The 144,179-nt window shown below is 37.0% G+C and overlaps 2 long non-coding RNA genes across 11 annotated transcripts; one reads left to right on the plus strand and one right to left on the minus strand.

The window, feature by feature from the left end:
• The first annotated feature begins 368 nt into the window (after positions 1-368).
• LOC103791945 (uncharacterized) lies at positions 369-71,293 on the plus strand. 10 transcript variants are annotated; one of them, XR_008480152.2, is made up of 8 exons: positions 369-535; positions 3,160-3,329; positions 5,398-5,458; positions 11,052-11,094; positions 40,794-40,860; positions 40,978-41,119; positions 41,212-41,357; positions 70,955-71,293. It is a non-coding gene; the product is annotated as an uncharacterized LOC103791945 (long non-coding RNA). The 10 variants fall into 10 exon arrangements; XR_013533435.1 differs by lacking the exon at positions 40,978-41,119 and having other exon boundaries at positions 5,401-5,458; positions 70,955-71,290; XR_004740798.3 differs by lacking the exon at positions 40,978-41,119 and having other exon boundaries at positions 70,955-71,289.
• On the minus strand, positions 60,230-77,788 carry LOC144581945 (uncharacterized). The gene is made up of 4 exons (XR_013533436.1): positions 77,729-77,788; positions 69,564-69,647; positions 68,988-69,049; positions 60,230-61,896 (listed from the first exon to the last, which is right to left on the minus strand). It is a non-coding gene; the product is annotated as an uncharacterized LOC144581945 (long non-coding RNA).
• Positions 77,789-144,179: the final 66,391 nt, after the last annotated feature.

The following is a 144,179-nucleotide window of genomic DNA, read 5'->3' on the forward strand; positions in this document are numbered from 1 at the left end:
GGGTATGGAAACAATATATCTAGTGTACAGGAGTTTTTCATTCCCTAGGGGAGATTTATTGTAGTTTTTGTTTTACTTGTGTGCCTGATTTTGTGATAAGGAAGTGTTTTGTCAAGTCTTAACAGTTCCTGGACAAAATCTCCCTTTAAAACTACCTAATCATATTTCATAATTCTTGCTTGCCATGGAATCAGCAGGTTTATAATTTGGTTTCCTAGATACCCTGAAAGCAGGAGGGGGTGACCTAGAAAAACTAAATGAGTGCTCTAGTCACTGACTGTCACACATTTGATCATAAGTGAACAATCAGAATTCTGTTTGAGTCATCAATGTCTCATGAATATATTTGGTGGGTAAGATTCTGAGGTGTCTAGTCATCTGAGGCTACACTGATGACACAGAGTTTCTTCAACTACAAGGGTGAGGGTCAGCATGTGCTAACAGAGATTTCATGTAAACAAGGCCCCCCTGTAATGTTTTCTATGAAATCTGTAAGAAGGCTTAGAGCTACATCTTACTCTTTCACTGATTAAAGGTGAGTCTCTTATTTTATTGATGTTCTGCCTAATTATTATCTATTCATAGGGACATTATTCTTTCCAACTAATCAGTGTTTGGCAATTAGAGGCAATCAAGTACAGTTCATGTCTCTATTAAAGTGGGAGTGATTCAAATGAAATAAATCAGAAACATTAATCAATATGGCTATGTATTTTGTGCCATGAATGAAGACTTTTAATATATCATCTATGCTGACTGAAAAGTAGAAAAAAAGTTTTGTTGCATTTTTTGTAATTTTTGAAAAGTACTGAGATACTGTGATTGCTTAGTAGGAGTGGGAACAGATCAAAGAAGACAGTGAATAAGACAACTATAAAGAATAATCATGGTATGTTAACAAACATATTAAAGGTCATTCAAGTCCAAGGAATATGTGCATACTTAAGTGATGTGTAAGCATAAATAAAATCATAAGCAAAGTCAGTCTCATCAAAATGCCAGTGCTATGTATGGAATTCCCATTGCCCAAGTGACAGAGAAAATCACAGGACAACTGGAGTGAAGCCTTGGCTTTGTCACGTAATCATTAGCCATATGACCTTGGTTGTACAGCTCAGCTTCTCTGAGGGTCAGATTTTTTCATCTGTAAATGAAGATAAAGTACTTATCTCTTGGAAATTTTTAAAAATTAAAGATGATTATGCATATGTCTATTTTGAGAGAGTTAATACAGTTACATTTTCTCCTGGGAGCACAGCTAAATTAAATTTTCCAGCCTCCCTTAGAGTTAGGTGGGACCATAAGATTAAATTTTGGGCAATGGGAATTTGGAAATGATGAATGTCATTTTCAACAGGAGGTTCTAAAATGTCCTCCACAGTCCAAGCTCAGTCTCCTACTTGATGGCTAGATAACTTTAGGACTTCAAAGAGTATGCTAGGAATCTGAAGAAGTATTCACCAGACTTAGTTGTTACATTGCTGCACTACCAGATGACCTTCAATAGACTATGAAATGAACATAAATAAATGATTTGGTTATAGTTGTATGGAGTGAATTTACACTATCAAAGACCACAGAAAATGTTATTTTCTTTTTTCTGTTAACTAGTAGCGTTTGAGTAGCAAACAGTTAAAGGGAAATCTACTGCCTGACAAAACAAACACAGTTGATCTGATTTAATTAAGTTGTTAATTTAACATTTATTGAACCCGTATGTGCCAAGAACCATTATAGACACTGGGAATGGATGATAGATTCAACATAGTTCCTGCCCTCATTTAACAAATATTTTAGAGAATGAAATAAATAAGCAATTTACACATGCACACACACATGCATGCACACACACACACAAACATGTGCACATGCACACACACATTGGGTAATTAGCTCTATGAACAAAACTTTAACAGGCTTACACCTGTAATTCCAACACTTTGGGGTAGTGAGGCAGGAGGATACCTTGAGGCCCTGATTTTGAGACCAGCCTGGGGATGTAATGAGACCCCCCATCTCTACAAAAAATTTTGAAATTAGCCAGGTGTGGTGGCATAAGCTTGTAGTCCCAACTACCTGAGAGGCTGAGGCAGGAGGATCTTTTCAGCCTAGGAGTTTGAGACTGTACTGAGCTATGATCATGCCATTGTACTCTAGCCTGGGCAACAGAATAAGACCCTGTCTCTTAAAAGAGAGAGAGGGAGAATACAGTATGATGAGGGACTGTTTTTAAAAGGGAGTTCTGAGAAGTCTCCTTGGGAGGTAACATCTCAACTGAGTGTGAGAAAGAAATTCTCAACTCCAAAAGCAAATTGCAAATGTAAATGCCTGAGTTAGAAACATGCTTGGCACATCTGAGGACTATCAGGGAGGTAAGAGTAAGTAGAGACTTAGTATAGGTAAGAGCAAGAGTGGTAGGAAATGAGGCCACAGACATAAATAGGGCCAGATCAGGTAGAAACAAGACCATAAAAAGGACTTTAGGCTTTATTTGAAATCTGATGTGAATCATGGAGCAGTCGAGACCAGAGAAATGACATGGCTTAACATTTTTTAAAGTAGCCACTCTGGCTACTGTGAAAAGAACAGTCTGTAAAGGGTAAAAAAATAGTTAGGAAGCGGCTGGGATAATCCACAGGGGAGGAGGTGCTACCTGAGCTAGCATGGTAGTGATGAAGGCAATGCAGTGGCGGGTTTGGAATACATTGTTAAAATGCAACAGACAAGATTGCTCCTGCACTGGATATTGAATATGAGAAAAACAGGGAGGTCGAGCAAAACTCCAAGGTGTGATCTGAGAAACTGAGCAAAATCTGGTACTATTTGTTGAGAGGGGATAAACTGTTGAAAGGGCAGTTTTGGGGTGGCCATAGGGAAAAGTCAAGGGGTCTGGATAAATTATAGGATCTTGAAGTTATGCCAGTGAAATATCCATAGTTTACTCTTACATCAATTGTCTTCATATTAAAAAGTTTTGAAAAGTTAGGTTGCTCCATACCAAAGACCTTTTCCCAGTAGCTCTGCAGGCATCCCAGGAGAAAGAGTGCCTTTAGCACTGAAGTGGCTTTGAGGGCAGCTAGGATGTGAGTTCCTGTGTTGGATACCTCTTGTACTCCACCTGACCTCTTGGCCCAACTTTTATTCCGGCCTTTGCTTCAGCATACAGATTTGTGCTGCTATGACCTGACACCTGCCTTTCTATACTGCACTGAAATTCCCTGAAGCCCTAGTGTGGGACACACGTGGAATCCACGTGGGACAGACACATATGGACTTGGATGTGTGAAAAGATGGAGCAATAGCTTCCTGATCTTCCAGTGATCACAATGGTAAAATGATCTTTAGCTCCATATTTCCAGAGGCAGCCTCCTGATTTCCTAGCATCTGATGGTGCCAGAAATAATAGCTCACTTGGGAAGTCAGTCATATGATGTTTGCGGAATTATTCTAGTGGGTCTGAAACCCACTCCTCTAGTGTCTTTAATAATTTGGTGGGCACCTACTTCTCTGTGTCAGATTACTTTTTGCTTAAGACTTTAAGGTATTAATTCTTTTTTCTCTGAACTTTGGCTGATAAATGCAGATTATTCCTGTACTAATATTACACTCCAGGAACCAGTAATTTCTACAAGCTGCATTGCGGTCTTATCACAATTGCTGGACATTTACACAACAGGTCCTTTCCAATAATCCCCAACCCTAGGATAAGTCTGAAGACTGAGGATTGCCAACAGGGCTCTGAATAACAACCTTCTGCAAACACCACCACCACCACAGCCTCTGGCACAACTTTGATTCCCCTCCTTGTAGAATACACATTAAACAGCCAAATACTGGAATTCTGTTTAAGACAGAAGGCTCCATAGTCACTCCACAATTAATCCTGATTTTAAGGTTCACTGAACAAGCAAGTTAGCACTTCATAAGCAGGTTTCCTAAATAGAGAAGAATTAAATCATTGTACTGTGAATTACATACATATATGTATATATTGTATCCACAGAATTATAAAGCAAGTAGAGAAAAATATGTATAAACTTGGCAAATCCAGATAAAGGGTATATAGGAGTTCCCTGTACTATTCTTGCAAATTTGCTGTAAGCTCAAATTATATCAAAATAAAAACCTATTTTAAAAAATAAAGGGAATATTTAAGGATATAGCAAGAATCTTCAATTCTGAGCAATGTCATTAGGATCCTGTGACTAATAACATCCAGAATCCCTAGCTCAGCTTCACAGAGTATCAGTATAGGAGGTTGTAAGCTTTTATTTTCCCTGGAAGTCATATATCTATAATCTTTTTTTGCAAGACAAATATGTAATGAATGCCTAAATTATGCAGTAATCCTTACTTTTTAAAAATTTACTTTCAGTGATTATGGGTACATAATAGTTGTATTTGTTGGGTGCATGTGCCGTTTTGATACAGGCATACAATGTGAAATGATCAAATTAGGGTCACTGAAGTATCTATCACCTCAAGTGTTTATCATTTCTTTGTGTTAGGAATATTCTAATTCCATTATTTTAGTTATTTTAAAATATACAATAAATTTTTGTTAATATAGTCACCATGAAGTGCTACCAAATAGTGGATCTTATTCCTTCTATCTAACTGTATTTATTTAATAAAAAGAAATTATTTCTTTCAGAAAAAAAAAGAAAGAAAAAGAAATTTACCCACCCCTTCCCATTTTCTTAGGGCATTTATTTTAGAAAATTTGCAGTTGTAAATTCTTTCTTTTCTCTTTGAAGTGAATATAAATCTTTCTGAAAACTAGATAGGCTTTTTGTCAACTTTATGCCTCAGGAATGTTTGTCAAAGACCTGGGAGCTATCTCTTTGAAATGTAAATATCAATGGGCCCAATGGATCATGACTGTAATCCCAACACTTCTGGAGGCCAAGGTCAGCAGATCACTTGAGGTCAGGAGTCCAAGACCAGCCTGGCCAACATGGTGAAACCCCGTTTCTACTAAAAATACAAAAATTAGCTGGGAGTGGTGGTGGGCACCTGTAATTCCAGCTACTCTGGAGGCTGAGGCAGGAGAATCACTTGATTCTGTGATTTTCAGTTCACTGCAACCCAGCAGGTGGAGGTTGCAGTGAACCGAGATTGCACTACTGACTCCAGCCCGGGCAATAGAGTGAGACTCAGTCTCAAAAAAAAAAAAGGAAATGTAAATATCAAGGGAGTGAGCATCCCTCATACGGTTTGGCTGTGTTCCTACACAAATTTCATCTTGATTTTTAGTTCCCATAATCTCCACATCATGGGCGAAACCCTGTGGGAAGTAATTGAATCATTAGAGCAGTTACCCCTATGCTGTTCTTGTGATAGTGAGTTCTCATGAGATCTGATGGTTTTTATAAGGGCTTTTTTCCCTTTGCTCAGCAGTGCTCTTTCCTGCCTCCTTGTGAAGAAGGATGCTTTTGCTTCCTCTTCCACCATGACTGTAAGTTTCCTGAGAGCTTCCCAGCCTTGTGGAACTGTGAGTCCATCAAACCTCTTTCCTTTATAAATTATCCAATCTTGGATATTTCTTCATAGCAGTATGAGAAGGAACTAAAACAACCCCCAATCTACCAGTTTCTGTGGGAGGGTATAAGATAATATTCCATGGTGCCTTGATCCAAGTTACAAATATACCTCCTGTCAAAAAGATATAAGCAGTTTGCTTTTCCTATGGATAAAGTCAATCAGCTTACACAAATGGTCACCCCAATTACCAGGTGATTCTAGGATGAACTATGTGTGACAAATGGTGTTATATAGTCCTCTTACTTGAAGACTATTGAATGTTTACCTAGAAAACACATATGTATGTGATGGGTTATATATATCAACAACATAAAAGGGTTATATATTATAAATTTTGCTCTGCTAGTTCTTTGCAAGCTCTTAGTGGATTGCCTATGATAAGCATCACATTCTCATTTAATACTCATTCAATAATAAAACTGTTTACTTTCTCTACTACCTTAATGGAGAAGTTTTGTCGGTTGGGAGATTTTGTTTTTAATTAAATTTCCTCAACAGTAAAAAGGAAATTACTCTATAACTGAACCCAGCATTTATCAGGCCAGCCCTGTGATAAGCACTATCAGCAGGTTCCATTACAGAGTTTCTACCATTGTTACTTGTCTCTGAGGTATCTTAAACAAAATTTGATTACTGTAATCACTGCTCAGATGTGTAACAGGTAACTTTAGGCTAACTTATGTACCATTTTGGACTTTCAATCTCTGCCTGTAATTATGGTAAGGCTGTGATGAGTCTTTCCTTTTTCCTTCCTCTGGCCGCTAAAAGCCAGCCATCCTCAGTTCTTTGAATTTACCCTCATTTAAAGTCGGCTTCAATCTGAACATTATTCTAAGCAGCCAATCTCAGTTCCTGCCTGCTCCCCCTTATATTTTTCTACAGTCCCAAATTATGGCCAAATTACCCTATTGAAGGGTAATTCTCATCTTCATGCTTCACAATTAACTTCATTTCAAACAGGATTTCTCTTACATCAGTTTGAGATTAGGAATAACTTTCACATTGAAAAGAATGCACATATATCCATGTTTTCTTTTCAAAGGATGGTAGAAGGTCTGAGGTAATTCCACCATGTCTCAGGCAATTTTTTTTTATCAACAGAACAGGACTACATTTCAATTGCCAATTATCTGCATGTCAGCTAACTCAGTCTCTGGAGTTTTAGCATACTGTTTCCAAATTGTCACAGTACTGTGATGTCCCAGGTTTAAGATGTCAGTAGCACTGATAGAAAGAGCTTACATGGCACACAGTATGGTAGGTGATGTTCATTAGTGATGCACCTCAACTTATTTCTGAAACCTGATTTCCAGACATAAGTAACATTCAGAACATCAGCTCATTTAATTGGAAGTGACTCAATCACTAAGGAAGAAAAGAACCCATTCTCTCAGAATTCACTGGCTTCTGAGTTGCATCACTCCCAGTGACTTAAATGATGCCCAAGGCTGCTTTTATTTTCAAGAAATATGTACTAATTTTAATGAGAGCCCCAGTAGACTGTCTCATCAGGGAATTCTATATGTTCTTTTTCTACTGTTAGCAACAATATTAATACAGTTGCTTGACAAATCTTTCCACTTTAAGATACCACATGTAAGGGTAAGGTTCCTTATTTGCTTGCCTATAATTACAGAAAAAATTTCCAAAAGCAGATCACCACAACATTTTTGAACCTTCTGTCAGTGACTCTTAAATTAGCAATTGTAGCTCCATGGCACCTCCAAATGCACTCTGGTGCACAGTAAAGGAAAACTACCATTTTCTTTAACCTAGAGATTTTTCTTGCAGCAATACCATTATGCTATATGTGTAGGCCTCTGGCAATGATGCTATCTAATTAATATCTGGATTCATTGAACCACTTTAAAGTGGACACAACAAAATTGTGGTAAAAAATTCATTATGATTGTGGAATAATTATCAGAGTGAAAAGACAAACTACAGATCGGGAAAAAATATTTGGAAATCATACATCTGATAAAGCATTGATATCTAAAATATATAAGGAACACAAAGAATTCAATAGCAAGAAAACAAATAACTGGATTTTAAAATGGGCAAAGGACTTGAACAGATATTTCTTTAAAAGAAGACGTATAAATAGACAACAGGTATATGGAACAATTGTTGGCATCACTAATCATCAGGAAAACACAAATTAAAAGCCACAATAAGATATCACCTCACACTCTTAGGATGACTTTTATGAAAAAGTTGAAAGAAAACAAGTGTTAGAAAAGGTGTGAAGAAAAGAAAACTCTTGTACACTGTTGCTGGGAATGTAAATTTGTACACCCATTATGAAAAACAGTATGGAGACATTAAAAAACTAAAAATAGAATTATCATATGATTGAACAATTCCACTTCAGATATATCTTCAAAGAATATAAAATCAGTATGTCAAAGAGACATCTACACTCCACTGTTCATTGCAGCCTTGTTTGTAATTTCCAAGAGGTGGGAATAGCCTAAGTTTTCAACAAATGAATGGTGAAAAAAGTGACAATACATAGAATATAGAATATTTTTCCCTTTTTAAAAATAAGAAAATCCTGTGCTGTCATCTGAATGTTTGTGTTCTCCATAAATTCATATGTTGAAACCTGATTTCCAATGTGGTAGTATTAAGAGGTGGGGCCTTTGGGAGATAATTAAGTCATGAGGAATCCACCCCATGAATGGATTTCATGCCTTTATAAAAGAAGCCTGAGTTAGCTTGTTTCCCCTTATGCAAATGTGAGAACACAGCTAGAAGGTGCCATCTTTGTAGCAGAGAGCAAGCCCTCACTGGACACTGAGTCTGCTGGTGTGTTGGTTGGACCTCCCCATCTCCAGAACTGTGAGTGACAAATTTCCATTGTTTACAAATTACTCCATTTACAATACTTCGTTATAGCAGCTAAAACAAAGACCTCCTATCATATGCTACAACATGAATGAACTTGAAAAGATTATGCTATGTGAAATAAGCCAGTTTCAGAAAGACAAATATTTCATGATTCCATTTATATGAGATATCTAAAGTAGTCAAACTTATCAACCCAGAAAGTAGAATGGTGGTTGTCAGGGACTAGAGGGGAGGAGAAAATGTGGAGTAGCTGGTCAATGGGCATAACGTCTCATTCATGCAAGATGAAAAGTTCCTAACAATCTGCTGTACAGCGTTATGCTTATCCTTAACAATACTGTAATGTACATCCAGAATTTAATTAAGAGAGTAGCTTTCATATTACATTTTCTTAACTACAGTAAAAAAGAATCAAAATGGATTAAAAACTTACATGTCAAACCCAAAACTATAAAAACCCTGGAACACAACCTAGGCAATACGATTCTTGACGTAGGCATAGGCGAAGACTTCATAACGAAGATGCCAAAAGCAGTCACAACAAAAGCAAAAACTTGACAAATGAGATCTCATTAAATTTAAGAGCTTCCACACAGCAAAAAGCAAGAAACAAACAAACAAAAAACTATCAACTGTGTAAACATACAACCTGCAGAATGAGAGAAAATATCTGTAAACTATGCATCTGACAATGGTCTAATATCCAGCACTTATAAAAAATTTAAATACAATTACAAGAAAAAACAAACCCATTAAAACGTGTGCAAAGGACATAAACAGATACTTTTTAAAAGAAGACATACATGTAGCCAAGAAGCATATGAAATTAAGCTCAATATCACTGATCATTAGAGAAATGCAAATCAAAACCACAATGAGATACCATCTCACCCCAGTCAGAATGGCTATTATTAAAAAGTCAAAAAAATAAAAATAAAAAGAACAGATGCTGGCAAGGTTATGGAGAAAACACTTATACACTGTTGGTGGAATTGTAAATTCCATTGTGGAAAGATGTATGGTGATTACTCGAAGAGCTAAAAACAGAACTACCATTTGACCCAGCAATCCCATTAATAGATATATACCCAAAATAACATAAATTGTTCTACTATAAAGACACATGCATGCACATGTTCACTGTAGCAGTATTCACAATAGCAAAGATGTGGAGTCAACCTAAATCCCCATCAATGACAGACTGGATAAAGAAAATGTGATACATACATACCATGGAATACTATGCTGCCATAAATAAGAAATGAGATCAAATCTTCTGCAGCAACATAGTTGGGGCTGGAGGCCATTATCCTCAACAAACTAACTCAGTAACAGAAAACCAGATACCACATGTTCTCACTTATAAGTGGGAGTTTAATTACGAGAACTCATGAACATAAAGAAGGGAACAACAGACACACTGAGGCCTACTTGAACATGGAGGGTGGGAGGAGGGAAAGGATCAGAAAAAGTAACTATTGAGGACTAGGCTTAGTACCTGGGTGATGAAATAATCTGTCCAACAAATCCCCATGACATGAGTTTACCTATATAACAAACATGCACATGTACCCCTGAACCTGAAATAGAAGTTTCTTTTAAAAAGAAAGAAAAATAAATCATCTCTGTGACCACTAGTAGTCCAAACATAATTGCCATAATGATGAGTTCTGAGTTATGACCTCTACCCACACACATAATATGTAGCTAATAATGATGGCCAAATTTCTCACCTTCTGTTCATACTTCACAATCAATAGAGTGTTTAAGAAAAAAGAAGTAGAAAAATTATAGAGCTCTTTATTCTTCATTTTCATATATGTCTCAATGAATAGTAGTACTTAATCTTGCAGATTTCTTGGGTAAAATATGTGTAATCTATTTAAAGCATAAGATCAATTTCTGATATAGAGTGAGCATAAAAGAAATGGCAGTTATACTAAATACATATATTTAAAATATATTTTCTTTTTCAAGACAGGGTCTCACTCTGTCAGTCACACTAGAATGCAGTCATGCAGTCACAGCTCACTGCAACCTTGAGCTCCCATGTTTAAGAGATGTTTCCACCTCTGCCTCCAGAATAACTGGGACTATAGGTGTGCAACCACCATGTCCAGCTAATTTATTTTTATTTATTTTTTTATGAGATGAGGCTTCACTGTATTGTCTGAGGTGGTCTCATACTCCTGGATTCAAGCTGTAGAAGGAGATGACTCAATTATAAATGGAAAAAATAACATAGAGATTTTTTATAGGAAACAGGAAACATAGACATATGTTTCTATAAAGAGGCACTGCAGTATTCAAGTCACTTAACATAAAGTTATTTTAACATGTACTGATTTGCATTGTTTTTCAAAATAATTTACACTTGACTTTCTGAAATAACATTGATCTTTCAAATGCCATTGTGTATAGGTGGTACTAATCTGGCTTCAGCATGGGTATTGGCAAAATCTGGTGTTACCTTTCAGCTTTAGCCGAATAATTAAATGCTAGTTGTTCAACTCTGGTATCTATGAACTCATTGTGATCAATGGATACATGATCATGTAGGTAACCTTTCTACCTAGTTATTTTAACATCATTAAAAATATCATAAGTTGTAGTAACACTGTGGTACACTATTGAAGCACTCTTTTTTCCTGCAGCCAGGAATGATGAATGCTGACACTCATTGCTGAGTCTTTTTAGGTAAGTTGCCTCTCACTGAAGAACCTGCCTCGCCCAAGATTACATTCTCCCCCTTGTGAGCAGACCACATCTGATAACTGCTTGAAGTCGGGGTGCAAAGGCCTTGGCCCCTTGACTCAACTGGTAGTCCATGTTTTTTTTTTTTTTTTTTTTGAGACGGAGTTTCACTTTTGTTGCGCAGTCTGGAGTGCAATGGCACAATCTAGGCTAACTGCAACATCCACTTCCTGGGTTCAAGCGATTCTCCTGCCTCACCCTCCCAAACAGCTGGGATTACAGGCATGTGACACCATGCCTGGCTAATTTTTTGTATTTTTAGTAGAGACAGGGTTTCTCCATGTTGGTCAGACTGGTCTTGAACTCCCGGCCTCAGGTGATCTACCCGCCTTGGCCTCCCAAAGTGCTGGAATTACAGGCATGAGCCACCGCGCTCAGCTTCAACTGATACTGTAAGTAGTCATCTCAGCTTCTGAATCCCCTTAGGATCAGCTGAGGCCACTTTTGCAAATGCACCACAGTTTAACTTTTCCCTGTGCCTAATCTTGCTTTCCCCATCCCTCACAGGTATTGTACATGAGCACTCCCTGTGAACTTCCTGTTCGCAAATCTTAGTCTCTCTCCCCAGAGACCCTGACTTACAATGTAAATGTAAAAGCATGTCATTTAGATTTATTATTTTTACTAATCTTTTATTATGTAAATTTTCAAAAGAAGATTTTTTTAAACTTTGTATCATGCATCTACCACCTAGATTCTACCGTCTATATTCAACTTTATCAAATGTTTGTCCACTTAGTGATCTTGGGTTTGTTTTTTAACAAATATTTTCTTTAAAATATTGGTAATCATCACAATATATAAAATTGTCATGAAAATAAACTTTTAGCAAATATAGGCTACATGTTAAGATATTTTGAACTACCTTATCTTGTACTTACATAAGATGTTCAACCAAGATAGAATAAAAGCTATTACACATCCAAAGACTGAGCAAATAAAAGCAAGCCTTATTATATATACTTGGCACATAAAAACACCACAATACCAGTATCTTCAGACATACCAACAACCAATGTTTGCTTTCACAACTTTCCTTTGCTGAAGTCTGCTGAATAAATCAAACAAATACATCAGGAAGTATGAGTCTTTCTTACATGACGCCTGCTGTACAGACCCTCTTATCATTCCTCTTTAGAGAAATTGCTGAAATGTCATGCTCGCCAATGAGAGGCAGACAGAAATCTGACTGCCAGATAAAAATTCAGGAACAATTTTGTCATTCTAAAAGTCAATCATATTGTTCTGTTGCAAAAATTCTAGTCCAAAGTAAGGACAATTTTTTCTCAAGTGATTGAGTGAAGCAGCAAATGTCTGTGAAAATAGTAGATATAAAAATATAAGCAAGAGCCAAAGTAACGAGAGTGTGTCTGAAAATATTCTGAAAGAATATTTAGCATCTTTTTCCAGGTAGATAGCTTGGGGGGCAGCATCACTGGCATCATTTTATAATTACTATCCAGCCCAGGGGCTCAAGAGAGGGAAACTGAGTCCCTTAGAATTAGAGAAGTGGAAAAAGTTGAATAATGGTTATATTGTTACATCATCTGTATCCTAGATGGCAGGAGCTAGATAAAAGAAGTTGTTCCTCCTCTATCCTCAGTGGAAAATAAATGTCTATTTATAGTTTCACTAATGTGTAATATAATTACCATGGGAATAATCTATCAGGTGCTAATGTTGAAAAAACTGTTTCTGTGCTTTAAAATGCAATTTCTAAAATTATAACAAAAGTGTAACAATTAACCTTTATTTAATAACAGTTCAGATTTATTTTTGTTTTGACATGTTCTTTCTATATCATGATATTCACATTGACCAACTGTTGATTTTAACATTTTCAGCATTCAGCTAAATGTATATTCAATACACTTCTACTGAATGATTAAGATTTGCTTACTTTTTGTCAAGATGCCATTCTACTTTTATGTTAAAATTAAATTTTATGGTTTTATATTTGAAAATTATATAATATTCCTGGGGAATTCTTTTCCACTAAGAACTTTCAAGTACTTTTAAAAAGCACTCTTAAGATTCCATCTCTCAATTATCCATTTTGGAGTTAATACAAGTTTCCACAAAATTTTTAAAAATCTATTTTATTATTGGAACTATGCACCCTAATTTCAGTGCTTGTATGGAATTATTTTGGCTTTGAAACTTTTATTAAAATACATATTTTTTACCTTCTGTAGACAGCATAGTCTGTACACAGTTCTATACTTATATTTTGTTATTCTAGACAATAAGCCACAAATTACATTTTGAATAAATATTCAGGCACCTGCCAAATATGAACAAAAGAGAAATAATGAACAAGTGAGCACCTGTGAGAGAAATGGAACATTTGTGTCCTGAGCCGGATGCTGCTGTGCTCATTTGTATAATAAGCCCTGATTCACTGGCTTACGAGAAGCAGATGCACATCTGGGCGGTGGTTTATGTACATGTAAAGGCAGTTTTTAGAAATTGCTGGACAAATATTTCATAACTCTCAGGAAAGAAATGGGAAAAGAATGCCAGATGGAAATGAATCATATGAAGGGCAAAGGACATTAGAGTAAATTATAAACATAGTGCAATTTGCCAGTTGAAGCAGGAAAGAGAAAGAAAAAAGAAAACTTTCTGACACAAAGACTCTGTTGTCCAAGTGATATTCTTTCAAGTTAAAATGTGATTGGCATGTAAACAGCTAGATAGCCCTAAATATAGCAACTTTGTTGATTTATATATTTAAATTAACTGTGGCTCATGGCTACGATCTCTGCACTTTGGGAGGCCAAGGCAGGTGGATCACTTGAAATCAGGAGCTCCAGACCACCCTGGCCAACACAGTGAAACCCCATCTTTCCTAAAAATACAAAAATTAGCAGGGTGTGATGGCACACACCTGTAGTCCCAGCTACTTGAGAGGCTGAGTTGGAAGAATCACTTGAACCAGGGAGGCAGAAGTTGCAGTGAGTCGATTGTGCCACTGCGATTGTGCCACTGCACTCCAGCCTGGGTGACAGAGTGAGATTCTGTCTCAAAGGAAAAAAAAGACAAAAATGTATATGTTTATTTTGTATGACATGATTTAAAATACATATACATTATGTAATGGTTAATAAAACTACTTAACATATGCATTGTATCACATACTTTTTTTTGGTCATAAGAACAATTAAAATCTCCTCTCTTGGTGACTTTTCAATAATATAATGTAAATGTAGTTACCATGCTGTAAAAATAGGACTCTTGAACTTATTCTTCCTAATTGAAATTTTGGATCCTTTGGCAACATTTCCCTAACTCCGCACCCTTCCCAGCCACTGGTAACCATCATTCTATTCTCTACTTCTATGAGTTCAACTTTTTAAGATTCCATATGTAAGTGAGGTCATACAGTAGTTGTCTTTCTGTGTCTGGTTTATTTCACCTAATATAATGTCCTCCAGTTCCTCCATATTTTTGCAGATGACAAGATTTCCTTTTCTTTCAAGGCTGAATAGTATTCAGTTGTGTATGTACACCATGTTTTACCTGTTCATCTGCTGATGGATACTTAGGTTGTCTCCACCTCTTGGCTATTGTAAATAGTGCTGCATTCAAGTTCTCTGTCCCTCTTTAATTGTTTTTTTTTTATATTGAGTTATTTGAATTTTTTATGTTTTGGATATCAACCACTTTCATGATGTCTGGTTTGCATATGCTTTTTCTGATTCCACAGGTTGTCTGTTCACTCTGCTGTTTCTTGTGCTGTGCAAAAGCCTTTAGTTTGATAAAATCTCATTTGTATATTTCTGCTTTTGTTGCCTGTACTTTTGGGGTCAAATCCAAAAAAATCATGGGTGAGACTAACGTCATGAAGTTTTCCCCTATGTTTTCTTCTGGTAGTTTTACATTTTTAGACCTTATGTTTATGCCTTTAATCCATTTTGGGTTGATTTTTGTATATGATATAGGATATCCATATCCATTCTGCATATGGATGTCTCATTGCCCGAATACTACTTATTAAAGAGACTGTCCTTCCCCCATTGTGTGTTCTTCGCACCTTTGTCAAAAATCAACTGACTGTAAATGTGTGGATTTCTGGACTCTTTTCTGTTCCATTGTTTTATGCATATGTTTGTATGCCAATTCTATGCTGTTTTTGTTACAATAGCTTTGTACTGTATTTTGAAGTCAGGTAGGGTGATGCCTCCAGCTTTGTCTTTTTGCTGTATATTGCTTTGGCTATTCACGGTGTTTTGTGGTTCCATATGCATTTTAGAATTGTTTTTCTATTTCTGTGAAAAATGTTACTGGAATTTTGATAGAGATTGTATTGAATCTGTAGATTGCATTGGGTAATAGGAGCATTTTAACAATATTAATTCTTCCAATCCATTAACATGGGATATCTTTCCATTTATTTGTGACTTTTTCAATTTATTTCATCAGTGTTTTATAGTTTTCAGTGTACAGGACTTTCAGCTCCTTGGTTAAATTTATTTCTAACGGTTTTTTTTAAACCTATTATAAATAAAATTGTTTTCTTGCTGTCGTTTTAGATAGTTTGTTGTCCATGTATAGAAATGCCACTGATTTTCATATGTTGATTTTGTATCCTGCAAATTTCCTGAGCTAGTGTATTAGTTTTAACATTTTTTTTTGGTAGGGTCTTTAAGGTTTTATATGTATAAAATAATGTTTTCTGCAAAAAAGAACAAATTAACTTCTTTCTTTCCAATTAGATATGCTTCATTTCTTTCTCTTGGCTAACTGCTCTGAGTAGAACATCAAGTACTATGTCAAACAGAAATAGTAATAAGTGGGCATCATTTTCTTTCTTCTGATCTTAGAGAAAAAGCTTTCAACTTTTCACCATTGAGCATGAGAGTGACCAGTGGCTTTGTCAAATATGACCTCTGTTGTGTTGAGGTACACTCCTTTTATAATTTGTTAAGAATTTTTTCTTATGAAAGGATGTTGAATTTTGTCAAATGCTTTCTCTGCATCTATTGAGATGATCATATGATTCAGTCCTTCATCCTGCTAATGTGATGAGTCACATTTATAGATTTGCAAATGTTGAACCATTCTTATATCCCTCTGATGAATTGCACTTGATCATAGTAAATTATTCTTTTAATATGCTGTAGAATTTGGGTTGCTAGTATTCATTGATAATTTTTGCACCCATGTTCTCAGGAATATTAGCCTGAAATTTTATTTCCTTCTCTGGCTTTGACATAAGGGTAGCACTAGCCTTATAAAATGACTTTGGAAGTATACCACTTTCTTCATTTTTTGGGGAGAGAGTTTCAGTAAGATTGGTATGTTTTTCTTTAAATGTTTGATAGAATTCAGTGGTAAAGGCTGCTCTGCTCATCAAGTAGCCATTCTTTATTCCTTTACATTCCTAATACAGTTGCTTTCACTTAAAAAACATATTCAGTGGTAAAGCCACCAGGTCCTGGACTTTTCTTTTATTAGAGACTTTTAAATCATAATTCAATCTCCTTATTTATTATTGGTTTGTTCAGGTTTTCTATTTCTTCATAATTTAGTCTTGGTAGGTTATATGTGTCTAAGAAATTTATCAATTTTTTCTAAATTATCCAATATATTGGTATATAATTATTCATAGTAGAATGTTGCAATTCTTTAAATTTCGGTGGTATCAGTTGTAATGTCTCTTTTTTCATTTCTAATTCTATTTATTTGTCTTCTCTCTAATTTCGTTTAGCTAAAGTTTTGTGAGTTTTATTTCTCTTTTCAAAAAACCAACTCCTGGTTTCATTAATCTTTCCTATTCTTTTATGCTCTATTTCAGTTATTTCTGCTCTGGTAATTATCTTCTACCCTCTACTAACTTTGAGCTTAAATTTATCCTTATTCTTCTAGTTCCTTGAGGTGTCACATATTGACATATTGGTCTTTTTTTTTTGAGGTCTTTCTTCTTTTCTGCCTTAGATGTTCACTGCCATAGACTTATAATTTTAGAATTGCTTTTGTTATATCCCCTAAGGTTTGGTAGATTATTTATCTATATTTATTCGTTTCAAGGGACTTTTACTTTCAATTAAGTTCTTCTAGATTCATTGTTTGTTTAGGAGCATATTTGTAAATTTCCAAGTGTAGTAGTCAGGCCTTATCCACAGTTTCAGTTTCCCATGGTCAACTATGGTATGAAAATACAGAGATATTTTGAGAGAGAGAAAGAGAAACCACATTCACATAACTTTTATTACAATATATTGTTAAAATTGCTCTATTTTTTATTATACTTATTTTTGTTAATCTCTTTTGTGCCTAACTTATAAATTCCAGAACGTTATTCTGTAAAACCTTATATGTACTATTTTTTTCTGTACATACATATGTATGATAATAGTTCATTGAAAAATACAGGGAACAAAGTGAAAAGTGCATCAGAGACGATCAGCAGCAAAATTAGTCAAGCAAAAGAAAGAATCTACAAAACAGAAGACAAGTTATTTGAAAACATATAGTGAGAAGAGAAAAAAGAAAACCATTTTTAAAAATGAAGAAAGCTTTATAGGAATTATGAGACAGCATCAACAGAGGAAAAGTTTGAGTTACTAGCATTTTGGAAATCTTCAGCTTCAGGCATCCACTGGTGATTGTGGAATGTGTCCCCATAGATAAAGGGGAAGTGCTGTATTTTTTATTTTTCTGAAATTCTTCCTGTTACTGATTTGTAATTTCATACCATTGTGGTCAGAAAAGATACTTGATATGATTCCAATCATCTTAAATTTCTTAAGTCTTCTTTTGTGAGCGAACATATAATATATCCTGGAGAATGTTTCATATGCACTTAAGAAGAATGCATATTCTACTACTGTTGGGTGGAATATTATGTATATGTGTTAGGTCTATTTGGTCTAAAGTGCAGTTTAAGTTCAATGTTTCCTTATTTTTTTTGTTTGGTGAATCTGTCCATTGCTGAAAGTTATATGTTAAAGTTTCCTACTAATTATTGTGTTACAGTTAGTCTCTCCTTCCAATCTATTTATTTTCTTCACATATTTTGGTACTTTAATGCTGGGTGCATATATATTTACAATTGTTTATCCTATTGATGAATTGCTTCCTTTATTAATATATAATGACTTTGTCTCTTTGTACAGCTTTAGACTTAAAGTCTATTTTGTCTGATATAAGTATAGCTTACCCTACTCTCTTGGTTTTCATTTGACTGAAACATCTTTTCTCCATTACTTTACTTTGAATATATGTTCCCTTAAAGGTGAAGTGAGTTCCTTGTAGACAGCATATTGTTAGGTCTTATTTTTTTAATCTGGTCAGCTACTCGATATCTTTGATTGGAGAATTTAATTATTCATAGGACTTACTACTGCCATTAAAAAAATTGTTTACTGGTTGTTTTCTAGATACTTTGCTCCCACCTTCCTCTCCTGTTTTCTTCCTTTGTGATTAGGTGATTTTCTGTAGTGGTATGCTTTGATTCCTTACTTTTCATCTTTCACATATTTATTATTAGGTTTTTCTTTGTGGTTACCATGAGGCTTACATAAAACATCTTGAAATTATAGTTGGCAATTTTAAGCTGAATATAAATTAACTTTCATTGCATTTAAAAATCTACACTTTTACTTTAACTCAAAACCCACATTTTAGATTTTTGATTTTACAATTTATATTTTTATATTGCATATCCCTTAATAAGTTATTATAATTATTACTTTTAAAAAATAGTTTTCTCTTTAAATATTCATACTAAAGATATAAGTAATTTATATACAGCTTTTATAGTGTGAGAATATTCTGAATTTGACTGTGTTTTTACTTTTACCAGTGAGTTTTATGCTTTCATATGTTTTAGTGGTGATACCAATCAGCATCCTTGTCTCATTGCTTCTTCAGGTCTTCCTTTAACATTTCTAGTACGACAGATCTGGTGGTGATAAACTCCCTCAGTTTTTGTTTGCCTGGAAAAGTCTTGTTCTCTTCTTCATTTCTGAAGAAGGTAGAATTTCTTTGCCAGGTAGAATATTTTTGCTCAGGAATTTTTCTCCTTTAGCACTTTGAATATATCATCTTGTTCTTTCCTGGCTTGCAGGATTTGCCAAACCACATTGGAACGCTACTTTATATAGGATTTGCTTCTTTTCTCTTGCTTTTAGGATACTTTTTGCCTTTGAATTTTCTCAATTTGATTATAATATGTCTTGATATAGTCTTGTTTGGACTGAATCTGACTGGAGAACTTGGTCCTTCCTATATTTAAACATTTATATTTTCCTGCATTTGGAATTTTTCTGGTATTATTTCTTTAAATAAACTTTCTACCACCTTTGTCTCTCTGTCTTCCTTCTTGAATGTTAATGACTCAAACATTTGCTCTTTTGATACTGTCCATTAAGTCTTGTAAGCTTTCTTCATTTCTATTTATATTTTTCTTTTCACTGTGTATTTTCAAATAACCTATCTTCACAATCACAGATTCTTTCTCCTGCATGATCAGTTCTGCTGCTGATAATCTCTATTGAATTTTTCCATTTCATTCATTGTATTTTTCAGCTTCAGAATTTGTTTGATTTTCTTAAATAATTTCAATCTCTTTGACAAATTTCTAGTTTTGTTTATTGTTTTTCTGCTTTCATTAAATTGTTTCTCTGTATTTTCTTGAAGTTTGCTAAGCTTTGTTAAAACAATTACTGTGAATTCTTTTTGTAGCACTTTGCATATCTCCATTTCTTTGGTGTCAGCTACTAGAAAATTTTGTGTTATTTTGGTGGTATTCTGTCTACTTAATTTTTCATGTTACTTGTTGACTTATATCTGTGGTGCATTTGAAGAAGTAGAAATTTATCCTAATTTTTGCACATTAGCTTTGTCTAGGAAAGCCCTTAAAAATCCATCAATCCATCCAGAGATTCTGGATAGGCTGTCTTGTGTGGCCTGTGGGCAGGTTTATTTCTGAAGTTCTTGAGCAGGCTGGTCTAGTTTCTTGGTTATTAGTTCCTTGGTTAGTTCCTATCCCTTGGTAGGGGTAGGTCTGGTGTCTGGGCCCTTGAAGTTGAGTCTGGAGCCTGAATCCCTGGGATAGACCTATTGATTAGGCCTATGAGGGCAGATCTGGAGCTTGTATCCATAGGGACCAACCTAAAGTCTTGATCTACTGGGGCTGACTTGGCACTTGGGTGAGCCTTGAGCCTAAGTGTAGAGGAACCAGAATAGGCCTGGCACTTGGGTCCACTGGAATGGACATGGAGCTTGAGTCCATGGGTGCAAGCCTAGACCCTGAGTCCATGAGGGTTGCCTAGAGCCTGGGTCTGCAGGAGTCATCCTGGAGCCTCAATCTGTGAGGGCCAACCTCATACCCAGGTCTGTTCAGGTGGGCCTGGACCCTAGGTTCACTGTAGCTAGGGATTGTCCTGGTGCTGGGGCTGGCATAGAGCCTGAATCTGTGGGGGTTGGTCTACAGCCTAGGATTACAGTTGCTGGTCTGAAGCCTGGAGACACAGGGACTGATCTGCAGCCTGAGGCTGCATGGAGGAAGCCATAAATCTGGGTCCACAGGGGCAATCCTGAAGCCTGTGTCTGTGAGGTCTGGCCCAGTGCTAAGGTTAACTGGGATGTACTTGTACCGTGGTCTTGAAAAGTAGGCCTAGACCCTAAGCCTAGTGGAGTGTGTGGCCACAGGGTCCAGTCTGCAGGGTGGTACTGCAGGATCTGGCCTGGCACTGGGCAGTACGGGAGCCTGTGTCCTCAGGTGTCAGCCTGGTACCTGAGAGAAGGGGTGTTGACTCAGCACTAAAGCAGGCCTGAAGCCTGGGACTTGGGGGCCAACCTGTCTCTGGACTGTTCTGAACTTGAGGTATGTCTGGAACCAGTATCTGTAGGGATTGGCCTGGAGGCTGAGTCCGCTGCAGCTGGCCTGACGACTAGGGCTTCAAGTGTTGGCCTAGTGCTGGGATGGGCCTCAGCCTACGGTTATAGAGGCCAGCCTGCTGCTTGGGCAGTCCAAAGCCCACGACTCCCAGGGCCAGCTCAAAAAGATTGAGTGAGTCTTTGGGGCCACTGAGGTTAGCCTGGTGGTGAGGTGGGCCTGGAGGCCCAATCCAAGCATGTCAGCCTGGGGTCGGAGGCCATAGACACCTGCCCAGTTCTGGGTTTTACTGTGGCAGGCCTGGTGTTAGATTTAAAGCAAAATCCAGTGCACATTTCTCTCTCTTTCCTCCAAGTGTAAGTTTCTCTCTCTGTGCTGTGCTGCCTCGGGTTTGGGGAGGAATTATTGAATAATGTGAATCTGTCCTTCCTGCCCTCTTCAATGTGTCTTTTCTTATTTCTGTGCTATGCTAAGTTGCTGTAATGTCTCACCTGATTTCCTTAGGTCTTGGGAAGGTATTTTCTTATGTGGACAGTTGCTCAAATTGATGTTTCTTGGGAGATGGGCACTGGAAAGCCCTAGTCTACCATCTTGTTGGCATCCCCTAGACAATCTAAATATAAGTTTTAGTGACCCAGAGGGAGATCACAAATTCTAATTGCACTTTTATAGGTGATTTTCAAACCAGCTACTCATACTGAAGGTTGTAAAATAACTTAAGGAGAGTGTTTGCATTTCACTATACTGTGGGTACACAAAGAGAAAATTAAATATATTAAAATATCTTGTTTTAGTAACTCCTGCGAAGAAGAGTATTTCATCTTGCCTTTGTCACAGTAAAGATGTAATCCCCTTTCTGGGTAAGGTATACTGGCTCTTATTTTTAAAATATAAGGCTTTATATTCTGTACAAAAGAAACCTGACCTTTAATTTCTTGTTAAAAGCCAAACAAGTAAGTGTAATGACCTAACCTTTGAGATCTACATTGTAGTAAAATTATACTTTCTCTTAACAGCTTTCTCGTAATGAATATTTGCTTATAAATTTGTTGTAAGGGTGATAATAAATTCGTTTGGAGCCTCACTGGTAAACTTGATCAGCCACATGACTGGAATGTAAGAGGCTGGGGCATTTTGGATAGCACAGATGTTAAATGTGAATGCTACCTTCTCAGTAGCACAAATCTGACTACATCCTTAGGTTCCCCAAGAGGTAAAGTCTCTTTTTTCATAAGGGATTTCACATTTTCACAGCAGATGCAATTGGAAATTCTAAGAGTACATAGTCCCTGAGGTTTAGATTTTGTTGGTTCCAAACTTTGCCAGTTTTCCTCATCATTGTTAGAGCCATTTTAATTCCTTCACTTTTCAAATGCTGTGCTTGCCTCTGCCTCAGCACTCTTTGAAGTAAGAAAGACAAATAAAGACACTGGAAATACAATCTGCTGAAGCAACAATTAATTTAGAAATGGATGCATACATTAGACACTGCTTACCCAAGTGTTATCATTTGGAATACAATAGTAAAAGTTGTCCAAACCCCCAACCTAAATCACCATGGACAGGTGCCCTATCATCTGAAATTCTACCCCTAGGGATCACTGGATATAAGAGTTCAAGGTAGAGCAGATCTTCTATGGTAGAGAACTCTATAGTTGGGAGGCCTCTGCAGGGTCTCCTAAAGAATTCACACATGCACCCTACAAGATAATCAGCATTTGGTTGTTTTCACTTAGAGATCATCACCAGGGAAACTGTCAAAGTCAAGACAGGAAAAGAACAACCCCAATTAAATGAGTCATTTGACTGAACTTTTCTTTCCTTCTTACTTCTCTGTCCTTAACCCATCAGAAGAAAGAGAGCTTCAGGAAAGGAAGGTTGGGGAAGTCTCTGCCTAAGATCTTGCTACTTTTCAATTTGAAGTATTCTAAGCCAAAATCTTGTTGCTGTTAAAAGAGAAAGATTTAAATTGGATATAAGCTAGTTAGGTTGATGTCAAATAGCTGAGAGTGATAAGAAAGAAGAGATTTCCCTTAGAATGTCACCAAAGAATAGAAATGAAATTTCTACAGAATAGTTGAAGGTAATTATTTTTTAAAAATACTTTATATCTGTGTCTCATCAAATTCACATCATTCATTAATCTGGCTACACACTTATAAGTAATTCATACTTAAATTAGTTTGTCTAATCCTTTCCTCATTGAGTTTTCTGATGTGGATTCACAGTGGAAATGGAAGTAGTGAGTAGGGAAGGCACAGAATAATTTTGAGGGATGAATGTAGTTTGGGTGAGACTGCCTGGATAATAATAATTGTGAGTCAAAGTTACCATGTGGCAGGCGTTTTATGAGAATCTTTGGGAAAACTCACAACTTTGCAAAGTAATTGTTATTTATCCCAGCTTACAGGTTAGGAAAGTGCATCAGTGAAATCATGTGATTCATCTAAAGATATCAGTCCAGAATAAGGACCTCAGATACAGGGTAAAATTACAAGATCCATTATGCAGTTATTACACATAGTTATCATGTGGCCTCCAGAGGGGAGGAGGGCAAAGGTATTTTGCTGGTGATAGTAGGAAGAAAGAGAAGAGGAGGTGAAAACCTAGAAGAGAAAAAGAAAACAGACAGGAGAATTAGGAATATGCTAGAAAAAAGATTTTCCAACTTTACACTTATGGCTAAGGATATCCTGAAATATTTAACCTCATAATACTTTATCCATGCAAAATCAAAGTACTAACTTTAAAACACATTACATTTTTGTGCCTTAGAATTATCAATCTACTCTTGCTTCTACATAAATGTCTGTTTTTCAGAGAGGAACTTGTATAAAACTAATATTTAATCACTAAACTTGCTCCAAGAAAGGTCAGTGTTTTGGTTCAGATAAGCTGTTTATTTCCATGTGTGAAAAGACCTTAGCCAAAGAAACAGAATGGAAAATGAAATCCCCAGTTCTTCCTGTGACTCGGGTTTGTTGCAAGGATTTCCTTTTGTTGGAAAACATCAGACATAACAATATCCAAGTATGCTTACATAAACACATCACTCAGCAGAGATACTGGAAAATTATACACAAATGTGAAGAAACGTAACCTCCACTATCTTTGACTAATGCAGACTTATGAAGCTCTTTATGTCCTTTTATATGAATACAGTATAAAAGATACAGGAAAAACATTATTCTTTCTCCAGTGCCTAACCTCTTCCAAATGTCTGCATGCAATCATAGAATTGAAAGGCTGTATGTCCTCAGTGTGTATGCATATGTGCACACATGTTCATATATTTGCAGGTGCATGAATGGAAGATTCTAAATCAAGTGACTCAAGAGCTGAATAGGTCTCTGCTTTACTGAGTTACACTGATAATACCTAGATGCCATACCAGAAGTAACTTCCTTTAATGCACAGTCACCTTCAGATCTTTTCTATAATCTGACCATGAAAATAAACACTACTTCTAGATTTGAGGCCCAAAGTGACTCCAGGTGAATCTTAAGAAAATCAAAAGAGAGCGAGATCCAAGATGGCTGACCACTAGCAGCTCAGGCTTGTAGCTCCCAGTGAAAGCACAGAGAATGATAGGATGCCACACTTTCAGATCAATCTTTCTTGCCCAAGGACCAGGAGATTTCCAGTGGAGGAGCCCCATGAGTTGCCAGCTCGACTCTTGCAGCCGGCTCTGCGGTTTTGCCAGTGCCCCAGTGCAGCGGTTCTTGGTGCAGAGTAAATGGGACTGGTTCCCCTTTTGGCCGATGTTTGGAGCTGACTGAAGAAGGGATTCAGGAGGGAAGCCAGACAGGAGACTCCCGGACAGAAAAGCACCAAGAATCTTGATGCCGCTGTTTTAGCCAGCACTGTGGCTTGCTCACATTTTGGCCCTGGGAATTAACAAGTTGGACGTCCACTAAGAGACCTAATTTGAAAGTTGGTAATTACAAAGACAACAGATGGATAAATTTACAACAATGGGAAGAAACCAGCATAAAAAGGCTGAGAATACTTAAAATCAGAATGCCTCTCCCTCTACAGAGGATCACAGTTCCTCATCAACAGGGGAACAAGGCCTCATGGAAAATGAGTGCATTCCAATAACAGAATTAGGCTTCAGAAGATGGATAATAAGAAACTTCTGTGAGTTAAAAGAACATGTTCTAGCCCAATGTAAAGAAACCAAGAACTTTGAAAAAAGATTTGACGAAATCCTAGCGAGAATAGACAATTTAGAGAGGACTATAAGTGAATTAATGGAACTGAAGAATACTGTACGAGAACTCCAAGAAGTATGCACAGGTTTTAACACTCGAATTGATCAAGCAGAAGAAAGGATATCAGAGGTCGAAGACCAACTTAATGAAATGAAACGAGAAGACAATATTAGAGAAGAAAAAGTAAAAAGGAATGAGCAAAGTCTCCAAGAAATATGGGACTATGTGAAAAGACCTAATTTACGTTTGATAGGTGTACCCGAATGTCATGAAGAGAATGAATCCAAGCTGGAAAGTATTCTTCAGGATATTATTCAGGAAAACTTCCCTAACCTAGTAAGGTGGGACAATACTCATCTCCAGGTAATACAGAGAACACCACAAAGATATTCCTCAAGTAGAGCAACCCCAAGACACATAATTGTTAGATTCACCAGGGTTGAAATAAAAGAGAAAATTCTAAGGGCAGCTAGAGAGAAAGGTCAGGTTACCCATAAAGGGAAGCCTTACAGCAGATCTCTCAGCAGAAATTTTCAACCCAGAATCTCATATCCAGCCACACTAAACTTTATAAATGAAGGAAAAATAAAATTTTTTACGAACAAGCAAGCACTCAGAGATTTCATCACCACCAGGCCTGCTTTACAAGGGCTTCTGAAAGAAGCACTACACACAGAAAGGAACAACCAGTATCAGTCATCCCAAAAACTTACCAAAATATAAAGAGTATCTCCATAATGAAGTATTTATATCAACTAATGGGGAAAATAGCCAGCAAGCATTAAATGACAATATTAAACTCACAAATATCAATACTAATCCTGAAATGGATTAAATGCCCCAATCAAAGACACAGACATGCAAACTGAATTAAAAAGTCAAAACGCATCGGCACTCTGTATCCAGATCCATCTCATAAGCAAGGACAACAAAGACTCAAAACAAAAGGTTGGAGGAAGACTCACCAATCAAATGGAGAGAAAAGAAAAACAAAACAAACAAACAAACAAACAACAAAAAAAACCCAGGAGTCCTAACTTTCATCTCTGACAAAATAGACTACAATAGTAACCAAGACTAAAAGAAACAAAGAAGGACATTACATAATGATAAAAAGATCAATGCAACAATAGGAGTCAATGATTATAAATATATATGTACTCAATATAGGGGCACCCAGATATATAAGACAAGTTTTCAATGACTTATAAAGAGACTTGGACTCCCACACTAATAGTGGGAGACTTTGACACCACATTGTTAATATTTGACGGATCAATGAGATAGAAAATTAACAGAGACATTTATGATTTGAACTCAGACCTGGGACAAGTAAACTCAGTGAATATTTATAGAATTCTACACCCCAGGTCCACAGAACATATATATTTTTTTTAGTATCACATTACACCTATTTTGAAAGTGACCACATAAATGGAAGCAAATCACTCTTCAGCACTTGCACAGCATTTCACAGATTTAAACGAAATATTGGTTGGCTGTTTGTTTATTATTTTATTTCCTTATTCCTTCCTGTCTCCGCTGTTAAGCACAATCATCAGCATAAAAGAGGTTTTTAATACCTATTTCTAGATTGCATTCTAGCCTGGGCAATAGAGCAAGACTCCTGTTCTCTCTCCCCCTTTTCTCTTACTCTTTCTTTCTTTAAAAAAAAAAAAAAGAAAAGAAAAAAATTTTGTCATAATTAAACCTGGTGTCTACAATATAGCCTGTATGTTCTATTCAAACTATTTTTCCCTATTTAATTTACATGGAATTTTTCTAAAATGCTAAGTACTCTCTTTCTGTCTGCTGCTTACATTAAAATAATTTGTTCTCTTAATCTAGGAACATGAGGAGAAGAGCAGTAGTGGAAACTGGAGGAAGAGGGTGTGGCATGCAGTAATTTAAAAAGAAGCAATGTGTACTTGCAAGTCAAACCAATATAGTAAAAACAGTGCTTGTTTTGTAATGTTTTCAAGCATTGGAATATGCATACATTTTCCCAATAAAGTGTGCTAAAGTATGCATACCTTTTAGACCATTATTTTTCCTCCAGTTGGAAATCTGCAAAGGAACGGACTTTTATTTGAAACAACAGTACATCTGAGAATCCAAAACAGTGTATCTGCATGTTGCTCCTGTACTCTTAATAGGGAAATATTTCAACAGGATGTTCTTTCAACAACAAAAGGGAAAACAGTCCACATATTGAGTAGAAGTATGTTTGGCAAATGTGCGAGAATAATCTATTACAGTGGACTAATCAATTAATCAGGGAATTAATTTTATATATGCAAGACAACTAGTGGTAAGCCAAGAGCTGGTACAGCTGTTAAAAGAAACAAAAACTGAAACTCTTTCTAACTTTCTGCTTTGCTCTTTTTTATATGCAAATTTCCCTTCATGATTGCAAGATGACAGCTTCTTGCTGCCATCTTCAGGTATATCATCATTGTCCCAGGCAGAAAAAGGTGGAAGTAAAAAAAGCAAAAGATACATTCCATTTGAGTTTTTCATTATAAAGTAATTAGGGAAACAATGGGTTTCTTGGGAATTCTAACTAGTGTATTTCTAGTTATGTGACATTTACCAGAACAGGATAATAGAGTCAACTTTAGCACAAACGGAGTAGGAAAGGTTGAGTATTTTTAACTGGGAACGAAAGTATTCCAGTTTTGTTGCTGTTAGTAGGGGAAAAGTGGTTTATAGAGTTGGGTAGATACATTTTGTTGCTGTTATGGAAGAAATGATCTATGGAGTTGGGAAGGCAAATAGCAATGTTCACCAAAGGTATAATGAATCGAGAGAAAAACTACGCTCTACCAATGTGAAGAAAAATTACATGTTGGCTTTACTCTCATTTTTAGGGCTCATAAGCAGACAATCAATAATTTGCCTATTTTCCAATCCTGAAATGGTTTACATTAATGCTATAAGAGAATCTCACCTCCCTAAAAGCAATTTCAGTTTAAAGAACTTGAACCTTTTCATCCAACTGTAGATACATTAGTTTTCCTAGACTCATTTTTCATCCTGCGAATTGTAGGATATTCAGGAATACACCATACCTGAAGAATGGAAGACACCATACCTGAAGAAAGTCCTTTGGCTCAGTACTGGCTTTTTTTTTTTAACATACACACACAAGCACACACACAAAAAACTAGCATAAATGCCAACTAGCATCTAATCTTATTTCAAAAGAACTCATAGTCTTTTACATGAATATATGTCTATATAAGGGAAATGATGATTTCCCTTTTCCAGGACAGAAGATGGAACTGTATAAGTGCCTGATTTCACAGGGATATCAGAAGAATGCAAAAAGTCACTTTCTAAGTATTTTAGTTTCTTAGGGCTGTCATACAAAATACCACAGATTTAAGCAACAGAAACTTATTTTTTCGTAGTACTAGAGGCTAGAAGACAAGGATCAAGGTGTGGACAGGCTTGGTTTTCTCTGAGGCCTCTCTACTTGGCTTGCAGATGGGCACCTTCTGACTGTGTCCTCATATAGTCTTTCCTGTGTGCACACATATCTTTGTGTGTCACTGAGTGTTCAAAGAAGAAAGATTTCCCATAATGTTTTACATAATGCTTACCAGAATAGAATTTGGAGTCAGACAAACCTTGGGTTTAATGTGAGCTCTGTTTACTAGCCATAAAAGCTTGGCCCAAATAACTAACTTCTTTGTGCCTCAATTTCCTCATTTATAGCATGAAGGAAATCCACTAGGGTGCTTTTGCTGACGGCCCCCCATTGGAGTGCTTTGGCTGGTACTTCTGTTGCTACACCAGAAAGCTTCTGCAAGAGGATGCCACTGCCCAGCCACAGTGCTTTTGCAGGGGGCCCCCAATGTCCCACCAGAGTGCTTTTGCTGATGGCCCCTCATAGGGGTACTTTTGCTGGCATTTCTGCTGCCCCGCCAGAGTGCTTTCAATAGATTCCACATCACTCCACCAAAGTGCTTTAATCAGAGGTTCCTGCTGCTCCATAGGAATGCTTTTGTCAGCAGCCCCTGACATAGAAATTTTGCCAATAGCCTGGGAGCACCTTGGTCCCTCCATTGCAGCTTATACTTGACATCTATAGGCCAGAGGACAAACCCATATACCTGGTCCCAGCCCCTCAGAGTTAGATCATACAGCTCAGGAGTGTCAAACTGAGCATTGGTCCTCTGAAAGCATCCAGAAATGAAGACAACCAGCTATATCCAAATTACACCATAGTTGAACCATCAAAAGAAATAAAGGACATAAAAACAGAAAGCCTCATCCAAAGGACAGCAACTTTGAAGGATAAAGAAACACCAGATTTCACAGATTAGAAAGAACCAGCATAAGAACTCTGGCAACTCTAAAATCCAGAGTGTCATCTTACCCTCAAATGATCACACCAACTCCCCAGCAATGGTTCAAAACCAGATGGAAATGGCTGAAATGACAGACACTGAATTCAGAATCAGGATGGCAAGGAAGCTCAATGAGATACAGGAGGAGGTTGAAACCCAACCCATGGAAAACAGTAAAATGTCATGGAAAACAGTAAAATGATCCAATTGAAAGACAACATAGCCATTTTAAGAAAGAACCATTTAAGAAAGAAGCTCAATGAGATACAGGAGGAGGTTGAAATCCAACCCATGGAAAACAGTAAAGATCCAAGAACTGAAAAACAACATAGCCATTTTAAGAAAGAACCAAACTGAACTTGTGGAATTGAAAAATTCCCTACAGGAATTTCATAATACAATTGGAAGCACTGACAATGGAATTGACCAAGCTGAAGAAAGAATTTCAGAGTTTGAAGACAGCTCCTTCAAATCAATGCAGGCAGACAAAAATAAAGAAAAAAGAACTTAAAAAAACTAACAAAACCTCTGAGAAATACAAGATTATCTAAGGAGACCAAACCTATCACTCACTGACATTCCTAAAAGAGAAACAAAGAGAAGGTGAGAGAGTAAGAAACTTGAAAATCATACTGAGGATACAGTGGATGAAAATTTCCCCAATTTCACTAGAGAGGTTGACATGCAACTTGAACAAACTCAACAAGCTCCTGTGAGATACTATGCAAGATGTCCATCCCCAAGACACATAGTCATCAGATTCTCCAAGGTCAACATGAAAGACGAACATCTTACAGTCACCTAGACAGAAGTGATAGACCACTTTCAAAGGCTTACAGCATACTTCTCAACAGAAACCTTACAAGCCAAAAGAGATCAGGCCTTATTTTCTGCATCCTAAGGGAAAAGAAAGTCCAACCAAGAATCTTAATATTCTGCTAAACTAAGCTTCATAAGAAAAGAAGAAATAAAATCCATTTTGGACAAGCAAACTCTAAGAGAATTTATTACTGCTACACCTGCCTTAAAAGAGCTTCTTAGTGTGTTTATGTGGTGAAATGTTTCCTTTGCTTCCCTGTTTAACACTCCCCTAAGAACATAGCCCACAGATACTATAAAGAAACAACACAATAGAGTCTAATAAAGCTAACAACACAATGACAGGATTAAATCCTTACATATCAATATTAACCTTGAGTGTAAATGGGCTAAACACGCTAATTAAAAGACATAAAGTTGCAAGTTGGATAAAGAAGCAAGATTCAGGCCAGGCATGGTGGCTCACACCTATAATTCCAGTAATTAGGAAGGTTGAAGAAGAAGCATCTCTTGAGCCTAAGAGTTTGGGACAACCCTAGGAAACATAGTCTCTACAAAAATATATATATGTTTTAAAATTATTAGCTGGGAGAGGTGGCAAGTGGTGGAATTTGTGACTCAGTCCCCAGAAACAATTGAAACAAAAACAAAAATTGAGAAGTGGGATCTAATTAAACCAAAGAGCTTTTGCTTAGCAAAAGAAAGAGTAAACAGACAAACTACAGAATGAGAGAAAACATTTGCAAAATATGTATCTGACAAAGTTCTAATATCCAGAATCTATAAGGAATTTAAACAATTAAACCAGCAAAAAAACAAATATCCCAATTTAAAAATGGGGAAAGGACATGAACACACTTCTCAGAGAAGGCATACATGTGGCCAACAAACATATGAAAAAATGCTCAACATCACTAATCGTTAGAGAAATACAGGTCAAAATCACAATGAGATACTCTCTCAGAACAGTAAGAATGGCTATTTCTAAAAACCCAAAAAATTACAAATGTTGGTGAGGTTGTGGAGAAAAGGGAATCCTCATAGACTATTGGTGGGAATTCAAATTAGTTCAGCCACTGTGGAAAGCAGTTTTGGAATTTCTCAAAGAAGTTAATATAGCGCTATCACTTGATCCAACAATTCCATCACAGGGTGTATACCTACAGGAAAATAAATTGTTACACATGTACACATATGTTCATCACGGCACTATTCACAACAGCCAATACATGGAATCAACCTGGATGTCCATCAACAGTAGGATATAAAAAAAAATGTGGTATATATACACCTTAGAATACTATGCACCCATTAAAAATGAGATTATGTCCTTTTCAGCAACATGGATGTAGCTGGAGGCCATTAACCTAAGCACATTAACACAGGAACAAGAGCCAAATCCCACATGCTCTCACGTATAAGTGGAAGATAAACACTGAGTACACACAGACATAAAGACTAGGAAAATAGACACTGAGGATTACTAGAGAGGAAAGCATGGGAGGGAGGTGAGGGCTGAAAAGATAACTTATAGGGTACAAATGCTCACCACCTGAGTCACAAGATCATTCATACACCAATCATCATGCAGTGACATGCAATTTACCCATGTAACAAACCTGCATGTGTATCCCCTGGCCCTAAAATAAAAGTTGAAAATAAATAAATAAATAAAATGTGGGAAATAATATCTACCTTTTAGTGTCATAGAATAATTAAATATCAGAATATATATGCACATATGGGATGTAAAATTAACACAGAGAGGCTAAGAGAACACCCTTGGGAGGCAGACTCTGACACTCACTAGCTTAGTGACTCCAGACAAGGTCTGTAACACCTTTTACCACACTTTCCTCATCTCTATCTCCCTCCCTCCTTCTCTTTCTTTGTATGTGTGTGTCTCATCACTCACTCTGAAGGAAGCCGTTGACGTGTCCTATAGACTCAGGTAGCCTATAAACAGACTTCCTTGGCAAAGAATAAAGGCTTCCATCTAACAGGCAGTAGGAACTGATGCCTGCCAACAATCATGTCAGTGAGCCTAGAAGTGGATCTTCCAGTTGCAACAGAGTCTGAAGGTGACTGCATCTGAAGCCAGAAGATCTGCTGCAACCCCAAGAGTCTGAACCAGCCAGTCTGGAAGACCTCTTGGATCCCTGACCCTCAGAAACTGCAGATTATAATGAATACTTGTTATTTTCCGTTGTAAATTTTGTGGTAATTTATTATTCAGCAGCAGTTAATTTTTTTCTCCTACAATATTAAAGACAAAGACAGATAACTAGGTAGACAATGTTTTTTTTTGTTTTGTTTTGTTTTTTTGTTTTTTTTTTTTTCAGGTGGCTCCTACACTTTTCCCTGGGAGTTTTTAAACATTATTAACCTTTATTTATTAAGATTTCAGGTTTGGAACAATTCTCACAAAGTGAAAAATCTGATCAACATGATGACTCTCTTCATTTATTTTCATATCTGTAAAGAAGGAATATTTTTCATCACAGATTACATGCAGACTGATAGAAAAACCCGATGTAAAGTGAATCCAAGAGTGGGAAAAAAACCCTTAAGGTTAAAGTAATTTTGTACCAACTGGGGAATTTTATAAAAATAGCCTTTGGCTATAATTTTATTAAAAACTAGACCAAAGGAGCAAACCAAAATTGAAAACATTGAGTTATTACCTTCCTGCTCTGACAGCACAAAGGAATCATTCTATATCTGGAAGGGCCCTCAGGATCTCTACTGACTAATTGTACATATGATGAGGCTGATCATGACATTTTTATGATACTGACATTATACTGAAACTAGTCTAGAAAGCAGTGTTTTTTTTAATGCCACTGATTTCCTTGGAGAAATAATAGAACTAATCTTCCAAATTGTTATTTTTTTTTCTCCACCCTTGGTATGTTTTCATAAAAGCTCCAGCTTCCGTTTAAGGCAGACAATGGATGAGATGACTTGGGCTTTTCAATGTATTGCTGCTTGTTTGGCCATTAGCTCCTTATCTCTTGGGAAATATATATATATAAAAAAAAGAACACACAGCAATTTGGAATGATGAAATCTTTTAATTTCATATCATGGAACACAGATAGTTGTATCCAGAATTCCCAGAGCAATCCTTGTCAGAGGGCTTTGCAAGCACAAAACACCTTGGTAGTCATGAGAGCAGCATCAGAGCCCATCAATGACCTGTCACAATTTCATCTGTCAAGGCCTACGGCAAAGGCATCGCCATATTGAATCTTTCCCTGAGATCTTAATCTGAGAAATTATTTGCCTTCCCCCAACCCCAATTACTTTGTCAGTGCATTTATTCCACCATTCTTTTATTCTACCTGCTAATATTGTTGTTTATATACTTATCTTTATTTCACAAAGATGGATCACCAGTAATGTTGCTCAACTTTGGGAATACAGCAAAGGAGATACCGTTCCTTAGCAGGACCAAGAGGATGCCACAGGGATCCTCATTATCCAGGAGAAACATTCTCCTCTCCTTTCTAAATATTGCCTGTCTCACCCCTTGTAACAACGAGAGAGATAAGTATTGAGAAAGGGACTATAATTAGAACCCATGACTCACCTTTCTGTAAGAAATCATACAGATGAATTACATCATATTTAAAACATTCTTCCATAGTCACAAGAACTCCTAGTCTTCCAGTCCCTTATCTCTACCTCTATATGTATAGTACCTAAACTTACTTAGCCTCCCATCCTGAATATCTTTGTGCTTCCACTGTATCCTCCAGTATGACATCTGTAAAAAAGCTCGTATCCTCAAGTTATCTGAATGATCCTACAACTTTCTTGCTTAGCCAAACCCAGCTGAAGTTTTGCTATGCCCTAATGACATTACTTTTCGCACATGGTCGCAAATGGAGAATGTTTGTTCTCTCTCTTTACACAGAACATAGGAGGAGGCAGGTTGGTGTCCTCTTTGTTCTCTATTACAGCTTTGAGATTAATGTTCCTCCCCTCACCAAAAACAAACATGCAAACAAATAAACTACATGAAAGATATGCCATCTGATACTACCTTTCATTTTCACAGTATCTACCATCTGCCCAGACATTTCTTTTTTTTTTTTTTTTTGAGATGGAGTCTCACTCTGTGGCCCAGATTGGAGTGCAGTGGCACAGTCTTGGCTCACTGCAACCTCTGCCTCCTAGGTCCAAGCGATTCTCCTGCCTCAGCCTCCCAAGTAGCTGGGACTACAGGTACACATCACCATGCCCAGCTAACTTTTGTATTTTTAGTAGAGAGGAGGGTTTCATTATGTTGGCCAGGCTGGTCTCAAACTCCTGACCTCTGGTGATCCACCCACCTCAGTCTCCCAAAGGGCTGAGATTAGAGGTGTGAGCCACCGTGCCCAGCTCCACCCAGGCATTTCTATATTCATCGATGACTTTGGCATTTGTCTCCAAGTCCTTATTCCCTCAGAATTTCTGTTATTGTTCATGTTGAGTTTAATATCTCTAGATAATTCACTGAAATCTCTCACTCGGCAGGTCCTTAATTCTATCCATATCCACTGTCTTACATTTCATGTTCTGCTACTGATGTTCATGGTTATATTCTAGACCAGAGGGTCAACAAACTCTGGCCCATGGCCAAACTGAGTCCACTACCTGTTTTTGTAAAGGCTGAAAATGCAGGATGGTGTTTATATTTTTAAATGGAACACAACCAAGTTCATTCATTTATATATTGATGACTGCTTTCATGTTCCAACAGCAGAATGAATAATTGAGACAGAGATTCTATTGACTACAAAGTGGAAAATGGTTACTATCTGGTCTTTTACTTAAAGGTTTGTTGACCCTGCCTCCTGGCCCTTCTTATTATCAATAACGTCAACACTCAAATCTTAAATCAATGATAGATAGATAGACAGACACATATAGATGATAGATAGATAGATAGATAGATAGATAGATAGATAGATAGATAGATAGAAATTTGCTGCAGGCTACTGGAGTAGCTAACAGACTAAAAAAAGAAAACCAAAAGGAACTACAACTGGGAGATCACACTACATTCTTGTCTCCTTTCTGTGGGTTGAGTTTATTGTCTCACCTTGTGGACAATTTTATCCACCAGTAAGTTGGGATGGGGAAGGGCAATTGTGGATCTGGTATTTATTCTAGGTCTACATTGTCCCAGTTTAGTGACCCAGAGGAATAAAAAAAAACAAAAGGCTTCTCGGTGACTCAAGCCTGTAATCCCAGCACTTTGGGAGGCCGAGGCAGATGGATCAGGAGGTCAAGAGATCGAGACCATCCTGGTCAACATGGTGAAACCCCGTCTCTACTACAAATACAAAAAAAATTAGCTGGGCATGGTGGCGCATGCCTGTAATCCCAGCTACTCAGGAGGCTGAGGCAGGAGAATTGCCTGAACCCAGGAGGCGGAGATTGCGGTGAGCCGAGATTGTGTCATTGCACTCCAACCTGGGTAACAAGAGCGAAACTCTATCTCAAAAAAAAAAAAAAAAAAAAAAGGCTTCTCTTTTTACATGACCATGTAAAATTCCAGGGAAGAAATTGAATTGTGGTGGCTTAAGTCACACACCATTTGATAAACAACTCCAAAGGGAGAGAGTGTTATGATTAGTCAGATTGGGTCATATGAGCTCCCTGGTAGCTGGACATGGGTTTGGGTGGGCAAGATACTCTATGGACATTCCTACAATAACTCCAAAAGGTGATTAAGGAATATATTCCAGAAGACAAGTACATGGTGATCCTACCAGAAGAAGGGAGAAAGGATTAATAACCAATCCTCTCTCTTCCAGAAAAGATATCTCCTCTATTTTCTTGTGAAGACTATAGTCTTCAGATGCTTTATCCTCGGGCATTTAAAGAAAAATAGAAATTACATAGAATTTTTAATGATAATGACAATGAAATAGACATTACAGAGGCCTGCTTAAATTTTTAAATGTCCATTTAGTCTCTATGTAAGGGGAGGCTAAGCAGTGTTGGGCTATAAGTTAACTTCTGCTAAAGATAGGATTTGCTTGAATACTCATAAAATCCTGGAACCCTTAGTTTGCCTGGTGCACTTGGCCTCAGGGGCACATCTGGGAGCAACTGCTGTGGGTGAAATGGAATAATTCTTTCAAACAAAGTGAGAGATATTCTAATATCTTTTTATAAGCTTATTAGTGGAAATCAAGAGTCTTCGAGGGCACCCTACCTCCTTAAATATATATAAGGGCAAGGTTCATCTAATCCCTAATCATATAATTTTTAGAGAAAAGAGTTTCTCCTGGAAATTCTCAGATATTACATGTCTTGCCTATTGCAAAATGTGTTAACTATGTGTAAACTCTCAACTGAGACTAGCCGCACATAGCCTTGCAGTACCTTACTGAGGAACACTACTTACAGCCTATAACACTATCTATCCCTGAAAAAAAAAAAAAAAAAGAGCTATGAAAAGGGAATGTAAGTCGTCTGTCTATGAAGGATTTGCTATAATTCTCTTCTGAATTGGCCCTTCCTTGTTAGTATAGAAATCCACATATAACTGCAATGTGATGGGACAGGATAGTCCCTCTTAACAAAGGAGAAGGGGATATGGTTCCTTCCCTTTTCTCTCTGAATTCCAGGACTGCAGTAGGGGAGCATTAGGAGGGAAGGGCCCCCACACAAACTGTAGCACAGCAGAGGATGCAACCACCCTAGAAAAGTCTCCAGTGAAGAACTCGCATCAGACATTTCACATACAAATATCAGTAAGCTCAGCCACAGTAAGTGAGAGGAAACAGGCTACTTAAAAGGAAAGATAGGGGACCTGTGGCATTTAGAAAAATAGTTAGACATGAGTCTCACTTTACTAAATGTTCTTTAAAATTTGCTTGAAACTTTGAAAGTTTTCAATAATTTTCATATCTGAGGGATGGTTGCTTTAATAGAAAATTATAATTGTTCCTTTTTGTATGAACTGAAAGGGTGTTTTCATCATAAAAGTCACCTTCATTTGGTTTCAAAAATTTAACTGTCAGTATATTGAGATTTCTTTAAACAAGAAGCAAATGAACATATATATATATACATGCATGTATATGTATATATATATATAATTTATATATTTAAAGTTCTGGGATACATGTGCAGAATGTGCAAGTTTGTTACATAGGCAGACATGTGTCATGGTGGTTTGCTGCACCTATCAACCTGTCATCTAGGTTTCAAGCCTGCATGTATTAGGTATTTGTCTTAATGCTCTCCCTCCCCTTACCCCTAAACCTCCAAAAGATCCTGATGTGTGTGAAGTTCCCCTCCCTGTGTTTATGTGTTCTCATTGCTCAACTCCCACTTGTGAGAATATCTGGTGTTTGGTTTTCTGTTCCTGTGTTAGTTTGCTGAGAATGATGGCTTCCAGCTTCATCCATGGCCCTGCAAAGGACAGGAATTCATAAGTTTTCTTTTTTTTTTTTTTTTGAGACAGAGTCTTTCCCTGTCTCCCAGGCTGGAGTGCAATGGCACAATCTCGGCTCCCCACAACCTCCACCTACTGGGTTCAAATGATTCTCCTGCCTCACCCTCCCAAGTAGCTGAGGTTACAGGCATGCATCACCACCCCCAGCTTTTTTTTTGTATTTTTGTATTTTTAGTAGAGATGGGGTTTCACCATGTTCACCAGGCTGGTCTCAAACTCCTGACCTTGTGATCCGCCCACCTCAGCCTCCCAAAGTGCTGGGATTACAGGCATGAGTCACAGCACCCAGCTGAACTCATTCTTTTTTATGGGCTGTATGTTATTCCATGGTACATATGTGCCACATTTTATTTATCCAGTCTATCATTAATGGGCATTTGGGTTTGTTCCAAGTCTTTGTTATTGTGAACAGTGCCACAATAAACATACATGTGCATATGTCTTAATAGTAGAATGATTTATAATCCCTTGGATATATACCCAGTAATGGGATTGCTGGGTCAAATGGTAATCCTAGTTCTAGATCACTGAGGAATCACCACACTGTCTTCCATAATGATTGAACTAGTTTAATTTACACTCCCACCAACAGCATAAAAGCGTTTGTATTTCTCCACATCCTCTAGAGCATCTGTTGTTTCCTGATTTTTAATAATTGCCATTCTAACTGGCATGAGAAGGTTATCTTATTGTGGTTTTGATTTGCATTTCTCTAATGACCAGTGATGATGAGCTTTTTTTCATGTTCATTGGCTGCATAAATGTCTTCTTTGGAACAGTGTCTGTTCATATCCTTTGCCCACTTTTTGCTGGAGTTTTTTTTTTTTCTTGTAAATTTGTTTTAGTTTTTTGTAGATTCTAGATAGTAGCTCTTTGTCAGATGGATAGACTGCAAAAATTTTCTCCCATTCTGTAGGTTCCCTTTTTACTCTGATGATAGTTTTGTTTTCTGTGGCTCTTTATTTAATTAGAGCCTATTTGTCAATTTTGGCTTTTTTTTTGTAATTGCCTTTGGTGTTTTAGTCATGAAGTCTTGGCCCATGCCTAGGTCCTGAATGGTATTACAAGGTTTTCTTCTATGGTGTTTATGGTTTTAGGTTTTATGTCTAAGTCATTAATCTATCTTGGTTAATTTTTGTATAAGGTGTAAGAAAGGGATCCAGTTTCATCTTTCCACCTATGGCTAGCCAGTTTTCCCAACACCATTTATTAAACAGGGAATCCTTTCCTCATTGCTTGTTTTTGTCAGGTTTGTTGAAGACAAGATGGTTGCAGATGTGTAGTGTTATTTCTGAGGCCTCTGTTCTGTTCTATGGGTCTGTTCTGTTCTATTGGTCTATATATCTCTTTTGGTACCATGCTGTTTCTAGTACCATGCTGTTTTTGTTACTATAGCCTTGTAATATAGTTTGAAGTCAGGTAGCATAATGCCTCCAGCTTTGCTCTTTTTGCTTAGGATTGTCTTGGCTATGTAGGCTGTTTTTTGGTTCCATATGAAATTTAAATTAGTTTTTCTAATTCTGTAAAGAAAGTAAATGGTAGCTTGATGGGAATAACATTGAATCTACAAATTACTTTGGACAGTATGGCCATTTCACTATATTGATTATTCCTATCTGTGAGCATGAAATATTTTCCCATCTGTTTGTGTCCTCTCTTATTTCCTTGAGCAGTAGTGTGTAGTTCTCCTTGAAGAGGTCCTTCACATCCTTTAAAAAGTTGTATTCCTTAGTATTTCATTCTCTTTGTAGCAATTGTAAATGGGAGTTTACTCATGATTTGGCTCTCTGCTTGTCTATTACTGGTGAACAGGAATGCTTGTGATTTTTACACATTGACTTTGTATCCTGAGACTTTGCTAAGTTGATTGTCAGCTTAAGGAGTTTCTGGGCTGAGACAATGAGGTTTTCTAAATATACAATCATATCATCTGCAAACAGAGGTAATTTGACTTCCTCTCTTCCTATTTGAGTACCCCTTATTTCTTTCTCTTGACTGATATCCCTGGCCAGAACTTCCAATACTATGTTGAATAGAGTGGTAAATATTTTGAGGGACATATGGAGCAAGACTATTATCAGCATTAACTGGGATATGTGTGAAGTAAGGCAGTAGGGTAACTACTAGGGTGAACTAACTAGTAGCGTCAGTTATTGTACTAACTAAAATGAAATTATGATTTCATCTTATGGTACTATATTTTTGACCATCAGTCTTGTCTATTCTTATTTATATTAGAATACAATGATGAAAATAATACTTTAAAATCAGAGAACTAGAGGAAAGGAAAAGTCACCCACATCAAAATTTCACTTTTGAAGAAAGCTTAATTTTATAGGAGAGGTCCAGCTAAATGCATACAATTTAAAGTTAGGCATGCAGAGTATAATGCCAAGGTCTTAGTGTATGTACTATATGTATAAACAGATATGCATATTAAAAATAACAAAGGAAAATTTGTCAACATATTCATTAAGATTATATTAATAGTAATGAAAATTTCTGAGTGATAAAAATGTTAGTGATTTTAAATATTTTTTCTATTTTTTAAATTCTACACAGTGAGCTTATATCATTCACATAATTTTAAAAAGCAAAAAACAGTATTTAGGAAAGTTAAAAGAGGCAGGATATATTTAAAAGCCAAATCATTTTTAACAGATGGGCATCTATACCTTAGAAAGAAGTTACAGCATGGAAATCTATTGCTAATCTATTTCAGTTTTTCTATAGTTAGCTATGAGCCTTTCAATAGGTGACCTAAATTTCCTGCATTATGAGTGAGCAGCAGCAAAAGTAACTATCTTTTCTGATTCATAATTAAGCAGGTTATTTAATAGACCTATTGATTTGGTTAAGTAATAAACTCATCATTTTATCATCAATTTGATTCTGAAGGGTTTTTTGGCACAAATTTTTAACTGTTAACTATATTTTATTTCTCTTAGGTTAAGAAACAAACCCAACACTATTACAGTGTTTTCACGGGGATCTATAAAGAATGTCTGATGCAAGGTGCAGTGGATCACACTTATAATTATTTTGGGAGGTGGAGATGGGAAGATCACTTGAGGTCAGGAGTTTGAAACCAGCCTGGCCAACGTGGTGAAACCCTATCTCCATTAAAAATAGAAAAATGAACTAGGCACGGTGGCATGCACCTGTAATCCCAGCTACTGAAGAGGCTGAGGCAGGAGAATTGCTTGAACCCGAGAGTGGAGGTTGCAGTGAGCTGAGATAGATTGCACCACTGCACTCCAGTCTGGGTGACAAAGTGAGTGAGACTCTGTACCCCCACCAAAAATAAAAGAATGTCTGAGGCCTACAGCTATGCTATGAGAACTAATAAAAATATTGTCTATTTAGGATAAGGAAGGGAAGTTTTGAGTTGCTGTTTCTACTACCATTCTTCCACTCCAACTTCTTCAGGATCCACAGCAGTAACAATGCAGGGACTTGGTGAACATGTATCCAAAATATTTAGTGGCCAATTGGCCCCAATCTTAATCCAGGTGAGCATCCATAAAAACAGCCAGCCTTGCCACTCTAAGAAAGTAGCCATAAAAAATCATTCAGAGCTCTCATATATTAATGAATTATGTATCACTGTGCCTGTCTTGTTTTCCTTTCAACTCCATTATATCAGTGATTTATGCTGGGCTTTTCTACAGCTGCAAAAACATTTTGGTTCTACTTTACTTATGACTATGTTTTCCCTTATTGTTTCTGTGTATTCTTCCTCCCAAAGGTGAATACTTTTAGACAACATTATTAGGTTTAATTCCAAGTGAATAGTAACCAAATAATGATTAAAATGTATAATTAGAAATTTGGGTCTGCTGGCAAGATGGCCAAATAGGAACAGCCCTGGTCTGCAGCTCCCAGCATGATTAACACAGAAGGCAGTTGATTTCTACATTTCCTACTGAGGTAACTAGTACATCTTATTGGGATTGGTTGGAAAGTGGGTGCAGCCCACGCAGGGTGAGCCAAAGCAGGATGGGACATTGTCTCACTGAGAAAGCACAAGGGGTCAGGGGATTTCATTCCCCTAGCCAAGGGAAGCCATGAGAGACTGTACTGGGAAGAGCGGTTCATTCGGCTCAGATACATTGCTTTTCCTATGGTCTTCACAATGGGCAGACCAGGAGATTCCCCCTGGTGCCTACGCCACCAGAGCCCTGGGTTTCAAGCACAAAACTAAGTGGCTGTTTTGGCAGACACCAAGCTAGCATCAGGAGGTTTTCTTAATACCCTAGTGGCATCTGGAATGCCAGCAGGACAGAACCATTCTCTCTCCTGGAAAGGGAGCTGAAGCCAGGTGGTTATGCTCAGTGGGTCCCACCCCCTTGGAGACCAGCAAGCTAAGATCTACTGGCTTGAAACTCTTGCTACTAGCACAGCAGTCTGAGGTAGACCTGGATGTTCAAGCTTGGTGGTGAGGAGGGGCTTCTGCCATTGCTGAGACTTGAGTAGGCAGTTTTAACCTCACAGTGTAAACAAAGCCAATGGGAAGTTTAAACGGGGTGAAGCCCACCACAGCTCAGCAAGGCCATTGCAGCCAGACTGTGTCTCTAGATTCCTCCTCTCTGGGCAGGGCATCTCTGAAAAAAAGGCAGCAACCCCAGTCAGGGGCTTATACAGAAAATCCCTATCTCCCTAACACAGAGCACCCGGGAAAAGGGGTGGTTTTGGGTGCAGCTTCAGCAGACTTAAACATCTGTGCCTGACAGCTCTGAAATGAGCAGCAGATCTCCCAGCACAGTGTTCAAGCTCTCATAAGTGACAGACTACCTCCTCAAGTGGGTCCCTGACCCCTGTGTATCCTGACTGGGAGACACCTCCCAGTAGCGGTTGACAGACACCTTATACAGAGAGCTCTGTATGGCATCTGGTGCATGCTTCTCTGGGACTAAGCTTCCAGAGGAAGAAACAGGCAGCAGTCTTTGCTGTTCTGCAGACTCCACTAGTGATACCCAGGCAAACAGGATCTGGAGTGGACCTTCAGAAAACTCCAGCAGACCTGCACCAGAGGAACCTGACTGTTGGAAGAAAAACTTACAAACAGAAAGGAAAACTATCAACTTTAACAAAAAGGATATCCACTCAGAGACCCCATCCAAAGGTCACTGACATCAAAGATCAAAGGTAGATAAACCTACAAAGATGGGGAGAAACCAGCAATTTGAATTTGACAAGCTGACAGAAGTAGGCTTCAGAAGGTGGGGAATAACAAACTCTTCCAAGCTAAAGGAAGCTAAGAACCTTGATGAAAGGTTAGATGAATCGCTAACTAGAATAATCAGTTTCCAGAAGAACATAAATGACCAGACGGAGCTAAAAACACAGCATAAAACTTTGTGAAGCATACACAAGTATCAATAGCCAAATTGATCAGTGGAAGAAAGGATATCAGAAATTGAAGGTCAAGTCAATGAAATAAAGCAAGAATACAAGATAAAAGAGTGAAAAAAAGAGATAAAAGAGTGAAAAGTAATAAACAAAGCCTCCAAGAAATATGGGATTATGTGAAAAGACCAAATCTCTGTTTGATTAGTGTACCTGAAAATGCCAGGGAGAATGGAACCAAGTTGGAAAATACTCTTAGGATATTATCCAGGAGAACTTCCTCAACCTAGTAAGACAGGCCAACATTCAGATTCAATAAATACAGAGTACACCACAAATACACTCTTCAAGAAGAGCAACTCCAAGACACATAATCATCAGATTCACCAAGGTTGAAATGAAGGAAAAAAATGTTGAGGGCAGCCAGAGAGAAAGGTTGGGTTACCCACAAAGGGAAGCCCATCAGACTCACAGTGGCTCTCTCTGCAGAAACCCTACAAGCCAGAAGAGAGTGAGGGCCAATATTCAACGTTCTTAAAGAAGAGAATTTTCAAGCCAGAATTTCGTATCCAGCCTAAGCTTCATCAGTGAAGAAGAAATAAAATCCTTTACAGACAAGCAAATGCTGAGAGATTTTGTCACCACTAGGCCTGCCTTACAGGGGCTCGTAAAGGAAGCACTAAACATGGAAAGGAACAACCAGTACCAGCCACTGCAAAAAAAATACCAAATTGTAAAGACCATCAAGGCTATGAAGAAACTTTATCAACTAACAGGCAAAATAATCAGCTAGCATCACAATGGCAGGATCAAATTCACACATAACAATATTAACCTTAAATATAAATGGGCTAAATGCCCCATTTAAAAGACACAGACTGGCAAATTGGATAAAGAGTCAAGTCCCATTAGTGTACTGTATTCAGCAGACCCATCTCACCTGCAAAGACACACATAGGCTCAAAAGAAAGGGCTGGAGGAACATTTACCAAGCAAATAGCCAAAAAAAAAAAAAAAAAAAAAAAAGCAGGGATTGCAATCCTAGGCTCTGATAAAACAGACTTTAAGGCAACAAAGATCAAAAGAGACAAAGAAGGGCATTACATAATGGTAAAGTGATCAATGCAACAAGAAGAGCTAATTATCCTACATATGTATCCACTCAATACAGTAGCACCTAGATTCATAAAACAAGTTCTTAGAGACCTAAAATGAGATTTAGACTCCCAGACAATAATAGTGGGAGACTTTAACACCCCACCAACAATATTAGACAGATTAACAAGACAGAACGTTAACAAGAATATTCAGGACTTAAACTCAGTTTTGGACCAAGTGGACCTAATAGACATCTACAGAACTCTCCACTCCAAATCCACAGAATATACATTCTTCTCACCATATACATTTTTTACATCACACTTATTCTAAATATAAAGTCTTCACATCACACTTATTCTAAAAATGACCACATAATTGGAAATAAAACACTCCTCAGCAAGTGCAAAAGAACAGAAATCGTAACAAATAGTCCCTCAGAATACAGTGCAATCGAATTAGAACTCAGGATTAAGAAACTCACTCAAAATCTCACAACTACATGGAAAGTGATCTCCTGAATGACTCCTGGGTAAATAACAAAATTAAGGAAAGCGAAATTTATAGACCTAAATGTTCACAAGAGAAAGCTGGAAAGATCTAAAATCAGCACCATAACATCACTATTAAAAGAACTAGAGAAGCAAGTGCAAACAAATGCAAAAGCTAACAGAAGACAAGAAATAACTAAGATCAGAGCAGAACTGAAGAGGTAGAGACATGAAAAACTCTTCAAAAAAAATCAATGAATCCAGGAACTGGTTTTTTCAAAAGATCAACAAAATTAATAGATACTAGCCAGACTAATAAAGAAGAAAAGAGAGAAAAAAATCAAATAGACATAATAAAAAATGATAAAGGGGATATCACAACTGATCCCACAGAAATACAAACTACCATCAGAGAATATTATAAACACCTCTGCACAAATAAACTAGAAAATCTAGAAGAAATGAATAAATTCCTGGATACATATACCCTCCCAAGACTGAACCAGGAAGAAGTTGAATCCCTGAATAGACCAATAACAAGTTCTGAAATTGAGGGAGCAATTAATAGCTTGCTAACCAAAAAAACGTTCAGGACCAGACAGATTCACAGCCGAATTCTACCAGAGGTACAAAAAGGAGCTGATACCAGTCCTCCTGAAACTATTCCAAACAATAGAAAAGGAGGAATCCTCTCTAATTTTATGAGGCCAGCATCACCCTGATACCAAAACCTGGCAGACACACAACAACAAGTAAAAATTTCAAGCCAATATCCCTGATGAACATTGATGCAAAAATCCTCAATAAAATGCTGACAAACCGAATCCAGCAGCACATCAAAAAGCTTATCAAACACAATCAAGTAGGCTTTATCCCTGGGATGCAAGGTTAGTTCAACATATGCAAATCAATAAACGTAATCCATTACATAAACAGAACCAATGACAAAAACCATATGATTATCTCAATAGATGCAGAAAAGGCCTTCTACGAAATTATTTAGCACTTCATGCTAAAAACTCTCAATAAACTAGATATTGGTGGAATGTATCTCAAAATAACAAGAGCTATTTGTGACAAATCCACAGCCAGTATCATACTGAATGGGCAAAAACTGGAAGCATTTCCTTTGAAAACTGGCACTAGACAAGGATGCCCTCTCTCACTACTCCTATTCAAAATAGTATTGGAAGTTCTAGCCAGGGCAATTAGGCAAGAGAAAAAAATAAATTATTTCCATTCAATTAGCAAAAGAGAAAGTCAAATTATCTTTGCTCGCTGATGGCATGATTGTATATTTAGAAGACCCCCTTCACCTCAGCACAAAATCTCCTTCAGCCGATAAGCAACTTCAGCAAAGTCTTAGGATACAAAATCAATGTATAAAAATCACAAGCATTCCTATACACCAATAACAGACAAACAGAGAGCCAAATCACGAGTAAACTTCCATTTACAATTGCTACAAAGAGAATAAAATACCTAGGCACACAACTTACAAGAGATGTAAAGAACCTCTTCAAGGAGAACTACACACCACTGCTCAAGGAAATAAGAGAGGACACAAATAAATAGAAAAACATTTCATGCTTGTGGATAGGAAGAATAAATATGTGAAAAATAGCCATACTGCCCAAAGTAATTTATAAATTCCATGCTATCCCCATCAAGCTGCCATTAACTTACTTCAAAAAATTGAAAAAAACTAATTTCAATTTCATATGAAGCAAAAAAGAGCCTACATAGCCAAGACAATCCTAAGCAAAAAGAACAAAACTGGAGGCATCACACTCTCTGACTTCAAACTATACTACAAGGCAACAGTAACAGAAACAGCATGGTACTGATACAAAAACAGATATATAGACCAATGGAACAGAACAATGGCCTCAGAAATAACACCACACATCTACAACCACCATCTGACATTTGGCAAACCTGACAAAAACAAGCAATGGGGAAAGGATTCTCTATTTAATAAATGGTGTTGGGAAAACTGGCTAGCCATAGGCGGAAAGATGAAACTGGATCCCTTTCTTACACCTTATACAAAAATTAACTCAAGACAGATAAAAGACTTCAACATATAACCTAAAACCATAAACACCCTAGAAGAAAACCTAGGCAATACCATTCAGGACATAGGCATGGGCCAAGACTTCATGACTAAAACACCAAAAGCAATTACAAAAAAAAGCCAAAATTGATAAATAGGCTCAAATTAAATAAACAGCTTCTGCACAGCAAACAAAACTATCATCAGAATAAAAAGGCAACCCACAGAATGGGAGAAAATTTTTTCTCTATCCATTTAACAAAGGGCTAATATCCAGAATCTACAAAGAACTTAAACAAATTTACAAGAAAAAGCAAATAACTCCAGCAAATAGTAGGCAAAGGATATGAACAGACACTTCTCCAAAGAAGATTTTATGTAGCCAATAAACATATGAAAAAAAGCTCATCATCACTGGTCATTAGAGAAATGCAAATCAAAACCACAATAAGATACATTCTCATGCCAGTTAGAATGGCAATTATTAAAAATCAGGAAACAACAGATGCTCTAGAGGATGTGGAGAAAACAAACGCTTTTACGCTGTTGGTGGGAGTGTAAATTAAACTAGTTCAACCACTATGGAAGACAGTGTGGCAATTCCTCAACGATCTAGAACTAGGATTACCATTTGACCCAGCAATCCCATTACTGGGTATATATCCAAGGGATTATAAATCATTCTACTATTAAGACACATGCACACATATGTTTATTGTGGCACTGTTCACAATAACAAAGACTTGGAACAAACCCAAATGCCCATTAATGATAGACTGGATAAATAAAATGTGGCACATATACACCATGGAATATTATGCAGCCATAAAAAAGGATGAGTTCATGTCCTTTGCAGGGACATGGATGAAGCTGGAAATCATCATTCTCAACAAACTGACACAGAACAAAAAACCAAACACTGCATGTTCTCACTCATTAGTGGGAATTGAACAAGGAGAAGACATGAACACTAGGAGAACCATCACATACCAGGTCCTGTCAGGGGGTTGGAGGATATGGGAGATATAGCATTAGGAGAAATACCTAATGTAGGTCATAGGTTGATGGGTGCAGCTAATTACCATGGCACATGTATACCTAGGTAACAAGTCTACACATTCTACACTTGTAAAAAAGAAGACAAATTTGTAGGAGCAGATATTGGAAAATGAGGGTATCCATTAAATTATGGAGGAAACTAGATGATGGCAAATATAGCATATTTACATTTATGGGATGAATAGATTTCAATGTCATCATTGTAGTTCTTCTGTGTGTATTTGTATAAACAAATTTATATAAACTAATGTCAAAAGTCTGAAATTGAGTCCTACTCTTCCTGGCTAATTTATAGAAAAGCTGCCTGCATGGCTTTTGCAAGTCCCTTCATCCTTCTGCATTTCGGTTTCCTCATAGGCGGGAGGAATTTACTTACCTGTTTCTAAGGACTTTCACACATAAAATTCGATTATTCTGAGATCTTTCTGTGTTCTTCCCTTCATATTTAATTGAAGTGAATTTCCCATCAGTCTCATAGCCCCCTTCATCTCTTATTAATCAAGGATGGCCTCTGTGTTTTCATCTATTCTAAAGGTCTCTTAAAGAGAAATCAAATTTTTTTAGATTCTCAAGTCCTGATTGACTGAGACCTTTACATCCTAACAATAGCTATTTGATACAGTCACTGGACTAGGCAAAAAGATTCTTCTGCTAAGGTATGTGATGCCTATGAGTTCAGCCAACAACAAAAAAATCCATTTGATTGAATAGTCTTAGCACTGAACAAGGTTTTATCCCAAAGGATGTAAGATAAGATAAAGTGTTGGGTCATCTTTTGTTGAAATCTTTGTACAATCCAAATGCCTTAGGTGATAACTTGGTAGGCATTGGGGATATAGTTAAGGTAGATTTATATATTTTTAAATGAATTCTATAGTTTCTCAAATAATAATCACAGTAATCATTGAGGGAATAAGCCATCCACTAGCATTGCTGTCAAACATAATTAATGCAGATATTCTGTATTTTGTAAACATCTGCATAGTAAGAGAAACAGAAATATATATACTTTAAGTGAACTTATACATACTGATCTGAAACTTTTATATTTTATCAGTTATGGACATATAAGATACAATTAAGTCATTATTCTAAACCTATTAGTCAAATGGTTTATTAGCAGTTGGACAACTTCACTGTGAAGGGAGGTCTACATTTCAGCTCAGACATTCCTAGTTGGAGATGTACAAAAAAGTCCAAAAAAAATCTCAAACGAAATTTAAAAATATCTCTATGATGAGGGCTTTTATTTATTAAGCTTTCAATTATTTTTTAAGCATCTGAATATTACTTTTGTTTCATGATATTATTAGCATCCAATTCCATGCCTTTCTCCAAAAGTTCAACAGGCATTTTGCTAAAATCATGAAATCTTAAACTTAATAAGCTGTAGGAAATGACTTTCTCTCTCTCTCTTTTCCCTCACTTTTGTCCATTCTTAAACATCTGTTCAGCAAAGCTTCTCCTAACTCTATTTTCCCTGATAGATTAACCACTACCTCCTCTCTGTTTTTACTTTACCTTGGATATATTTGTAATATGCATGCAGCATTCCATGCTTTAATGGTTTGCATATCTGTCTCCCCCATAATGCTGTTGCTTCCATCTCTGTGTCCCTAATACAAGGCACCTGGCCTGGCATACAATATGGTCTCAGTAATTACTGAACTTGTGAGAAAACTGAGACTCAGAGAGAGGCTGTTGTTTCTTCAGGTAATATAGCTCATTTATAACAGTGTTTGTACTAGAATATGAACAACCTACCCTTAGCATAATGCCCCTCACTTATTTCTTATGTATTTAAGGATTTAATGAATCAACTGACTAATAAATTGTTCCTGAGCACTTTCCATTGCACTATCCTAATCAAATAATACATACATTTATTTTTTTTAACCAGCCTTCTGGCCACTTGGCTTCAATACAGCAAGTAATGAGGAAATAAGGTTAATAGAATATCAATAAGACCAGAAATTTCATGTACATTTGGTTATCAGGGTCTCATGGAGATACAGTCTATATCAGTCAGATATGCTAAAGTTTTTCTGGTAATAAAATTCTACTGTTAAAATCCAACAGTCTAAGCTAGTGATCTGAGAGACAACTTTCTCACCAAGTTGAATATCTCTCATCAGTACAGCTATCCAGAAGTTCTTGTCTGGAAAATTAATCCTCTTGGGCATGGATCAGACCATGTGTCACAGATGCTTTAGGGATAGTTGACTGGCTTCTCTTTTGTTCTGAAAGCAAATATGTAAGCTTTGTATTGAATTGAATGCTAAGCAATAGCTCATTTGACTTTAAGGGTCATATGTGTTGGGTATATCCCTTCTTAGACATGAAACAAGAACACTCTTTCCTTGGATATCCACAAGGCTTCCACTCTCATGTTAACCAAATATTGCATACCATGACTTACCAGAGAGGTCTTTCCATGTTAACCTTCTCTAAAATAGTACCACATTCCAGCTTTCCCCTTCGTCGTCCCCTTTCCCTGCTTTTCTTGCAACTATCATCACCTAATACTCTTACTTTCTCATTTTTTTGTTATTACATACATGTATATAATATGTTTATGCTATCCAAAGTTTACACATTCAATATTTTTTAGGTAATTAGTGAGCAATATCATAGATATACCAGAAATCCTCTTGGAGGTAAAATTCAGATTTAAGATTTAAAAATTGGTAAGGACATTGTAGGTCATGTGGTATGAACTATTTATTTTATAAATATGAAATCCAATGCTAATATTAATAACAGCTATTTAATTGTACACTTCATGTTCTGGGCACTGAATAAAGTGCTTTACATGCATAAACTCCTGTGATGCTATGGCAATTCTATAAGAGGGATCCTGTAACTTATATTTTATTAGTTTTAAAATAAACATATTTACATTTCAATTTCAATGTTTTAAAATGATCATAATTGAAATCAGAATGATTACTACTTTAAGCATTTTGGAATTTGCTTATGTGAATTTGGAAAATGTAAAAGTAAAAAAATAAAAGAGAAGGTCTTTTTTTAAATAAAATAATAAACTTGATTATTGCATTTACCAATGTGTAATTTTTCAAAAAAGGATGTAAAAATAAATGTGCTAGTAATGTAGCTTCTAGTTTTTCTCTGATTTGTTAAGAAAGAAGAGTTCACAATCCTTCAAATGCAAGAACTACTTCCTCATCCCCTCTATCATTCCTCATCCCCTCTATCATTCCTCATCCCCTCTATCATTCCTCATCCCCTCTATCATTCCTCATCCCCTCTAACATTCGTCATCCCCTCTATCATTCCTCATCCCCTCTATCATTCCTCATCCCCTCTAACATTCCTCATCCCCTCTATCATTCCTCAACCCCTCTAACATTCCTCATCCCCTCTAACATTCCTCATCCCTTCTAACATTCCTCATCCCCTCTATCATTACTCATCCGCTCTATCATTCCTCATCCCCCCGTCATGTACAATATGTGAAACATCATTTTTCCAGTGCTGATATAAGACTCTGTCAATATGGAAGAGTGGCTGGAACAACCTAGATCATGGGTCCTGAGGTTGTTTTCCAAGGTAACAAGGTAAAAACCAGGGGACATAGACAAGGAAAATTTATAAGTAAGATAACAAAGTTAAATTTCAGTCCAAAGTGGAATGGATAAGACTAAACGAGGAGCTGCTATCCAAACATCTCAACAAAGTAGAAAGTATGATTAGACTAAAAGACTGGGATCAGCTTTGGCAAAATCAAACTTGGCAAGGCAACAGAGCAGATTCTGACAATTGTGCCTCCTAAAAAACAAGCATGAGTGATTTTTAATTGTTGGACACAGCTGTGTGCTCCCACGACCCCTGGCTTTAGGAGCAGATAAGCCTCTAAGATACTTTTCGCTCCACAGGGAGCAGACCCTGGTAACTGCACTTGGGTGAGTCCTCCTGGAGCAGTAATCATTCTAACAACCAGTATCTGACTAATGAAACAGATGAAATTAGAAATCCACCAAGAGACTCAAGAGACAAGAGGATGTCAGGCATAACCTTCAATGAACATCTCCTCACAAACACATGTTAACACGCTGCACAACAGCCTTTTCCTATATCTCAAGAGTACCAGAGTGAAAGATTATCATTTGCACAGTAATCCAAGTGGATGACATTCTGTCAAGGCTGTCCTCATTACAGTCCTGCATTCATGACACAGCAATCAGGAAGACCATTCTCAACTATAATCCCTGTTGTTTTGTAGGCTATTCATTCAGCTTCCAAATAAAGCTGCCTTAGGAAAAAAAAAAAAGCCCATTTGCAAAATTAAAATGATCAGGTTAAAGTGATAATATGTGCAAGTATTTATTATGAATACGAAGGCTTTCTTCTAACACAAAAATATCTTAATGAATATAATCACACTTGGCAATCCCTGCTAACCACTTATGAGTAAGAATCAGTGTTCATGAAAAACTGTTCTGGGTTTTTAACAGTTTTACATTTCAAAAAAATAAATAGCAGTTAACTGCTGCTGTGATGATGTAGAGGATTCAGCCTTCCACTTGAGTATTTCAGCCTGGCATCCCTGTTTATTCACCAGATGAATGCTGATTTATCCAGGCCACTTGAACAGGGCAACACTGAGTCGGAGGAAGAGTTGCTGCAGCATTTGAAATGTTGAGTACAGCTTTAAGCTGCTGTTTGGGAACTGTTAGCTATTGATTGCAGCTAGCCTTTATTGAATTCTTACTATTTGCCAGTGAGTTTTTAAAAACATTGATATATTTTATGTAATTTCATCCATACATCAAGCTTCTGAAGGAGTATTACCTTTCCTCATTTCACAGATAAGGAAACACAGGATTATATTAAATAAAAGTTAAATAATATATCCATGGTCACACAATTACATGGGAACAGCAGAACAGTGCCTCTCCCATGGGAGATGAGAATGGGGCAGGAGGGAGGATAGAATTCAGGATAAAGAAAAAAATTGCTCTGTCTGGATTAAACTAATAAGATCCATATGCAATATCTGTGTATAAGTCTTTCGTGGAAGTAAACTCCAACTGTTGTTTTCTAATTTTTTTCTTTTTTGGTTTTATGAAGTGTTACTAAAGACATTTTAAGATTTTGTAAACACCAGAATCTTGAGTCAACATCAGACAGTTATTTTCGGAAAATATGTAACTGGAATATAATTTGAATTTAGAATATTACCCACTTGTATTGTACCATGTTTAGAACAGTATTTGTCAGACCAGAGTAGCTGGGACTGTCAGTCCAGAGAGCCAAGAGACTCAAACAGCTAGAAGCCAGCAATGCCCATTCAGAACCTCCTACTCATAAAGGCAGAGATGGCCTCATCAGGAAGAAGGTGCATCAGGCTGCTTTGACAATATGCCATGAGGCATGTGAATTGTGAACTGTAAACCTCCCCTTGTTTTGATACATGTTCACCAGGCAGGCTTCTGATGGTAATTTTGCTTCCTGAACAGCACATTTCATTGGAAAGATTCTACTGATACAGGTATTCTAGTTTGCTTACCATTGCACATTTATTACTGCAAATGAGTCAATAGGAGTTATAGAGATGTGTCAGTTTCCACAAGCTTGAATAACATAAGCCTGCTCCTGAAAGGTATGTCAGTTATCAATGTGCCTATAAAACAGCATGCAATCAAGGGGATCAAACTCCAAAATGATGAATTCACCAGATGATTACACCTACATCTGTGTAGCAGGCCTCTTCAACCCAGTGAGTTACAGAACAGAACAGTCATGTATGTATAACTGTACAACATAACAGTCATGGCGTAACTCAGCTGGGAGAAAATTAATCTAGGGATAAGTTCGTTTTGAAACCAGCTGTTTCTTGTGGCCAAAACAATTCCCAGTGTAACCCACTGGTCCATACATCCTGTAGGAATCCCCCCACAAAAAATAAAGCAGTAATCAGAACTTAAAGAAAATAATATACAACAGAAAACACTAGAAAATATATCTAATATATGAAACAAATGTCTTCCCTCAGCTAAATACCAGGCACGCAGTGGTGTAGGGATATTTCAGCAGCTGCTGAAACTTCAAAAATTGTGCTCTTAAAAAGAACTGTTACCCAGTGCTTGGATGATTAGCTCTAACTCCGTGATCCAATAAAAAGAACCAGGGCTCTTTGAAGAAATGGCTACTTTTTGAGCTGGGGCATGGGACAGACAAGGTAAATTAGGAGGATTTTACAGTGCTGGGATGTAAGGAAGTGCTCAGAGAACAGAAGGATGGAGGCAAGAGACAACCTGAAAGATCATCTAATGGCTAAAGCTGGAGCAATGAGAACAAAATAAATAAGGATAGATTGGATGATAAAGCAAAGCATAAAAGAAATGTTCCAAGTCCATGGTGATATAAATAAATGACTGAATATGTCAGCACAGGTGAAGATGAGAATTTCAAATAGTTTATGTCGCTTCCCTCATTTCCAGGCAGTGGAGTTTAAACTGCCACCCACTTTTGACTGTGAGCTACATGTTATGACTTGTTTCCAATGTATAGAGTAGGGAAAGCAGGGAGGGTGGGTGATTTTACAATAGGGAACCCTGGTCAGGTGATTAAGATTAACATCTTCATGACTACATTACAAGAATAGCATGTAGCCTTGGTAGGATGTAATATGAATTCACCTCTGCGGTCTTTCTCATAAAAACCCAACACTCTAGTCAAATCATGAAAAAAAATTAGACACATCCCTATTCAAGGACATTCTACAAGATACTCCTCAAAACTGGCAAGGTCATACAAATCAAGAATGATGTCACAAAGTGGAGATGACAAAGGAGGCATGATGACTACATGTAATGTGGAATCCTTGAGAGGACTGTGGAACAGAAAATGGACATTAAGGGAAAATTAGTAAAATCTGAATAAGGTCTTGAGTTCAATAAACAATACTGTACCAAAGTTGTTTTCTTAGCTGTGATATATGTACCATAGTAAAACAAGATGTTAGTATTACAGGAAACTAGGTAAAGGGTACAATTATGCTCTCTGCATTATCTTTGAAATTTTCCTAAAAATCAAAAAGCATCCTACAATTAAAATCTTATTTTAAAAATTAATGCTTTCTTTAGGTTTTGTTTGTATTGTATTTTAAATGTATGTAATGAAAAATTCTACATCAGATGGATTTTGATATTTCTAATTGTTCTGCAGTGGTCAAGTCAACTTAGAAAGATTTCATTTGGATTTGAGCAACATAGCCATTCAATTAGATACCACATCAAGCCCTCTGTACTCAGGATCTTGCAAGGCATAAGCTCTTTGACCTCCATTATAATAGTAGGAACCTGTTTTGATCTGGCTCCTTAGTGTCTAGTAAAGGCTAAACCTACCTGGTAGTAAAAATGAATAGATAGTAAATGAAGAAAAACAAGATCAATAAAGCAATATTGTCCTTATAGATTTTCAGCTTAGCTTGGAAGAAAACAAGGTGTGTTTTGAAGGGTTGCCCCATGAGAAGCAGAGTCGTGATAGAAAGTTACTTATTCATTCAATTATCTATGCAATAAAAAATATTGTTACCTATTGTGAACTGGCTAATCCCGAAAAAGAAAGAAAAATAAAGCCTGTGTTACCATCCTCAATGAAGTCATAACCTGGGGGCAGAGGTAGGCAAGGAGAGGGAGAATATAAATCACTGATAAGCATTAGAACTGCCAACTTCTTCCAATGTCCATGCTTGGTGAAATGGGCAAGAGGCTGCCTCAGAGCACTGACTCTCTCCACACTATCGGTGGGTAAGAATGTAGATAATCTTAGATTTATGAAGAAAAAAAATTCAGACTAAAAACTACCTTAAAAATCATATCCACTTTTTTATAAGTCATTACTTAATGGAAATTTCTCGGTTTCCTTCAAATATTATTCCTGCTACAATCATCTGGACCTTTATTATTTAACCATTTTATGCCCACTTACAAGTAAGACACCATAGTGACCTAATGGTATAGGCTTATTAAAAGGAGATTCATGATTCCTAAAGATTTCTAAATGCAACCCCTAAATAAGTGAAGACTGTTTTTCCCAATACTGTACCATACAGATTTTTTATCTCCTTTGCCTTCGCAATCCAGACATGGCATGTTACCTGGTCAGTATCTGCCCTAACCAGCAGCATTTGAGATTATGTTTTATCTTAAATCATTTTTATTGAGGAAAAAAATATACCCCCTTTTAGTGTACATTTCAATATGTTTCGACAATGAATATATCTATGTAACCACTGCAATGACAAAAATATAAAACATTTTTCCATCACCCAAAATTGTCCCTTCATGCTCCTACTTCAGCCCCAGGCAACAGTTTTGTTAATCTGAGTATTCTGGGAAGCAGATGCCGAGAAAGGATTAGCCATAAAAGAGGTTTAGGGAAATACTGTGAAAGATAAAGGGAAGAGAATCTTGAGAAGACCTGAAGAGTCTACAGAGTATATAGTTCCAACACCTGCAAAAGAAAGGAAGAAGGCAGGATGAGGGGCTAAAAAAAAACAGAGGCTTAGACTGCAGTACAATTCCAAGAAAGGTTTCATCAGGCAGAGATGGTGTCCTCAAGGCAGACTCCCACTGGAGGAGTCCTGTGTCTCTTAGGAATGGGCCTTAATCAGTACATCCTCTGTGCTCAGCTGCTGGCTGGGTGTAGTATTCCATTGTAGGATTACCAGTTAGTTTACCCATTCACCTGCTGCTGGGCAGCAGCATTGTTTCCAGTTTGGAGGTATTACACATAAAGCTGCTGTGAACTTTTATCTGCAGTTCTTTGTATAAACATGTGCTTTCATTTCTCTAGGTAAATACATAAGAGTGGGATTGCTGGGGCATATGGCAAGTATTAATAGTTTAACGTTTTAAGAGTCAGCCAAATTTGATTCTCAAGTGTCTAAGTCATTGCATATGTTACAAGATTTCCAATTGCCTCCATCTTCTCCAAAACACGGTGCTAGTCTTTATAATCTTGTCCCTTTTGGTGAGTATATAATGGTATTTCATTGTGGCTTTAATTTGCCTTTTCTCGATGACCAGTGATGAGGGTCATCTGAAATGCTTATTGGTGTCACCTTTTAAGAGTTTCCAAGAGTCTCATCCCATCATAGCATCAGCTCAAAGGCCCATTACAGCATCAGCCCAAAATCATTTAAATCAGACCCAGCCATAAGTGAAGCTTCAGGGTATAATCTGTTTTAAGTACTGTTCCTGGGGCACAATTCCTCTCCTTTGTTAGATATATGTTGAAAATATTTTCTCCCAGTCAGTGTCTTTCCTTTTCATTTGCTGAGGCTTTATGATAAGCACAGTCCCTTGGCAACATGTTACTGGAAAAATAAGTTTCTATTTACTATATCCTATAAGTGTAGCAGCTCACTTTGACACACTAAGATCAAATAAATGTCTTCTTTTTTTTTTTTTTTTTTTGAGACGGAGTTTCGCTCTTGTTACCCAGGCTGGAGTGCAATGGCACAATCTCGGCTCACCGCAACCTCCGCCTCCTGGGTTCAAGCAATTCTCCTGCCTCAGCCTCCTGAGAAGCTGGGATTACAGGCGTGCACCACCATGCCCAGCTAATTTTTTGTATTTTTAGTAGAGACTAGGTTTCACCATGTTGACCAGGATGGTCCCAATCTCTTGACCTCATGATCCACCGCGCCCGGCCCAAATAAATGTCTTCTTAAAACACCATTCTGTAAAAGATTTTGTTGCCTGCTTCCTCTCAGTAGTAGAAGATCTTAATAGGAAGAACACTGGGTAGGTTAATGTGGTCTAGATAGCCAAATAAATCATTTTTATTGAGGAACAAAATATATCCTCTTTAAATGTATATTTCAATATGTTTTGGCAATTAATATATCTATGTAACCACTGAAACGACAAAGATATAAAACATTTTTCCATAGCCCAAAAATGTCCCTTCATGCTCCCAATTCAGCCCCAAGACCTAAAGATATGGTAATTCAAAATGATACCTAGTAATCACCTACTAGGTACCATTTTGAATTACCAACTACCTACTAGATAATTCCATCTCAATCTTAATTTGGGACATAAGAGTTCACTGAAATTATTGATCCCACAAGGTGGAATGAGAACCTGATTATATTCCTAAACAGTTAAAACAACTATAATTTTTAAAAATCACAAATAGCACAAAGCAGTTTCTCCTTACTAAACAGCTAGAAAATTCCACTAGCCAGATGGATGGCTAAGATAATTGTTTCTCCTCTGATGGAGATGATTCCCTTTCCTTTTCTGTCCAGTTTCTGGTGACTCAACTCTGTATCCCAACCTGCCCTCCATAGGGATGTTGTTTGATGGTAACAGACTGCTTATTTCTATTTGTAGAACATATTCAGTCTCTGTTTTTGAAATTGCTGAAGTTTTGCTCAGTGATTTTCAACAGTCTTCCACGGGAATACTGACGAATTTTTTTCTCCTGTCACATAGCATTTAGAAAATGTCTGATGCTCTGTCCTTATCACAGGGTGTGGCTTCTCATTCCCTCTGTGTGGTACATCTTGTCTGTGTGCCTGTGCATGAGGGGCCCCCTGTTCTCCTAGTGGGTTGAGATGCCTGAACCCTCGTAGCTGGTGAATGACACTTCATTTGCTAACAAGACCAAAACAGTTTGCTTGTTGGAAAGATACATAACACTTCTATGCTTCCTGTGCAATGTTTTAAGCTAACTCTTTAATATCTTCCTATCTGCAGAGATTTTATTGTTCAGACACTTTACATCCAATTATTCAAGATTTATTAACCTCTTGATGTATTCAAAAGCATCTTACCTATCAAGGGAGTTGGAGAGGGGGAGACAGAAGCAAGATGGAAAGAGGGGGGTGAAAAGAATAAGAAGAAAGAGTGAAAAGATGCACATTTTCATTGGGATACTACAGAGTACCTGACAGTGAAGTGATTTATCCATGTTCCCTATTGAGGAAAACATAGTACATCAATCTAAAAAAAAAAATAACCTCGAAGAAGTTGTAAGCTACTGCTTAGATTAGAAATACGAATGTTCTTTTAATCTTATATTATCTAGCTATCACACTTTGTCAATTTATATTTGGCTGCTAAAAACAGTGCCAACCACAGGGACTTAAAATATATATTTATCTCACATAATAGAAGTAAACAGTTGATGCCATTGATCCAGGAGTTCAAGCATATTGATGTTAAAAGTATCTGATATTCTCTTAACCATTTTCCAAGGTCCAAGATGGTTTCTGTGACTTCAGCTATTTTATTTTCATTTCAGGAAGGTAGAGAAAGGATAGGGGAAAAGGACATGTCTCCCAGCTAAGTCAGTCCTTAAAAGAGCTTTCTTGGAAGCCCAAGCCTACCCGGTGGGTGGCCATTGTATCTCATTAGTTACCCAACTGCAAGGCGGCTTGGGAACATCATTTTAAACTGATCATATTACACTAACCAAAATTAGAAGGATTCTGTTACTCAATAAGAGTTGAAATTGACTGGGCAACTTGCAGTCTTTGCTGTCCCCTTGCCCTCACACTCCAGGCCCTTAAAAGAACAACCTTACATTCCTGTTCTCTACTTAATCACTTTTCATTCACCCTTTAATACATCTAGCTTCTTCCTCTACCACTTCTCTATAACTAGCTATATTTAATCCACTCCATATATTATATCTGGAGTATTTATCTATAATTAAATCCTTTCTTGTAAAAATTTCTTGGTTGCTTTATAGAATATTAAGCTAATTACCACCTACTGTCCAGCTACTCCTTCTCAGCCTCCTTTCTTGGCTCCTGGCCCCTAACCCTTCTGATTCCTATGCATTCTCTCTGGCAATATCTTTCACATCTATGGCATCAATTTTAATATAAAGTATAACTATACTTTCTTCTACTTCTCAGACCTTGAATTGCTAATCACCTGCTAGAGACCATTTTGAAACATCAACTACCTATGTAGATCATTCCATCTGGATATCTTACAGGAAAATCAGATCCTAGATATGCAAATCAAACTTGTCTCCCTCCTCTTCTTTCACCTGAAATCTTCTATGTTTTCTATCCCAACTGATGTTACAGAACTAATAAGAATCAGGGGGGAAAAGATATGACCAAAAATGTATTCATCCCTTATTATTAGCCACAGTCAATGGTTAAAGATTTTCATGTCCCATCTCATTTCATTGTCAATATAATCCTACAAGAAAGGTACTTTATTGTATTTATAATACAGGTAAGGAGAGTGAAACTTAGGATTAATAATTAATATCAGAGAGATAGTAAATGTTACTCCCTCCTAGCCTCAAATCCAAAATCGTTATATTAGGCTGTTTCCCTTTTTTCCCTATTAAGATATCTGACAAAACCTTCCTATATATGTATCTGCCTAGATAAAGTGACTTATTCTACCACAACCCTCACAAAATTCAGTGGAGTGCACCCTATAAACAAATCGAAATAATTCATCCATTCCACAGCCATTGCTTTAATGCAGGATCTTTGCATTTCTTATCCATGCCAATACATATAGCTGTTAAAGTCTCCATACCAGTGTTATCAGGTTTTGTCTTCTTCCTTCTCCCCTCAATAAAAAAATATTTGCAAAACTAGATTCTGACCATGGCAGTACCTTGATGATATTCCTTCAGTGATATTTTATTACACACAGCATGAGGAACAGAGCCTCAGGATGATAAGCAGAGTTTGCCATGGCTGGGCCCATGTCTGCTTCTTCCTAATGTTTACCCTCTGCTTTAACTACGAGAAGCTTCTTGGTGACTTGTTGTCCTTGCATATAGTGGTCCCTTTGGAAGTTCTCTCCCCTCAGCCCATCTTCACAACTTCCTAACATCTTTTGATATTTGGATTACCTATTATGCTCACATTTTCTGTATTAGTCTGTGCTGCATTGCTATAAAGGAATACTTGAGACTGGATAATTTATAAAGAAAGACTTATTTGGCTCATGGTTCTGCAGACTGTGGAGGCACAGCACCAGCATCTGCTCAGCTGCTGGTGAGGCCTCAGGAAGCTTACAATTATGGCAGAAGGTGAAGGATGAGCTGACATATTACATGGCAAGAGAGGGAGCATGAGAGAGAGGCAGAGGCGCCAGGTTCTTCTAAACAACCAGATCTCATGTGAAGTCATTATTGCAGAGAGGGCATCAAGCCATTTATGAGGGGTCCAGCCCCATGATCCAAATATTTTCAACCAGGCCCCACCTCCAACAATGGAGATTACATTTCAAAATAAGGTTTGGAGAGGACAAACGTTCAAATTATATCACCTCTCTGGGAAGTTCCCTAGCTCTTCCAGGCAGATGTAGTGCCTTCCTTAAATGCTCACAGTCAAGTGCAAGACATACTTAAAAATATGTCATATATTAGCATGATTCCCTGTCATAGAATAAACTTAAGTTGCCATATTAATATAGGTATTCTTATTTTTCCATAAACTTGATTTGTTCATCCCATTTCTTCTCCTTCCTCACAATTAACATATAATAATGAAGTAAGTTAACCAAGTTTCTATAAGATGTTATTGGCATAAGAAATAAACCAACAAGTATTTTGTCCTTTGGCAATACTCTGGGAGGAAAAAGCATTACCAATCATGTCGACAGACAAATAGCCAGGAAAAGCAAAAGGACTGTTGAAGATGGTGGCCCTTTTAGGAGCAGCTCAGGATTGCAGCTCCCAGTGAAAGCACAGAGGGTGAGTGGATGCTGCATTTTCAGACAGATTTTTATTGCCCACAGACCAGGAGATTCCTAGGTGGAGGAACCCTATGGGTCACCAGCGTGGCTGTTTTAGCCGGCACGGCTGTTTTCCAGGTGCTGCGCGTGGCCGCTCTCCATTCAAAATGCACTGGGCTGGTTGCCCTTTTAAGCTGGCCAGGAGATTCCCAGGCAGCGCCATTGTTTCAGCTGGTGTAGTGGGTTGCCGCACAGGAAATCACACAGATCCCGGCGCCCTTTCAGCAGGCGACTGGAACACCTAGGAGAGAGCGAACCATTCAACTTAAAAAAAAAAAAAAGGCTCTGAGGCAGGGAGCCAGGTGATCAGGCTCAGCAGGTCCCACCGCCAAAAAACAAACAAAAAAAAGCAGCAATTGGAAATGCTCGGGGTTGAGAGCTTCACGGCAAGCACAGCTGAACCCAGGACAGTGCAGCTCAGTGGGGGAGGGGCGTCTGCCATTACCGAGGCACTCCAGCCCTACTGAGGTAGTCCGTCATTGCTGAGGCAGCTTGCCGTTGCCGAGGCAACCCGCCATAACAGAGAGAGTCCGCCATTACAGAGGTGGGCCACCATTGCCGAGGCAGTTCTAACCACACTCATATAAACAGGACTACAGTGAAGCTCAGCGGCACCAGGGTAGAGCTCAACAAAGCCTCTGCCTCCTTGCTGGGCAGGGCAGACCTGGAAAAAAAAAAGGCAGCAGCACAATGGACACTCATAAATAAAGCCCTAACTCCCCAGAACAGAGCACATGGTGGAAAAAAAGGCGGTTTATGAGTCCTGCTGCAGCAGACTTAAATGTACCTGCCTAGCACCTCTGAAAGAACAACAGAGCTCACAGCTCAACACTTGAGCTCCTATAAAGAACAGACTGTCACCTCAAGCAGCTCCCTGACCCCCATATATCCAGAGTCACCTGAAAAAAGACTGATCAGACTAATAATTGGTGGGCATGATTTTGGGACAAAGATAGCAGAAGAAGAAACTGGTAGCAACCCCTACTGTTCTGCAGCTGCTGCAGGTGATCCCCAGGCAAGCAGGGCCCAGAGTGGACCTCAGCAGTCCTACAGCAGAGGGGCCAGACTGTTAGAAGGAAAACTAAGAAACAGAAATAATTTTATCATCAACAACCTGGACATTCACTCGGAGACCTAATTGGAAAATCAACAACTACAAAGAGGACAGGTGAATAAATCCACAAAGATGGAAAGAAACCAGTGCAAAAAGGAGGAAAACACCCGAAACCAGAACACCTCTCCTCCTACGAGGAATCACAACTCCTCACCATCAAGGGAACAAAGCTGGATAAAGAATGAGTGTGATGAAATGACAGAGTCAGAATTCAGAAGGTGGGTAAAGAGAAGCTTCCGTGAGCTAAAAGAACATGTTATAACACAATGCAAAGAAACTAAGAACCTTGAAAAAAGATTTGAGGAAATAATAACAAGAATGGACAACCTAGAGAGGATTATGAGTGAATTGATGGAGCTGAAAAACACAACACGAGAACATCATGAAGCATGCAGAAGTTTCAACAGCCAAATTGACCAAGCAGAAGAAAGGATATCAGAGGGTGAAGACCAACTCAATGAAAAAAAAAAGAGAAGGTAAGATTAGAGAAAAAAGAACAAAGAGGAATGAAAAAAGTCTCCAAGAAATGTGGGACTATGTGAAGACACATGATCTATGTTTGATAGGCGTACCTGAATGTGACAAAGAGAATGAATCCAAGCTGGAAAACACACTTCAGGATATTATCCAGGAAAATTTCCCCAACCTAGCAAGGCAGGCCAATAGTCAAGTCCAGGAAATACAGAGAACACCACAAAGATATTCCTCATGAAGAGCAACCCCAAGGCACATAATCGTCAGATTCACCAGGGTTGAAATGAAGGAGAAAATGCTAACAGCAGCCAGAGAGAAAATTCGGGTCACCCACAAAGGGAAGCCCATCAGACTCACAGCAGATCTCTTGGCAGAAACCCTACAAGCCAGAAGAGAGTGGGGGCCAATATTCAACATCCTTAAAGAAAAGAACTTTCAACCCAGAATTTCATATCCAGCTAAACTGAGCTTCAGAAGTGAAGGAAAAATAAAATCCTTTGCGAACAAGCAAGTACTCAGAGATTTTGTCACCACCAGGCCTGATTTACAAGAGCTCCTGAAAGAGGCACTACACATAGAAAGGAACAACCAGTACCAGCCATTGCAAAACATACAAAATGCTAAAGAGCAACAACAAAATCAAGAATCTACATCAACTAACGGGCAAAACAGTCAGCTAGCATCAAAATGGCAGTATCAAATTCACACATAACAATATTAACCCTAAATATAAATGGGCTAAATGCACCAATCAAAAGACACAGACTGGCAAATTGGATAAAAATCCAAAACCCATCAGTGTGCTGTATCCAGGAAACCCATCTCACATGCAAGAATACACGAAGGCTCAAAATAAAGGGATGGAGGAAGATTTACCAAGCAAATATAGAGAAAAAAAAGGCATTGCAATTCTTGTCTCTGATAAAATAGACTTTAAAGCAACAAAGATCAAAAGAGACAAAGAAGGACATTACATAATGGTAAAAGGATCGATACAACAAGAAGAGCTAACGATCCTAAATATATACGGACCCAATACAGGAGCACCCAGATACATAAGGCAAGTTCTTAATAACTTACAAAGAGACTTAGACTCCCACACAATAATACTGGAAGACTTTAACACTTCACTGTCAATATTAGACAGAACCACCAAACAAAATTCACAAGGATATCTAGGACCTGAAATCAGACGTGGAACAAGCATACCTGGTAGACATTTACAGAACTCTCCACCCCAAATCCACAGAATATACATTCTTCTCAGCACCACATCACACGTACTCTAAAATTGACCACATAATTGGAAGTAAATCACTCCTCAGTAAATGCAAAAGAACAGAAATTATAACAAACAGTCTCTCAGACCACAGTGCAATCAAGTTAGAACTCAGAATTCAGAAACTAACTCAGAACCGCACAGCTTCATGGAAACTGAAGAAGTAGCTCTTGAATGTTGACTGGATAAACAATGAAATGAAGGCAGAAATAAAGAAGTTCTTTAAAACCAATGAGAATGAAGACACAACATACCAGAATCTCTGGAACACATTTAAAGCAGTCTCCAGAGGAAAATATATAGCAATAAGTGCCCACATGAAAAGAGTGGTGAGATCCAAAATTGACACCCTATCGTCAAAATTGAAAGAGCTAGAGAAGCAAGATCAAAAAAACTCAAAACCCAGCAGAAGACAAGAAATAACTAAGGTCAGAGCAGAACTGGAGGAGACAGAGACACAAAAAAACCTTCAAAGAATCAATAAATCCAGGAGCTGCTTTTTTGAAAAGATCAACAAAATAGACAGACCACTAGCCACATTGATAAAAAAGAAGAGAGAGAATAACCAAATAGATGCTATAAAAAATGATACAGGGGAAATCACCACAGATTCCACAGAAATTCAAACCATCATCAGAGAATATTACAAACAACTCTATGCACATAAACTAGTAAACCTGGAAGAAATGGATAAATTCCTGGACTCCTGTGTCCTCCCAAGCCTAAACCAGGAGGAAGCTGAAACTATGAATGGTCCAATAACAAGGTCAGAAGTAGAGGCAGCAATTATGAGCCTACCATACAAAAAAAGCCCAGGTCCAGATGGGTTCACAGCTGAATTCTACCAGACACACAATGAGAAACTGTTACCATACCTCCTGAAACTATTCCAAATAATCCAAAAAGAGGGAATCCTTCCCAAATCATTTTATGAGACCAATATCATTCTGATACCAAAACTTGGCAGAGACTCAACAAGAAAAGAAAACTTCAGGCCAATATCCATGATGAACATAGATGCAAAAATCTTCAATAAAATACTGGCAAGACAGTTGCAACAGCCTATCAAATAGCTTATCCACCATGATCAAGCAGGATTAATCCCAGGGAAGCAAGGCTGGTTCAACATACGCAAGTCTATAAACATAATTCACCACATAAACAAAGCCAAAAACAAAAACCACGTGATTATCTCAAATGATGCAGAGAAGGCCTTTGACAAAATTCAACAGTCCTTTATGCTAAAAACCCTCAATAAACTCGGTATTGACGGAACATATCTCAAAGTAATAAAAGCTATTTATGACAAACCAACAGTCAATATCATACTGAATGGGAAAAAACTGGAAGCATTCCCTTGGAAATATGGCAGTAGACAATGATGCCCTCTCTCACCACTCCTATTCAATATAGTACTGGAAGTTCTAGCCAGAGCAATCAGGCAAGAAAAAGAAATAAAAGGTATTCAATTAGAAAAGAAGGAAGCCAAATTGTCTCTATTTGCAGACGACATGATAGTATATCTAGAAGACTCCATAGTCTCAGCCCAAAATCTCCTGAAACTGGTAAGAAACTTCAGCAAAGTCTCAGGATATAAAATCAATGTGCAAAAATTGCAAGCATTCCTATACACCAATAACAGACTCAAAGAGAGCCAAATCAAGAACGAACTGCCATTCACAATTACTACAAAGAGAATAAAATACCTAGGAATACAACTAACAAGGAATGTAAAGTACCTCTTCAAGGAGAACTACAAACCACAGCTCAATGAAATAAGAGAGGACACAAACAGATGGAGAAACATTCCATGTTCATGGTTAAAAAGAATCAATATTGTGAAAAGGGCCATACTGCCCAAAGTAATTTACAGATTCAATGCTATCCCCAACAAGCTACCAATGGCCTTCTTCACAGAACTGGAAAAAACCACCTTAAACTTCATATGGAACCAAAAGAGAGCCCGCATAGCCAAGTCAATTCTAAGTAAAAAGAACACAGTGGAAGGCATCACACTACCAGACTTCAAACTATACTACAAGGTTACAGTAATCAAAACAGCATGGTACTGGTACCAAAACAGAGATGTAGACCAATGGAACAGAACAGAGGCATCAGAGGCAACACAACATATCTACTACCATAAAATCTTTGATAAACCTGACAAAAACAAGCAATGGGGAAAGGATTCCCTGTTTAATAAATGGTGTTGGGAAAACTGGCTAGCCATGTGCAGAAAGCAGAAATTGGACCCCTTTCTGACACCTTGCACTAAAATTAACTCCAGATGGATTAAAGACTTAAACATAAGACCTGGCATCATAAAAACCCTAGAAGAAAATCTAGGCAAAACCATTCAGGACATAGGAGTAGGCAAGGACTTCATGACCAAAACACCAAAAGCATTGGCAACAAAAGCCAAAATAGACAAATGGGACCTAATCAAACTCCACAGCTTCTGCACAGCAAAAAAAAACAGTCATTAGAGTGAATCAGCAACCAACAGAATGGGAAGAAATTTTTGCAGTTTACCCATCTGACAAAGGGCTGATATCCAGAATTTACAAAGAACTCAAACAGATTTACAAGAAAAAAACAAACAAGCCCATTCACAAGTGGGCAAAGGATATGAACAGACACTTTACAAAAGAAGACATACATGAGGCCAACAATCATATGAAAAAATGCTCATCATCACTGGTCATTAGAGAAAGGCAAATCAAAACCACATTGAGATACCATCTCACGCCAATTAGAATGGCAATCAATAAAAAATCTGGTGACAACAGATGCTGGAGAGGATGTGGTGAAACAGGAACACTTTTCCACTGCTGGTGGGAGTGTAAATTAGTTCAACCCTTGTGGAAGACAGTGTGGCGATTCCTCAAGGACTTAGAAATAGAAATTCCATTTGACCCAGCAATCCCATTACTGGGTATATATCCGAAGGATTATAAATCATTCTACTATAAGGACACATGCACACAAATGTTCATTGCAGCACTGTTTACAATAGCAAAGACCTGGAACCAACCCAAATGCCCATCGATGATAGACTGGACAGGGAAAATGTGGCACATATACACCATGGAATATTATGCAGCAATCTAAAATTATGACTTTGTGTCCTTTGTCGAGACATGGATGAACCTGGAGAACATCATTCTCAGCAAACTGACACAAGAACAGAAAATGAAATACTGCATGTTCTCACTCATAGGCTGGTGTTGAAAAATGAGGACACATGGACACAGGGAAGGGAGTACTACACACTGGGTTCTATTTGGGGGAATAGGGGAGGGACAGTGGGGGGTGGGGAGTTGGGGAGAGAAAGTATGGGGAGAAATGCCAGGTATAGGTGAAGGGGAGGAAGGCAGCAAATCACACTGCCATGTGTGTACCTATGCAGCTGTCTTGCATGTTCGTCATATGCACCCCAAAACCTAAAATGCAATAAAAAATTAAAAAATAAAAAAATAATAAAAAAGAAAACAAAAGCAAAAGGATATGTTCTAAATGCATAGAATTTCTTTCTTTCTTACTTTATACCACATCGGATAATTCGTGCTCATTTTCAGAGTATTCATCAGCTTTGCTACAGTAACAAACCAACTCAAGTTTTAATGGTTTCCTACAATGAATTTTCATGCCCATTCATGTTAAATGTAGCTACAGTTCTGCTATAGGAGGAGGCATTGCTCCATAGATTTTCTCATTCAAGGACCAGGACAAAGTAACAGCCACCATCTGGGACTTGTCATAATAGCTTGAGAGCAAGATGCCCCACACAGTTGCATTTCTTGATTCTGTCCCATCTATTCACATTTACCTCAGCAAGTCACATGATCAAGCCTAGGGCAGAAAGTGAGAAAGTATAGGGAGACACTGAAAGTAGCATGGCAAAAGCAAAACAGTATAATCCCCTCACAGGGAAGAGAACAAAACAATATTTCAATCTACCTCACTCAGCCATTTGTTTCTAAATTTATTTTTGTAGATCTCATACCACAGTGGAAAGGGGGCATATAAGAAGTCAGATGGGAACATCTGTCTCAGCTCTTGTCCAACTCAACCTCACTGAGGTTTGGTTTCTTCGTTTATAAAATGAAGGGATAGAACTAAATCATCTAAAAAACATCTGTCAAATAGGCCATCCAAGTTTTGTGTAACACTTTCTTATTCTGTCATGATTGGGAAGGAAATACAAAATGCAAAAGAAAAACTTGCTTTCGTTTATAAGGAATGGTTCGAACACATAATGCCACAGATGTAAATTCTATTATATTTTATTGGGAGGCTGTTTGATATTTTTTTCTATAACATTGAAATAACCAATTTTGTTATTCTTTCATTTGACAAATAAATATGTCAGCCATAGGTATTCATGTCTGCTATATTAGTCCGTTTTCATGCTGCTGATAAAGACATACCCAAAACTGGGAAGAAAAAGGTTTAATGGACTTACAGTTCCACGTGGTTGGGGAGGCCTCAGAATCATGGTGGAAGGCAAGGAGGAGCAAGTCACATCTTCCATGGATGGCAACAGGCAGAGAAAGAGAGAGAGAGAGTTTATGCAGGGGAACTCCTCTTTTTAAAACCATCAGATCACATGAGACCCACTAACCACTGCAAGAACATGAGAGAGACCCACCCCCACGATTTAACTACCTCCCATTGGGTCACTCCCACAGCATGTGGGAATTAAGTGAGTTGCAATTCAAGATAAGATTTGGGTGGGGACACAGCCAAACCATATCATCTGCTAAGTTGCAAATGATAGTCATTCTTTTTTTTTTTTTTAATTTTTTATTGAATTTTAGGTTTTGGGGTACATGAGCAGAGCATGCAAGACAGTTGCCTAGGTACACACATGGCAGTGTGCTTTGCTTTTCTTCTCCCCTTCACCCACATTTGGCATTTCTCCCCAGGCTATCCCTCCCCATCTCCCCCTCCCACTGGCCCTCCCCTTTTCCCCCCAATAGACCCCAGTGTTTAGTACTCCCCTTTCTGTGTCCATGTGTAATCATTTTTCATCACCCACCTATGAGTGAGAATATGCGGTGTTTCATTTTCTGTTCTTGTGTCAGTTTGCTGAGGATGACGTTCTCCAGATTAATCCATGTCCCTACAAACGACACAAACTCATCATTTCTGATTGCTGCATAATATTCCATGGTGTATATGTGCCACATTTTTCCAATCCAGTCTATTATCAATGGGCATTTGGGTTGATTCCAGGTCTTTGCCATTGTAAACAGTGCTGCAATGAACATTCGTGTACATGTGTCCTTATAGTAGAACGATTTATAGTCTTTTGGATATATACCCAGTAATGGGATTGCTGGGTCAAATGGAATTTCTATTTTTAAGGCCTTGAGGAATCGCCACACTGTCTTAACTAATTAATCAATTTTATTGTATAGAACAATTTGAGTTGGATTTTCTGTTATTTTCAATAGAATGACTATCATTTCCACAATGGTTGAAGATAGCTCTAAAGTCTATAGGAGGACATGGCCCAAATCAGGTGTGACTTGATTTGATAACCAAGTCATTTCACTAAGACCCTATCAGCTTTTTCCCAAAACTAAGTCCTCTCTTGGTCACTAAATGATTACCAGCTGCAGTTGGAGTAATGTATCCTCTTCCTTCCAGTCCCAAAGGAGGGTGTTTGCCACCCTAACTATTGACTAAAAGTTCTGAGCTTTACTGTGAGTAGACAAACTTGTGCCAAGTTCTTATGCTTAAACCAGTCCCAGTCAGAAAGGGAATATAAATTTGCTCTTCATCTTCAGACTACTCAGATCCCCTGGCTTTGTTCAGTTGGGAAGAAAAACAGCAAATGCTGGAGAAGCAACCAGTCAACAATGAAAGTCAGAGATTTAAAGAGAACATTTGAATAACTGCTTTGTAAACTTTATCAATACTAAGAAATATATCACATAAAGAGATAGAAGATGATAGGAAATAATCCACCACATTTAAATATCCATAAGCATATTTTTATGCTTCTAATAAAAACATGACTTATCTGAATTTTGTAAATTTTCAGTGTGTTATTTTACTGAGAGAGTTTATGCTGAACAAAGTTAAATTGTCCAGTGTTTAGAGTTCTTAAAAATCTTTCTGAAAAAAAAGGTACCACTATAAATGGTTCAACATTTATAGTGGAGAAAACATAAATATAATTTATCACCCTTAAAGGTTATTCCTGATTCTTTTATGTTGATTTCAAGATTTTATGAACACCATAACTTATTTTGCTTAACTCTTTTGTTACTATAAATAGAATGTTCTTTTACTTGGGGACAGAAATAAGAAAGCACTCTATTTGAGGGGAAAGAGTCCTAGATTAAAACACACAGCACATGACTGACAAATGTCAATCCCTTTTTGTTCCTTTTAATTTCAATATTATTCTCTTATTCCCAGAGGAGTCCTTGGAACAGCAAGGCATGTGAGGAACTCAACAAGAAGGCAGCTTTTAGCTTCTGGAGAATCACGTCTTACAGATGTACCTTCAATATTTTGTATGAAATATTGGGAATTCCTAGAGCATCAACCACATTTATTCCAAAGGAAATGCCACAATGTATTCCAAACATAAATATAAGTGATTTTTGGATTCTCTACTTTTGTTCATCTCCAGTAGCTTAGAATATTGAGTCAACTGCATGTGAACTTCTTATTCAGATCTAAACAGAATATAGCCTCCTCTGAATTATTCATGATAATTATGGGGAAAGAGAAGAAATGTCATGAATAAATTAAATTTATAGATGAACAAAAATATCTGTATTTTCATGCTGTATTGTATGTATCCTTGAGCTAGAATGTCTCACAATATATTGCAATTTCTTATAACGTTTTACCTATCAGACTTGAAATTTTGGGGTGTCAAGTTATAAGGAATTGAGGCAGGCACTACAGCTACAGAAATCAGCAAGTCATGGTTAGTCATCTCAAGGAATGTAAAGTCTTACAGAAGACACAAATAAGAACACTAAGGTTTACAAAACACAAAGATAATTGCTACAATTACTGTAGGTGAACAGGAACAGGAAGAGGGGGAGATTAAGGAATAAAGAAATTTGAGAGTAGGTAATATAGGAGCTGAATATTAAACAGTGAGGTATCCAGACAGCTGATGAGAAAGGGCGTACGTGGGCAACATACATGAGACGAAGAGATCCCAGGCTTGCAGAGAAAACCAAACAGTCATAGAGCTTTGGCCAGCTCTAGGCAGCAGTACAAATCTGGGGTGGGCTGCTGCCAGAATCTTTTTTGGCATCACAAGCAGTTATGGAATAAGCCTAAAGTATCATGCAAAGAACCAAGTACTGGAAGATTTATTCTTTTAAAACATAGATTTCTGGACTCTACACCTAATCAAAAAATAAGAACACTGGAGCTGGTCCTAAGAATCTGTGCTGTTAACAAATGATCCAGATATTTTCAATGCTAACTGAAATGTGAAAATTAGTGTTTTATTACACAGAATGCACATTATAATTACCAAGGAAGCCTTAAAAGATGCCAATGCCTGGATCCCACTGCAGATATTGTTACCCAGGCATCAGAAGGTTTTCATAGCTTCCTGGTGATCCTAATATGTAGCCAGTTTGAAAATCACTTGTCTGGGGAAACAATCAGCATGCGTTTCCTTTTCCTTTTGTTGACATGTGTCCCTAGTGACTTTTTAGCAAAACAAAATCCATTTATCTAAATACTAAAACCCACTTTACCAGCATCAAAGTAATGACCATCTGTTTTTTGTGTTTGGGTTTGCCAACAATTCGAATCAGATCTTGCAGTCTAGTATAACCACCTAATTATGCCCAAATTAAAAAAAAAACAAAAACAAAAAACCTAGATCACTGAAAGAAGGTTAGATGATACCAAAGCTTTAGGGAAAAGTGTCTGGTATTTTCAAGTACTGTGCATTATAATTAAATATTCCAGTAGCTCTATTTCAGGGTGCTCCAGAACTTTTGTTTCATGAATGTAATTTGATGATATTTCTTTCTACACATGTGAATAGAACTACTAATCCCTATGAATTTTCCAGTGCAAATGCCTTCTTTCGTGGGTAGGTGTTTGTTGTATGATCACTTAGGAGATGCATTCAGAGATATTTTATTTCATTTGTTTATTTGCTTGTTTTTCCTAATAACTGTATTTATAATAAAACCATAAGCTGGCTTTTAAAAGGACAATGACCCTCAAACCTACACTGTATAGTCACTACCTTTTGGGCAGTGCATCCCCTATTAATTAAGAAGGAACAAGGAGGCTGGGCGCAGTGGCTTACGCCTATAATCCCAGCACTTTGGGAGGCTGAGGCGGGTGGATCATGAGGTCAAGAGATCAAGCCATCCTGGTCAACATGGTGAAACCCGGTTTCTACTAAAAATACAAAAATTACCTGGGCATGGTGGCACATGCCTGTAGTCCCAGCTACTTGGGAGGTTGAGGCAGGAGTATTGCTTGAACCCAGGAGGCAGAAGTTGCAGTGAGCCAAGATTGTGCCATTGCATTCCAGCCTGGGTAACAAGAGTGAAACTCTGTCTCAAAAAAAAAAAAAAAAAAAAAAAGAAGAAGAAGGAACAAGGAGGCAAACAGCCAGTGATCTAATTTCCGTTTGTACCAGAAGATAGAATTTTTGGACTAATCTCATTGCTTTGGATACAACAAAAGTGAGAAAGATAATAAAGAACATCAAAAAGATGGATATAAGAAGACAATCCATTTATTTGTCGGATAAAATAATAGAAGCACCATAATTTTTAGTACATGTTAATCAAGCAATAGTGGGAGAGACGGGAAAGAGTAAGAAAAAGGCAATAAACTATTCATTTTTACCTACCGATGAAGATAGTTCTTCACTGTTTTAAGTCTAGGGCCAGCATTATTCACCCTGGAAACTAACTTTGCTGAAAAGAGCAAAGAACAGACCATGTCTAAGTTTGTGTGTGTGAAGTGGTGAAACAGCCACCTTTCTCCATGGTATTTTCTCTGAACTGTTTCTATGTATTGATGGAAAATGACAAGGAAAAGGTAAAATCCATTCTAAAGTGTCACCTTTATCACTTTCCTAGTAATGACTTCAAGTAAGATAGGGGTGTTTATTTCATATGGTCCTAATAGGAAATGAACCTAATTAGATCCTATTTTGTTCTTGGCCTTATAAACGTAAGTATCACCATAAGCATTTATAATATTGCACAAGGTACTGTCCATAGGAAGCCAAACACTTTTACTTCCTGTCTTCTTTGAGGCTAAAAATCAAAGGAAACTGATTCTATGAATGGGGCAGGCAAATACAACACGAGCCTGAAACCTCTTGTAGTGCGAGAAAGTAGGAAAGTACTTAAAAAACAAATGATGGGGCATTTCAAAGGACCAAAGAGCCATCCTGAAAGAGGTCACAATGATTAAAGCAGAAACAATTTGAACAACCTAACTCAGTGTTAGATTATAATCCAAAGTATAAAATAAATACCCATGAGTCCATACTGATATAAATAAATGACTGAATAAATAAACAAATGGGGTGAGAAGAGACAAATCTTTCTTAAAGAAGGATTCTAAATAACTTACGTAGTTACTCTTCCCTCCAAATGACAGAAGCTTAATTCCTGATCCCTTTACTGAGGAATGAATTTAGTAAGTTGCTTTGAAAGAATTGACATCATAATCAAACACTATCTAGGTATCCTAGATTGAGTCTTACATCAGAAAATAATCGGTGAAAAAAACTAGTGAAATCCTTGAGATAATTCATTAATATTACCCCAACGTAATAGTAAATTACTTCACTTTCTTCAGTAGATTTCTTCCCACATTTACTATACTAATGATATAATAGGTTTCATATACATGCTATATTAGAGAATTAGGCTGAACCTATATGAATAATAGATCATTTAAGCTGATACTACATAGTTTAAATATTTCTTTTAAACTATGAAATAATTTAAAACTATGTAATATAAAAATATATTTCTTTTTTCAAAGGTAGAATAACTTGAAAAGTGTATGTGGCTTATACTTGTTAACTTTTCTTTCATAGCTAAACTTTCCATTGCCTGCCTCATTGTGGACACATCATTCTCATTTTCTTCTTTTTTCATTTAAAGTGGTCAAATTGTCTTTCATGTTAATTAGCTTTAAACAAGAAAAAGAATCTCTCTGTGTGTAATATCCAACTCCAGATCGGTATTATTTCATTAATTTCATCCTTTGAAGATATAATGGTTGCTTGATATAGCACAACAGAACTGGTATATATTAAATCTAAATGGATCATTCATTAAACAGGTAGTGTGAAGTATCCTGAAAAGCAAGGTCCCTTCATTTAATTTAATGGTATTTTTCTCATAAAATCACAATGTTGCTCTAGTAGTTCAAACACACCTATTTTAATTAATTTCTAAATTCTTTACTTAAAAATAATAACTTCAAAAGACGAGATTAATGCTTAGGACAAAGCTTAGGACAAAACAAACCTAGACTGTCATCCTCATTGACGTTCTTAGGCAAATGTGACTGATATCTGTACATATGTTTTTGTTTGTGGATACAATATTTTCTAAGAAAATATTATGCAAAAATCTTTTTAATAGCCACTAAAATATCAAATTTAATTATTGAAGAGACACTAGTAATTTTTAATTACTTATTCCTTTAATATTTTGCATTCTGAAGTAACACAGTATGGACGAGGTTACAATGATTAATAAAGTCCTTTAAACAAAAACCTTTTGTGTTCTGAAAACTTTTCTAGCATTTTCTTTTTCAGCTGAAAGATATCTGTGTCTTCATGATATTAGGCTCTATTTTAGTACATATAGGAGGAAAAGCCTTACATTTAAAACATATAAAAGTCTAGTTATGACTTTTTAAATAAAAATTCACCTGTGCATTCATTCGGCAAAAATTTCCTCAGCCCTTATCACATGCCAGGCACTATACTAAACCATTTAAGAACAAATACAAATATTTGTAGACATTTTCCCTGCCCTCATGGAATCTGGAACTTAGTGCTATTATTATTTCTAAAAGTATAGTGACTCTTGGTCATCTTCACGCTAGGTAGATTCATTCCTTATTAATCCATAAGGTTTTTTTTTTAGTACTTAATTGTTACTGTCTCAACACACACCAAAATGTAGGAAATTTTAAACATGGTAGAAACCTAACAGTACATCAAAGATGAAATAGTTCATGAAGAAGGCATTAACAGTTTTACAGAATTAGTAATCATAGCATTATTATATAATTCAGTCAATTATATGGTAAAATTAGAAAGCAAGAAACTATCTGACAAAATGCCAATTCTGTGATATAAATTACATGCCCTAAAAAATTAGAGGATGATCTTTAGGAAGTTTATTAGAAGAAATAAACCCTGGATGCAGAAAGTTAAGATCTTATCCTTTCTAAGTAAACAATAATGTGATGTAAATAAATGGAGGAGGAAAGTCTATCTCTTCACCTCACCTATAAAAGTATGAGGCCCTTTGCCTCGACTGCTGCTCTTTAGAAAATCATATTACGTAAATAAATTAAGATCAATTTTAAGTAATTTACAAAAATCCCTGAAACAATTTCTCATTGTGAAATTAATATTATATACACATATTGAAATGTAAAGCTTAATCATTTTACAACCTAATCCATAAATCAAGAATGACCTAGAAACTCCTTGGTTTCTCCCAACTTTTGGTTCCGCTCAACCTGTCCATTCCCTATTACTAAGTCAGTAAAGAACTTCTGCTAGGCATGTAGGAAACTATAACAAAAAAGAGGATTGAAAATTGTGATAATCTCATTTTCCATAAACCTGTAAACACGAGATAAAATGAATAGAGGAAGCACAACTAGATTCATCATTCTCTTGGAAAAAAATAAGTTTTAAATTATCCTACAAAAGCTTCTTCAAAATATGGGGCATGCTATTTTACAGTAAGAAAAAAAGAAAAGCAAGAATCTAAAGGATTCTCAAGAGGTACTAGGATAAGTGAAGAAAGAAATGGAACATGAAGAATAATGATATACATTCATTGCAAATTCAGGAGGCTTTTCTTCTCTTGTCTAATTAAAAAATTTGACTCATAAGCCTGCAATTCTGCCAGTATTACTTTGCCTATATCATACAGTAAAATGATTTTATTTGTTCACATAAGCAGTTTCAGAAAAGGTTTAATGAAAACAAAATCTCAGCAGTAGCATTTTTGTATTTCACTGAATAGTTTTAGAAACATCCAGAACTATCACTTTATTAAAATTCTAGGAATTGAGTGTATAAACATTTTCAGTTTCCTGTTTTCCAATTTTGAAGTTATAAGACTAAAAAAAAGTCCCATTACAAAAAAAGGAGAAAAAGGGCATGGAGGACAAAGAGAAAGATGAGGAGGTGGTGATGAGAGCAAAGTGTTAGCAATTATATCAGAATTATTATATGGCTCATTCTGGTCATTAAAAAACCCAAGTAAGCATTAGGAGTAGTGACGGAATAGAAAAAAAAGGTAATCATGTAAAATATTGATAGTAGGGAAGGTCAGCAATTGAATAAAGTTTCAGTTATTTTACAATTTAGATTAAAACAGCCCCTACATAGGCAGCTATTCCATTACAAATTGCATATAAGATATAAGTCAGCACCTAGTTGTATTGACAAGATATGCTCCTTGACCAAACTGCAGTCAGATTCCTCTGAACCCTCTGCCCAACTAAGTTTTGAACTGTAGACTTTTCTGTCTCTGCATGGTGCTATCTTAGCAAAAATCCTAAGTCAGTTTAGCAAGAATCCCTATCTTTATTATCTGATGACCCTAAGTATCTTTCTTTCTTTTTCTTTTCTTTTCTTTTTTTTTTCCAGATGTAGTCTCACTCTGTTGCTCAGGCTGGAGTGCAATGGCGTGATCTGGGCTCACTGCAACCTCTGCCTCCTGGGTTCGAGCAATTCTCATCCCTCAGCCTTCTGAGTAGCTAGGACTAAAGGCAAATGCCACCACACAGTGACTACTTTTTGTATTTTTAGTAGAGATGGGGTTTCACCATCTTGGCCAGGCTGGTCTCGAACTCCTAACCTCAGGTGATCCACCTACCTTGGCCTCCCAAAGTTCTGGGATTACAGGCGTGAGCCACTGCGCCTGGCTGATCACCCACAATATCTAACTAAATTCCCCATCCTTCACCTACCTGCCAGATCTGATCACCCTTGCCCGTCTCTGGTGAGAATCCTATTAGGTTTGTTTAATCAGAATCCCCAACTTCTGATGTTTCCTCTTTGTAATTTTTTATCCACTGACCTCCAACCTGATCTTTGACTATAAATTCCCTCTTGCCCATGCTCTTTTTTAGAACTGAGCCCAGTTCTACACTGAGGTCTCAATAGTTCCCAAATGAAATTTGTTTTTACTCCTTTAGTATCCAGCTCTGGTTTTCTTTTAAAACACTCAATTAAATATTTTGTTACATATCATTTTCTATGATCCTCTGTTTCCCACTGCTAATATCCATCTTGACAAATACCAAAACCAACTCTCAGTCCCTTGAGATCTAAAGCATGCTACATATTTCTCTCCTGCTTCTCTGTTGCTCCCTCCACAGGGAGCCAGCAAAGAAATAATAAATATTCCAAAGATACAAGTAAATTAGACAGGAATGGGATTGACTTTCTTAAACATTGAGTAGTGAGGTACCTTTTCAGTCTTGAATTATTTGCTTCTACCAACAGTTATAGATATTAATATCTTCCAAAGCTGCTTTTTGAGATGTCCTCCTCATTGAATGACTTTAAGACTAAAAAAGTCTGTAAGTCTCAAAGTTAGTTGTTAACAGAGCTATCAAGATTTAAGGACTTAAAAAGAAAGTTCAAAATCTATTTAGTGTACTTAGAATTTTACCCTAAAATGAAGAAAGTAAAGAGAAATGGAATATTGTAACATGCATAGGCTTTCTCTAGATAAAAATGTCTCTTCCAAAATAAAACTTCATGTCCCACATTTTCTAAAAACTCAGTTTCAATTTCTATGGGAAAGGTACACATGATGCTATTACTTGTTGGCTACGGGCTGTGAACTGAAGAACTAGCTACTTCTCTGCTGCCTCTCTTAACAATCAAAATGGCCCTATCCATGCACTACCATTGGTCATCCATACAAGCATGAAAGAGGGACAAAACAAACCAGACATCAAAAGAATTTAGTAAAGCAATTTAACATGCATTTTAAAGATCAACCTGTACTACATACCATGGAATTACATTGTTAGCACTTTTATCAGGAATTGCCCTTTATCCATAAGCGTCATCCAAAACTAGTAAAATAAGTGATAAATTTCCTTTCAACAAAGTAAAACATTGTGTTCTATTGCTATGACCAAATATTCTACCCGTACATGTCAAAGGTTGGGAACTGGGAACTCTTGTTTGGGATGATGGAAGGACATTTCCTCAAAGAAGAGCCTGGCAAGCAACACAGGAAATTCTATTCTTTAAACTTCCCTTTATTAATCTCAATTAAGCACCTCTCCCACTTGTGACATAGATAAAATGAAAATATTCTCATTCTTTTCTATATTGGTGTTTATATGTTTTATAAACATATGTAGAGGCTTATGTTTCACATTTGTGTTTTTAAAATAACAATATACTTTGAAAGGTGAATCCAATGTTTTTGAAACATATGTATACAAACCTTGGAGTTCAGTCACAAACATCCATTGTGACAATTTTTTTTTTTCGTGAATGTCACAACAGCTTTGGGTCACCAATAATTTTCCTTTGTTTCCCTTCCTATTCTTGCCATGATCCAACCATGCTAGCAGGGAATCTGCATGATGCCCTGCAGCGAGCTTCAAAAAAGCTAATTCTTCCCTAATGAGGGACTGAGAGGAGACAGCCACAGAGTCTGATAAAACTCCACTATGTAACTTTTGATGCTTCTAGATCCATGTTCCACCAAAATCAGATGAAAGTAAGAAAATATATAAGATCATGAAAAGTACTATAATTGAGATTATCATAGCCAGGTATATCCACAACATGGAGACCCATACAGCTTTGAAATTTATTTAACTTTGCATAATTAGAACTCAAAGTTTTAAGAATTAAAATTTTAAATCATGCTGAGCATCATTTTAATTTTTATCACAAATTGCCCTGACAATTAAGTGAAAATCATTTTCTGACCTAAAAATGTATTGCTAATAAGATAAAAATATTTCTATAATTAAAAAAGAAAACTTGAATGATCTGAAGTCCAACTGAACTACACAGAATGACCTCAGCACTGACAAAAGCCCTTATGGGACCCTGCTGTGAATGTAGATGCTATGGTGGGAAGAGCCCCACCTCTCTTCTCTGCTGCCAGGTGAGCATCTGTTTGTGGGTGGACCAAAGACCAATCAAGATCAACACTAAGGTTGAGTCCTGCATAGGCCTGTGGCAACCCAAGAGTAAGGGGAATTAAGATAATAGAGAACATTCCTTACATTCTTTTCTTCAGCATAATTCCACAACTGTATTTCTATTCCACACTTCTGGTTAAATACAAGTTATAAGTCAGGTAGCTTAAAATTTCAAACCTTTCTCCAAACAACTCAAATGTGCTATAGTGAAGAGGAGTGGAGATTTTTCTGTATTGTTATCGTAAGCGTTAAGACACATGGACTCCTCTGGAAGACCCATGGAGCTGACCAAGAGCCCACCTGGACATCCTCCTGAGAAAGGCTGCATTACCTGGCTTTGGAGTAGAGATACCAAATACCACTCAGAATGTCCTCACTTTGTTGTCTAGTCAAGACCTCATGGTCTCTGATAAAAGCTATTAAGGGAAAATTCCTACAAGAAAAAAAACATTGATTTACAGAGAAATTTTTGTGATATACCATGATCACAATGCTGGAGTGATCTGAGCCAAAATGTAGCTCTCAGGACCTAACAACAACTAACAGCCTAACAACTCTTTCCTAGTCCACTGCACACAGCCCCCTGATGGGGCTTTATCTCTATAGGTGTAGAAGCAGTGTTCTTAGAGAAAAAAATTCTTGGTAGCTTGAAACACTCAGAATGTGTGGGTATCTGAAATACCCAGAAATACCCCCAAATAATCTGATTTTTAGCAGCATTTTTTTCACTATCTAGTACTTTGTTGGGATAACTGGGAAAATCTAAATGAGGTCTAAGGATTAGATAAATAGTGATATTTATTTCCATATTTGGATGATTGAATGGTTGTATAGGAGAATATCCTTTTTATATGAAATGCATACCAAAGTACTTGGGAGATGGGATATCAAGTCAGCAAGTTGCTTTCTAATGATTGAAGAAAGTAAAAGTTCTAGGTATTAAGTTTGCAACTTTTTATAATAAAAATTTCTTTAATTTTTACACTTATTTGGTTGCAAATTTTTGCTTATATATGCTTTTAAAAATTACACATACACACACACACACACAATTCCCACAATATGGCCTAAACCTGCTACTCCAGTATTTTTACTTATTATTCCCACTCATAAATCCTGTACTCCCATTTGTCTAGTTTATTGGCTGTTCCCCTAACATAGTCTGCAGACCTTTCCACTGACATGACTTCTTTGTTACTCTGATCCAAGGAACTTTCCCCACAAAAAATCTGCCATCAAATTCTACTCATCCCTGAAGACCAGTTTAAATGGCATTATCTCCATGAAATCTTCTATCAGAGCCTAGTCTGATGCTTCACGTCTAATATGTGTTCAAAATATATCTAGTGAAAAGAATTTAGTCACTTAGGATTGGAACACTTAATGGTAAATTAATAGAAACTGTACATGAGAAATCAGCCCAAAGGTAGATGAACACTTAACTTTTATTCTATGAATAAGAGGTAAAGAATGTATTATTCAGGGTTCCCCAGAGAAACCAATATATAAAGAGGTTATATTTTAATGTATTGTCTCACACAATTATAGAGGTGGAGAAATCCCACAATCTAAGAGATCCAGAAAAGCCTGTGGTGTTCTTTGAAAGAAGGTCTAAGAGTTGGAGGGCCATGGTATAGAATCCAACATGAGTCTTGGGGCATGAAAATGAGGAGTGCTGGGAGGAGTAGATCAATTCCAAGCTCAAAGAGTCAGGTAGAGAGTAAATTCAAACTTCCTCTGCCTTTTTGTTCTATTCAGGCCCTCAGTGGCTTGGAGAGTGCCCACCCACACTGGGGAAGGCCATCTGCTTTACTCAGTCCACTGATTCAAATACTAGCCTCTTGCAGAAATGTCCTCAAAGACACTTGTAGAAATAATCTTTAGCCAGGTATCTGGGCATTGCATGGCCCAATCAAGTTGACACATAAAATTAGCCATTACAAAGAAGAAAGTCAAAAAAGGAGATACAGAGTTATTATCTGCAGGTAAATTTGAGACTGCAATGTCAAGACCCATGGGAAACAACGTAGAAGATGTTCAAATCAGTGTAATTGGCAGTATAGAAACGTAGCCTTGCTATGTTGAAGCACTGGCTAATAAACTAGAAGGCTATTGAAACAAAATAAACTAGAAGCCTATTGAAACAAAAAAATAAATGAAGACATTTTCATGTCAAGCAGTTAAACAAGCAAGACAAGAGCTCTAAATACATAGGTAATGTGTTAAATTTTGTTTGACTTCTTGAAGAAATATGGGGTTGGGCCACTGGCAAAGATTAACGATAATCCTAAAACATTGTGAAGGGTAGAACATCCCCAAAAAATGACATATTCTGGCTATATATTTCCTAAACCACTCTCTTCAGAAAAGACGCTCTAAATTTAAAATATAGTCACGAGTCCCTTAACAACAGGAACACATTCTGAGAAATGTGTTGCTAGGCATTTTTGTAATTTTGTGAACATCCTAGAGTGTACTTATAGAACCTAGATTGTATAGCCTACTGCACTAGGCTAGTTGGTATAGCCTATTACTCCTAGGCTACAAACCCGAACAGCATGTTACTGTACTGAATACTACAGGCAGTTGTAAAACCCTGGTGGGTACTAACATATCTAAACATAGAAACAGTGCAGTAAAAATACAATATAAAAGAAAAAAGTTGTACACACCTATGTAGGGCACTTACTATGAATGGAGCTTGCAGGACTGGAAGTTGCTCTGGGTGAGTCAATGAGCGAGTGGTACATAAAGTAGTTAGGCCATTATCTACTCTACACTACTGTAGACTATAAATATTGCACACTTTGGCTGCACCAAATTTATTTTTAGAAATTGTTCTTTCTTTAATAATTAACCTTAACTTACTGAAACTTTTTTAATTCATAAATTTCTTATTTTTTTAACTTTTTTGACTCATGTAGTAACACTTAAGACACAAAGGCATTGTACAGCTGTAAAAAAAATTCTTTACATCTTTATTCTATAAGATTTTCCTACTTTTAAAATTCTTAATCTTCACTTTTTAAAACATTTCTGTTAAAAACGAAGTCACAAATACAGTATCAGGAACATCAATATCACTATCTCCCATCTCCACATCTTGTCCTAAAGAAGATTTTCACAGCAATAACATGCATGGAGCTGTCACCTCCTGTAACCATAGCTTCCTCTGGAATACCTCGTGAAGGATCTGCCTAAAGCTGCTTTACATTTTACACACACACACACACACACACGTAGGAGTACACTCTAAAGTAACAAGTATAATTACAGTAATTACAGAAACTAATAACTGTTGTTTATTATCATTATCAAATATTATGTACTATATATAATGTATGTGCTACACTTTTATACAACTGGCAGTCCAGGAGGTTTGTTTACACCAGCATTAGCACAGACACATGAATAATGCATGATGCTACTATCAGAGGCATTCAAACCAGAGTGACTCCATCTTGAAAAGGGGATGGGTAAAATGAGGCTGAGACCTTCTGAGTTGCATTCCCAGGAGGTTAGCATTCTTAGTCACAGGATATTTACAGTTATGTCTGTTATATTTTGGGTCTGTTAAGTCCTGGGTGTATCAGGAATTAACAGACCCAGGAAATGTCCTGATATCCCAATATCTTAAGAACATAAGCATTCTTAGTTGAGTAAGTTTCCCTTTAAAGATAATAATATAGATTATTGAGTAAGACAGCAGTTATACACCGATTAACAATTTTTTGTCACAGCTCTTGTAGTAGAGCACATCTCTTCCATGATACTTTATTTTCTTAGCTTATGTGTAAACAACCATTTTACCTAATGCAGACGTGTTCCTCCTCTTGTTTCTGGGAATGCCCTGCTCTGTCTATGGAGTAGCTATTCTTTCATTCCTTTGCTTTCTTATTAAATTTGCCTTACTTTGCTCTGTGAACTCACTCCAAATTCTTTTCTTGCACAAGATCCAAAAACCGCCTCTTAGGGTCTGGAAAGGGGCTTCTTTCCTGTCACACTAGTATGTCACTAGGCGACAGGAATTTTCAGCATCATTATAACCTTATGGTATCACCATTGTTTATACAGCCCAACATTGACCAACAGTCATTGTACAACACATGACTATATATGTATTAGTCATAGCTATGAAAGACCAAACATATAACTGCTAAAAAGACAAAGCATTCCAGTTTCTCCTTCAATTTCCTGTCAAATAAAACCTAGAAGGCAATGATGGTAATTCCTATATATCCAGAGTATTTCATCAGAGGGCTACAATGAATTGAGCAGACATTACAGACTGTTACATTAATATGAATTCTACATTTTAAGAGGACTTTCTCCAAAGATGGGAAGAAGAAAAATGGTTTCTGTTTCTGAAGAAAAATATTGGAATTATGCCAATTTTCAAGAATCAGCAGTTTGGCAAATGAAGATCTCACAAAACAAAAAGAAACAATTTTGTAATGAAAGTTGCCAGAGTACAACATCTGTCACTTCACCCTTAACCTTAAACTGTTTTTCTGTATGACATTTTAGGTGGTTTGATATTTCTATTAAGCTGTGGAATGCCTGCTTCTCAATACTTTCATTTCACTAACAAGTTCACTTATAATACCAAAGAAACAAATCTGGCAGGGTCTTTACAAAGAAATCCATTTTTATAAAGATTTCCTGAGTAAAACATACTGATCTCAAAAATGCTTGGAACATCTCACTTTATTCATACCAACATGTTACCCTGTTTCTCCCACAGACAGATACACTAGATGTCTTTTTCTTTCTCACAGCAGTCTCCTGAGTCTAAGGTACCTTGAGTAGAAGACCCTAAGGATACTTTCTGACCCTGAAATTCAGTCATCTATGAATGCAAAAGGTCTCTGAAGTGATAAATTAGAATTAACATTGTAGGTTTCAAGTCCCTTTAGCTTTCTCCTTTTCAAAGCTGAAAATTAAACTCATTAGGCAAAAAGAAATCATGAGGCCATTTTTTGCAAATTATGGTTCCCTTGGGGTGCTTTTCTAAGGACAAATTAAAGGATAAGAGGCTCATTTGCACTCTAGGAATAAATAATAATGGCTTATAATGACCATGACAATAAGCACCAGCCTATGCAGTCCAGGGCCTACAATAAATCAAAGTGGATCTAATATGTAACAGGCCATGGTCCTAACAGGAAGTTGGCAGAGGGCCTAATGAGAAAGGCAATGATTTCTGTCATGCCTTTCCATTAATTTGTGGTTTGCTTTTTGTGGGTATTGATCTGTAGGTGACCTTTAAGAAATGTCTCTTCCAGGCATGGTTGGTTTCTCTTAGCTCTTGATTTGGAGATCACTAGATGTTACTGAGGAAGACCAAGACGAGAAAAATATATGTGAAATATGTAAAGAAGGTCTAAGCAAATATTCAGTCTATTTCACTCTATTTGATTGAGTTGCTAAGCCTAAGATATTAATAGTTGTCAAGAGGGTTATTTGGGAACACCCAGCAAATTGTAGTAAATCTCTTTCTTCATAAAATATTTCCTGAACTGAATTCTGTGTGGAATAGTAGAAACACTTTACACTTACAAAGTCGATGATACCACAGCATCTTCTCAAATTGTTCCGTAAAATGATACTATCATTCTTTCATCCGTAAATGTAATATTCTAGAGCCAGCTGTGAATATGATAGAGACAGGAGGCAACCAAGGTCCCTCTCCCCCATTCTCCCAAGTTAAAACCTGCCTTCAAGCCTAAAACAGCCTGAAAGCTTAAAAAGCAGACTGCCAGTCCCAGAAGAAAGCTGCCGTCCTCCCCCAACAATTCTTTCTGTATAACTCCCACCTGCGCACTGAGAGGCCGGGGTGGGGCCTCCGGAAGTTCGTGCAGTTTGCAGGAAGGAGGAGCCTGGCCTAGCCTTTCCTATTCCTGGGTGGTGAACTGGAATTCAATCTGTGAGATGGTGGCTTGTTAACGGGAACTCCTCTCGCTTTGCTGAGTTTTTTTCCCTTTCGCCCAATAAATTTTGTTCCTCTTCACCCTTCAAAGTGTCTGCAAGCCTAATTTTTCCTGATCGTGTCGCAAAAACCCAGTTTTTCTCCTACAACATCTATACAAATAAGCTCATAAATCATGTGGCTTCCACTGGTCTTTTAAAAAAAGAGCAAATTATCTTGAGAGTAAATGTTAGCATTTTAAACAACCAAAACTAGTATCAAAAAGTAGTTGTTTGGTTAAGACAAGCTATATGTTCTATAAAGTAATGATTGATTTTGTCACTTTGGGAGAAATTTTTCAAAAGAATTGATCCCTTGGTATGTAAATACTAAGTTCAAAAGAAAAAAACATGGTCTAAAATTCAACAAAGCTGAGTAGCACTGTGTTGAATTTTACTGTATTTTCAATTATTTAAAAATTCTTATTTTTAGTTACTATCAATAAAATTTGTTGACAGTAAATAGTATAGTGTAGCAAGTGTTTCAAAGTTAATGAGAATTATTAATGGTAATTTTTATCACATACTCTCCCTACAATGCTAGATTAATAACTAAATAGGGAGATTACCCACAGCGTGGCTGCCAGAAAAAATTATATAAACTAATTAACAGAAAACCTTGGAGGAAACTGGTATAAAATCCTGATAAAAGAGGGGAAAGAAGATGCCACAAAAGAAAAAATAGGCAGATTCTTCTACATATTATTGTTTCTTTATAATAAATATATCATAACCAAAATAAGTAAAAGGCTAATAAAATATTTTCAGAAAAAGACATAAATTGAAAAGATAAAATGTGAGCATATGTAAGAAAAAATTAGTAAACAAAAAATGAAAAAATTGAATAAAATTTTCATTAAAATTTGGAAAACACTATACCTAATAAATATACACAGTGAAAAATGAGGTAATAGTTTATGCTGGTAATGTCTATATGTACATTGATATCACTTTAGAAATCATTTTTACTCTGGGTTCCAAAAATTATATGGTTGTTAGTCTTCTTTGATGCAGTAATCTCACACCAGGGAATTTTCCTAAGGATTATCTGAAAGAACTAATATTTCTATTTATTGCAGAATTGCTTAGAAAAAAAAAAGAAACCTGGCTACTTGGCAATAAGAAATGATTAATTAAATTCAAGCCTGTCAATTCGATGAACTATTACTGGGCAATAACAAAACCGTTATTTATGAGACTTCTGTAGCAACAGTGGATAAATATTAAGTGCAAAAAACTGTCAAAAACTTTACGTAACTGCCAAGAATAAAAAAGAATATAGAAAAAAGTTTTGACTGGAAATACTGTGAATGCTGTTATCTAATTTTTTGCTACATTTTTATTCTAGCTGAAATTTACAGGTAAAGACAGTAGAGTAAAAGCTTGCTCAAGATTCTATTGGAATTCAATGATTTCAAAATCATGAAATATAAGTTCTTGTATTTGAAATTGCATTGTACATTTTTCCAAAAACAACATTCTTCAATTATAAGTGTGCTGTAAAATAATATTCAATAAAATATTTGACCAGTGCAGTTAACTGAGACAGACAAGATTTGACAGGACATTTTACTAAACTAATTGATACTGTTTTGGATTCCAGAACTAGGAGTTAAGGTCTGGCACAGGTCGAAGGCAACACGGACGAAACTACAGCTGTTCTAAATAGAAATTATCTCTAAGTTGTTAGGAGAAAGTGAAACTGACACCAGAACTCTCCTCTATATCCTTTATAATTTACATATATGGTTATATGAAAAAATTGCCACGGGAATTTTATTAGAATGCAAGCTCAGTCTGCCTGCAGAATGCTTTGGCTGCTTCCTTAAAACACTGAGTCAATTAGAGCAGGGGTCAAAAGCTAAGGGTCTAGGGGAAATCTGGCTTACAGATTTTTGTGTGGAAATAGCTTTGGTAAAGTTCGAACTGAAATAATTTATGGTGGAGTTAGCAGTCTAGACCAATTCAGACATTCAGGCTACTTGCCTGGATCCCAGAGGCATTTGAGCTGATGATGTATATATTAGAACATTTGGGACTCAAAACTGGTGGAGAAATGACTGTGATTTGAGAAGTCTTCTGAGTGGACCCATATGGGAACCCCCCAGAGCTCCCTTAATTTGTTGATAGCTCAATTTTTCTAGGAGGCCTAGGGCTGTGGCAACTGAATTTGATTTCTTCAAGGTATGTGGTTGCAGAGGTGGAGAGATAGGATCCTCTCACCCCTGCATTTTCTTATCTTAGTCTCAGGGGTTGAGATATTTTGCAGCTGTTGTCTCGGGATCAAACCATCAGTGTAAGGCTGGAATCAGTCAGCCTTCAGTAAGTTGAGAAAGCACTAGGAGGCCCTTATCTTCTTTCTGTGTCTCCTAGTGAGAAAGGCAGATCTCAGCGACCCTTAACTGACTATTAGATGTAATATTCTAATGTAATGATGTTGGCATTATTGATAGTATATGGAGAGTCTTATGCTCCCGTATAAAAGAAAATTACTATCATTTGGAGCATATTGCAATTAGTCATGCATTTCACATAACACCTTTCACCTGAGAATCTCAGCAGTGTATAGAAATTAGCTGGTTTACCTTTAATGAATGATATATTTTTAATTCTTAGAGCTTTCAGATGGTATATAAAAATCGTAACTGGAATTCCAAGGTGTGAAAGAAAAAGAATAGTAAAAACAAATAAAATACATTGTCTTTTCAGGAGGGTTGAATATGTCCAATAGGAAGAAACCTTGCATGTAACAGATAAAGGCATCAGGGTGACTTGATTATGAAAAAGCATGTTTCCCCCTCTAGCATTTTTCACGATTAGATTCAAATAATAGTTAAACATTTCTCCTTTGTACCAAGAGCGTCTATTACTCAGACATCTTTAACTTTTAGTGACATCTACTGTACAAAGGGGAAAATGCTGTGGAGTCATTCTAGGAGTGATTGAGCTGCTCAGAGAGTATCTAGATGTTATTTCTTTTTCTTTTTTTGTATTTACAATACTATAACTTTTTTGATATTATATATATCAAATATATAAATAGTCCTCATTTTGAAAAGTAAGGATATTTGGGGCAATCCAAGATGGCCAAATAGGAACCGCTCCGGAGTGCAGTTCCCAGAAAGAACAACACAGAGGGTGAGTGCTCACCGCATTTCCAAACAAGTTCTCACTGCCCACAGACCAGGAGATTCCCAGACCGAAAAGTGCCATGAGTTTTCAGCATGGCTGGTGCCATGGGTAGGCACACAGGGGCTCACACAAATCTGGGCGGCCATTTCAACTGGACCAAGCGGACATAATAGACATCTACAGAAATCTCCACCCCAAATCCACAGAATATACGTTCTTCTCAGCACCACATCACACCTGCTCAGAAATTGACCACATAATCGGAAGTAAATCACTCCTCAGCAAATGCAAAAAAATGGAAATCATAAGAAACAGTCTCTCAGAACGCAGGGCAATCAAATTAGAACTCAGAATTAAGAAACTAACTCAGAACCGCACAACTTCATAAAAATTGAACAACCTAAAATCCAATAAAAAATTAAAAAAAAAACTATTTCTTAAGTTATAAAACTAATATCTGCTCTTTATTTTCATTCAAGTGTAGTAATAAAGTAAGTATTTTTCTCTTTCCCCAACCTCTACATTCTACTTAAGGGTAACTACTACTATGTCTCACAGCTATTCTGCTGGAAATGTTAATACATATTCTTATATACATACTTTTATAAATATGGCTCATTTATACTATTCTATAATCTGTTTTACTTAACAATATATCTTGGAGATCTTTCCATATTATCACATTGATTTACCTTATTTTTTAATGCTACATAGTGTTCAACTGTATGTATGTATATTACTTACCTACTTACTTACATGAAAACCTTTTAAGTATTGAAAAAAGATCTTGAAACTGTAACGTTGATAACAATGATGTAATCTGTGTCTGAATAAGATATTCTATGACCAATTTCTTTCTCAAACTGTAATAAACACATACTATGAAATATTTGTTCTTGAAAAAAAAAATTGAACAACCTGCTCCTGAATGTCGACTGGATAAAAGATGAAATGAAGGCAGAAATAAAGATGTTTTTTGAAACCAATGAGAATGAAGATATAATGTATCAGAATCTCTGGGACACATTTAAAGCAGTCTAGAGAGAAATTTATAGCAATAAATGCCCACATAAGAAGCAAGGAAAGATCTAAAATCGACACCCTATCATCCAAATTGAAAGAGCTAGAGGAGGAAGATAAAAAAAACTCCAAAGCTAGCAGAAGACAAGAAATAACTAAGATCAGGGCAGAACTGAAGAAGATAGAGATACAAAAAGCCCTTCAAAAATCAATAAATCTAGGAGCCGGTTTATTGAAAAAATCAACAAAATAGACTGTTAGCCTGATTAACAAAAAAGAAAAGGGAGAAGAATTAAATAGATGCAATAAAAAATAAAAAAGGGGTTATAACCACTGATTCCACAGAAATACAAACTACCACCAGAGATTACTATAAACAACTCTATGTGCATAAACCAGTAAACCTGGAAGAAATGGATAAATTGCTGAACACTTGCACCTTCACAAGCCTAAACCAGGAAGAAGTTGAAACCTTGAACAGACCAATAACAAGGGCTGAAGTTGAGGCAGCAATTAATAGCCTACCAACCAAAAAAAGTCCAGATTCAGACAGGTTCAGAGCTGAATTCTACCAGACATACAAAGAGGAGCTGGTACCATTCCTTCTAAAACTATTCTAAGCAATACAAAAAGAGAGAATCCTTCCCAGATCATTTTATGAGACCAACATTATCCTGATACCAAAACCTGGCAGGGATTCAACAAGAAAAGAAAACTTCAGGCCAATATTCATGATGAACATAGATGCAAAAACCTTCAATAAAATATTGGCAAACCAATTGCAACAGCACATCAAAAAGTTTATCCCATCACAATCAAGTAGGCTTCATCCCGGGGAAGCAAGGCTGGTTCAACATATGCAAATCTATAAATGTAATCCACCACATAAACAGAACCAAAGACAAAAACCATATGATTATCTCAATAGATGCAGATAAGGCCTTCAACAAAATTTAACGGCCCTTTATGCTAAAAGCTCTCAATAAACTAGGTATAGAAGGAATGTATCTCAAAATAATATGCCCATCATGCTGAATGGGCAACAACTGGAAGCATTCCCTTTGAAATCCAGCATTAGACAAAGATGCCCTCTCTCACCACTTCTATTCAATATAGTACTGGAAGTTCTAGTCAGTGCATTTAGGTAAAAAAAAAAATTAATAAAGGGTATTCAATCAGGAAAGGAGGAAGTCAAATTGTTTCTATCTGCAGATGACATGATTGTATATTTAGAAGACCCTATCATCTCAGCCCAAAATCTCCTGAAACTGATAAGCAACTTCAGCAAAGTCTCAGGATACAAAAATCAATGTGCAGAAATCACAAGCATTTTTATACACCAATAACAGACTTAAAGAGAGCCAAATAATGAGCAAACTCCCATTCACAATTGCTACAGAGAGAATAAAACACCTAGGAATACAACTAACAAAAGAGGTAAAGGACCTCTTCAAGGAAAACTACAAACACTGCTCAAGGAAATAAGAGAGGACACAAACAGATGGAGAAACATTCCATGCTCGTGGTTAAAAAGAATCAATATTGTGAAAATGGCCACACTGTCCAAAGTAATTTATAGATTCAATGCTATCCCCATCAAGCTACCAATGACCTTCTTCACAGAACTGGAAAAAAAACACCTCAAACTTCATATGGAACCAAAAGAGAGCCCGCATAGCCACGACAATCCTAAGCAAAAAGAACAAAGCATAGATAGCATAGATGATGTCTCCATGCTACCTGATTTCAAATTATACTACAAGGCTACAGTAATCAAAACAGCATGGCACTGGTACCAAAACAGAGATATAGAACAATGGAACAGAACAGAGGCCTTGGAGGCAACACCACACATCTACAACCATCTGATCTTTGATAAACCTAACAAAAACAAGCAGTGTGGAAAGGATTTCCTGTTTAATAAATGGTGTTGGGAAAACTGGCTAGCCATGTGCAGAAAGCAGAAACTGGACCCCTTCCTGACACCTTACACTAAAATTAACTCCAGATGGATTAAAGACTTAAATATAAGACCTAACAGCATAAAAACCCTAGAAGAAAACCTAGACAAAACCATTCAGGACATAGGCATAGGCAAGGACTTCATGACTAAAACACCAAAAGCATTGTTAACAAAAGCCAAGATAGACAAATAGGACCTAATTAAACTCCAGAGCTTCTGTACAGCAAAAGAAACAATCATTAGAGTGAACCAGCAACCAACAGAATGGGAAAAAAATTTTGCAAACTATCTATCTGACAAAGGGCTAATATCCAGAATCTACAAAGAACTAAAACAGATTTACAAGAAAAAACAAACAAACACATCCAAAAGTGGGTGAATGATATGAACAGACACTTTTCAAAAGAAGACATATATGAGGTCAACAAACATATAAAAAATGCACATCATCACTGATTATTAGAGAAATGCAAATCAAAACCACATTGAGATACCACCTCAAGCCAGTTAGAATGGTGATCATTAAAACAGCTGGAGACAACAGATGCTGGAGAGGATGTGAAGAAACAGGATCATTCTTACACTGTTGGTGGGAGTGTAAACTAGTTCAACCATTGTGGAAGACAGTGTGGTGCTTCCTCAAAGATCTAGAAATAGAAATTCCATTTGACCCAGCAGTCCCATTTATATACCCAAAAGATTATAAATCATTCTGTTATATAGATACATGCACACGTATGTTCATAGCAGCACTGTTTACCATAGCAAAGACTTGGAACCAACCCAAATGCCCATTGATGATAGACTGGACAGGGAAAATGTGGCACATATACACCATGGACTACTATAAAGCCATAAAAAACAGTGAATGTGTGTCCTTTGAGGGACATGGATGAATCTGGAAAGCATAATTCTCAGCAAACTGACACAAGAACAGAAAATCAAACTCCACATGTTCTTACTCACAGGCAGATGTTGAGCAATGAAGACACAGGGAGGGGAGCATCACACACTGGGGTCTGTTGGGAGGGCCAAGAGGGGGCAGAACAGGGGTGGGGAGGTCTGGGAAGGGATAACATGAGGAGAAATGCCAGTTGTAAGTGATGGGGGAATGGAGGAAGTAAACCACATTGCCATGTGTGTACCTATGCAGCAATCCTGCATGATCTACACATGTACACCAGAACCTAAAGTACAATTTAAAAATAAAAAAAGTAAGGATATTTAAATAATTTCCATATGCATTGTGTCATAGGAATATTGACCTGAACTGGGAAATCCTAACTTAATTTTCTGGCAAATAATTTAAATACTACATTTCAATTTAATAATTTTGCTAAAATTCTGGTCTAATATTAGGAATGATATTAAAGTTGCATATTTAAGGACATTCTTTTATATTTAAAGACAACTACTTCTGGGGCTGATTAAAATGTTATCAATATTATAATAGTAACATTTACAATGGAACTTGAATTTGAAAGGAAATTGAAGCTCTTAGTAGGTTGTCAACTTTACTTTCCAATTCCTATTCTAGCTGTAAAAAATAAGCACAATTAGCTGGTATGCACCAAGAAATAGGCATCATTTACAAACACTCCTAATTATGCTCTACCTCAGTCCTTTGGCTCTGTTGCCCACATGATAGTTTGGAAAACATTTACATACTTCATTTCATAGCTCATGATTATAACTAGGAAATTCTCTGAGGCATATGGTAAGTCAACAACAGAGCAAACCATTTTTAATTGAGTATTCATTATTTGCAGGTATTCTGCAAGACATTTTTACCAATGTAATGTGATAAAATCATCTAGCTTCAAAGAAAAGTTCAAAATAGGAATATTTCAAATTCCATAAAACAGTCTAGTGTTACCCACATCTGTTAACAGGTGATAAGATACTTCCCCCTCCAGTTCTTAAAAAACAAACAGTGTTTTCTAATTCTGTGAAGAATGCATTGGTAGTTTGATAGGAATAGCAAAGACATGGAATCAACCTAAATGCTTATCCACGGTACACTGGATAAAGAAAATGTGGTACATATACTCAATGGAATACTATGGAGCCATTGAAAAGAATGAGATTATATCCTTTACAGCATCATGGATGGAGTCAGAGGCCATTATCATAAGTGAACTAACACAGGAACAGAAAACCAAATATCACAGGTTTTCACTTATAAGTGGGAGCTAAACATTGATAAAACATTGCACGGAAAAAGGAAACCATGGACACTGGGGCCTGCCTGAGGATGGAGAGTGAGAGGATGGAGAGGATCAAAAAAACTACCTATTGGGTACTATACTTATTACCTGGGTGAAAACATAATCTGTATACCAAAACTCCAAGACACACAAAACACCTATATGCATGTATCCCTGAATCTAAAATACAACTTCAAAAATAAATAAAAATGCTTATTCTTCTAATCTATGCATTGTAATCTTGTAGAAAGACAGTCATTTCAAAGTTTATGGTAGGAGAAAAACCATATATGGTTGAAATAACCAAAACTAGAGTCTCGTGCAATGTTACATGAACAGATTAAACTATTAAGCAATTCCTTTCCTATTGTGACTTCCTTTTCGGTTCTCAATATCCTTTTATTTAAATGACCCTGAGACCAAATAACATGCTTGAAAAGAATAACCCATATTAATAAATACATATATACACACCTGATTATTTTTATAATTATGTGATTCAGTAATTACATATTTAATAAATATGCAATCATAATTATATACGGTGATTAATCTTAATTATTCTGTGAATATTTATCAGCAAGGTTGGCCTGCCTATGAACAATAAAATATATGCTGTCTCTTAAGGGTTTACAGCCTAGTAAAAGGATGTGTCAACAGTTGAAACACAAACAGAATGCATTAAGTGACCAGACGAGATATATAGCATGAATTTAGGATTTAAAAAGCAAGAGCACTTCCAGTTGAGGGAATCAGAGGAAAATGTGTAGACAAACTGACCCATTTTGTGAACTATGAGGGGTGTGTTTGTTTTCAAAGTCCTAGTATAGGTAATCCAGGTAAAGAGAAATTCAAAAGCCATGCCACTATGGCAGCAGGAAGGCACAGCAGACAACTGCGGCCCATAGGTCTACACACTGACTATGAAAAAAGTGACTGGTAAACAAACAGAGGTTGGGCCATCTTATAAAGAGCATTGAATTCTAAACTAAGGAGACTGACCCTTTTTGCCAGGAAAATTGAGTTGCTTATTTCAGATCCTTAGATCATGGTAGAGAAGTATTTTCATATCTGCCTCTCAAGTCAAATTCCTTTTATCATCCCAGTACTTTGGGAGGCCGAGGTGGGTGGATCACAAGGTCAAGGGATGGAGACCATCCTGGTCAACATGGTGAAATCCCATCCTACTAAAAATACAAAAATATTAGCTGGGCATGATGGCATGTGCCTGTAATCCCAGCTACTCAGGAGGCTGAGGCGGGAGAATTGCCTGAACCCAGGAGGCGGAGGTTGCGGTGAGCCAAGATCACATCATTGCACTCCAGCCTGGGTAACAAGAGCTAAACTCCGTCTCAAAAAAAAAAAAAAAAAAAAAAAATTCTTTTAGCATCTACTCAGAGCTACTTTCCTGGGTTGGATTTACCTTAGCCTCTTTCTTCTCATCCTGTTGATTTTCTACTGGCCTTAAATTAAGGATTTTGGGAGAGTTATTTGCTATCAGTCTTTTACACTGGATCAATTTACACTTTGGATTCTGAAAAATAATTGTTTTCTCCAATTTCTCTTAATATTACAAATTATAGACCAGTTATCCCCAACCTTTTTGGCACCAGGGACTGGTCTCATGGGAGACAGTTTTTCCACAGGCCAGCGGGGATGGTTTGAAGATGAAACTGATCCACCCCAGATCCTCAGGCATTAGGTTCTCATAAGGAGTGTGTCACCTAGACCCTCACATGCACAGCTCACCATAGGGTTCACTCTTCCATGAGAATCTAATGCCAAGGCTGATCTGACAGGAGACAGAGCTCAGGCTGGTAATGCTCACTCACCTACCACTCACCTCTTGCTGTGATACCCAGTTCCTAACAGGTCACAAACTGGTACCAGTGCATAGCCTGGGAATCAGGGACCCCTGTTAGACAACCAGGATTTTGCCCTCAGAAATTACTTCTTATACTTATTATCAATTTTTAAATACTTTACATTTCCTCCCCAAATACATTTCATCATATTCAGTCCTTGGATTTCCCTCAGCACTTGCTGTAAGTAAAGGAGTATCCTGGGAATCCATCCGTCATTTCCGCTGACTATAAAAATTGGGAAATAATAGCATAGAAAAAGGCAAAAAGGTAGGAGGAAACTTGACCCAGACTTAGTCACTCTCACCCACCCTCGAAAAACTCTGAGTCACTTCCCCTAAAGTTTGAAATAGTCCTTTCTGTGACCTGTCAATAAAATACATAAGCAACAGTTTTGAAATGCATAATACATAAGCCCCAAAATATTCAAAGCTAATTAAATTCAGTTGATAATTCAACTGTAAATAATAAATACACATGCTACTTGAGATTCTGCCTAGAATTTAATTTTCATCCTAATTCTAGCAATAACTAACCGTTTTTCCACTATATCAAGTTTTTGGTTTTAAACACTAGCTTAAACAAACACAATCTTCAAGTTTCAGTCTATGAGTTTATAAATTTTTAAAATCATTTCTCATTATTCTACTAACCTCAGCTTCTTGTAGAATTAAATCACCATATCTTCTTTTTAGTTCATGGTCTCAAGAAAGATAGGACAATTTCAACTAGTAAAGGAATGATGAAGATTTTTCACATTTGGGGTCTGTACAAGTCTACAGTAAGTAGGTAAAATGACCATGAAGAAGTCACAGTTCTCTCCATAATTTCAGCTTGGTCCACTTGCTCTGAACTGGTGTTCCCACCTGCTGTACTCTCCCTCAGGTAGCACTGTCAGGACTGCCATCTACTGACAGAGTTGGCTGCACCTAAGTAAGATGGTTTAAAAAGAGTGGCCATGTCATTTGTTGACCAATCAGGACAGCTTTGAGAGTGAAAAATATTTTTTTACATAGTGCTCCTCAACAAAAAGTTAAATTTTTTATAAAAAGAAAAATACATATCTGTACAACTGAAAATGTTTAAAACTTCTTTACATTCATTTTATTTTCTGAACCTTAAAAGATAATATAAGTAGAATAAATATTATTGGTACATATTCATCTTCTTAAACAATTTTTTGGTGATATCTGTCCCTAATACGATGTTACTAAAATTTTTCTGAAAAGTATATTTTTTAAATATTATTTTATATTTTTAAATTTAAATGCTTTCCTGAAATCATTTGATTTAATATAAAAATGATATATTTTCATTTAAATTTATCATCTTATTCAGTGCTTTCTATTTTTCTTGCCTATTTTATATTCCCTGTCTCTTCATTCTTGCTCTTTTCCTTTTTTTTTTTTTCCCAACTTTTAAGTTCCAGGGTACATGTGCAGGATGTGCAGGTTTGTTACATAGGTAAACATGTGCCATGGTGGTCTGCTGCAGCTATCAACCCATCACCTAGGTAATAAGTCCGGCATCCATTGGCTAGTCTTTTTTTTTTTTTTTTTCATTTTAGGTTTTGGGGTACACGTGCAGAACGTGCAAGATAGTTGCATAGGTACACACATGGCAGTGTGTTCTGCTGCCTTCCTCCCCTTCGCCCACATTTGGCATTTCTCCCCAGGCTATCCCTCCCCAGCTCCCCCGCCCTGCTGTCCCTCCCCCATCCCCCCAATAGACCCCAGTGTGTAGTACTCCCTTCCCTGTGTCCATGTGTTCTCATAGTTCATCACCCGCCTATGAGTGAGAATATGCAGTATTTCATTTTCTGTTCTTGTGTCAATTTGCTGAGAATGATGTTCTCCAGATTCATCCATGTCCCTACAAAGGACACAAACTCATCATTTTTGATGGCTGCATAATATTCCATGGTGTATATGTGCCACATTTTCCCAGTCCAGTCTGTCATCGATGGGCATTTGGGTTGGTTCCAGGTCTTTGCTACTGTAAACAGTGCTGCAATGAACATTCGTGTGCATGTGTCCTTATAGTAGAATGATTTATAGTCTTTTGGATATATACCCAGTAATGGGATTGCTGCGTCAAATGGAATTTCTATTTCTAAGGCCTAGAGGAATCGCTACACTGTCTTCCACAATGGTTGAACTAATTTACACTCCCACCAGCAGTGTAAAAGTGTTCCTATTTCTCCACATCCTCTCCAGCATCTGTTGTCTCCAGATTTTTTAATGATCGCCATTCTAACTGGCGTGAGATGGTATCTCAATGTGGTTTTGATTTGCATCTCTCTAGTGACCAGTGATGAACATTTTTTCATATGTTTGTTGGCCTCATGTATGTCTTCTTTTGTAAAGTGTCTGTTCATATCCTTTGCCCATTTTTGAATGGGCTTGTTTGTTTTTTCTTGTAAATCTGTTTGAGTTCTTTGTAAATTCTGGATATCAGCCCTTTGTCAGATGGGTAAACTGCAAACATTTTTTCCCATTCTGTTGGTTGCCGATTCACTCTAGTGACTGTTTCTTTTGTCGTGCAGAAGCTGTGGAGTTTCATTAGGTCCTATTTGTATATTTTGGCTTCTGTTGCCAATGCTTTTGGTGTTTTGGTCATGAAGTCCTTGCCTACTCCTATGTCCTGAATAGTTTGCCTAGATTTTCTTCTAGGGTTTTTATGGTGCCAGGTCTTATGTTTAAGTCTTTAATCCATCTGGAGTTAATTTTAGTGTAAGGTGTCAGGAAGGGGTCCAGTTTCTGCTTTCTGCACATGGCTAGCCAGTTTTTCCAACACCATTTATTAAACAGGGAATCCTTTCCCCATTGCTTGTTTTTGTCAGGTTTATCAAAGATTCTATGCTTGTAGATATGCTGTGTTGCCTCCGATGCCTGTGTTTTGTTCCATTGGTCTATATCTCTGTTTTGGTACCAGTACCATGCTATTTTGATTACTGTAGCCTTGTAGTATAGTTTGAAGTCCAGTAGTGTGATGCCTCCTGCTGTGTTCTTTTTGCTTAGAATTTACTTGGTTATGTGGGCTCTCTTTTGGTTCCATATGAAGTTCATGGTGGTTTTTTCCAGTTCTGTGAAGAAAGTCAATGGTAGCTTGATGCGGATAGCTTTGATTCTGTAAATTACTTTGGGCAGTATAGCCATTTTCACGATATTGATTCTTCCTAACCATGAACATGGAATGTTTCTCCATCTGTTTGTGTCCTCTCTTATTTCGTTGAGCAGTGGTTTGTAGTTCTCCTTGAAGAGGTCCCTTACGTTCCTTGTAAGTTGTATTCCTAGGTATTTTATTCTTTTTGTAGCAATTGTGAATGGCAGTTTGTTCTTGATTTGGCTCTACTTAAGTCTGTTATTGGTGTAGAGGAATGCTTGTGATTTTTGCACATTGATTTTATATCCTGAGACTTTGCTGAAGTTGCTTATCAGTTTCAGGAGTTTTTGGACTGAGGCGATGGGGTCTTCTAGGTATACTATCATGTCGTCTGCAAATAGAGACAATTTGGCTTTCACCTTTCCTATTTCAATACTCTTTATTTCTTTTTCTTGCCTGATTGCTCTGGCTAGAACTTCCAGTACTATATTGAATAGGAGTGGTGAAAGAGGGCATCCTTGTCTAGTGCCGGATTTCCAAGGGAATGCTTCCAGTTTTTGCCCATTCAGTATGATATTGGCTGTTGGTTTGTTATAAATAGCTTTTATTATTTTGAGGTATGTTCCATCAATACTGAGTTTACTGAGGGTTTTTAGCATAAAGGGCCGTTGAATATTGTCAAATGCCTTCTCTGCGTCAATTGAGATAATCATGTGGTTTTTGTTTTTGGTTCTGTTTATGTGATGAATTACGTTTATAGACTTGCGTATGTTGGACTAGCCTTGCATCCCCAGGATGAATCCTACTTGATCATGATGGATAAGTTTTTTGATGTGCTGTTGCAATCGACTTGCCAGTATTTTATGGAAGATTTTTGCCTCTATGTTCATCATAGATATTGGCCTGAAGTTCTCTTTTCTTTGTTGGGTCTCCACCGGGTTTTGGTATCAGGATGATATTGGTCTCATAAAATGATTTGGGAAGGATTCCCTCTTTTTGGATTATTTGGAATAGTTTCAGAAGGAATGGTACCAGCTCCTGTTTGTGTGTCTGGTAGAATTCAGTGGTGAACTCATCTGGACCTGAGCTTTTTTTGTGTGGTAGGCTCTTAATTGCTGTCTCAACTTCAGACCTTGTTATTGGTCTATTCACAATTTCGGCTTCCTCCTTGTTTAGGCTTGGGAGGACACAGGTGTCCAGAAATTTATCCATTTCTTCCAGGTTTACTAGTTTATGTGCATAGAGTTGTTTGTAATATTCTCTGATGATGTTTTGAATTTCTGTGGAATCTGTGGTGATTTCCCCTTTATTGTTTTTTATTGCATCTATTTGGTTGTTCTCTCTTTTCTTTTTTATCAGTCTGGCTAGTGGTCTGTCTATTTCATTGATCTTTTAAAAAAAACAGCTCTTGAATTTATTGAATTTTTGAAGGGATTTTCTTGTCTCTATCTCCTCAGTTCTGCTCTGATCTTAGTTATTTCTTGTCTTCTGCTATGTTTTGAGTGTTTTTGATCTTGCTCCTCTAGCTCTTTCAATTTTGATGATAGGGTGTCAATTTTGGATCTCTCCAGTCTTCTCATATGGGCACTTATTGCATATATTTTCCTCTGGAGACTGCTTTAAATGTGTTCCCAAGATTCTGGTATGTTGTGTCTTTGTTCTCGTTGGTTTTGAAAAACTTCTTTATTTCTGCCTTCATTTCATTGTTCACCCAGTCAACATTCAAGAGCCAGTTGTTCAGTTTCCATGAAGCTGTGCAGTTCTGAGTCAGTTTCTGTATTCTGAGTTCTAACTTGATTGCACTATCGTCTGAGAGACTTTTTGTTATTATGTCAGTTGTTCTGCATTTGCTGAGGAGTGCTTTGCTTCCAATTATGTGGTCAATTTTAGAGTAGGTGTGATGTAGTGCTGAGAAGAATGTATATTCTGTGGATTTGGGGTGGAGAGTTCTGTAAATATCTATCAGGCTTGCTTGTTCCAGGTCTGAGTTCAAGCCCTGGATATTCTCGTTAATTTTCTGTCTGGTTTATCCGTCTAATATTGACAGTGGAGTGCTAAAGTCTCCCCCTATTATTGTGTGGGAGGCTAAGTCTCTTTGTAAGTCATTAAGAACTTGCCATATATATCTGGGTGCTCCTGTATTGGGTCCATATATATTTAGGATCATTAGCTCTTCTTGTTGTATCGATTCTTTTACCATTATGTAATGACATTCTTTGTCTCTTTTGATCTTTGTCGCTTTAAAGTCTATTTTACCTGAGACGAGAATTGCAACTCCTGCTTTTCTTTTTTCTCTCTCCATTTCCTTGGTAAATCTTCCTCCATCCCTTTATTTTGAGCCTTTGTGTATTTTTGCATGTGAGATGGGTTTCCTGGATACAGCACACTGATGGGTTTTGGCTTTTTATCCAATTTGCCAGTCTGTGTCTTTTGATTGGTGCATTTAGCCCATTTACATTTAGGGTTAATATTGCTATGTGTGAATTTGATCCTGCCATTTTGATGCTAGCTGACTGTTTTGCCCATTAGTTGATGCAGATTCTTCATTTTGTTGATGCTCTCTAGCATTTGGTGTGTTTTTGAAATGGCTGGTACTGGTTGTTCCTTTCTATGTGTAGTGCCTCTTTCAGGAGCTCTTGTAAAGCAGGCCTGGTGGTAACAAAATCTCTGAGTACTTGCTTGTTCGCAAAGGATTTTATTTTTCCTTCACTTCTGAAGCTCAGTTTGGCTGGATATGAAATTCTGGGTTGAAAGTTCTTTTCTTTAAGGATGTTGAATACTGGCCCCCACTCTCTTCTGGCTTGTAGAGTTTCTGCCAAGAGATCTGCTGTGAGTCTGACTGGCTTCCCTTTTGGGTTAACCGACCTTTCTCTCTGGCTGCCTTTAGTATTTTCTTCTTCATTTCCTCCCTGGTGAATCTGATGATTATGTGCCTTGGGGTTGCTCTTTTTGCAGAATATCTCTGTGGTGTTCTCTGTATTTCCTGGACTTGACTATTGGCCTGCCTTGCTAGGTTGGGGAAATTTTCCTGAATAATAACCTGAAGAGTATTTTCCAGCTTGGATTCATTCTCTTTGTCACATTCTGGTACACCTGTCAAATGTAGGTTAGGTCTCTTCACATAGTCCCACATTTCTTGGAGACTTTGTTCATTCCTTTTTGTGCTTTTTTCTCTAATCTTGTTTTCTCGTTTTATTTCATTGAGTTGATCTTCAACTTCTGATATTCTTTCTTCTGCTTGGTCAAGTTGGCTGTTGAAACTGGTGCATGTTGGGGGTCCAAAGTGGCTCCCACCAGAGGTCGTGGCACTTGCAAAGGTGAGGTCGTAAGTTCAAGGCTAACCTGAGCAACCTTATAAGCTCAAACTAATTGGCAAAAAAAAAAAACCCCAGAAACCTCTGCATGCTTCATGAAGTTCTCGTGTTGTGTTTTTCAGCTCCTTCAATTCATTCATATTCCTCTCTAAGTTGTCCATTCTTGTTATCATTGCCTCGAATCTTTTTTCAATTTTTTTTCAAGGTTCTTGGTTTCTTTGCATTGATTTAGAACATGTTCTTTTAGCTCACAGAAGTTTCTCATTACCCACCTTCTGAAGTCTGTTTCCATCATTTCGTCACACTCATTCTCTGTCCAGCTTTGTTCCCTTGCTGGTGAGGAGTTTTGGTCCTTTGTAGGAGGTGAGGTGTTTTGGTTTCGGGTGTTTTCCTCCTTTTTGCACTGGTTTCTTCCCATCTTTGTGGGTTTATCCACCTGTCGTCTGTGTAGTTGTTGACTTTTCGATTGGGTCTCTGAGTGGACACCCAGATTGTTGATGATGAAGTATTTCTGTTACTTAGTTTTCCTTCTAACAATCTAGCCCCTCTGCTGTACGACTGCTGAAGTCCACTCCAGGTCCTGCTTGTCTGGGGTACACCTGTAGCAGCTGCAGAACAGTGAGGGATGCTACCAGTTTGTTCTTCTGCTATCTTTGTCCCAGAATGATGCCTGCCAAATGTCAGTCTGATCAGTCCTTTTTGAGGTGACTCTTTGGATATACAGGGATCAGGGAGCTGCTTGAGGAAGCAGTCTGTACTTTGTAGGAGCTCAAGTGGTGAGCTGTGAGTTCCATTGATCATTCAGGGCTGTTAGGCAGATACGTTTAAGTCTGCTGCAGCAGAACTCATAAAACCCCTTTTTTTCCTCAGATGCTCTGTCTTGGGGAGTTAGGGCTTTCTTTATGAGTATTTGTTGCACTGTCCTGCTCAGCTAGGAGGCAGTCTAGTCATTATTTGCCTACTGAGGCTCCACCCTGTTGCCATGGGCTCCACCCTGTTGCCATGGACTCCGCCCTACTGTTGTGGGCTCCGCCCTGTTGCCATGGGCTCCGCCCTGTTGGCAGAGTCTCTTTGTTATGGCGGGTTGCCTCGGCAACAGCAGGCTGTGTCAGCAATGGGAGTGTACCTCAGTAGGGGCAGAATGCCTCGGTAATGGCGGACGCCCCTCCACCACCAAGCTGCACCATCCTGGGTTCAGCTGTGCCCACAGTGAAACTCTCAACCCCGAGCATTTCGAATCGCTGTTTTTTTTGTCCCTGTGGGGGTGGGACCTGCCGAGCCTGATCGCCTGACTCCCTGTCTCTCAGCCCTTTTTTTTTTGAAGTTGAATGGTTGACTCTCTCTCAGGTGTTTCAGTCACCTGCTGATAGGGCACCGGGATCTGTGTGATTTCCCGTGCAGCCAACCCACTGCGCCAGCTCAAACGTTGTTTCCTGGGAATCTCCTGGTCTGGCTCACTGTCCAAGTCCCGTTTAATCAGACGGATATGCTAATCTGCCCTCCCAAAGCTTAGATTGCTGGTTTATCAGGGCACCCAGACCAGTGCATTTTGTGCAGAGTGCTGCTGTGCTGCGGCACCAGCCAAAATGGCCACGCCTGCCAAAACAGCTGTGCTGGCGTCTCATGTCTCTCCTACACCTGGGAATTTCCCCATTCTGTGGGCAACAAAGATCCGTCTGGAAATGCGGCTTGGACTCACCCTCTGCGTCTTCACTGAGAGCTGCAATCCTGAGTTGCTCCTACTGCGTCATCTTCTTTTTCCCTCCTCAGAAAGTATCGGCTATTCTTTATGATACTCTCCCTCCCCTCTCTCTCCTACAATGGGCCCCAGTGTGTGTTGTTTCCCACCATGTTTCCATGTATTCTTATCATTCAGTTCTCAATTATAAGTGAAAACATATTGCATTTGGTTTTCTTTTTCTTTGTTAGTTTGCTAAGGATAATGGCTTCCAGCTCCATTCATGTCCCTGCAAAGGATGTGATCTCATCGCTTTTTATGGCTTTATGGCATTCCATACCATATATTCTTTTTTATTTGTTTTTATTTTATTTTAGGTTCTGAGACACATATGCAGAATGTGCAGGTTTGTTACATAGGTAAATGTGTGCCATGGTGGTTTGCTGCACCTATCAACCCATCATCTAGGTATTAAGCCCCACATGCATTAGCTATTTGTCCTGATGCTCTCCTTTCCCCAGCCCCACAGACAGGCCTCAGAGTGTGTTGTTTTCCTCCCTGAATCCATGTGTTCTCATTGTTTGGCTCCCACTTAGGAGTGAGAATATGCGGTGTTTGGTTTTCTGTTCCTGTCAGTTTGCTGAGGATGGTGGCTTCCAGCTTCATCCATGTCCCTTCAAAGGAAATGATCTCATTCCTTGTTATGACTGCATAGTATTCCATGATGTATATGTACCACATTTTCTTTAACCAGTCTATCATTGATGGGCATTTAGGTTGATTCCATGTCTTTGCTATTGTGAGTAGTGCTATAATGAACATACACATGCATGTATCTTTATAATTGAATGATTTCTATACCTTTGGGTACATACCCAGTAATGAGATTGGTAGGTCAAATGGTATTTCTGGTTCTAGGTCCTTGAGGAATTGTCATGCTGTCTTCCAAAATGGTTGAACTAATTTACACTCCCACCAACAATGTAACAGCATTCCTTTCTCTCCACAACCTTGCCAGAATCTGTTGTTTGATTTTTTAATAATGTCATTCTGACTGGCTTGAGATGATATCTGATTGTGGTTTTGATCTGCACTTCTCTAATGATCAGTGATGTTGAGCTCTTTTTCATATGTTTATTGGCCACATGAATGTCTTCTTTATGAAGTGTCCATTCATGTTCTTTGCCCACTTTTTAATTAGGTTTTTTGTTTTTTTCTTGTTAATCTGTTTAAGTTCCTTGTAGACTCTGGATACTAGACCTTTGTCAGATGGATTTATTGCAAAAATTTTCTCCCATTTCCTAGGTTGTCTGTTCACTCTAATGATAGTTTCCTTTGCTGTGCAGAAGCTCTTCCATTTAATTAAATCTCATTTGTCAATTTTTGCTTTTGTTGCAATTGCTTTTGGCATTTTCATCATGAAATTGCATGTGTCTATGTCCTGAATGGTATTGCCTATATTTTCTTCTAGGGTTTTTATAGTTTTGGCTTTTACATTTAAGTCTTTAATCCATCTTGTGTTAATTTTTGTGTAAGGTGTAAAGAAAAGGTTCAGCTTATTGATCATCCAGTTTTTTATTGATTTGTGAATGTTGAACCAACCTTGCATCCCAAGGATGAAGCCAACTTGATTGTGGTGGGTAAGTTTTTTGATATGGTGCTGCATTTGGTTTGCCAGTATTTAATTCAGAATTTTTGCATCAATAGTCATTATAAATATTGGCCTGAAGTTTTCTTTTTTGGTTGTATCTCTGCTAGGTGTTGGTATCAGGATGATGCTGGCCTCATAAAATGAGTTAGCAAGGAGTCCTTCTTTATCAATTGTTTGGAATAGTCTCAGTGGAAATGATACCAGCTCCTCTTTGTACCTCTCATAGAATTCAGCTGTGAATCTGTCTGGTCCTAGGCTTTTTTTTTGTTGTTGTTGTTGTTGTTATTATACTATTTATTACTGCCTCAATTTCAGAACTTGTTATTGGTATATTCAAGGATTCGATTTATTCTAGGTTCAGTCTTGGGAGGGTGTATGTATCCAGGAATTCAGCAATTTCTCCTAGATTTTCTTCTAGAGATGTTTATAGTATTCTCTGAGGGTTGTTTGTATATCTGTGGCATTAGTGGTGATATCTCCCTTATTATTTCTGACGTGTCTATTTGATTCTCCTCTCTTTTCTTCTTTATTAGTCTAGCTAGTGGTTTATCTATTTTATTAATTTTTTCAAAAAACTCACTCTGGATTCATTGATTTTTTGAAGAGCTTTCCATGTCTCTATCTTCTTCAGTTCCACTCTGATCTTGGTTATTTCTTGTCTTCTGCTAGCTTTGGGATTTGTTTGCTCCTGGTTCTCTAGTTCTTTTAGTTGTGATAATAGATTGTTCTTTTGAGCTCTTTCTAGCTTTTTGATGTGGGAATTTAGTGAAACAAATTTCCCCCTTAAAGGTGTTTTAGCTGCATCCCAGAGATTCTGGTACATTGTCTGTTTGTTCTCATTAGTTTTAAATAACTTCTTGATTTCTGCCTTAATTTCATTACTTACCCAGGAGTCATTCAGGAGCTAGCTGTTCAATTTCCATGTTGTTGTGTGGTTTTGAGTGAGTTTCTTAATCTTGAGTTCTAATTTGATTGTGCTGTGGTCTGAGAGACTGTTTGTTATAATTTCACTTCTTGTACATTTGCTTAGGAGTGTTTTACTTCCCATTGTGTAATCAATTTTAAAGTAAATGCCGTGTGGCAATGAGAAGAATGTATGTGCTATTGTTTTTGCATGGAGAGTCCTGTAGATATCTACCAGGTCTGCTTGATCCAAAGCTGAGTTCAGGTCCTAAATATCTATTAATTTTCTGTCTCAATGATCTAATATTGTCAGTGTGGTGTTAAAATCTCCCACTATTATTGTATGGGAGTCTAAGTCTCTTTGTAGATCTCTATGATTTGGGGTGCTCTTGTATTGGGTGTATACATATTTAGGATAGTTAGTTCTTCTTGTTGAATTGAACCCTTTACCATTATGCAATGCCCTTCTTTGTCTTTTTGATCTTTGTTGGTTTAACATCTGTTTCATCAGAAACTAGGATTGTGACATCTGCTATTTTCTGTTTTCTATTCCCTTGGTAAATTTCCCTTTATTTTGAGCCTATGTGTGTCTTTGCACATGAGATGGGTCTCTTGAAGACAGATGGGTTTGGCTCTTTATCCAGCTTGCCATTCTATGTCATTTAATTGTGGCATTTAGCCCATTTACATTTACGGTTAATATTGTTATGTGTAAATTTGATCCTGTCATCCTGATGCTAGCTGGTTATTTTGCAGACTTGTTAATGTGGTTGCTTCATACTGTCACTGGTCGGTGTACTTCAGTGTGTTTTTGTACTGGCTGGTAATGGTTTTTCCTTTCTATATTTAGTGCCTCTTTCAGGAGCTCTTGCAAGTCAGGCCTGGCAGTGATGCATTCCCTCAGCATTTGTGTGTTCAAAAAGGATCTTATTTCTCCTTCACTTATGAAGTTTAGTTTGGCCAGATATGAAATTCTGGGTTGGACATTCTTTTCTTTAAGAATGTTGAATACTCTCCCCCAGTCTCTTCTGACTTGTATTTCTGCTGAGAGATTCACTGTTAGTCTGATGAACTTCCCTTTGTAAGTGACCTGACCTTTCTCTCTGCCTGCCTTTAACACTTTTTGTTCACTGAAATCATTTTAAAAGTTAATTTATGATTTAAAAATTTAAAATTGTTGGCATATTCAATTGACTCCTCTCTACAGGCCATAATTAAGAAACCACTTCTCTGCAGGTGCTGAAGTACCAGAGATATTCAGAGTAAATTCCAAAAAAATGGCAGGCATTGTCATATACATCATGTGGGATGTATGATAAAACAAACTTACAATTTGTGAAGTAGATAACTACATTAGATTTTAAATGGAATGTTGCAAAGTAATATTATCAATATAAAGAAGTGGGAGATCAGAGGCCATACAGATTGGGTGCTACCAGGAATTTTAACAAAATTATGGTATGTTTTCAGTGAAAAATTAATTTTTTTCCTTAGGCTTTCAAGACTAGAAAATCTTTGCTCTGTATTGTGGACAAAACAAACTTAGATATTGATTTTATACCTTCATTTGCATTGGCCATCAGGAGGCCCAGATCAGAGAGGCATATCATTAGATAATTGTACAAGATCATAAGTGTACTTATCATAAGTGTCATTATTGTTGCTTGATTTTGCCTTTGTTTATTTATTTGAATATATAGGTACAAATATAATACAAATTTTGAGTGGTTCAAGTTATATAAAATGCATACATGAAAAGTTATCTTTACTCTTCTATCCTTCAGCTATTCATATCCCCACTTCAATGAGAAAAAAAATATTGTCAATTTCTTTTTTATTCTTTCAGTGGTCTTCTAAGGCCACCGTGTGTATACTTTTTCTTTTCTTCTTTTTTGTAGAAATGGAGTAAGCCATACACATGATTCTACCCTTTGATAGTTCCTTTTAACAATATATGTAACGTTGTACATACAAGAACGTAAAGATCTTCTACATTTTATTTATAACTGCTTAATATTCCAGTTTCAGAATGCTGTACCAAAATTCAGCTGTTCCATAATTTATTCAACAAGACTTGTACTAATAACAATATAATTGTTTTCAACCTTTTGCCATTTCAAACAGTAATATAATGAATAATCTTATAAATATATTATTATTTTACAAGTATTAAATATTTTTTATTTTGAAGGTTTTCTTCCAAAACGTACTTTATACAAGTATTCTCAATTTACATCCCCACACTGATGTGCTACACTTTTATTATATTTGCCAATTTGACTGGTGAGGAACAGTATCACATTAACAGTATTCTCTTATTGTAAGTAAAGTCAGACAGCTTTTTTGTGATTCAGATCCATTTTTATTTTCTGCTAATTCATATTATTTGCCCTTTTCTATTGGATTGATTATCTTCTTCTAAATGATTTTTAGAGCTCTTTTTATATTAGCTATTTATATTAGCTTTTTATATTAGCTATTAGCATATTTTTTCCAGTTGATCACTTTTCTTCAAGATATTTACCTTGCAGAATTTTATCAATATCATTATTACTGCTGTTTTATGCAGTTGAATTATTAATCTTTTGTATATATTCTAAGTTTTGGATCACACTTAGATATACTTTCCCTCTCTGAGATTATTGAAAAATCTATTATTTTGAAGTTCTCATTGATTCCAGTCCTGCTGTTTGACCTCCATTGTTTATGGAATGCATTCCAACTATTTTTGAGTCTGGGATTTATCTGTCAGCTGGTTTTACCAAAGAAGTGATTTGTGTTCAATTTTCTTCTTATTGCCTTTTTGTGATTTCTTTAAAGTGAAGAAAATTTTGATTATATGTTTTCATGTTCAAACTGAAAGTCTTTTTTTAAAAAATCTTATTTTATCCAATGTATTTCTGTAAGTCAAGTTATACCCTTTGTAGAATGTGAATATTAACACATAAACACAATAATTTTGATATACAATTGGCGCTAGGTTTTTGTTTATTACCATGTTTGTTTCACAGTACTCAGCTTCCTTTCACCAAAATATATGTTGATTTCTTAAATGGTCTTGGGGCACTGTCCTTCTAGGATTAAGTTGCACTGTAATAATTTATAATTTTACACAGAAACTTTTCATACAACCTCAGGAGCTTGAGAGAACTCCTCGGAACTCCTAATATTCACCATGACCTCATTTGAGATTCAGAGAATCCAACCAAAATCATTTATGATAAAAGAGAGAAACTTGCCTTTGATGTTGCCATTGATGCATGAGGAATTAAAGTGTCAAATAAGATGTGACCTATTTTAAAGAACCATCACTAATATTATTAAAATGGTTATTTATTTTGAAATGCTCATGGAACATATGATTCAACATAAACTCTTGCAGTTCCTAATATGAATAAGCTTAGAAAATATATACTCAACACAGTTTTAACCAAATTACTGATTTTTCTTCAAAATCTTTGGTTAATGTAGCAAGTACATTGGCAATTAACTTTTTAAATAGAAAAAGATCTATCCAGATTGTTAAGGATATAAATTAATGTAGAAAATAAAATTTAGGTACAAAATATAACAGATTGTTAAAATGAGACTTCATATGCTTTAGTTTCATGCCAGACCCAAAAGGAAAACAAAACCATACATGCCAGCTGCCCTCCATTTCCAAGTCTCTTGCTAAATTATCTATGTAGGGCTGCAAAGTAGTCAGTCAAAAATATTTTTGCCCTTATTGATTCATTCCCTGATTTGAAAATATGTCCTTGTATTCTATGCAGGTTGTAACCGAATATCACTGATTAGGCAATTTATTATTTAATTTTTTTTTTTTTAGACGAGGTCTCTTCCTGTCACCCAGGCTGGAGTGCAACGGCGCCATCTTGGCTCACTGCAACCTCTGCCTCCTGGGTTAAAAAGTAAAATTTATTTCTTACAGTTCTAGAACCAGGAAGTCCAAGGGCGTTGTGCTGGCATCTGGTGAGGGTCTTCTTTCAGTGTCATAGCAGGATGGAGGGCATCACAGGTAAGAGGGCAAGAGCATGTGTGTTAGCTCAGGTCTCTCCTCCTCTTCTTATAGTCACCAGCCCCATAATGAAGCCTGCACCCTGATGACCTTATCTAATTCTAATTACCTCCCAAAGGTCCCACTTCCAATCAACATATGAATTTGAGGATTAAGTTTCCAACATATGAAATTTGCAACACATTCAAATGTTTGCAAGTTGTAGAAAGTTGAAGAAACCAAACTAAAGAGAGAATTTCTTTAAAATAAGTTGTCCAAATGCAACAGCATTTACCCACCTCTATTATGTGGCTAAGGAACAAGTGCTTGTTCCTCACCTTATAGCTACTAAGTGGATCTTCCAAGGTTCTGCCCAGATAATTTGATATTTGTCCACTAAAGTTTAGAGATATAAACATTTGGTGTTTGCCTCGCACCTGAGAATTCAGAAGTGGAAGTTTGTACCCAGAACTGTAAAGAGAGAAGGCTATATTTTTCATCAGTGGTTGGTCAGAGAGGTGTAATTTTTATGTTGAGATGTGGGTTTTATAGGAAAGAGCCTAACATGCCTTTTTAATGGGACACTTCTCTCCAAGAACATTTGCTGCCAGGAAGGAGGAGCCTTTAGCAAGAAGAGGCTGTAGATACACTGTTCAATGGGGAAACTGCTGGGAGATGGAGGAGTGTAGGGAATAACTATCACAGAAACTTTCCCCACACACAAAAACTGAATTTTGATTTTTTTCCAAAAGTAGAATACCTAAGAAGTCAACCAAAATATTCCAGGAGAAAAATGAGCCCTGGGAATCGGTCATACTTGGAGGACACAATACCAATTATATCTGCCCCTGTCAACTAAGATGATTTTCATGTCTCCTTTTCTCCCTCTAGAACCAATCCAGGAAGTTGCAGGAGCAGCCTTGTGGGCCAAATGATGTCAAGAAGGATCAAAACAGGGAAATGGAGAATTATTCACACTCTCCTCCCCTGCTAAAGGTTTCTCAGTTTGAAGCAGTGTGTCAGGGGCATTTTTAAAAGGCTTTAATTTAATTAAAGTGCAGGCATTGGATTGTTAAAAGAGGCAAGGCATGCCATTTCAATACTGAGTCCCAATAGATGACTATAATTTAGGAAGATAAATGGAAACTTTCTTCCAAAACATAGGAAATATAGCATATCTATTTTTATTCACCTCTTGTTCACTCTCTTGGTGAGGAAAGGATTCTTGACGTAGGGTTTGGGAAATTGCTGAAAACACAACACCTGCCATTGTACAGATGAAATCGACAAGAGTTTATTAATCACATATACTCAGAGCCCAGGGGAGAAGGACATCCCAAACCACAGAGGACTACGTGGAAGTGCACTTGGGAATAGATGAACAAGCAGGGGCTGTGGGGGCTTTGTAGTAACAAGAGGGTAGGGTGAACCCTGCTTCCTGTGGAAGGATGTGAGTGACTTCTTTGAATAATTTTGTGAGCTGGCACAAAAGTGAAGCCAGGGAACATAGGGATTGTGCCTGGTCCTCCTGATAGGAAGGTTATTTGGCAAGGGGACCTTATTGCAGAAGCAGAGGGGAAGGATAACTTGTTGTTAGGACCCTCAAGACCCTTCTAAAGTTTCAGGCCTTACACTATAATGCAGAAGGGCCAAAATATTGTATATTTAGAGTTTTAGTACTATTTTGGAATGTCTTGAATGTGGAGTACAGGAAGAAAAAGTTGGGATGAGGCTGAGAGATAAGCAGGAGCCAGAATCTAGTGTCAAATTTCTTTTTTATCTAGGTCTCTAGTCATAATAAAGTGGATGTTTGAATTAGGGCATAGTCAGAGAGAGGTAGAACAATTAGGAAGCAGTTGGAGTCCTCTGGGAAAATGGAATGTACTAAAAGTAATACTGGGAATAGAGATATGTGGATAAGTCCCAGAAACATTAAGAAGAAGTAAAACCAAAAATGTCTGGATTAAGCAACTAGATAAATGACTATGTCAAGTTTGTCCAACCTGTGGTGGCCTAGGGGCTGCATGCGGCCCAGGATGCCTGTGAATGTGGCCCAATTAATAAACTTCATTAAAACATTAAGAGGTTTATGCATGGACTTTTTTTTTTTTAGCTCATCATCTATAGTTAGTGTATTTTACGTGTGGCTGTGATTGTTAATACTGAATGCCAACTTGATCGGATTGAAGAATGCAAAGTATTGATCCTGGGTGTGTTTGTGAGGGTGTCGCCGAAGCAGATTAACATTTGAGTCAGTGGGCTGGGAAAGGAGACCCACCCTTAATCTGGATGGGCACAATCTAATCAGCTGCCAGCAAGGCAAAAATATAAAGCAGGCAGAAAAATGTGAAAAGACTAGAGTGGCCTAGCCTCCAAGCCTACATCTTTCTCCCATGCTGAATGCTTCCTGCCTTCAAACATCAGACTCCAAGTCCTTCAGTTTTGGAACTTGGACTGGATTCCTTGCTCCTTAGCTTGCAGATGGCCTATCGTGGGACCTTGTGATTGTGTGAGCTAATACTTAATAAATTCCCCTTTATGTATATATCTATCCTATTAGTTCTGTCCCTCTAGAAAACCCTGACTAATACAGTGGCCCAAGACAATTCTTATTCTTCCAGTGTGGCCCAGAGAAGCCAAAGATTGGATACCCAAGACTGGGTCTTTCACTGTAGTCAGGAAAACCAAATAGTCACAGTTCAGAAGTAGAAATGTGCTGCTCACAAAACTACCACAAACTTACCATATGGTAGGAAGATGAGAGTCATGTATTACAAATGTTAGATTTTTCCACTTCCTGTGTTTATTGATTGTAAGATGCTTATAGCACAATAGAATCAATATCTGAGTGACATGAATTATTTTTAAAAGATAGTAGTCTCAAATAGTTTTTACAGTTTGTTATACTGAGATGAAACTCATATAATAACTAATGGTACGTTGCAGTATTTGGTAAGTACCAAATGATCAAAAATGAAAGTAAGCTTTATGAAAGAATTTATAGATATCTGATAAAACTAATAAAAACTTCTTTCAAAACACAAAGTGTAAAATGTCACCTTTTTAACTTTTTATATTAGGAAAATAGTCCTGAAATTATGAATGAATATTTGTGTAAAAAATGGTCCTTTGCTTTTTTAACAGTGAAAACTTAGCTATTATTAAGTTTGTTAATATGTTAGGACATTATCTACATTGATATAAAAAATGAACTTGGCCAGGTGTTCTGGTTTGTGCCTATCATCCAAACACTTTGGGAAGCTGAGGCAGGAGGCCTTTTGAGCCCAGGAGTTTGGAACCAGCCTGGGCAACATAGCAAGACCCTGTCTCCAGAAAAAGAAGAAAAAAATTGATTGGTTATATAAATAACAGAAAAATTATATAATTTAATGTTATGTGGTAATTAAAAATAATAAATAGAACTGAAAGTACTCTTTTAAAAGACATAAACAGTATATTATTACTTTAAAATGCAGCTAAGTGAGAATATTATGGCACAGTTATATCTCTATCTCTGCCTCTATCTCTACATGCATAAGAAATTCTGAAAGAAATTACCCATCAGGTTAATAGTGGTTATTCCTGAGAATGTGAAATTGTAAGGTTACTTTCACTTTCTCTCTACCATTTGCAATTTTAGAATAATAACATGTGTATTAGGAAACAGAACCAATAGGATATATACAGAAAAACAGAACAACAGGATATATACAGAAATATAAGAGAAAGATTTATAAGAATTGACTTATGTGATTATAGAGTCTGAGAAGTCCCCAACATGCCCTCAGACCCAGGAAAGCTGGTGGTGTAATTCAGACTGAGTGCCATGGCCAAAGAAGCTGGAGAGCAGATGGTGGAACTCACAGTCTGGGGCCAATAGCCTGAGAACACGGGAAGTAGGCAGAAGGGCACTGGTGTAGGTTCCAGCATCCAAAGGCTCCAATGTATGAGTGTATAAGCAGATGGATGTCCTATCTCAAGAAGAGAGAGACAGCATTTGCCCCCTACCTTTTGGTTTTATATGAGCCCTCAATGGATTGCATGATGCCAGTCTATATTGTTGAGGGTGGATCTTCCTTACTGAGTCTACTGATCCAAAGACTAAGCCGCTCCAAAACCACAATCACAGATACACTCAGAAACATTTTCTAGCTATCTGGATATCCTGTAGCCCAGTCAAATTTACACATAAAATTAACCATCATAATATGTTATCTGAAAAAAATAAAGTATTATGAAATGACTTCCATTGTTGCCTTATGGGGAGCTTTCTGAACAACCCTTTTTAAGACCAAGAAAATTATACAGGCCAAATGACATAGAAACCCTTTCTTCTATGGTTGCATCCCAACTCTTACCACTGAGTGCTTTCCATTTCCCAGCAACGAAACTTAAAGCTGATATATTTCATGGGATTTGCTGCTGAGCAAACTCATGACTACTTACTGTTAATTATTTTAGCTTTAAATAGTGCTAAATTGTACAAAGATATCTAGCCATTTGAGAAAAGCCCAAATATAGGGCTTCCTGAATTTATTAAGGTAAAACGTGCTCTCAATAACCCAAATTTGAAATTATGAAACAATTTTCCATTTCCTCCTTGTTTTCTGTGTTAAATCACCAACAAGGTCATCCACACACTTCCACTCCTTTCTATACTTTACAATAGGGGTAGGTAAATGTTTTCCTGTAAAGGAGCAGGTAGTAAATATTTAAGCACAGCATTTGTGGGTTTTAAATACATGTTGCTTAATGAAAGAAGTCAGACATTAAAAGGCTCATTTTGTATAATTTCATTAATATAATACTCTGGAAAAGGCAAAACTATAGGGATAGAAGGTAGCTTAGTGGTTGCCAGTGGTAGAGGAATGATGGGAGTGGTGAATATAAATTAGCAGCAACTGGGAACTTGGGGGATGAGAAAACCGTTCTGTATAAAACTGTGGCCATAGATACATGACCCATTGCATTTTCCAACTCATAGAAATGTAAGCCACAAAGAGTGAATTTTACTGCATGTTCCTTTTTAAAAAATCAAACAGGATGTTTGGAGAGGTGGAATGTAAACTGCCAAATAAATCTAGCTGTATTACAAATGAATCACATAATCACACTAAAGGAGATGAAGAAAGATGACCTAAGTCACTTTGGTAAGCAGTTATGTGACGGGATATTTTAAAGACAAAAGTAATGTACACTAACACTGTTCTCTAGTGTAGGGGTTGGCAAACCTTTTGAATAAAAAACTAGATAGTAAATATGTTAGGCTTTGTGGGTCATATAGTCTCTATTAGTACTTCTCAACCCTGCTGTTGGAGCACAGAAGCAGCCATAGACAATTCATAAATAAATGAGTGTGGCTATGTTTTCACAACACTTTACTTATAAAAACAAATACAGGGTCAGATGTGGCTTGTGAGTCATAGGTTGCTAATTCCTGCTACAGTTGGTAGTCTCTTACAAGGATATGGGTTAGGAATTCTGCAATCATATTTTATAGTAGGATTGAGCTAATAAGTAAATACGGTATAGAAAATGAAAGTTGAGTTTCTCACTGTCAAAGGAAGAAGTTACAAATCAGGAAAGGGTGGATGCTGGCATGAACCATTTGTACTGGATTAGAGATGGAGGTTTTAGTATGAACTCATGATTTTCAAATATCTGCAAATGATGAGGCTCATGCCTCAAGTCTGTAGGCATGAGAAGGTAATGCATATAACTCTAGTTGTATCCAATAAAAGGTGCTGGAAGTATCACCCCAGCAGCAAAGAGCTTCATTTATAAATATCATGCTCTCATAAAAGGTACTATGGTTCTTGGAAAATTGATTCATTTGAGGGCTATGGCAGGAAAAATACAAGTGATCCTGGAACAATGTGTGATGCTGGAGAGTAAGAAAGTAATTAAAAATAAGCAAATAAAATATCAAAACATATTCAAAGGGCAAAAGAGAAAACCTGAAAAAAAATCCTAATAGCCAAAATTAGGACAGTTTAAGAAACAAAAGAAATAATGATAGTATTGTATTGTAACTGAAATAATGAAATCAATATTCATTCTGATATAAACAAATAACTGAATAAATAAATAAGTAGGGGGAAAGAGACAAGTCATCCTTACAAAAATTTCTAATTAAAAACTTAAAAGGCATAACAAAAATAGAAAATCCGCTAGAACACCACGGTAATAATTGCCTCGTGCAGGGTCAGTGATGGATGCTAAAACTGATAGATAAACATTTAAGCAGAAATTGGAGTTTCATAGTCACTGTCTGTCCATTTGTATTGCATTAACAAATGATTATACCCTGAGCGTCTTATAAAAAACAGAAATGTATTCTTCACAGTTCTGAAAGCCAGTAAGTCTAAGATCAACACATTGGCAGAATCAGTGTCTGACAAGGACCCACCTCCTCATAGAAAGCTGTCTTCTCACTGTAACCTCGAGTGGCTAAAAAGGCAAGCAATCTCTCTGAAGTCTCTTTCACAAGAGCACTAATCCCATTCTTTAGGTTTCCACCCAAATTACCTAATCACCTCCCAAAGGCCCCATTCCCAAATACCATCATGCTGGGTGTTAGAATTTCAGGACATACATTTGGAAGGAACATAAACACTTAATCAACTGCAATTACAAAGTATTTAGCAATCACAAAGAAAAAAAGAGAAAAACAGCAACTTTATAATGGAAAAACCTGGCAGATGCCAAGTGAACAAGATTAATATAATCAGTAATAAGACATATCAATGTCATTTACCTCTGATATGATGCATTCAGAAGTGCATATCATCAGTGGTAAATGACATTGATATGCATTATTCTTCTTAATGCATACCATTAATATATTCAATAAAAATATCTAACAAACCCAAATGGAGCAAGGTTATAGGAAGTAATCTCCTCTTCAATGATATTAAAAACAAGACAAGGAAAGACTGAGAAATCATCTCAGATTGGAAGAGGCTAAGTATATAAGGCAGCTGTGTACAACGTGAGGTTTTAAATTGGATCCTGGAACCAAAAATAATAAAATAAAGTAGAGAAAAAATGGTGAAATCTGAATAAATTCTGTAGTTTTATTTATAGCATCCTACCAAGGTTAATTTCCTAGGTTTGATAATTTTATTCTTTGGCTGTGTAAGACATTGGCACAAGGATAAGCTGGGTGAAAAGTATATAAAATAAACTCTTTGTACTACTTTTTGCAGCTCTTCTGTATGTCTAAAATTATCACAAAACTTTAAAAAACGTTAAGGCTAAAAATTCATCTGTTGCACACCAATTATATGCTAAGTATAGGATTAAATGGTAGGGCTATTAAAACCCTATCACAGTGGCATATAAATGCCTATTCAATATACTTAACATATATTTTATAGGTTGGATGATTTTTCTTGGTGCAACTCATTTGTCATCATGGACTCGGGGTTAAAGGAAGGGATACAACTGCCAGTAGGATCCAGTTCTGAAGAAATTAAATACAAGGTCAATGACGATGGTCTACTTCTCCTGGTATAGCTTTGCAGAAGCTTCAGGACTCTGTAAGAAGCCCGGCACTTGACTTGGCACCCAAGCTAGCCTAGTACCAATGTTAGTGCAAGGAGGATCTGAACTAGATAAGTCTAAATAAATATATTGTCTTCCCATGTCCTGTACATATGGATCCAGAAGTGTTCCCCTGATCTGAGATGTAGAATACTGAGACAGCCAATGAGCTGGCAAAGGCTGAAGGGTCATGGCTGAAATATTCTGGGATTTCTACACTGGAGGGAAGTGACTAGAACCGTTTTAGAGTAGGTGCCAACATAATGTCTCAAACCACTATACAGAAGTGATCACATCCCAGTGGATGCTAGTCAGGGTTTGGTAAGACTCCAAGCTTCACAGAAAACTGGCAAGGATTCCTATGACTCAATATGCCTTCAAAACCATTTCCCCTATTTTTATAAGGACGTTTGAGTCTCAAAAAAAAAATTAATTAAAAAAATAAATAAATAAATAACCAGAAACCACCTAAAATAGAGCAGAGGGAAAAAGAGGAAATCTAAAAAACTAAAAACTTGCACACACAAAAAAAACCTAAAACAAACTGAAGAGATTTATGCTGGAAGAAATTGAGACTTTTATTTATATTTTGAAATAGGGTCTTTTGCAGAAAATTTAAAAGTTACATTTTCACTTGCAAGTCTGAGAAGAAACTACTGAATTAATGACCTTGCAATTCCAATTTTTAATGTGCCATTTGACTAAAGTTTTATTATCACGTGCCCAACATGGTAGTAGGTATTAGATATATATTTGTCACATGAATGGATTAATGAAAGGTAAGGTCACTAACCTGGAGCTCAAGACCCAGAAAGGCAGGCAGATATGTAAATAACTTATATGAATGTTTGAAACAATTCTTAATGAAAGATGCAATCCACCTAACCATGTCTGCCTATAAGTAGCAAAAATGATTTCAGAGAAGAGTAGAGTGGATCCTGAAGGATTAACAGGGGTTTGACAAGGTTCTTCTGAACTAGAGAGAAACTCATAAACTTTCTTGAGGTTAAAACCATTTATTTTATACTTTTCAATATTTTCTCTGAGAGACATTCAGTAAGTATACTGAATTGAGTTTTAGTTTATAATCCAATGTAAAAATAAATTCCCATTTCCTAAAACATATTTTTAATTGATGATTTTAGAGCGCTTTTTATAGCTAAGTTGATCACTATTACTGGCTTTGTATAGTTGATGAGGTCTATTTGGTCCCATTTGAAAGGGGACCAAATCAAATAATGATCATGAATGAGCACGCAAGTAAATTGATCTTTTTTACTTTTTTGTTTTAAATATATAAAAATTTAGTAATAATGTCATCTGAAACTTTAGATTTTCTGAGCAAATCTATATTTTCATTTGAACTTCTCTGCCTACATTTTTAAAATTTAATTGTATTTATTTAGTAAGTACTGAGCTTTAAATGATATATAAAAAGTGAATTTGATATCTTTTATCCTTACTTTGAATCTTCTTACTCTCAATAAATCAAGAAATAGATTAAGAGAGCGGGGGCAGAGAGGAAGCAAGGGAGAGAGAAGCAGAGAGACAAAGAGGCAGAGAACTTCAATTAGAGACACATAGTGATCACAAGTGGATATGTACTTTTTTTCAGCTTTCAAAATAAAATAGAATCATGAATCTAAATTACATTTCTAGAGACAAGCTGAGAAATTATCTCTTTGGTTCCTTTGTTTTACATATAAGATTTATTAAACTAGAAATTGGACTTTACTCAATAACCATAGAAACATTTTAAACGTCTTAGTTTGAACTATTATTATTTTGAGTTTAGTTTTTCTTTTAAGAACAACTTTATTGGGATATAATAGACATATAAAATTAACCATTTTAAAGTGTACAATTCAGCAACTTACAGTAGATTAACAACTGTGCATTCATCATCAACATCTAATTTTTAAACATTTTATCACTCCAAAAAGAAATCCATACTCATTATAGTCACACCCTACTCCCACCTTCCCCCAGCTCCTAGCAACCTAATGCACTTTCTATCTCTATATATTTGCCTTTTGTGAGTTTCAAGTTTCATCTGTGTTTCAGGAGGTAACAGTTCTTTATTCCTTGTTACTGCTGAATAATATTTTATTTTATGGAAATACCACATTTTACTTACCCATTCATCAGTTGATAGACCTTTGGATTATTTCTACTGTTTGACTATTTAGAATAATGTTGCTGTGAATATTTGTATATAAGTCTTTATTTGGACATATACTTTAAATCATGGGTCTCTACCAAGGAGTGGAATTTGTTGCAACAGGTAGAAACTCTAGGTTACAATTCTGAGGAACTGCCAAAATGTTTTCCAAAGTGATTGAGCCATTTTAAAACCCAGCCTTGTATGATGATTTCAATTTCTTCATGTTCTTGTCAACATTTTTTATTGTCTGTCTTTCTTAATATAGCTATCTGTCTTAGTTCCTTTATGCTGCTATAACAAAATACCTGAGACTCAGGAATCTGTAAACAATAGAAATTTATTTCTCATAGTTCTAGAGGCTGCAAAGTTCAAGAACAGGGTGCTTGTAAGTTCAGTGTTTGGTGAGGGCCTGTTCCACCAATGCTGTCTTCTCATGGTGGCCTCTTCAAATGGAAGAAGACAGAAAGGCAAGAAAACAGCCTATGGTAGTTCCTTCCAGTCCTTTTATAAGGCATTAATCCATTCATGAGAGCAGAGCCATTACAACTTAATTACTTCCTAAAAGGCACGATTTCTGAAGAGCACCATAATAGGGGTTAAGTTGCAACCTGAATTTTGAAGGGGATGTATTCAAACCGCAGCTTTATCCTAGTAGTTGTGAAGTAATAGCTCACTGTTGCTTTAATTTGCATTTCCTTAATGGCTAATGTGAATGAGCATCTTTTCATATATTTATTGGCCACTTGTTTATCTTCTTTGCAGAAATGTTTGTTTGAATCTTTTCTTCACTTTTAAGTTGGATTGTCTTCCTATCATTGAGCTGCAACAGTTTGTTATATATCTGGATACCAGTCACTTCTCATATTTATAATTTCCTCTCTCTGTGAGTTGCCTTCACTTTCTAGATTGTTTCCTTTGAAGCACAAAAGCTTTTCATTTTGGTAAAATCCAATTTATTTTTGTGGGGTTTTTTTTTTTGGCAACTTGCACTTTTGGTGTTATATCTAAGAAACCGTCATCTAATCCAGCATCACAAAAATTTAGTCTTACTTTTTCTAAAAGTTTTACAGTGTTAGCTCTTATCTTTGGGTCTATGATCCATTTTTCGGTTAATTTTTGTATACGGTGTGAAGTATGGGGTTTACTGTCATTCTTTTGCATGTTGTCCTATTTTTTGAAAAGACTATCCTTTCTCCCATTGAGTTGTCCTGGCATACTGGTAGAAAAGGTACTAACCACAAATGAAAGGTTTGTTTCTATAATTTCAATTATATTTCCTTGTTTTAGGGTTGAATTTATATTAATGCCTATGCTAGTACCTGTCCCCACAATGCTTATTTTCTTAACAAAATAGTTTAGAATTAAATTCAACCCTCAAAAGAATCTTTTTTTTTTTTAGGTTTTTTTTTTGTGCTACTATTATAGAATACCACAGGCTTGATAATTTATAGTAAAACAGAAACGTATTGGCTCACAGTTCTAGAGGCTTGGAAGTCCAATATCAAGGTGCCAGTATCTTGCAAGAGCCTTCTTGGGGCACCATTCCATAGTGGAAGGTGAGAGGGTGAGAGAAAGAGAGAGAGCGAGAGAGGGCTGAAGTCATTCTTTTATGAGGAATCCACTCCTTGATGACAGCATTAATCCACTCATGAGGACATGCCCTCATGGCCTAATCACCTCCTAAAGGTCACACTTCCCAATACTGTATCACTGGGTATAAGTTTACACCACATGCTTTTTGGCAGGACAAATTCAAGCCATAGCAGATTCTTTGCTTCCTGTTGTTGGCACTAGTATCCAGACACAGTTTTGAAAAGTGAAGCAAAGAAATTCACTGTGACTTTTTCTCTTTGTATCTATTGTCCTTCATTTCTCTCTTGTTGCTGAAGTATATGTCTTTGTTTTAGGTTTAGGATTGCTGTTGTTGTTAGAAATAGTGATTTACTTGGTCTCCTTTACTATATGTAGATTATAAACTGTTCAAGGTAAAGAATTTGATTATACACATTCTCTATTGATACTGACTTTGTAAGTATCAGCTTTTACAACCTATCTATACTCAAATAGGTTTCATTTGTATCAACAGTATATTAATATTATAAGGAAGTGAAAAAGCAAGATTTGCTGTGAATGTTTTAAATTTAAATATAATATGATTAAAAGACAACTGAAAAGATCTGAAAAAATATTATTATTGTGTTTGTTGTTATAATGAAAATTAATGAAGTCCTTATTGCCCTGTTACCATTCTTTAAATATTTCTAATTCTAATGGACTCCAAAACTCCTAGAAAGCTTCATGAGTTCATTTATTAGCCCAACAAATATTTAATGGGCACATCCTATGTGGTTAGTATTGTTTTAAGTACACAGGATTTATAAAGATAAATGAGGCATAATACCTCGTATAAAACAGGTCTGCTAGAAAAGAAAATTTCATACTTAAGAAAACTGTAACATAGCCAGGCACACTGGTTCAAGCCTGTAATACCAACAACTTGGGAGACTGAGGTGGAAAAATCACTTGAGGCCAGGATTTGAGACCAGCCTGGGCAACATAGTGAGACCCACCTCTAAAAAACAAACAAACAAAAACCATAATGCAGATGATGTGGATTACGGAAAGATACAAGTATTAAGGTAATTGAAGCAAGGTTGAATTGTGGCTGGAGAAAGTGATAAAAGTGTGAGAAGTAAAATAATGAAAAAAGTTTGTCTAGAATTTATTTCATCTCTCTCTAAAATATTATGCCCATGAATCAAAGGAGTTCTTCCCATTTATTCCAATATTCCTCCCCCTTTCTCTCTCTTATTTTTCTTTTTCTCTTCTACCCTTTCTCCTCTCTCCCCTCCTCCACATTTCTTATTTACCAAGAACCAATTTGGAGTAGAGAAAGAGAGCAAGAGGGTACAGTGATTGAATCAAGCTGCTTGAACACATGTAGTGAGGGTGATGTCTCCATGTTGATATGAATATTATGATTTTTGAGTCATTATAACTTCAGCCTCAAAGAACTTCATTGAAGATACTGAGGATTTTTTAAACAATCTGATAAACAGAAAAGGATCCATGGAATAGATTTTTGTCTCTCTCTCTCTTTTTTTTTTTTTTTTTTTTTTTGCGATGGAGTCTCACTCTGTGTGATCTTGGCTCACTGGAGCCTCTGCCTCCCAGGTTCAAGCAATTTTCTGCCTCAGCCTCCCAAGTAGCTGGGATTACAGACACCTGCTACCATGCTTGGCTAATTTTTGTATTTTTAGTAGAGATGGGGTTTCACCATGTTGGCCAGGCTGGCCTTGAACCCCTGACTTTGGGTGATCCACCCACTTCAACCTCTCAAAGTGCTGGGATTACAGGTGTGAGCCATCACACCCAGCCAGATTTTTGTCTCTCTTAAGCCTCACACCTCAACTAACCTTTTGAAAACAATTATTCAGCCTTTGATAAAAACACCCAAACCATTTGAATTAAACTTCAAATTAAACAGATTTTTTTAACTGTAGAAAATATGGTAATTGCTAAATTATCATTTTAGCCCATAACTGTAGTCACTGAATGAACATAAAATGAAGCCAGGTGAACTAATTCATGCTTTAAGCACAAAGAAAGAAAATGCATATTCATTAAACTTTAGAACTACAGCTGTAGTGCTTCTGAACATTAAAATAAGAAATCATTACACTTGTGCTTTGGGGCCATTATTAAGTAAAATAAGAGTTACTTGAATGCAGCCATACAATACTGCAACAATTGATCTGATAACCAAGGCAGCTACTAAGTGATAATGGACAGTGCCAGACAAAGGGAAGTCAAGTCCCAGGACGGACATTGTGAGATTTCATGAAGGTGCTCAAAATGATGCACAGTTTATGATGTATGAATTGTTTACTTCTAGAATTTTCCATTTGATATTTTCAGACCACAGTTAACATGGGTAACTGAAACTGTGGAAAACAAAACTGTGGCTAAGTGGGGGGCTACTGTGTTATTTAAAGTTTTAAACTTTAGTTTCAAAATATATACAACATTTTAAGAAAATATAGTTCAGTGTATATACCATATTGATTTTAATTAGTTAATTTTTTATATACATGTTTATCTATGCAAGAATATAAGTAAGAATGGTTGTATGGAAGCTCAGTTGTTTTCTGATTTTATGACTTCTGATAAGCTTAGAAATTTTTTAGATAAGAATTATTTACTAATATTTTTAAGGTCTTGCAATCAAAGTTCACAGAAATTAGTCTCAAGTTGATATTGAAGAATGCAGTCATTGCCAATATTAAAAATTCATCAGAAAAAGAAATATACTTTAAGATTTTATGCATATACAAATTTTTTTTGTTTGAGCCAAGTTTAATTGATACACTCAGGTGCCCTTCAACCTTTAAAATCTTTTTTCATCTTTTTTCTCTAACAAAACTCCTCTCTTAAAGGTCTTTAGTTCACTCAAGTTGCCACATTCAATATTCAAATGCTAAATTCAATAGCCTCATGTCATTTCTCCTCTACTTTTGATCACACAAACTGTCCATATTTGTTTTTCTTCATTGTTCACTCCTGAATTTTCTCTTACCTCTCAGATCAGTCTCTCATTTTCATTAGCTCTTCTCTTCTAGCTCCTTGTTAAGTATTAGCTTCCTATAGTCTATGCCCAGGCCCAAGCATTTCTTCTTACTGTGTCTCATTCAATGCCTAAACTTAACTTCCTATTATGACAAAGCTTCCAAAATTTATACCTTAATCTGGACATTTTGCTTGAGTTCCACATTCATGTTTTATAGTTCTTATGGTCCCACAAGTATATCTCGTAAACAAATTTAGGTAAGTGTAAAACACAATCATTCCATTAGTCTGACACCTTTTAGACTGCTCTGCTCCATGACATGGGAGGGGAGGGGCAGTCCTACTGAAAACAGCTCACAATATCCTCACCCAAGAGGAAATGACAAAGATAAAAACCTGTGCCTATGAATGAAAGTCCAAATCTACCTGGTTTAAGTGAATAACGAAATGCATTGGCTGATATACCTGAAAATTTCTGGAACAAACTAGCTGCAGCATGGTTTAACCCAGTAGTTTAGTCATTGTCTTCAGAAATAATTTTTTCTTTCTACCTCTCAGTTTTGTTTTCCACTTTACTGGCTTTTTTTCTCAATTATATTCATCCCAGTAGTAGCAAAGTTGGACAATAAAATCTATAAGCTTACATTTAACAAAGTTAACATTTTTCGTGGGAAGAAATTTCTTCCCCAACAATTCAAGCTAAAGTAAAGGAATCATTCTCATTGGCTTGGGTTAGGTCACCTGCCCCTAAGTGATCATTAAAACTTTCACCACCTCCCTTCCACCCAAATAAGTAGATCCACTGACCTGGACCTCTGTGATATTGTGATATAAAAAGAAATATATAATTAGGCTTCATCCTTAGTTACTGGCACAAAGCTTCTAAAACCCTGTATTTTGTTATAATATTTGGTCTTTGTACCCATTTCCTGACACAGAGCTTCTAAAACCCTTGGAAGTTCCTGAGAGATAGGAGTCAAAGGACCATCTTTTGTTATTCATAGTCTTTATCAACCATACCTGAATTTCTGCTAATAAGATGACTCTTGATGGGCTTCTAGGTAGCTCCAGCATGAGAGCTTATTGCTAGAGGAATCAACCATTGATTAGAGGATTGAAACTTTCAGTCCCATCCCCCTACCTTTGGGGAGATAAGAGGGGCTGGAGATGGAGTTAATCACCAATGATCAATGACTTACTCAGTCATGCCTACATAATGGAGACTGCATAAAAACCCTAAACAGTTGAGTCCATGATGTGACTGAGCCTTTAACTTGTGGGAGCTAATGCTAATGACAGGTAGTGTCAAAATTGAATTAAATTGTAGGACACTTACTTGGTGTCCAGAGAGTTGGAAAACCGGTTGTTGGCATGAGGAAAACCCCCATATCTTTGGTGTGAGAAGTGTTCTGTGGGTAGAAACAGATCCTAGTAGTCCCACACCTATTTCCCTTTCTCTGCTCTCCAACTCTGCCACTTCAGAATGCCTTTTTCAAAATTTTTGTAGTCACCTTCTAGTAGCTGGAATCAGCCAGAGTCTGCAGTGTTATCCAGGCAGGAGCCTGTAGTGGAACTTGATTGGGTCAGATTCCCATTGCTCCTCTTGGCTGTACTCACTGACTCTCTAGCCCATTCATTGTGGTAAACCAGATGCCTGCAGAGTTTCAACAATTTCACCTATAGGGTTATCTTGGACCCTGAAGCAAGCTTCTGTAGCCCAAGAGGAAGACCTGGTTCCAAGAGGGTGGCCTGGTGAGCAGATTACACCCACTGGCTAGTATAGTAATTCTTTGGTGATATCATGTAAAATCTTATCCTCAGAATGGTTCAGAAATACTGATTTGGGGTGACTTACACACACTGACACGGAACCTTCTTACCTTGACTTATAATGCAATCTCTTGCAGTGCATTTTATATTTTCCATACTATTTTCACTCTGAGCTTTATTTTATAATGTTTTTACTAGTCTATTTTCCAGTTCTCTAATCTTTTCTCCTACTCTGTCCAATCTGCTTAAGACCCAAATATTGAGTTATTAATTTTAGTTATTTTGACTTTCTGTTCTAGAATTTATGTGTGATTTTTTCTATAAATTCTAGTTTTTTATTGAAATTATCTTGCTATCTATTTTCTCAAGCATATTAATAACGGTTACTTAAAATCTGTGCCTGATAACTCTAATATATGGACTATCTTAAGATAGAGTTGATATGTTTCTGGTGAATTCTTTCTCTTGCTTTCAGTGACTTGGTCTTGATATTTGTCACACTCAATAATTTTTGATTGAATGAGAGACATTGTGTATAGAAAAAATAAAACCACACACAAAAAAAGTTTTGAAGATAGTACTCTTTTCATCCAAAGAGGATTTACTGTTTTTCTGGCAGGCATTTAAAGGAAGCATGATTATTTGAAGCTGTGTTTAATTATCTTTAAAGCCTGGTCTATTTTGATTTGACTTTACCTCCAAGGCATAATGTCTCAAAAGACTTAACTAAAAACCAGGGATATTTAACAGGACTCTTACCCAAATAAACTTTCTTAATAATGAGATACAAATACTTTCTACACAATTCATATGTATAAAATATAAAATAAAAAGATGGCAGAAATATGAAAAAAAAAACGGAGGCACAAAACTGAAATAATAAAATAAAAAAGATAGTAGACTAAGATCCCCAAAGAGTATCCCAGAGTTGCTTTTATTTAAGTGAAATTGGAATAAATACAAAAAACAAGGATTTGAAAAACTTCATTTCAGTTCTCCCCTAGGAGAAAGTCAGTTACTTGAACACAAGATTAGCATCATAATATTTTGAAAAGTGACCAGAATGAATGAATAAATTAAGTAACTACGTGGATGAATGGTATTAAATACTTTTTCATATATTTTAGTTTTCTCTCTCCCACTGTACAGATTGTAAAAAATAAATATTCTTGGAGAGTGGACATAAATTAATACTTCAGTAGAGCTCAAAAACTTTCATTACTTTCTCTTTGTTTCATGTTGTTTATAAAATTATGCAGAATATTTATCATCAAAGAGTAATTCATAACATAAAAGCAAGATGAGAAATGTCATAAGAGACCCCAAAATTTTTCTATGTTCATGTAAAGGAAAGCCAGAGTCATTTTCTAGCAGGTTATTAAAAGCCTTCACATATGTTGAGAACTAAAACAGATATTAAATTTAGGGAAATAGAACACTTTAGGACTTTAGGTAAGTAAAATACTAAATAAAATAAAGAATTAGAGTTGAATAATTATTGGAAAGTAAAAATCAACAATTTCTAGGAAGACAGACATGAAGCTTTAATCATTAATGTTTTTATAAAATTATAAATCATAAATACTATAACATGATTATTCTATAAATATTTAAAAGGTCAATCTCTTGTCAATATATAGTTATTTTTAAAGTTTATAATTATTTTAAAATTAATTTTATACTTTATACAAATTTTCCCCATCTCCAAATTTAGAATCGAAAATATTTCAATATAGACTTTTCCTTCTATAGCAGTATTAGACCCTTTGGGGAAACAAAACTCACAGTTATGATAAAGTGTTCTTAGTAATTGTTTTCAGTGTGTGTCACCTTCTCATACAGAACCTGAAGTGTGTGTGAGCTTTGGCATTAAGCACTTTCTTTAAATCTTTGAATCACTGTAAGTCTTACATCAGGCATTTTTGGCAATGTCAGAGAAAATATCCTCCTGAACCACTAAGTAGCACTACTTATAATTAATGGTGAATCTAAGTAAGCTAAGTGACTATTTGCAAGTAAGCTAAACATACTATTGGAAAATAAAAATCTTAAAAAAGAAAACAGTTAAAATCTTTCTACCGTTCTCTGAGTTGGATTTGTTTTTCATAACATGTCTACCTCTAATTAGTCTGGCAGTCTGTGGCCAAGTTTTATTCTGACAATAACATTAGCCTCAATTTCAAATACTCTTTTCCCATCACCTCATTCTTGTGTGTGTGTGTGTGTGTGTGTGCGCGCCTGCGTGTGCATGTGTGTGTGTTCGTCTACACATGGAACAGAATGTGACTCATGAACAAATATCCACTCAATTACACCAGAAATGAAAAACAATATATCTAGCAAGTATCAGATAGACAACAATATCTATCATGAATTTTACTAACAGTATAATCATGCAATTGCTGAAGATTTTAAAGGAGTTGAGAGTTTGTACATTGTAGAATGTTTGTTTATATACTGTTATATATTTTAAAGGTTTACTATATACTAACCATATAGTGCCATGTACTTTATACTACTCTCTTTATAATCATGTGTGTATTTATTTCTCTAAATCTTCATTGAGTATCAGGAATTAAAATAGTTTCTGTCCCTCCAAAAATATACCATATCAAAATACTATGAACTAAAATATGGATGGATACATAGATAAATAGATGTAGTCAGACATAATTTTTATTGCAAGTAGCTCTTAAATAAAACTACCTTAACTCGGATTTTCTTTTCTTTTCCTATCTCTTCCCTACCCACCTTTATCTCCTCTACTCCCTGCTATGGCTTGGATTCTATCTTCTAAGATGATACACTGACTTCCTAACTCCCAGAACTGATGAATAAAACCTTATTTGGAACCAGGGTCTTTGTAGATGTAATCAAGTTAAAATGAGATCATCCCCAATTAGACTTGGCCCTAATCCAATGTGTCTGCTGCCCTTAGAAGAGGAGATAACAGACACCAGGAGGAGAACTGCCCTATGAAGACACAGCGACACAGACACAGAGGGAAGACCACCACGTGGGAAGAAAGAGGCTGAGTCTGAAGTCAGGCTGCTAAAAGCCAAGGAACACCTTGGGCTACTAGAAGCTGAAAAAGGTGAAGAAAGATCTTCCTCAGAGACTTTAGAGAGGCTGTAAAGATATTGATGTTGGACTTCTAGTGTCCAGAAATGTGAGACTATAAATTTCTGTGGTTTTAAGACATCTTGTTTTCAGTAATTTGTTGAGGCAGCCACAGAAAATGAATACATTCCCCCATTACTTTCAAATAATTTATTCATTAATTTATATGAACTGAGCCCTACACAGGTCCTGAAGCAGTGCTAATTCTAGGACTACAACAGTGAATTAGAGAGGCATGATCCCTTTCTTAACAGAAACTATAATTGACTTGGGAAGACAGAAGCTAAATAACTATGCATGCTCATGATCTATGTGTGACAACTGATATTCAAGAAAGTCCTTAGTACTTCCTAGAAATTCTACTGCAGTTCTTAAGACCTTAGTAAGCAAGGGACCAGAGGATGCTGGGGAGACAAGACTGCATAGCTGGGAGTGAGCTCCCTCTGGGATTGTGAAAAAAACTAAACAGGAATCAAATGCTGCTGTCAGAACTGATCTACCAGCTGCCAACATGAAGAGCCTTTGCTGTGACAAAGCTGAGCGGGATCAGAAAGCAAACGTGTGAGCAAGTCCCTTCTCCGTTTTTCAGCCTTCCAGTCTTCCTATGGGTACTCTGTCAACAGATCCTGACAGAGAGCTAGCAAGTCGAGGATTAATGTGGTTGTCATAGTCCCAGATCCAGTCTGGGGGGCTTAGAAGCTGAGAGACAATAGCTTAGTAACTGGCACACTCAATTGACTAAACATCCTCTCCTCTTATTCCTTCTCTTCATTTTTAATTAATAGGATTTAGGTTTTAGAGTACTTTTAGGTTTACAGAAAAATTGAGCAGAAAGTACAGAAAGCTCCAGTATATATCCTGTCTCTTTTCCCCTTGGCCTGACTTTCCCCTATTATTAACATCTTTCGTTAGTGTGGTATATTTGTTCCAACTGATGAATTAATATTGATATTATTGTTAAAGTCAAACATTTACATGAGGGTTCACTATTTGTGTTGTACAGTTCTATGAGTTTTGACAAATAGAAAATGTCATATATCCACCATTACAGCATCACACCAAATAGTTTCACTGCCCTAAAAATCTCCAGTGTTCTACCATTTGTTTCTCCCTCTTTCTCTCCTTCAAACCCCAGCAACCACTGACCTTTTTACTGTCTCTAAAGTTTTGTTCTCATTCTCTTTAAAACTCATTCGAATCAAGGCTTTATCTTCAAACCTCATCTTGTCAAAGCCATTGTTGCCAAATCCAAAGTTCAAGTCTTAAATATCATCTTATTCAATCTGTCAGAACATTTGATACAACTGACCTCTCCTATTTGTTGAGACCCATTCTTCTTCACCTAGCTTCTGAACACCAATGTCTGGGGTGTCCATCTATCTCATAAACAAGCCTAATTTTTTGGACTCCTCCTGATCTTGCCAACCTCTAAAGTTTGGAGTGTTTGGAGGTCTTCTGACCTTTCTTCAATCTATACTTGCTCCCCAAATAATGTCATTTAGTCTCAGTCTCTAAATATCATCTATTTTCAGATGACTCAAATATGTATACCTCTAGCCTGGAACCTCTCTGCTAAACTCCAGATTTTTGTATCTGACTCTAGATTTTTCTATTTGGTTCCCAACAGAATAATAATAAAGCACGCCTACAGAATCTAGGAAAGCATCCCAAATAGTCAAATCTAAAAGTTATTGACCTAAAAAGGAAGGGAGAGAAAGAAATAGGGTACTTGGATATTGATACCTTTCTCTAGGTTTGGAAGTTCTCTGCTATAATAGTTACCTTGAACTCAGCGTGTTCTAAGGGGAATTCTTTATTTCATCGCCATCACCATCAGCAGCCCCTTTCTACATCCCACCCTTTCAAGAGCTTCTCTCAGTTTTCTACTTGGTAGTATATGACCACTATATTCCATATTCTGTATAGTTGCTTAGATCAAAAAATTGGAATAATTCTTGATACTTCTCCCACCTTATATTAGCAAATTCTGTTGGCTCTATCTTCAAGGTAAATTCAGATCCCAGGCACTTATCAGCCCTTCTACCACCCCTGAACAGTCACGGTCATACTTTTCATGACTATTGTAATAGCCACCTAACTAGGCTCCCTGTCACTACTCTTTTCCCCTCTGTTCTGTTTTTAACATAGCAGCTAAAGTGATCATTCAAAATATATTTGAATTATGTTTCTCTTCTGCTTAAGCCAACCAACAGATTGGTTGCTTCTCTTCCGCTTTAGCCAAACAATGCTATTGCAGGTTAACTCAGAGGGAGAACCAAAGTCCTTAAGTTGGTTTCCTATTTGCACTGTGCTAACCCACCCCCTCTCCAGCCTCATCTCCCCATATTTACCTCTTTATTTGCTTCATTCAGGTTCTTCCTCTTATTTAAGATCAAAATCCAAACTTCTTACCATGGTGTCTACATGTTCTCTGAGCTTTCCTTCTAATGCTTCCCATGCTCTCTTTCTTCACTTGGTGCCTGCCATATTGGCCTTCTTGCTCTTCCTCAAACATCAAGTCCATCTTACCTCAGGACTCTTGCACCTGCTGCTGCCTCTGCCTGGACTCTTCCCCCAGAGAGCCTCACATCTTGTCTCCAATCCTTTCCGGTCTCTGCTCAAATGGCATTTTTATCAGCAAGGCCTTCCTTCTTCATCCTATGCAAAATAATACCCCCACTATCACTCTTCACATTTCTCTATAGTGATCAATGCCTTCTGAAGAGGAATTTCCTTGTTTATTTTCCTATTCACCCCCAAAGGTTTGAGGGGTCAAGAAAAGATTTCCCTAGGAAGAGGTGCTTCTGCTGATACCAGAGTAGGAGCAGACCAACAAAACATGGGAAGAAGCACATTTCAGGTACAGGGGTGAGAAAGCATAAGGCCTGGGATTTAGAGAAGGGAGACATAGGAAATATCTGTGTTTTAAGGAGCATGGAAGTCATGTTAAGGATTTTTCATTTTATCCCAAACACAATGGAAGATTTAAGGAATAAGATAATATGATTAGAATTGCATTTTGAGTAAATGCTCTTAGCTAGTCTGAATATAAGACTGAAAGAAACCCAAGGAAGCCCAGGAAAGCCAGTGAGGGCCTCTTGCAGATGCAAGTGTATCTCATGTCAGCTCCTGAGATATGCCTGCAGTAGTATTAACCACCAGTCTCCGGCAGCTTCTAGGTCTAGATTTCTTCCTCTATTTATATTGAGATAGTTATGTTTCTACTTGGTTTGATATTAGCCATTTATAATACCTTAAATGACTTAAAGTCCAGAGTTAATTTTCCCATGACTCATTTTTATGTGTGCCATCAAAATCTATCTATACTTGGTAAAGAAATTTCAGACCTCATCTGAGATTTTGGATGTGGGGAATAGTTGAAGAAGTTGCCCAGGATTCCCTCAAGAGCATGTCCTGCTGTTTTAAAGAGAAACCAGTGTAAGCGGTGAGAAAAACTATAGCATATATTTCAACTGACAGGCATTTTGCTGTGAATGTATTCATGTCTACAATTCACAGAAAGAACAATTTTTCCTTACAGAATAATTATGTTCATGAGATGGGACTCTAATGGGATGTTTCTGTGGCAAAATGAACACTTACAAATTTCCCATTTTTTTTCTAAAAATGAAAGTGACAAAATCATACCTTATGTTTTCTATAATGCCACTTCTACTGCTCTTAACTGACAGCTAATTCTGTAATATGTACAGATTATTGCTTTCAACCTCGTATATAGCTTTTTCAGCCATCTGAATCTGACCTTAGTCTGTTATTTTTTAAAACCATGAAACAGCCTGCAGATTAGTGAGGGACTGGTTCATAGTAACTGCCTCATCTAGTAGATGGTTTCATGTTTAGGAGCTTACCACGTGATAGTAAGTGCAGGTTGTTTTGATTTAGTAAGAGGCAAGTTGAATTTTTGCCTTATCCTTATGAAATTATATGTTAAAATTATAATTGCACATAAAATTCTCCTTATACGTAATAGGCATAAAAAATTCTGGATAATATAATATTTTGGTTTATTGAATCTATGTGTATGTGCATGCATAAAATTTGTCAGGTATAAATAATCTTTTATTCCACACTTAAAAATGAAATTTAAAACTTACATAACATGAAAAAGTTAACTATAACATAGTTATAAACTTGATGTATGTGTTAACCAATCTGTGAAGAGTAATAATACAAAATAATTACCTCAACTGCCAAAGCTACACTGATTGAAGTTGAATCTTTTTTTTTAACATAAATTGGTTAATATATTTTTAAATAATGCTGAGTGTCATCTGAAGGGCAATGAAGAGGCTGTCTACTCCCTCAACTGTTTATCAAGAGCTATGCATTCAGCAGTTACCTGCTTTGTTAAAGTGCAAAATTTCATTTGAAAAATGTGCTCTGCAGATGTAAATGGTCTGGAGTTAATCAGAAGATTAAATGAGATAATTTCTGTAAAAGAAAGTTGGACAGTACTTCGTAAATATTAACATTTTTCTTCCTTCCTTTTTTCTTTCCACGGCTCATCCCTCTCTCTTTCCCTTTCTCTCTCTTATCATTTCATTCATCCCTTTTTCATTTGTGATGTTTTCACAGCTTAAATAACAATCTTAAATATAAATGAGATATAAAATTAGAAATACTTGATATTGAAAAAAATTTACCCAAAAATGTCATTCAAAACCAATAATTTTTTATATAAATTGGTTTACAGATTTTCTTCCCTGTGAATAAAATACAGAAAATATTTGTGATTACTCAAGCTTTCTAATTGCAAATATTTTATATAAACCAATAATCACTATATTGTGCCTCCATGTCACAATAGAATTATGAATATGCAATTCTGATCTTGAAAATTTTTTAATTGTAAAAAATATATTTGTCAAGGCATACTATTGATACATTGCTAGATAGAAAGGCAGGATATAGTGTATATGTGTCAATAATTCTTACTTTTCAGCATTCATTCCCCACAATATTATTGACACCACTGTCTGATCTCTGAAGTCATAGGAAAATAAGAGGGCTCAGATCCTCTTATACCTTCTTCTATTAGTCAGAAAGGGGCACATGTTCTAAGTTGACATGACTAGAAGCTTACCCTGGTACTTAGACTGTGAATGTCTGGCATAAAAACACGGAATAGTTGCTATCGGATCATCTCAGCAGCCGTGAAGCAGTGGCAGCAGGACTTCGTCGTGGTGGCAAACTGACATGGCCCATCCTGCAGCATAACCTTGGCTACTCTTTTCACCAATTCATTGTCATCTCCCTTCAATCCTGTCCATTTTCCCTGTCTTATTTCCCAGCCTTCAAGCCTTCAGCTGAGTCTATAGGGCCCCATTTTGTTGCAATAAGCTCAAAGAAAATAACTTTCCTTCTTTTCCACAGTTTTTTCCCCTATGAGATAACCATATTTGGTTTCTATTGTTTGGAACTAAGATTTTTGAAACAGAAGTTGGGACCCAGAATGAGGCTAACATTCCAAAACTCTAAAATGAGGTCTCATCTGAGCCAAAAAGATTGGTGGAGGCCAGTGGAACAACTCTCTTCAGTGGCTGGAAGACTCCAGTTATTGTTATATGGTAGTGAAAATACTAATAATTTTTGTTCTTTCTACCCTTGAGAACCAGACAATGTACATTGAAATTTTAGCATTTACAAGACCTAGGAGAAAAAAAATTAGAATGTTAGAATGTGTTGGCTACTTTTTATGATATTCAATACATTCCCGCTTGAAAGAGAGAAAATAGCGTTTATATTAGCATTTAAAAACATGAGGCAAGAAAATAAGACATTGCTTAGAGAAATTCTAAGTTTGATTTCCATTCTGTTGCCTAAGAGTCAGGAATCTTGAAATATTGTAAATGCAGCTATTAATTGCAAGCAAGAGTCCTAATAGAGGAAAAGGAATGAGCAACTTAGGATGTGGCTATTACTTAAGAGCTTGCTGCTACTCTCTTATCTTAATACAGGCCTCCATGACTATCTCCTATTAATAAGAAAGAAAAAGGCTAATCACTCCCCTCAAGAGTAAGTTTCTCACAACCTGCAAGAAGAGAGAATTTTAATAGAATTTTCTTATCCCAGCTTATTGTTTCAGATTGTCCCAAAATGGCAATACCCTAAAGCCATGGTCCCAAACTTTATCAAGTACCAGAATCACCTTGAGAGCTTAGTACAACACAAATTGCTGGGCATCACCCCAAGAATTTCTAAGTAGGTCTGGAACAAGATCCCAGAATGCATTTTTAACAAATTCCCAAGAGTCTTCTGCTAGTGCAGGATTCACACTTTGAGAACCACAGCACTAAAGGAACAAGCAAAATAGTAACACACCACAAAAGACACTCTGATGGCTAGCACTTGACGTCAAGATTACAATCCCTCAAGATTGCTGACTTTGGATGCTGATTATGAAACTAATGGAAAACAAATAACCTGAAAGCCTCTAAACTTTTCATGGAACTGTATTGCCAAGTAAACTCTGAGCTTGTGGTTTCTTAGGCTCTGGATGCAATGTCTAAATTTCTTAATTCACAGCAATAGGAAATGAGACCCCAAGCAGCATAGGGAGAGGTCTCAATGCCCATCTTGGAGACGACTCTGAAAGACAGTAGAAAAAAAAAAAACCTTCTCACAGAGTCAAATAAGTGGTGATCAGATTAGCAGACTAAGGAATCACAGGTCAGGGAGACTTGCCCAGAAGAGTATCATATTTGCTGCAAACCCGTTATCCCTATTTGATGTCTCTTCTTTTCCCAGTGAGAGTTTTTTTTCCCCAATGAAAGTTTTTTTCTGCATAATTGTATCATCAGATGTTGATATGGTTTGGATTTGTGTCCCCACCCAAATCCCATGTCAAATTGTAATTTTCCCCAGTATTGGAGAAGGGGACTGGTGGGTGGTGATTGTGTAACTGGGCAATGGGAGCAGAGGCATCCTGAAGACGCTTTCAGTTGCCCCATTCCGATGGGCACAGGGGCTCAGCTCCCTCCCCACTCCAGTATGTTCCCCATGTGCCCAGGTCCTTGGCCCTGGAGGTGTGGTGAGCTTACCATTTGAATAAATATCATGGACCCAAAGAGTTTCGCAGAGAGTGATTTATTAGGCAGAGAGAGAGAGAGAGAGAAGGAGAGAGAGAGCTCCCATGCTGCTGTGGGAGGGGATCCAAGGGACGAATCTGCACAGGTAAAGGGCAGTGGGTTTTTAACCCCATTCATGCTCTTGTCCAATGAGAGGAGTTCTTTTAAAGTTCCTCTGCAGTGATTGAGCTTCAATTCTGATACTGGATTGGCTACTAGGTCTGCAAAAGAGCCCCTTCCTCCCATTCACATGCTCTTTAAAGAAAGGAGATCACCTGAAATTTCCACCTAGCCCAGGCATGGGAAAGTCAGACAAAGAACTTTACATTCCTGGCTGGGGACGTGGATGGAGGCATGGTGCTGGGAAATTCCTGCCATGCCCCTTGTCGACCCACACAGTCCTTTAATTGGATTGTGAATGTGGATTTTCCCCTTGCTGTTCTTGTGATAATGAGTGAGTTCTCATGAGATCTAGTTGTTTAAAAGTGTGTAGCACCTCCCCCTTTGCTCTCTTCCTCCTTCTCTGGTTATGTAGAGACGTGCCTCCTTCCTCTTTGCTTTCCACCATGATTGTAAGTTTCCTAAGCCTCTTGAGGAGTCAGCCATGCTTCCTGTACAGCCTGTGGAACTGTGAGTCAATTAAACCTCTTTTCTTTAAAAATCACTTTGTCTCAAGTAATTCTTTGTAGCAATACAAAATCGACTAATATGGAAAATTGGTACCAGAAATGGGGTATTGCTATAAAGATACCTGAAAATGTGGAAGTGACTTTGGAACTGAGTAATAAGCAGAGAATGGAACAGTTTGGAGAGCTCAGAAGAAGAGAAGAAGATGAGAGAAAGTTTAGAACTGCCAAGACTTGTTAAATTGTTATGACCAAATGCTAATAGTAGTGTGGAAAACGAAGTCCAGGCTGATGTGGTCTCAGCTGGTGATGAGAAACTTATTGGGAACTTGAGTGAAGGTCACTCATCTGCTCCTGCTCTAGAGATCTGTGAAACTTTTAACTTGAGAGCAATGATTTAAGGTATCTGGTGGAAGAAATTTCTATTCAGCAAAGCATTCAAGATGTGGTTTGGCTGCGTCTAACAGTGTATGGTCATATGTGTAAGCAAAGACATGATATGAAGCTGAAACATATTTAAACAGGGAAGCAGAGAACAAAAGTGTGGTAGAAAAGAAAAACTCATTTTCTAGGGGAAGAATTCAAATTGGCTGCAGAAAGTTGCATAAGTAAAGAGAAGCAGAATGTCAATAGGAAAGACAATGGGAAAAATGCCTTCAAGACATTTCAGAGACCCTCACAGTAGCCCCTCCCATCAGAGGCCTGGAGGCCTAGGAAGGAAGAATGACTTTGTGGGCCAGGTCCAGGGCCCTGCTGTTCCGTGTAGCTTTGGAAGATGATGCCTTGCATCATGGCTACTCCAGCTCCAGTCATGGCTAAAAGGAGCAATGGTACAGCCCAGGTTGTGGCTTCAGAGCGTGCAAGCTAGAAATCTTGGTCACTTTCACATGGTGTTAAGCCTGCAGGTGTGCAGAGTGTGAGAGTTGAGGCTTGGGAGCCTCCACCTAGATATCAGAGGATGTATGGAAATGCCTGAATATCTATGCAGAAGTCTGCTTCAGGTTCAGAGCCCTCATGGAGAACCTGTACTGGGGCAGTGTAGAGAGGAAATGTGGGGTTGGAGACCCCACACAGAGTCCCCACTAGAACACTGCTTAGTGCAGTTGTGAGAAGAGGGCCACCATCTTCCATACCCAAGAATGGTAGATCCATCAACAGCTTGGATTGTGCACCTGGAAAAGCTGCAGGCACTCAATGACAGTTTAGGAAAGCAGCCACAGGAGCTGTGCCCCACAGAGCTAAGGGGTGGAGCTGCCCAAGACCTTAGGAACTCACCTCTTGCAACAATGTTGCCTGGATGTGAGACATGGAGTTAAAGGAGATTATTTTGAAGCTTTAAGATTTAATGAATGCCCTGCTAGGTTTCAGACTTGCATGGGGCCTGCAGTTCCTTTGTTTTGGCCAATTTTTCCCTCTTGGAATGAGTGTATTCACCCCAATGCCTATACCCTCATTGCATCTTGGAAGTAACTGAGTTGCTTTGATTTTACAGGGTCATAGACGGAAAAGACTTGCCTTGTCTCAGATGAAACTTTGGATTATAAACTTTTGAGTTAACGTGGAAATGAGTTTAAGACTCGGGGAACTATTGAGAAGCGAGGATTTTATTTTGTGATGTGGGAAGAGCAGGAGATTTGTGAGGAGCTAGGGTGGAATGATACGGTTTGGGTTTCTGTTACTGCCCAAGTCTCATCTTGGACTGTAATCCCCAGTGTTGGAGAAGGGCCTGGTGAAAGGTGAGGGGATCATGGGTGTGGGTTTCCTCTTGCTGTTCTCATAATAGTGAGAGTTCTCACAATATGTGGTTGTTTAAAAGTGTGTAGCCCCTCTCACTTACTTTCTCTTCTTCCTGCTCTGGCCATGTGAACATATGCCTCCTTTGTCTTTGCTTTCCACCATGATTGTAAGTTTACTGAGGCCTCCCCAGCCATGCCTCCTGTACAGCCTGTGGAAATGTGAGTCAATTAAGTCTCTTTTTTTTATAAATTACCTAGTCTCAGGTAGTTCTTTATAGCAATGCAAAAATCGACTAATACAGATGTGCTTTATATAGATAATTGTCTATTTAGCCATAAATTAATGAACCATGAGAAACTATATTTGGACCCAATGAAAAGGAATGAAACTTACTCAAGGTCATCTGCTCACTCCCTGAAGAGATCCCCAAAATAACTTGTTGATAAAACAAAACCACGTTTATTTTTTACTGCAATAAATAAACTAGGACCTTGAAAGTTTATTATTAGTGTTTTAGAAAAACTAGGTTAAAGGCAAAATATTCACTGGCGCTTTGGTTCTCGTTTAATGTATCCAGTTATATCCACCACACCTAAAAGAATGCCTGATATTTTAGGTGTGGTGGATCCATCAAGGGGAAAGTTCTGAAGCAAGCCTTGAGTAGCGAACAGTTTAACAATCACAGTTATGTGATCTATTGAGATACCCTGATGAGGGCAAGTTAAGGACAGTTATTTGCCACTTCATCTTCCAGGCAAGACTTTCCTGGAATAATGCAATCAGTCAAATACAAAAGCCGTGTAAATATAGATCATATTTTCCATGAATGTGATGTGTAAATAGATGTAGCTTTGGGTCCCACCAGAGCTCCTAAAGCTTGAATTCAGTAGCTGGATCAATATGGGGGTTGTATTTTTTTGAAGGGAGATGTATATATTCCATGTGATAGGTTATACATTTTTGAGGCATGTGTTCAAAGGAGAATATGTATGGCTACTGGGTAGTCTAAGGAGTATTCTGTAGACATTAGTGTTTGTCTCCAGAATTCATTCTGCTTTTCCCATTAGTACCTGATTTCCATTTGTGGATCCATGTAGTTGTAGGGAAGCTGATTCCTCTCCTGAATTCTGCAGACAATATAACAAAATCTAAGTGATTCACATAGTTTCTTTCCCTCACAGTGACAGGCTGTCATGCTGATTGGCTCAGGTAAGTGACCTAAGTCTGTCTCATCAGAATGAATCTTGGAAGGTTTGTTGAGAATGCTGGGCTGTGGGAGACCAGTTTAAGAACAAAGGAAACAACTCAGAGAAGAGGGCAAGACAGAGAGAATCCCAGGGAAATGCATCTGCAGCTCTGATATTATTTCGGGGCTTTAAGATTTAATTAATGCCCTCCTAGGTTTCAGACTTGCATGGGTCCTATAGTTCCTACATGATTAACCTATAGACTATAGCACACTTCAAGGCTACTCAACCTCTAGACTTTCCAATTTAGTGAATTAACAGCTCCACATTACTTTAAGTCAGGTTCAGTCAGATTTCTTTTACTTGCATCTTAACTATTTCCAAGCATATTGGTTTGCTATTGCCAATGTAACAGAGTCCAACAAACTTCGTGGTTAAAAAAATTATTTTCTTACAGTTCTGAAGGTCTGAAATACAAAATATGTCTTAAAGAAAAATCAAGGTGTCAGGATGTCTGGTGTCTTCTGGAGGCTCCAGGGGAGAATTCATTTCTTGCGTTTTCCAGTTTCAAGAGGCTGTTGGCAGTCCTTGGTTCATGGCTGCATCATGCCAAACTCTGCTTCTATCATCACATAATGTTCTTCTCCTTTTTTTTCTCCCTTCCTCCCTCTCATGAAGACCCTTGTGATTACCTTGGACCCAGCCTATATCCAAAATAATATTCTCATATCTATCAGGTCTGCAAGAACCTTTTGCCAGGTAAGATATTCACAGGTTATAGGAATCATACAAGGCATCTTCAAAAGTTCATTATGTTATGAAAAACTATACTGGGTTGCATTTTTTACACTAAGATAAACTCATACCAGCTTGTTATAACATGTTAAACAGGATCTAGTTGAGGCACTAAGAAGGATAAGACATCAGTTTGAAAAGAGCCCTGTTCAGAGTAATACTTCTGCTAAAATTTAAGCAAGAGCAAAATCGAATTTATGGTGAAACTTGGGTGGAAAAATGGTGAAACCATTGATGCTTTTTCAAAATCTTATGAAGAAAAAGCCCCAAAGAAATCAGCAGTTCACAAATGGATAATTCATTTTAAGAAGGAATGAGACAATTTTGAAGATGAAGCTTGCAGTAGCAGATCATCCACATCAATTTGTGAAGAAAAAATTCATCTTGCTGATGCCCTAATTGAAGAGGACTGATGATTAACAGCAGAAATAATAGCCAACACCATAGATATCTCAATTGGTTCAGCTTACACAATTCTGACTAAAAAATTTAAGCTGAGCAGACTTTCCACTCAGTGTGTGCTAAAATCATTGCACCCAGATCTGCTGCAGATGAAAACAGAGCTTTCAGTGGAAATTTTAAACAAGTAAGATCAATATCCTGAAAAATTTCTTTGAAGAATTGTAACAGAAAAAAAAAGACACAGTTTTACCTGTACAGTCCTGAAGACAAAACACAATCACATCAATGACTACCAAGAGATAAAGTGGTCCAGTCAAAACAAAAATGGACTGGTCAAGAGCAAAGGTCATGACACCAGTTTTTTTGGATGCTCAATGTATTTTGTTTGTTGACTTTCTGCAGGTCTGAAAAATGATAACATCTTCTCATTATGAGAGTGTTTTGAGAAAGTTTGCCAAAGCTTTAGCAGAAAAATGCCTAGAAAAGCTTCACTCACTAATTCTTCTCCATCATGACAGTGGTTCTCTTCTCATCAAACAAGGGCAACTTTTATAAGAATTTGATGACAAATCATTAGGCATCCACCTTACAGTTCTGATTTGCCTTCTTCTGATTTCTTTTTGTTTCCTAGTCTTCAATAATCCTTAAAGGGGCCAAGTGTGGAGGCTCACGCCTATAATCCCAGCACTTTGGGAGGACACGGTGGGCAGAACATTTGCATTCAGGAGTTTGAGACAAGTCTGGACAACAAAATGAGACCTGTCTCTAAAAAAAATTAAATTAAATTTGTTGGGGGCTGAGGCAGGAGTATTACTTGAGCCCAGGAGGTCGAGGATGCAATCAGCTGTGATCATGCCACTGCACTCCAGCCTGAGTGACAGAGTAAAACCCTGTGTCAAAAAAAAAAAAAAAAAGTCCTGAAAGAGCACCAATTTTTCTTCAGTTAAGAATGTAAAAAGAATGCAGTCACATGGTTAAATTCCCAGGACTACCAGTTGTTTAAGAATGGACCAAATGGCTGGTATCACCATTTACAAAAGTATCTTAAGCTTCAAGGAACTTATGTTAAGAAAAAAAGCTTAATTTTTTAAAATTTTCATCTTTTTCTTTTCTTTGGTTAATAGCCTATTTATGAGAATGCTTTTGTATTTTAATTTCATTTTTCCATGAACTTTTTGAGGTCCCCTCATACATGGACATCTATGGGAGGACAGTATTTGGGCTGACACACCATGTGATACAATTTTTGTAAAGAAAAAAAGAAAGAAAGAAAGAAAAAGGAGGACATGCTCCATAATGTTAATGCCACTTAGTAATGAGCTAATAGATGAATTTCATTTCTAACTTTTTCTCTATTGTATTTTTCCAGCTTTACAAACACATAACTTTTTATAAGAAAAATACACACAAAATTTTTTTATAAGAAAAAATAATGAATTTTAATATCTATAACAAATATTTTTAAATTGAGATTAATTTTTAATTCAACAAAACTCTACAATAAATCTACAAATGAAAATTAAATATTGTATCACTAAAACTTGTAAAAAGGGTAATTTCAGCCCAAGGTGGTGGAAATAAGGCATCTAAATATTAATATATGGCATGGTGGTTTACTAGAAATTACTAAAATTCCCTGGAAATACCTTTCTCGCTCACATTTCCCTATTCTGCTATTTTTGACTGAATTTCCTTTAATATTAAACACTTAATGTTAGAAAAGAAATTTAGCATAAAATTGTTCCTGGGGGAGTAAAAATCTTTACACAAATGCCTACCAAGTACATCATTAAAAAGCAAATTTGGGGAGTAGAAGGGTTTTTAAGAGATGAAATATATGTGAAATTGGGTATAAAAAGGAAGAGGAAAGATGCTTGAAGCTGCTACTCCAATTATCTTTTCTTCAATGACAAAATTTTCTAGACTCTCAGTCAAGGTCCTCCAGAATGTGGACTTAAAATACACTTTCTCCTCTCACCTCTGATTCCCCCGAGTGCTGGCCAGTCCCAAAATACAGTGAAGCAGGCTCTGGAGCAGGCCTTGTAGCACAGAGTTGATTATGTTACCAAAGATTGATTGAGGAGAACATGAACTCCTCTCAGTGAATGCTGGAAACCGTTATCTCTCTTTCTTTATCACATTAGCGTCTATGGACGCGGGAGCACAGAGAAGCACTGAGGGCTTCACCCACCATGCCAGAATGTCAATAGGCAACTGCCCTCTGCTGACTTTCTTGGTTTTTTACTTCTGCCTGCTATTTCCTGTGTCTCTCCTTTGGTCAAATTATTGTATTCCCTGGAATGTCTCCTATCTTCATTTCTTCTAATCAGGCCAGTGTTATAAGGAGAACTGAACAATAATGCGTTCAAAGCCCTAATCTAATGCCCCCTCCCTCAAAATCTTCCCTGATCCTTCAACTGGAGTCTCTCCTTTGGGTAATC

The sequence above is a fragment of the Callithrix jacchus genome, chromosome 3, assembly GCF_049354715.1.
Source record: "Callithrix jacchus isolate 240 chromosome 3, calJac240_pri, whole genome shotgun sequence".
In the NCBI taxonomy this organism is placed as follows: Eukaryota; Metazoa; Chordata; class Mammalia; order Primates; family Cebidae; genus Callithrix; species Callithrix jacchus.